Consider the following 144,179-nt stretch of genomic DNA (forward strand, 5'->3'; position numbering starts at 1 on the left):
GTGAGCCCTTGAAGATTCCTCATTCACTTAATGTCCTTAAATTGTAATTCAACACTTAAATTGTATTTTTAAAACTTAAATTTCGGAAAATATTCAAATATTTAATATTAAATATATTTCTGAAATATAACATCTGTTTATGTACATAAATATCAAATATATTTTCGTAAAAGTTGTTTCTTTGCTACTGCTGAATTAATGCAGGGAAAACAAATTATTGGACCTTTGTTACGGAATAAAAGTTGACTCTCTATCGTCCCCAAAGGCTTAAACTGACTTCCGTTTTGATAAAGATTCGGTAGAGAACCCCATTTCCCGAAAAGTTACTTTTAACTGCAATTTTTGATGTAAATTCAGAATATTTCTCCGAGATAGGCGACTGACCCCTTCATTTTTGTAGGAAGAATACAGAATAAATTAGTTTCCCTTTGCTACCTTAAATGAAGTTTTATATTTAGAGCGATAATTTTCAATGCTTTAATGTATTAGATGAATTGCTCGATGAAAAGATTGCAAATAGAGGAACCGCCTCGGGCCCCAGAAACTGTAGCTACGCCATTGCAATACAGAGGATGGGGGAGGAGGGATACAGCACTAGCACGGCAAATGGCGACTAAAGCTGCTATTTTGACGGCAAAGACGACTATTTTGATGACAAAAGCGAGTATTTTGAAATCAGTTGTAACCCCAGTAGCACAACAATTTTGGCCAATATCGGTCGAGTATTGGCCAAACCTGGCGTGCGTCGTCGTATGTCGGACGATTTTACCCGATTTTGGCCAATACTGGGCAGTATTGGCATCCCGATACTGAAAAAGTGAAAAGGCTTTATAAAACGTTTTTTAAAAAGAAATTCTGTGTTTAACATAAAGGTAGAACTGTTCTGAGACTTTTTCCAGTAGATTTGGTATTTGAAACTCCTGATTAAAGAAATTGACAGACCTCGCTATTGGCCGATCTAGTCCAATACTGTATAGGCTTGGCCAACTGATACTAGTCAAATCAGAAAAACTTAATCAACGGTTACTTTTCAGAACATTTCGCAATTTCCTCCCAAAAGAATAACATGAATACCAGACATTTTGACGAAATTTAGCACTGCAAAAATATATTTGGAAATTTACGCTTCCTGTCTAATGTCCAATGCTGTCCGATACTCAGCAACATTGGTCATCTCAATTATTAAAGTGCATTCAAAACAGTTTTCTTGCAAAGCATTTTGAAATTCAATGCGTGGGTACAATTGGGAGAAGTTATTTTCCAATAACTTCCTAACCTATCATCCACGATAAAGTAATCTACGGTTTTCGTTTCATCCAACATTTGCCGATCTTATCCAATTCTATGCAGTATTGGCATTCTGAATTAAAATATTACTTTTAAAATAGTTTTTTTAGTGAATATTTTGTTCTGTAATGTGTTGATAATACTGGGAAAAATTATACTGAAATAATTTAGAATCTATTATCCACAAAAACGAAACGTATGGTGGTTCGGTTCTGCCGACATTGGCCGATCGCATCCGATGCTGCGCTGTATTGGTATTCTGAATTAGAAAATTACTTTTAAAACAGATTTTTTGCAAGACATTATAAATTTTTATACAAAGGTGCAATGAAAAAAAGTCATTTTACAATAATTTATCGATCTATAATACACGATACCGAAATGTACAGCGCTTATCTTCTGCTGACATTAGCCGATCGCATCCGATACTGTGCTGTATTGACAGTCTGAATTAGAAAATTACTTTTAAAACATATTTGTTGAAAGGCATTTTGAATTTTAAGGTGTAGGTTCAATCAAAAAAAGTCATTTTACGATAATTTATCGACTTATATAATCCACGATTCAATGTACGGCGTTCCACTTCTGTCGACATTGGCCGATCACATCCAATACTATGCTGTATTGACATTCTGAATTAGAAAATTACTTTTAAAACAGACTTTTTGCAAGACATTTTGAATTATAATACGTAGGTAGGATTAAAAAAAAGTCATTTTACAATAATTTATCGATCTATAATACACGATACTGAAATGTACGGCGTTTTTATCTTCTGCCGACATTAGCCGATCGCATCCGATACTGTGCTGTATTGGTATTCTGAATTAGGGAATTACCTTTAAAATAGTTTTCCTATTGGATGTTTGCTGCTTCTAATAAGTGGATAAAATTGAGAAAAATTATTCTGAAATAATTTAGGAATCTATTGTCCCCGATAAAGAAATGTATGGAGTTTCGCTTTTGCCGACATTAGCCGATTCCATTCGATATTGTGCTGTACATCCAGCGCTCTCTGATGACGCATGCGCAGAGCCGGGAGTTCTCTCGCAACGCTCCGTCGAAGGACGCCATTGCTGTTGTTATTAGCTTCATCATTAACTCGTTCTGTGGGTAAGTTTGAAATCGTTTTCTATATTGAATAGAATTGCAAATTTCTTTAAACTAGAATTTGAAATGTGTTATACATTTTGCATTCACTCTTTGTTCAATACACTTAGTGTTCTGAATACCCGAAAAATCTTCCAAATTTGCTTGTGCTGTGTTTGTGATTGTTTTATGATGTCAATAGCGTGGGGGGGGAGGCATTTCAATTAAAACTTTTTAGCATGTGCTATCCTTTATTATAAATTGTTCCTTTTCACGTTTTGAGAATCGAGCTATATTAACGTTATCGCTAACACTTACAAAAAAAAAAAAAAAAAAAAGACGCCGAACTGTTTAGTTCTATATGTTACAGCTATTTTGCTTTGTTTTATATTTTCTTATCTTGCAGAGATTTCATATAGTACAGGGAAATTGCATTTTAGCTGTTTTCAAGCATCGAGCAAGAGATAAAAACATATAAAATATTCTTTTTTTTCCCTTGAAAATTCTTCCCGTACTCTTGAAAAAATAAGTTAGAATATAGTTAGAATAATTGTCATTTACTGTCAAGTATAACGCTTATTTGTGAGGCAATATAAGTATTTAATTTATGTCAACAACCAGTTAATATATTTAACAATTCAGTTTTGAATCAGATATGTACAATTTCTGAACATTTTGAGGTTTCGAGGAAAAAAGATGGAAACTTTGATTCTTTACAAACATTTTTTTTTTAAACAGTGATGTTTTGATGAAAATAATTTCATGAATTCACAAATATTTTCAATATTTCAAGTGCATATAACATATTACTTTTCAGGGAAATCCAAACTCAGGAAATGGATAGGTACCGTAGCAAAAGAGGGTTGCAGTAAGTTTATGCTCTCTGACGCTGTTTTTTTTTCTGGTGCACTTAACTGTAGTTGGCACTTGACATCAGTTTATGAAAGTAAAGGTATTGAGTTATTAAAGTAAGCAGAAATAGTATCTTTATCTCTGTTGTGCTGTGTATTTTCTCTGTATTGCGATTTCAGCGGTTGTATACTAAATTGTTCAAAGCTGTATGTAATATTAAATATTTATTTGCAATTTATTTGTGATTTGTGCTTATCCAAGTTATTTGAGATAATTGCAATATAGTGGCTGGAAGTGAAAAGATACTTAATTCTATAATAATTGCTTAAAATTGTATCTGTAAAAATTATCATAACCACAAAAGATTACATAATCTAAAAGGTTACTTATTACATCATCCTACTTGCTGAAGTAGTAATTGCTTGTTAGTATTTTAAATAAAAAGCATATATGCCTTCAAGATTTTGATGCATAGAAAAATGCTCAACTAACTACATAGATTTGAGGAAAAAAAGAAATCTCTTCAACTAACGAAATCCCTATTATAGCATATCATAGTGTATGTTGTTATATTTCCTTATTTTCAAAAACAAAATTTGAAATGTTTTAATATTTGCTATTTTATATCTAAATGTGAAAAAGATAATTTCTAATTATAAAGAGTATTTTGATATTATGGCAAATATGAGTTTAATGTAAACTTCTCATTAACATCTTTCAGTAATTTGATTTGTTTGCATCTGTTAAAAAAATTGACTTTTTCGATTACATAATTTTTAATTTTGTCTCAAGAATTATAGTTCAAGGTTAGGAACTTAACTTTAATAAAAGTTTAAATAGTTGTACAAGACTTTCAGTTGTATGTTGCCATGATTCGCTGGTATAGGTATATCTATATATGATATTTTTCATATTTATTTTTGGAACTAGGATAGAATGCACTGTAATTTGGTAAAAAATAAAATGCATACTTGAAACATAACAGTAATGTTTATTATTTAGGTTTATTTAATTACTGCCTTTTTTAATATCTATGTGATTTTCCCTGCCAGAGGTTCAAGTTGTGCCGCCCATATGACCTCTTGATCTTTTCAGCAGGGAATCCTCTCTCATCAGACTCTAGAGATGAATGATACCTGTTTGTCCACACAGCAGAGGATCTTCGACCGTCTGGCTTCGAACCCGCAACCCTTTAGTTCACTTCACTGATCCATGATTTGGTAAGTTTGCTCAATAATAAAGCCAATTATAAAAAGGTTTTGTATCGCGATTTTTTTTAATTTTCTGTCGGACCAGTGATAAAAACCTTCCAATTGGGAAAACATAAAATTAGAGCAATGACTAAAATGTACACATATTGTTAAAAAATAGACTCTTGTCCAATATTGAGAAAAATGTGTACTCTTTACTTTTTTTTTTGGTTTTTGGATACAATTTCACTTATAGCAGAATCTGTGCTAACATTTTTTTGCAAATGTACTTCTTGGTTGGCAATAATAAATTAAAATAGCTTCCTAATTTTTTAAAATAGAAAACATTTATCTGTTTTTGGGAATGTTAAAGCATTTCCATGTAACTGATGTAACATAGTAAATTTATCTATGTTTAGAAAAATTATTAAGCTGAAACAACACATCTAAATTGATAATTTCTTTCCTGATACAGGATTTGGGTCATTCCAAAGTTAATGCAACATTTAATGTCCAAGACTTTAAGTTGTAGGGTAGTTCTCAAAAGGTGAGAACAAAAACATTGCTTTTGAGCCATTTTTAAAACTTTGGAATTTGAAATCAATTTTGCTTTTATTGCATAGCATGTATACCTTGAACGTCATACACAAACATAAAAAGACAGCAGGTATTTATGCAATTTAATAAATAGCGAATTTAATGATCGGTCTGTAGATAACAGATTTTGGGCATATAGTTGTCCGGTAGGTAACAGATTTTGGACATCATCATAATCAGGGCTGTGGAGTCGGAGTCGGACTAATTTTGGGGTAAAGGAGTCGGAGTCAGAGTTGTTAGAAACCATGCCGACTCCGACTCCGGGGCTCTTTTTTTCTTTCATTTTCACTGACTCTCCTTGCATTTTTTAAAAACTGACTACCAATTGGTTCGATTACATGTATAAAAAGCTACTAATGAGAAAATAAGCCATTATGGCAATCAGCTAGCTTGAGTGCTTACCGAACTTTCTGTAGCCGTCCCCTAGTTTTCTTGCCTTTTAACTTAACTAAAAGCAACTGTCAGCAGACTGTTTTGTTGCCTAATATTGTCAAGTAATCACTTTCAAATAAAAATAGAAACATAGTGTTTTGTTCAATCTCAGTTATAAAATAGTAAAAGGAACATAACAATTTAGTTAGACGAGGCCCGTAGCTCAGGTGGAAACTTTTGAGAGTGATCCGCAAACTCAGATAAGTTCTGGCGAAAATGCACAAATCCAAAAGATCCGATGAAATAATAGATTTTTTGTTCTTTATTAAGACTATTTCTATAAGCTTAGTTCTCACTAAAAAGTATGGAACAAAATAAGTGTAAATCATTTCTTGGTTACAACACTCAATAATTACAGTTAATCTTAAAATCTTCATATGAAGGTTAATCTAAAGCAGCCAGTAAAATTTAAATTAAAAATTTAGCGAAGAAGAAATAGTAAAAGCTATTCGTACACATTTTTACACCGCCGAATTTTGTGTAAAATTAGCTCCTGATGTATATGGGCCCTATATTTGTTGAAATTTTATTGATAAAGTATAATTTAAAATATATCCGGGAAAATTTTCAGAATTGAAATTTTTATATTTTTTATAAACTCTGAAATTAACTTTGGAAGTCACCTACCAGATGGGTGTCACCCGGGCCAAACCACCCCCTCTCAAGAACTTTGCCGGGAAAAAAGCTTTTCTCTCAAGTTACAGCTTTCAAAAATTGAAGGCACACGATTTGATCAATATCTATTTGTTAAACGTTAAAGGGGGGAGGGAAAATTACAGCTAATCCTTCTCAATTTTTTTTAAAGGGATTTTTAAGTCATCTCACTTTTAAACTCGTAACTATTGGAAAATTTGAGTTTTAAATTGAATTTCTAACGTTGTATGTGTCTTGGGTTTACAATAAAAAAACAAAATGCAAAATTTTCATAAAAAAGAATTAATATTTCAATCTCTGTTTAGAGGTTTTCCCCCTTTCCCTGAAGAAAAAAAGGGAATTGAAAAAGTACAATTAAAAAAAATAATAATAATAATAATAAAATCAGGAGTCGGAGTCGGGCGTTTCAAAATCCAGGAGTCGGGGTCAGAGTCGGCCATTTTCCTTCCGACTCTGCAGCCCTGATCATTATGAAAGTTTCACTTTTTGAACTTTTCCAATGAAAATTTTATCTATTTTTAAATCCTGCAATGAAAAATAGAGGATTTATGAAGTACATGAGTGACCTTATATACTGGTCTTAAAATAATAAAATTTTGTTATGGTTTTGTATAATCCGAAAAAAAAAACATCCATTTTGCCAGCGCAGGTGATCAAGTCACCAAAACCGCCGCTGTTGGCGAAAACCTGAATTCCTCTCTGGTAACCCTTTGCATACTATACGCTGTGAGTTGTCGCCAATCGAGGTTTGCTTGGCGATTTTTGCCGCCTTTGTTTACTACTCGTTACATCATAACTTGAGTTTCTACTGTTATTTATGTAATGTCTAATGCATAATGTATTAATTGTTCAAAATAGCAATGAATTAAAGAAATTAACATTATAATAGCCTTTAGTTAGTAAGGTTACAAGACAGAAGAGCATATTATAATATTGAATAAATGGACAGAATTATCGGCTTCTAGATCGTAACGCAATTTGGACATCTCACATATATGTTTAAGAAAAGTGATTTTACTTCAAAGATACTGCATAAAAACATATGAAAACACTTTAAAATGATTAACAATTGATTTTGAGGATCAAAAAATACCTTTAAAACATATAAATCATATATTTAGTACTCAAATAATAGCATTGTCAAGATTGTAACTTTTGGACATACATAAAACTTCCAACTTCCTTCTTTTTTTAAATTTTTTACACAATTAATAATCTGTCTTTAATTTTTTAATTTGTAGAAAATATTATCAAAAAAATATTCAGTTTGAGATTCATACCCTTAATTTTGTTTTGAAACGGTTGGAAATAATTTAAAAAAATTTTTTTTGATGGTACATTTGCCCAGTTAACGTTTTGAAAGTCCAAAATTGTGCCTTTTAGCAATGAAAAAATATTTTTAAGGGTATTTGAAGAGCATTTTTTCCATAATTTTTAATATATTTAACAATTATTTCCATTTATCATTAATATTCCATAATTTTATTTTTCCATAATTCTTGCCTCTATACAGTATTATTATTTAACTCAAAAATTTTTGAGTCAATTAAAATGAAAGTTATTTTGTGTTGAAGCTTCAAAGTTGAGGTCTGTGCTTGCTCCCCCTTTTGAGAACTGCCCTGTAACCTTTTCCCAAATTTTACTCCAAAGTTAAATGTAAACATTAAAAATGATAGGTCTGACATATTTTTCATTGATACATTACTAAAATTAAGTACATTTTTTACTTTTTGAATGGGGTTATTGAAATTGTGTCCTATAAAACAACCATGTCCCAACAGCACTTTATTTATTTTTAAACCTTTTTTTTTTCATGTAATTTTTTTAAAATATGTTTCTTTTCAACTCATTATTAACATATTATACTAACATGTTTTTAAAATAAAATTTCAAATTTATTTTTATTTTATGGAAGAAAATTTTTTGTCTCCTGTGGTACTGCCTCCTTACTTCTTTAATTATTATAATAAGAATGTGTTACTTAAATATTGTCAACGATAGCTATGTACTCCTACAAGTTATTAATGTAAAGTAGCCATTTTTTTCGCATGTGCTATTTTGAAGAGTTCCAGGTGAGGAAAAAAGAACTTTAGACATAAAAGATATAATTATTTTATTGTTTAACCCATGTTAAAACTTTCAGGTTGAGTTTAAAAGAAAAAAAAAACCATATACTTTTGCATTGTTTCCATTAATACAAGGGGAATTTTTAATACCATTTTGTCCCCTGTGTTACCTTGATCTTGGTAACACAGGAGACAACAAAGTAACATAGGGGACTTAATTGTTTCTAAGCTTGCTATGTAGTTAAATTTTAAAAGAAAAACATATTTAGGTTGAAAGAATATGCAGTATTTTAAATTATATGAAAAATATGTCTGTTTAATATAATTAAGAAATTGCAAATGTTTCTTTGGTTACAACCAAATTTTATCACAGATCGATGAACAAAACAAAGGAGGACTAAAAGGCACATTTTTCTTCTCTTAAATTCTATTTAGATTTCTGTTGTAAGAATTTTTATCTCTTTTGGAGTTATCATTATATAAGTTCAGTTTTGGTACTTGGAAAATATTTTTAATGAAAAAGAGCACTATTTTTTTTTTTTTTTTTTTTAATTTCAAGAAGGGTGTAGTGTTTAAAATAAGAAACAGGTTTTTACCTTAATATTACTTTCTTAAAGACCTGCTTAACCTACAACAATGAGATTTTTAGTAAATTTGTCCTCTCTTTGTTGCAGAGTGCCAAGTATTTTCCTTTTTTCAAATCTGAATATTTTATATTTAATGTTAATTTGTAATGAATTGACTTATATATATATATATATATATATATATATATATATATATATATATATATATATATATATATATATATATATATATATATATATATATATATATATATATATATATATATATATATATATATATATATATATATATCATTTCTAGTTCATATTAATTTTTTTTCCTGGTTATTGTCAATTTTAAACGAGTTTGTAATCATAAGGCTGATGCATATGGTCACGAGAATTATGAATTAAAAACAACAAGTTTTAAATTTAACATCTGAATATTTTCCTTTGCATTAAAATTACTTTGACAGTCTGAATTAATTTTGTACTGTGGACAAATTATAACTTTCAATATATTCAAAAAAAGTATGTTTCTTTATCGATTATTGAACATTTAAATTTGTTCTCTATTTCAAAATTATTTTCTACATCTGATGACTTTTTCAAAAATTATTTTCCGCATCTATTTATTTCTGCATCTGGCAACTATTTTGAAGGCTTTTATATCATAGATTACTAGAAGCAATTATTCTAATAGCTGAAGTCAGTGGTAGCCCTGAGGAGATTTTGTTTTCGTGAAAAATAGTGTTTATAGTAAAACTAGTACCAGGTTGTCTTAGTAAATTCAACAATAGTGCATGATTAAGAACTTTTGATTGTGAAGTATCTTTATTTGAATGACAAAGAAAATAGATGACTTACTTTAATACTCCTTGTATTTTGAACTTATTCAAGCCTAGAAATATGTTTTTATATTCTAAATATTATTTAGAATATAAAAAAATATTTCTATAAAATAATAATACAATTATTTTTAAAAATTAGAAGAATTAGCATCTAAAGCCTCTAGAATTTCTTTTCCTTTTTGCTTGCAAAATACAACAATTAGAATTGTGAGCAAAAATGAGAAGTTTTATGGAATCTGATCTTAATTTAAGAAATGTATTGATCCTCAAAAATCCATACTCTGAACAGTAGTTTGATAGATCATTTTTGAAAGTAATAAAATTAACAATTTATGCAGAATAAACTACTTAATGATAAAATAGATTCTTTCTATTAGATTCAATCTAAATTTAATTGTGGTAAGCTAAATCTAAAATAAAAATTTTTTCAAAGTGATTTTCTTATACATTTAATCTGTATTGAGTTTCTATCGCCTGTAAATTTTCTGCTGTAATTACCTAGCTTAGGTTTGTACTACATAAATTTGTTTGATATTGAATCTATAAGTCTTCACTCTTTCTGTTTACAACAGAAGTACACAACCATTCAAAGAAAATCATTTATATCCGCAAATCAAGTTATGCGTAATTTTTTCATTTTGTAATTTAAAAATACTTGCTAAAATAATATGAGGGATAATCTATTTGTATAAGTTATTTTACAGTGTCTAATAATTGCAAGGGTAAATGGGGGCTGCCACTAAAAGCCCACAGTGGTTCACGAGCAATCTTCGTGATCTGCAAACATTTTAGTTGATGGTGAACAGCATCATTTTTGTAGCTGAAATTAAATTTATCAAAGAAAATTTTTGGAATCATATGATTTCATCACACATAATTGTTGTAAAAAAAATATCTCCATTTCAACTTGTACCCTTTGGGGAAAGGGTTCCCTCCCCCCAAGCCGAAAAGAAAGGAAAAAAAATGTAGGAATCTGCAAGAAATTTTTTGAAAATATAAATTTGCCAAAGTAAAGAGTCTTATCAAAGAGTAAGACATGATTTGGAAAATATTTCGTTACTGTTATAATCAGCAGTGAAATAATTTTATAGTCTTTAATCATCTCCACTGGAGCAGCAAGAATTTTTACCTGAAAGGGAAGGCAGATCTATAGTCTTGATGTGTTTAATTTTATCTAATTGGTAGCAAATTGCTAACTCTACCGTTTCTACAGTAATAGAATTAGCAGTATATGTTGAAGCTAAGAACTCGGGAGAGTTTGACCTCCAAACCATTCTTGTTGCACCACTACTTATGTCAGATTAACTACCAATTAATTAGCAATACCCTCATTTTACACGGATTTCATTACACACAGTTTAAGATTTGACACCGTTATTTCATTATATATGGATGAGTTTTGATTTATGCTGATTCAACATTAAAATGCATAAAGTTTTTCAAAATTTTCATATTTCAAACTTCTAAGATTGTAGATAACAAATGAAAACTGCATTTTGGCATGCTTATATATATTTGGCATGCTAAAAATGTCTCCAGTGGCTCATGCTCCCTTAAATAATTAGGGAGCTTGAGCCACTGGAGACATTTTTAGAACTCTTTTCAGAGGTAATGTTATTAAACTCACACAATTTATAGCTCACTTGAAAAAAAGCTTTTAGAAGTGACAAATAAGAACAAAACCAACAACAATACCAACATTGATGATACTCGACCGAAAGCTTCCACATTTAAATTTTGAGCCATATTTTGACAGATCTTTCTGATTTGTGTTTATAAAGGAAGATCCCATCATGGAAATGATGCAAGTGACCATGGATGTGCTCATGCCCCACAAAGGAAAAGCCCTGCATAGAAAAATGACTGCCAAAGGAATATCATAAACAACTCTTATTCATATTCCCTAAGTTAATTCATATTTTCTTCATATCCATTGTGTATTTATATTGGAATTAGTACATATTTTTTATCAATGGAACATAACCTAATCTATTTTAACATTACTGTTAAGTCTTCATTTACGTTTGTGTGGAATGTAACCCCTGCAAAAAACAAGAGTCCATTGTATGTAGTTTACAATTTACATGTTGGTTATAAGTAGTAATCCTTACTATGTGTTTGCTTTGCACATTGCAGAGTTAAAAAAAAGGTGTAAATATATTTTAAGTGACTGTTTTTTTCTCTCTCTCTTTAGCAAGTGTAAAAATTAAGTAGGATGCTGCGAATACAAATGCTATCAGCTGCAGAATCGGCAGATACCTGCTGGAGCTGTAGATTGGGATCATCGGTCTCACAGTATCAAATAAAGGACACTGAATGGTCGAAACGAAGACAAAAAAGCTGATAATATGTAAACACAATGTATATGTATGTTTTAATGAAACATATTTATGTTATAAATAATATGTATGTTTTTTACATGTTACCTAGCTGATAATATGTAAAAAAAAATGAATAAAAAAAATTTTCCCAATGAACTTGTAAATATATAAATTGTTCCAAAATATTAATTTAAGAAAAAAATAAGGATTTTGATTATATCATTTATATGAACGAATGAGGGAACAAAAACATTTATGATGGAAATACTGTCAGTGGGAAGAACTATCATGCTTAAATCTGATCCTTACTCTTAACAATAATGAATCTTAATTTCCCACAATCTTATCATTTGGCGTAAAAAAAGTAATTTGCTGCTCATTAAAAATCATAAAAAATGAAAGATATTACTGTCAGTAATCTAATTATAAAATAAATGATAAACCGTCAATTTTCCTCTAGTCTAGTTATTGTAGTTGTAAATTATATCGTTTTAAGACAGAAAGGTCGAGGGACCTTTGACCAGTGCGCTAGGAATAAAACACAAACGCACAGTTCTGGGTTTTATACCTCTAGTGCAGTGTCAAAGCTTCATAGCTATGGGTGCCACTTCTCAGTAAAGACGAATTCCGTTTTTTGAAGAAAAAAAAATCGTCACACAGATTTTCATCCTTCAATTAAAAGAGGTAAAACAAAACCCTAAAACTGGAAGGATGGAAGTCTGTATGCCGATTTTTTTTAAAGACTGAATTCTGTTTTAGCAGTATTGCCCAACACTGGCTAATAGCTACATATATGATCGGCCAGTGTCACCTGGCCCCATTGGCCAATACTGGGTCGAGTATCGGCCAATGCTGCAATAGAGATTGCTACCCGGTATTGGCCAATTTAGTTCGGCCGGTACTGGCCAATGCTGGCATCAAGTATTGCCCAATATTGTTAAAAAGTCAGCCGTTCGACGCTGGCCAACCCAACTTTAACCGATATTGGCCAAAACTCGCTCCGAGTATCTGCCAATACTGGGGAAAAATTACCGGCCAACATTAGCCAATTTTGATTTGCCAGTATTGGCCAATACTGGCAACGAGTATTGCCCAATACTGTAAAAAAGTTAGCCGTTTTACGCTGGCCGACCCAACTTTACCCGATATTGGCCAATCTACCAAACACCGTGGTTATGACATTGGCCGATACTGCTGTGCTGCTGGGGAAAATACAGCGACTATTTTAGTAAGTGTAACTGAAATTCGTAAAAACGCTAGTTTTTTTTTCTCCTAGGAGAAAAAATTTGTAAAAAAAAATTAAAAAATTGCTTTTAAGTTTACCCCCTAGTTACCAAGGAAAAAAAGGAAAAGTTTTACCGAGTTTAATTTTTGAAAACAATCGTTTTAAAAAGTGGGAAAATGAAAGGAATAAAACATTCACAACTAGAAAAAATGTGAAATTTATATTTTTGTATAAAAAAAGTTTCGTTAAGTTTCGTCGCGATCGTAAAAGATCGCAATTTTCGTAACGGTACCGTTTTTGTGAGTGCGATTTTTGTAAAGGATTAGTTTTTGCAATCGCGATTTCTGTTTCTCAACTACTTCTTTTTTTTAAAACTGTTTTTTAGTTCTTAATTTCTTTTATTTGTACTATACATTCATTTTTTAACGATAGCTAATTTTCTTTCGATCGGAAATATGAATGTGACGCTTCGAGCTCTTTTTATACAGTCAGTCTTTTACTGTTGTCTTTAATATTAACAGTCAGACAGTGAGAAAAATATACTAGAATGTGTCAGTGCTGGTTTCTCTAGTGTATTTATTCAGGGTTGGGCTAATATTTGAAAAATATTTTTTGAAGTTTTCCTTTTTAAAGGTTGTTAGGAGAAAAGTTAAATCACGAATGTCCCACTTCATGGCATTAAAATGATATAAATGCTTTTTTTAATTTTTAATAGGAGACTATTTTAGAAATTATTTTCTGTATCTGGTAACTATTTTGGACACTATTATTCATATTAAAGACAATAAAAGCAAATAATTTTAGTTGTGGAACTCGCCCCCTTCAGAAAATTTTGAAATTTTACAGTGGAAATGTTGGTTTTTAGTTGATTTCAGAGTGATTTTATTGTATTGTTTGCTGGAATGATGTGTAAGAACTTTATATTGTTTTTGAGGAAGTACATCACAATAGCCACATTTTTTGTCTTTATTAGCCATGGTTGTTTCAAAGAAAAAGAAAATTGTAATGTTATACCAATAAATACCAAATGTCAGAGTATAAAATTATTATATAATGCAGTACTGAAAATAATTAAAGGAATGTTTTTATTTGATTTATGTAATTAATTTATCATCTTTCTTTTTTTAATGGAGAAATACTTTTTAATTCGGATAGCACAATTCTCTCACACTGGCGATGTATGACGACCGGGTCACACAATAAGCTGCCTATTATTGTATTTTTGGGTTTGCTTTCAAGTAAATTAACTTGCATTTAGCTGTAGAAAAATATAAGTTGTTTTACAAAATTCCTGAGGAGAAATATATATTTTCTTCTGATAAAATATATTTCATTTCAATTTTCTTTGAAAATCGAACCAAAATTGTTGGGGATGCGGCGCACCCCCCCCCCCCCCCTGTAAATCCGCCTATGCAACGCAGCTAGTAAATAAATAATTACAAGAAAGTACATTTTCATATGGATGTCAGCATTGAAAATATCCCATGGACAAAACATATGAATTTATCTTAAAGAATAACATAAATAACCATTGAATAAAATTAATCTTACTCGTGAGATTGAAGTGATAATACGAAATTCTGGGCTTCATGTCCTTTGTTCCAAAGTCTAGGGACGAAAAAAGTCATTTTCTGCCATTTCTAACATTGATCGCACATCGTCTGCGATATGACTTGTTTAGTACTATATTAATAAACAAATGCAAATATCAGTCATTCATAAGTTATTCCTAAAACATTGCTATTCCACACTAATAACTAATAAGCAACCAACTTAACGAAGCCTAAAAAATGCAACGCCACGTGCAGCTCCTCTGAACCGACTGAATCGATGTGCTAGCAATGCGAGGGACGCTGGGTAGAAAGAACTGTGCCCTGAAAAATGTATCTATTAGGCCTATATTAATAGAAAACACGTGATCCGTGAGTATGACGTCACATGAATAAACCCCATTTTCAAATTATTATTTTTTTTTCGTTGACGGCAACTTGAACGGCAACCTGTTACTTTATTAACTGTAACCATGTAAAAAGTTAATTCCTGTTTGTTTTGAAACACCTCAACTCTTTACCTCAAAAATGTGCTTTTGCGATTTCGGATTATTTCGTCTTAAGACATATTGAAGCACATTTATCCCTTTGATATTTTTTTTAAAACATATATTCAAAATTAATGTTATTTAAAACATACAATTCTAAAGTTTTGTTCTTCTGCACTGCTTTTAAAAAACTGAAATGTCACAATGAGTATGCAACATTACATCATTGGAAGAAGCTTCGCATAATAAACAACAAAATCATGCCAAAAACGAGAACGATCCCAGACGAATTAAGAGAAATCAGGGTGAAAGCAAAAAATGCTTTAGTCGGAAAACCTCCCATTCCTCCTAGCGAAATGTATTTGTGTGTGCTTGGAAATGGAGCTTCCTCATCATGCAGAGCTGTGTTTTTAGTCACCGATCAAGGGAGGTAATACTTTTGATTATGAACTATTCCGAAAATGCTCAAAGTGTTTTTGTGCTCATTTAATAACTTAGTGCATTTTAATACTGATTGTTGTTGAGCCCAGAAAACTTTGTTGAAGTTTCAGGTTCTTTTTTTTTCTTATGTTTTGAAGTACAATGTAGCACATTGTGCTGTTAGTGACAATTGTGTTGTTTTTTATAAATGCCTGTAACCCAAAGTTTTGCATCGCTTTTAAAGAACTGAAACATTGAGAACCTTATTTTTGGATTTGCCAAATTTTCAGAAAACAAATTGGTGATTATGAATAAATATGATTACCTATTTAGTGTAACTTTTTCTAAATTGAGGGACATTTTGCTATGCAGATTTTTTGTGAAAACATGTTCTGTGGAATCTTATTTGCTGTCCGTTTCTTGCTCCATAGCCTGGCCTAAGACAGAATTACAAGCAACCACTGGCTTACTGGTTTTGACATCCAGACACTGCAGTTTCACCCTTGTTTTTGTCTCAACAGTCTAAAACAGTCATAACCAAGCTGGAGACAGCTGTTTTTTCATTAGAGCTGAATTTAAGCTAGTGGCTAAAATTAATTTATTGGATTTCAATTTTGAAATAGTTTTTGGGTAGAGCCACAGAACCACCCTGCTCTTTTTCACCCTAAAGTCCCCCGTACCTACCACTATTTGTGGCTCAACTAGTTGGATGGGACCCTGAAGACAGCTCTGATTTTTTGAACCAGACCAGAAACCAAGCAATCCTTGGTCTAGCACCCCCAGAGGGATTGATTCACTTGGAGGACTTTGTGACCACAAGCATATTTAACGTCCCCCCAGTCACCATTAATGAAGACGATGGATCTTTTATCCTGCCAGGATTGAACCCAAGACCCTTTGGTACAAGTCCGATGCCTTACCAATCAGGTCACCACGAACCGCCCTGCATGTAACATCATAGTACGGCTCAACTTGTAAAGTGAGGGTAAATTCTTAGGTTATAAGCTTATAAGTTTCCTCCTTATAACTGGGTTATTCCATATCAAATCGATCAAAGAAGTAAGCTTTTCAAGCTGACCCCTTCCAATTTTTCTAAAAAATTTTACAGAGATAGTGTTTGGTAATAAAAGTAAAAACCCAAATTTTTAAATTTTTAGTTTGAATATTCTTTGATTTATTCTTTAATTATTTTTGTATTTGATTATTTTTGTAATGATTCTTCTTTTTGATCATTACAAAAAATCAAATTTTGGTAGAAGGAGTAGCTTTTGAACACACATAACTTCTGATCTAATTGCACTACATGCAAAAAACTTGATACCAGTTTAAAGCTCTTAAAACATGCTTTAAGATGATATATTACATGATACAAAAATGCAATCTTAAATTTTAAAGGTCATTCAAAATTACCTTTGACCTTGAATATTTCCTAAAGTTATTATTTTAAAAATCTAAAATATATATATATTGTACACACTATTGTGTTCTTTATTTGCGCCAAGTTTTATGTTGGGACAATTAGGGGATAGGCTATAATTTAATGTTTCATGTAACGGATGTTTGACGTTAAATTGAAAAATAATGATATAGCAACATTTTGCAGATGATAAATTAGAAATGTATGACAATTTTAAAATTATATTTGCTCTTTTTAAAATATTGTCTGCAGATTGACTTACAAGAACGGGTTCCTATGGCATGTGTGTACAGTGGCGGATCCAGCCGATTGTTTTGGGAGGGGCCATCCGAAATTTTTGAACAAACTCCCCAGGACTGAATTTAGTTCCATGCCGCCCCTAGGCAAATTTGAAATCTGCCCCCCCCCCCCCTAAAAGAAGCAAAATATCCTTGACTTAAAAAAACGTAAAAAAGTGTTCCCCAGATTCAAACTCTCAAACTTATGAAGAAATGATGGCGTTTCACATTCTGAGGCGCCCCGATTACAGTGATCTCCCACAAAATTATTTATTCGGCAAATTTTGCTGACGATTCGACAAATACCATGATTGAAAAACATTTGAATTTCATAAGATGTGTGAAAGTAATCATTACTAAATTACCAGAAAAAATGGTCTCTGGAAAATGAAAGAATGTTAATATTTTACGTTCAAGAATAACAATTTAATTCAAAAAATGTGTATTATAATAGCAAATTTGCCGCCCCTGAAAAGTTTGCCACCCTAGGCAGCTGCCTACTCTGCCTATTGGGAAATTGGGCCCTGATAACTCCCCAGAAATTTTATTAAAATGAAGTTTTAAAAACTCAATTTTCGGGGTATCGAGACATTATTAGGTGAGGGGGTGGGTTTAGGAATCTCCCTCGAAAATGTTTCAAAATTTAAATTTTCGAGTAATTTTTAAAAATTAGGAAACTTAAAACGCATTTTGTCTATTTTTGATGATGTACGGAGAAAGGCCAGGACCCAAAATACTTTTTGAAAATAAAGCTTAGAAACCAAAATATTCTGTCAGTATACATTGAGAAGTTAGAAGAGGAGGGGTGCTCTTCTAGCTCTTCAGCTGTCCAGCCTAAAAATGTACCTTTAGGTAATGTTTGCTTACATTACAGGACGTGTGAAGGTGCTTAGAATCCTTCCTTCCTGGAAATATTTTGCCTTTGAGGCTCTAAAAATTCGATTTTTAACTATATTTATACATATTTTAGAAAGGGATGGAAGATTCGTGAGTTCCTCCGAAAAACCTCCTTTTAAAGCTAGCATCACGATATAAACTAGGGAAGGAAGAGGTCCTATCAAAACTCGTTTGTAATTGAAGTCCAAAAAAAATTCATTTAAGTTGCTTTTAAGCAAGTTAAGTGATAAGGACTGGATAAGCTAGTTTCCGTTGACACTTTTTCCAAATAAAAGACTTAAAATGCAGTTTTTTGCTACATATCAAGGCATTCGTAAAAGGACATGGGAAAAGGGGGTTCTCCTCCTAGTTTCGAAATTAAAGCCATAAAAACGAAAATTTAGGCTCTCTTTGGTCTTGTGAACAAAAGGTATACTCTGAGAACCGCAGCATTTAGAGATCGTCTAAGTGTCTGTAGTTGGAATCAAGAAATTGATGTAAAAGATGGAGAAAAATTTTGGAAAAAAAAAGTTTTGTTTTGAGGATAGGGATATAATTTTTCTCCCAATTAAGACCTAAACTTCTTTTTCAGCAAAATACAAGTGTTAAATTTTGTTATCTTCTCATAATATTTTTTTCTTTTTTTTTCTTAAAACAATTCCTACAATCACAAGGTTTTGGGAGGGGCCATGGCCCCCATGGCCCCCCCCCCTAGATCCGCCCCTGTGTGTGTATTGTGGAAGTCGGACTTCACACCAAATTACGGTACAGTTGGAAAAGTTAAGCAGCGCACCCCAAATTTCCAGCCTTTCTGGCACAAGACAAAAACAACAAAGGTTTTCATCCAGATGAGTTAATCAACTTTTTAGTTCATTCAATTCCTCTGGACATTGCCAAGTATTTGCTCTACACACGAGTAAATTTGTTGAGTTCACTCGGTTCAGTTTTAAAAGCACTGGGGTATTTTGAGAAGAAAAATTGAATCTACGAAGTTGCCTCGTGTGAAGATAATGGAATACCTCAGTCAACAAGTTAACAAGCAACTGTTTTGAAAAGTTGATTTAACTAACCGCTTCTTGTTTATAAAGTCCTAATAGAATGCTACAAGTAATGAAGTTCTTTTTGAACTTTCTTTACTTAAACATGTGATTGCATTGCAGTTTTAGCCTGTTGTAACAGGGCGTAAAACTGGTCAGTACAAGTCAGTATTCTTCATCTTTGTCAGTTTTTTCAAAATTTAGTCAAGTCGGTAGGTTTTTGCAAATTTGCCGAAGAATTCATTTTAAGAAAAATATTGGCAGTGATATTTTTCCTGTTTTCCTTATAACTTTATAAAATGTTAAAAAAATGAGACATTGCCAATACTGCAACCTAATTTTGCCAGCCTGGTTTGGCTATTTTGCAGGTATTTTTGAGAAACATAAAATGTTTTAATGTTAATGCTGATTTAAATCCTTTACAAAGAGTAGGAGTATGTCAAAGATTTTTTTTAGATTTAATTTTATTTAATATACCGTCAGTAGATAAAGGGTTAATTGAAATAGTTTTTTGTAGATTTAACAGCATTGACATGCAGTACGTGGTAAATAAGGGGTGATTTCTTAAAAAAATTTGTTCATCAAATTGATTTTTTTTCCCAATTTTTGTCCCAAATGTAACAAAGAAAGAAGTAAATGACATATTTTTTTTTTGTACTTTTCTCAAAAAAGACGAAATATATGTTTATACTTCTTTTACATATCTCGTAGCTTTAATTGTGTTGATTGTGATACATTTGAATTCTGTTTCAACCCAATGTTTCTTATTTACAATTAAAAGTCTTCTGAACATGATATGCTTGTTCTCAGTTTTACTAAAAAGTTGTCAGACTTCTATTTAGGCTTTTTAGTTTTTTTCTCTGCCTCAAGCGCTCATCATTACAGTGGCGCAGCCACGGGAGAGGTTTGGGGTTAAAACCCCTCCCAGAACACAAGCACATTCATTTCCTCCATTAAAATCAATGGAAAAAAGCAGAGTACAGTGTGGTCTCGACTTACGAGAGGGATGCGTTCCAAAACCCCTCGCGTAAGACGAAATTTCGTGTTGTGAAAAAGGCTATGTATACGACTTTTTGATATGCATAAAACTATCTTTACATAAAACTATCATAAAGCTTTAAACTATTTCTTAAGTATATGTCAACGTTTTCCACATAAAGAACTGAATTCATACTGCATTTAAACGAAAAAGAACTCTATTCAATATAAAATACTGTTATGATGCACAAAACCAAAATGCGATCAGTATTTAGTCGGTATTCGTCAGTATTTTCTAAATTTTTGGTCAGTAAAGTCAGTATTTTTGTCCCTCCAAACAGTTTTACCCCCTGTTGTAAGCAAAGGCGACTGAAACTTTTAATTTTTAGGAGGTCTGAAATTCTTAATTTGTTGAATAAAACTTTAAATTTTGCCGAATGATCATAATTTTGCCAGAAAGAACTCCAAATTTTGCCTAATGATGTTAATTTTGCTGAAGCATCAGATAAAATTTGTTGAATAAGGACATTTTTGGAAGCTTATATTGATCTCCCATGACCTTTCTTGGGGCGCACCTAGTTGTAATCCTTTTCATCTGCCATAACATTGTGCATGAAGACTTGAGACCAGTTTTTACTCAAGTGCAGAAACTGGAAGGAGATATAAAATTGCAGTTAGAAGCAGAAAGCAACCTAGCAAAGCATTGGCAAGAAGAAGTATATAACTGTTAAGTCAAGTTTGACTGCATGGATAACTTGTATAATTATTTTATGTAGTGTACTAATTGTACATCACGTTGAATGAATTTTTCATTTTTCTAATGTTGTATTATCAGCATAATTATGATACATTTGGGCACACATATTTGACTTTCAATTGATGGCAATTGATTTTTGGCCACTTTGAGTAATATTAGAGTTTAAATTATACATGATCCCATTGTTGTCCCAAAATGAAATATGGCTCAAATAAAGAAAATAACAGTTCATACAAAATATTTTTTTTTTTTCAGATATTTAAAATTATAACTTTTGGAAATACTCAAGATCAAAGGTAATTCAAATGTCCTTCAAAATGAAAAATTGTTAAATTATGCGTGACTCCAGTGTTATCACAACATGAAACTTGGCACAAATAATGAAAATAACTGTATACAAAATATAATTTTTCAGATTTTTAAATTTATAATTTTTGGAAATACTCCAGGTCAAAGGTCAATTCAAATGACCTTCAAAATGAAAAAGTGTTAAATTATGCATGACTTCAGTGTTGTCCCAAAATGAAATTGGGCACAAATAAAGAAAATAACAGTTTATACAAAATATATTTTTTTCAGATTTTTAAAATTGTAACTTTTGGACGTACTTAAGGTCAATGCAAATGACCTTCAGAATGAGAAATTGAATTTTTGTATCATGTAATATGTCATTTTATAAGCTCTTAATGTAAACTTTCAAAATATATAAAGTTCAAGTTTTTAGCTTTATTTATTCCAGAGTTTTGGTCAGGCAAGTATGAGCTAGTGGAACAAAACGTTAAAATTTTGACCCCTTATATCTGAAAAACTACAACAGCTAGAGGGTCAAAATTTGTTTTTTTCATACCACTTAGTAAATGGGTGTGTACCTGCATAATATTGTTATAATCTGTGAGCACTCACTTTTTAGGTGTGTGAGTTGACATGGAATGACCCAACTGGGGCTGAGCAGGCTGTGGCAGAATTGTAAACAAACACTGAGGGATTTGAAGTTTCCCTGTCATAATATATTATCTTTAAAATTCAGCTCTCATTTATTAGTTTGGTAATAATTATCATTTTCATCGCAGATTTTTTTAAATTGTTTTTTGCATATTTCAGATACCTCTTTAACTGTGGTGAAGGAACACAAAGATTATCCCATGAATACAGGTGGGTGAATATAACAACTGTTAAAGATTCTTCAAATTTACTTTCAACTGAAATGGTTTGTCTTTACTGATTGTAAAATCTGAATGTTTACTTTGTTTGTATCTTTACTGTAGATTGAAATTATCAAAGTTGGACCATTTGTTCTTTACTTATAAAAGTTGGGACAATTTTGGAGGGTTATTAGGTAAGTGGGCAAATGTGACATTATTTATGCTTGTCTTGTAGTTCATTAGCAGACCTCAACTTTAATCTGAGGTCATTCCACCATCACGTGCAGCCCAAAAAGATGCTTAAATTTCATTAAAATTTTGTTTCATCTCTTAATATTTTAATTGAACTGGGGTAAACAGATTTTTTAATCTGCCTTTGATACAAAGATACTCCTGACATAGTTACCGTATGATCCCGCGTTATCCGACATGCCGCAAAATTAGGGGGCCACCAGATTTTCAATAACACTTGCCTGGTCCTTTCCTGCATGCCGGAAAAATCGAGGTTAAGAAAAAAATTAATACTACCTATAAAAAATATAGGTTTTAGCTTAAAAATGAATATAAGTTCTTTTCATATCTTATTAGTATTAACAAAAAGTTTAATTTTGTAAAAATATTTATTAACAATGTCGTTTGTTATTTTAACAAGAAAAGTATTGTTTAATAACAAATAATTTTATAAAATTTAAATTAAAACTAAGTAAGGAAACATTTAAGTAATAAGTTACTGCTCCTGAACCAGTGCTAAAGAATTTATCATAGCTATTCAATAAACAAAAATTAAACTTACCTCTTTAAAAGGAACCTAAAATAGTTTATTTAAAAAAAAATTGAACAAATCGCAGTAACGATGATTGTTACTGAATTGATTATTTTATTGGCATGTAGTTAAATCCATTAATAATGACCTACCTTAAATAGCAAGCACATATTATGTGCAATACACTTTTTTTTTTTTTTTGGAAGAAGGTTACTTTCGGTATTTATTTATTTATTTTCCTTACAGTGGTTTGCTTTCTGATCGGAACTGAATGGGGAAATTTACTTTTGCTTTGCTGCAAAATAAACCTCAAATTATCTGGCATGCCAGAAAATTTGAATTTCCTGGCATGCTGGTCAACCTTGCTTTTTTCCCGCATGCCAGATAATGCGGGGTAATACGGTATATTTTTATTAAACAATTTAAAATTTAATTTATTTGCATGCATCACTTGCGGGACATCCAAAGTCAACCTCTTGTAACTTGCTTATGCATTAGTTAATATTTTTGCTCTATTCATGTAAATAAATTGTAGATTTTGAGAGCAAAGGTTGTAGTGTATAGGAAACATATCTCATTTTTTGAGAAACAGTAGTTTAAACCATTGTAAAAAAAATATATACAGTAGAACCCCTCAATAAGGAACACTAAGGGGACTGGACAATCTGTCCCTTAAGCAGAGGTGTCCCTTCTTCGGAGGTAGATGAATTCACGCATGTTGTGTAAACTTAGTATAATTTCATAATAAATGTAAACTAATGATATTTTAAGATTAATTATTGAAAATATTTCTAAAATTCAGAATTATTCAAACTAAAAAAAAAAAAATTAAAATTGTATCACAAATTTTGTGGTATCAAAGTTTTGTAACTGATTTTCATGAATTACGATTTTGAGTTATTGTGTCACATGGATTTTTTTGATGTCATGTAATTTGAAATGCAAAAAAAACAGTGATCATATTTCAAGTTTTCTGTACAAAACTTTTCATGGGCGGCACACTTTTCTGTTCAGGCTTAGCACATTTGAAAAGAAATGATGAGAGGAAAAGCATGAATGTAGGCCTCAGCAAGAATTTTAGAATACTTATTTGTTTACTTGCCTGTTGATCTCAAGACAAACTTTTATTAGTTAATTTTTGAAAAAAAAAAAAGGAACCTTGAATTCCTGTGAATTCGATATTCCTAATCGATATAATTTAATTTGATGAAATTTATGCATAAGCTTTTTGTAATTTTTCTTTGTGGCTGTCCCTTGAAGGAGGTACTACTGTGTATGTATATATATATATATATATATATATATATATATATATATATATATATATATATATATATATATATATATATATATATATATATATATATATATATATATATTAGCATTCCCGCACCCGGCATTGCTCGGGTAATGGAATTAGCAGGGGTTCACAGTGCTTGGTGCACCTAGTTTCGAAAATCCCCTATAATAATTACTTATTACCTATAATTTTTTGCAATTTTGAGAGGATCCCGGGACTCTGGACTCCATATATATATGCCCTTGTCCTTAACCGATCTTCAACTGTTATTAACGATTTTTTTAAAGTATTGATTATCTTTGCAAACACAAGCCATCCACATTTTATTGTTATACCTATGTTTAAGCAAGAACTTCTTTGTATACAACATTTTTAGTTTTTTTTTTCCTGGTGCTAAAACTATTAAGCTGCTTGATGAACTGATGTTGGAGTAAGCTACATAAAATCGGCCGTGTGAAAAAAAAGTCTTCTCCAAAATAGATCCCTGCTACTTTTAATGTCTGTCCTTCTGACTTATTAACGGTTATTGCAAAGCAAACTTTTACAGGAAACTGCACACTTCTAAATTCAAAAGAATAGTTCACCTGTGATCAGGCTTGGAGTAATCGCCGATTACGTAATCGTAATCTGCGTAATCGATTACATTTTTGTGTAATTGTAATCATAATCATAATCTATAAATGGGAGACTCGTAATCTCGTAATCGTAATTTTAATCAAGTGTTTCTTGCATAATCGTAATTGTAATCTAAGTTTAGATAATCGTAATTTTGTTCCGTAATCGTGTAATCCCAACTTGCTGAAAGTGAAAACTTTCAAGTTGCGTTTCTACAATGCTATGCAGACGATGGGATCTGGACTGAGGAAAAGATAAGACTTCAACAGAAACGTACAAAGGACTAGAGAGCAGAGCCTTTAGGCCCTGCTGTTAAAAGGGCTCGTTGGCGAAGGGTCATAAACATGCCGCATCTTAGTGGGTTTTGTACCCTGTAGGTGTCATTGACAGGAACGCGTCCCCAAGTTGGATTGGTCATCAATTTTCCTTTTCATCTGTGAATCACAGACAAACAAGTGGAGCTACCGCCTCGGAAAGAGAACAATATCAACAGTGCCGTACAAGCACATGTTTTCGTTTCGACAAAGTTCTAAAAAAAAAGTTTTATGCCTTTGGTGGGTTTTTTTTTTTTACTTTCATTGGCGGAAGAGGAGGAATTTTGTCAAAAGAAGAGCGAATTTGGATTTGCACTTCAGTGCTCATTCACACTCACTATCTTAGCGGTTCTTTGACTTTTTTGTGATGATTGACCAGAGTGATTGAAAAATCACTCTGGTAAGTGATTTTTCAAAATATTTTCACATCTAATTTAATCTTAAATTTATGCTTTATATTTCAATGCTGATACTTTTTAATAGGTATATAAGAGAAAAAAGTTTGCATTTAAAGAATTTAAAAACATTTGTTTTAACCTTTGTAAAAACATTTGCTTTTGAAAAATATCATTATAAAATGCTTATGCATGTGGGGGAAAAAATAATGCCTGGAAATCATAGCAAAATTTACTATACTCATTTTTACTTTTTAAAGTGCTTTACAATTATATTGCTTTAAGAGTGTTCAAGCACTATCTTGAGGACCTCCTGACCAAAAATTTGCAATACTCTAATACGACAGTAAAAAAACTGTTGTCAGCACTAACTTCTTCTAGAATGAGTCACTATGAAGAATCGGAAGCATTTCAAGTGGCTTCATTTTTAGACCCAAGGCTCAAATGCAACTGGTACGATTCAAGCACAAAAAATAAAATAAAAGAAATTATCGAGGAAGAAATAATGTCTAACAAAGACTGTCATAACATTTGCACTGAATCAGAAGATAAGGACATAAAAGATGTGTCACCAAAACAGCCTGCAAAAAAAAAAAGGGAAATTGTTCGCATTTTTAGAAAAACCAGCCAGCACTTACAAAAATAATAATTCTTTAATACAGGAGAAAATCGGAAGCGAAATAAATGCGTATGAAACTATCGTACCAAATGGGCATAATATTGATCCCCTATAATACTGGGGATCCAATATTCATGTATACCCATTACTGAGCAAAATTGCTCCCAAGTACTTGTCAATTTGTGCATCATCTGCACCTGTTGAGCGGTTATTCAGTATTGCCTGAAAGTTTTATACCTTACAGAGAATGAGGATGAAACATGATACATTTAAAGCATTGGTATTATTAAAATGCAATAAAAAATTGTCTTGATTGCAGTATTTATTTTGAACATTTATTTTCCTATCATTTATTTATACTATTTGAATATATTTTAATACTATGCATGTTTTGCAAAATTAAATACATAGGTTTTTTTTTTTTTTTTTTTTCAAAAATAGGTTGAATTAAATAATATTATAGCAAATTGTAGAGAATAGAATGTGGAAATATAGTACATAAATTTTAGAAACTGTATTGGTTGCATGAAAAATAATAATGAAAATTTAAATCATGTACAAAATGCATTATAATGTGGCAAGTCATTTGGATATGGGACACCTAATTACCTGTGCAGGATATATGGTCAAAATAGTTATGTAGCATTTAAAAGCACAATCAAAAATCATAATTTTTTAACTATGACATTGTTGCCGCAAAATAATAATTAGAATAATATAGTATATGTGTGCATGTATTTTCCTCTCACGAGTCTGTAATCGTAATCAAAATCGTAATCGGCACATCGTAATTGTAATCGATTACATTTTTGACATAATCTAATCGTTGCTGTAATCGTAATTACGTTTTGGCAGAGGATTATAATCGTAATCATAATTGTAATCTCCTATTTTTCGAGCTGGTAATCATAATCGTAATCGATTACATTTTCTCGTAATCAACTCCAAGCCTGCCTGTGATGATGTTCTTAAAAACTTTGCTTCTAGTTTTGAAAAAATGAAAGCAAAAGACAGAAACATTATTATTTGACTTGAGAAAAGCCTCGAAGAATCACGTGAGAAACAAAAACTGTATCAAATTTAAAAATTCACTTTCGACCAAAAGTTGAGATGAAGTACTGAATAATGATTTGAATGGAGGAAAGCCTCCAAAAATAAGGGAATTAAATTTCAATGACAGGTTTTAATTTCACTGAAATTAAGGGGTTTTAATTAATTTCTCCTAAAATAATTGATATTTCGAAAAAAACTTTCTTAGTGGATACTTTCATAATCATGTGAACATGCCTGCCAAATTTCAAGTCTGAGGCTTCAGAAGTATTGGCTGTGTGTTGATATATATATATATATATATATATATATATATATATATATATATATATGTTATCTCAGGACATTTATTTATATATATATATATATATATATATATATATATATATATATATATATATATATATATAATATTTTTTTGTGCTGATAAAAGATGCAATTCGGTATCTTGAATTACATACCTGCAAGATATATACACTAAGTGTAGGGCTGAAATAAGCTCTTAACTATTGTAATTTTAATTTATTTTTTTCTTTCATGAGGATGGTAGTTAAAAAATAAATTTCATACATTATAATTTTTCCCAAAAATATATTACTTATGCTGTAAATGTTCACATAAAAATCATTAGAGTTTTATTTTCAGGTTTATCTTTAACTGTGCAGGACATTGGAGTGCCTGAAATAAATATACATGGGCCACCAGGCATTGTATGTATACGTAACCCATTTTCAAATTTGAAATCTAATACACAAAGTCATTAGGTTTAAATTCACTCTTGGTTGTAAGTTTTTATATTAATGAAGTGATTGAATTGAAAATGAGAACAATGAATTTTTTATAGCATGTTTATTATTATTATTAATATAAAGCTTTAATTTTGAAAGCTTTATATGCTACTGACTTCCTAAATAAAGTCCAAATAATATTAATAACAATTAGAAGGTGCTATAAAAAGGGCTGAACCCACGAGTAATGCCACCCCCTCCCCCAATACCAGAGATGCCCCAAAAGAGAAAAATACCAATAGTGCAGTCTGTACATTGACCCCTTCCCACCTCATGTAAGCACCAATGCTTTTAATGAACTGAAATCAATGCTTGAACTAAAAAATTTTACATCTGGACCTGGAGTTATAATAACACCTGGTGTTAGATTCCAAGTCTCAAAATAAAACCAAAAATACATTTTCTGTAAACAGTGTATTTAATGATGAAATTTTTTAGTGAATTTAAAAAAAAAAACGATACACATGCACCACAAGATTATTTATTTATTTGTTTTCATTATTCTTATTAGGGTAACGGCACCAGTAACAGACATGCTTAAGACATTGCTCTCAGGTTAACTCAATTTTCTGAGCCCTTTAATGGATTTAGACTTTTAAAGCTATTTTTCTCTCATTCAACAACATCTCATCTAATGTTCAACTGCTTCTGGGTCCTCTGATTTAGTTAATTCTATTTTTATTTGCTGAATTTCGAAAAAAAAAAGGTCTGACCCCCAGTAACAGACACCGACAATTGTGATGGTAACCAGTAATAGTAGGATGAGGAAAGGAGATAGAGGGGTAGGATGGGTAATAGACAGAATTCCGCTTTTCTCTTCAAAATGTGCAAAAGTTCTTTATTTTTAGATCTAAAACCTTATTAAACTCAAATGAACATGAAACACCGGCAGACCTAGTGGTGGCTGTTTATAACCTTCCACCACTTCCTCCTAAATACCAACTGGCTTATAAAATTACCTCTGACAACACTAGATGGTTGCACCGTATTCATGGGTCGCAGTAACACCAGTGTTACCCGCCTAAAACTATTATTATTTAAATCCAAGCTTACGACTGTCTATTACTGGTGATGTTATTATTATTATTTTTTTTAATGTTAAAATTGAGAAAATGCTTCTCACTTTCCCTTCTTGTGAATTACAGATTGGGATGAATTGGAGAGTCAGAAAAGGTTTTCAATGTTGTCTAAAGTTTTGAGCCAAAAACATTTTAAGTTTTCAAAATCTGGGCATCAAATAAAATGCACTTAACTGCAGCTTATTTCAAACACTGATTGGTGCAAAAATTTGTTATTGTATTCACTTTATTTACTTATTTTTATGTTTTTAAAGTAGTGTCCAATCTGAGAATAAAATTTGAAGTTTAAACATATAGTCATGTGAACAGATTAAAGTTAAAAACTGCTTGCATTTATGAATGATTAATTTTATGCATTGTAACAAAGATCATTTGTTCTTTCTCAATAGGATATGCTGTTTGAAAATTCCCAGTCATTTGTTTTAGCTAAAGATATAAAAATAGGTGAGAACATCAATTATATATTTGATTTATTGTGAAATTGTACAACTTAAACTAAATATGAATCTTATTAGCTCATGTGCTGTTTCTTTGTCTTGTATGATTTGTTTTTCTTTGCACTTTTTCCATTGGGATTTTATGATTCTATAAGGTTTTGTCTTGTGTTAGCTATCTTAGCTCTCCACAAACCATAGTGTTTGTATAAAAATGTATCCTCATTGCTCACTCAAAACTTTCATTATGGCTTTGAAAGAAAAAAAAAGATGAATGAACCTTGCAGAGAAGGGAGGGGGGTGTTATTGACCTTTTGTGTGATAAAACTTTGTATATTTTCAGATTTTATTAGTATCTTGAGTTGATGTCTGCAGTTATTGTTTTAAAGTTATGAGTAAAAATTAATTTGTATCATTCATAATTTTGGGTTGGGTGATAACATTTCTCCCTTATGTGCTAATGGTTTTTTTAATGTTTTTTATTGTAAAAAACATTCAACAAATCCTTTTTTGTGCAGTCTCTACGCCGAAAGTTTTTCTGCCAAACTTTGTTCAAAAAAATTCACCTGCTAGAAAAGACTTATAAAGCATTCAAATTTCCCCTTAGACTGTGTAGTTTACCTTTCTTTTTAATATTAAAGTTTAAACAAATAGTTGTTTTAATCAAAATTGAAGCATAAGAGAGAGGTGTCCTTGCCAAGAGCTTGCAACCACAAAAACAACTCAATTCAAATAGGGTTATTCACTCAAAAGTTATTAGGCAGTGCCGGGTAACTTTCATTCAATTTTTCAGTTTTCAATATACTGAAATAATTTATCAAATTTTTACTTCTATTTGTTCTTAATCATATGTTAAAGAGATCTTAAAGTTTTCTCATGTTATTAAAAACTTTTGCAAAAAAGCAGACTACAAACATATTCTCACTATATAAAAAATGTATATATATTAGCAGAGGGGGTACCCACACGGTACCCCCCCCTCTCCCGATGTTAAATGATTTTTTTTTAAACTAAAATGCATGCACACATTTTAGCCGCTTGCGACAACCAGCTTTTTCGCCTTTTTTAAGTCATTTGCCTTTCGGTTTCACTTACTTTTCATTTCCCTTTTATGACAGGTTCGCCGCCTACAGCAGCTGTTTAAATAAATTAAGCATTATCATTAATTTATCTATATCTATCTTTTTCGATATTAATTTGTATAAAATACTTTCTACACCTGTTTAAAGTTGCATTTTGTGTCATTCACCTTTTTACGGCAAAATTGCCGCCTTCTACGGCTATCTACCTATACGATTTCTATTTTTTTTTATCTGTCTCTAATTATTTTAACCTTCTTGCCCATTCCCTAATCTAAACAAAGATCATTCAAAAAACTGTGCTTTATTCATTTAATTAAATAGCACAAAAGAAGCTCTCGCCTTGTTCCCCATAGTGTGCAAAAAATAGCATTTGCAAAAAAAAAAAAAAAAACCTTCATTATTTTAATTGAATTAAATGCACACAAATGTGTAACGTAACATAAAACTGATACAGTAAAACGTCCAGTGGGAGGATGGAGGGGTGAAAAAAGAAAGGAATAAAATCTCTAAATTTAAAAAAAAAAGTAAAGAAAAAAGCAAGCACTACTGTTAGCAATAGCAACAACAAAAAAAAAAAAAGAGATAAGCATTGTAGCGATTAAGATTTAATTCCTCAATATTGAATAAAAAACCAGGTTATGAGGTCAGTAGCATACGCATCAGCAGAATGAAGGAAGAATTTTTTTCGACCACCGATGCTTGTGAAGATATGATGTGTTGCTCTGCATTTAAAGAGTTGTTTAAAAAACACTATTTCATATTTTTGAAAACTTTTTTTCTGAAGAGGGAGAAATGTTTTCACTATTACATACTTAATTTTCAGAAAGGAATCAACTATACTTTTTGAAGGATGAGTTTAGAAAAAAAGTATACCTAGAAAACAATACAAAATAAAGGTTTTTTCAAAAATTCATAAAAAGGCAAAAATTGGTTTATCTTTAAAAAATTTTCAGTCATCTTATTCAAAATTAAATTCCTTACTCAAAAAAGATTTGTCTGGCACGATTGGTTGGGGGTTCTATGAGGTAAAAAGTGCTAAAAATCACATAAAACATTTAATTATGAACAAACATATGTATTTTATGTATTCAGATGTATAATGTATATTATATATTCAGATTCCTGGGAACACCAATCCCCATTGCACGTCCCATGAAACTGTTGCTGAAATTTTGTCATAAAGTCATGCACATTTCAAAAGATTTTGTTTGTCAAAAGATGTTTTGTTACCTTACCTCTTCAGCGCCAGTTACATACTTGTCAAATGTCACACTATTATAAATCTTTCTATGAAAGGTATTTGAGTGATTTTGATATGTGCTAAGCTTGTTTGTGCTCAGATGCTACTGTGATGCACAACTAGTGATGTAAAATACCCGGGTATTTATTTTTAGGGGTAAATACCCTGGGTATATACCCAGGTAAATACCCAAAATGGGTATTTACCCCGGTATTTATTTCAAAAATATATATTCAACTAAAATACTTTTCTGTATGTATTCCACTATGTATATATACAGGGTATATTCCAAAAGTAATTTTTTTTAAGTAATTTTTTGAACAGATTTGCACAAACACTCAAAATTCTTCAAAGTAATGTCCTTGGGCTTCTGTACATTTCTTCCATCTCCTCTGCCATGACTGGTATGTGCTCTGAAAGGTGTTTTTGGGGACCTCCCCTTAGGTCTTCGTCGTGGCTGATTGGATCTCTTCTAGGGTTGAAAAATGGGTTCAGGTCTGCCTTAATCCAAAGGAACAAAAAGAAGTCTGTCCGGGGCGACGTCAGGACTATAGGGGGCTGGGACAGCGTTTTCACCTGGTGTTTAGCCAGGAACTCGCGGATTCGCAGCGCGTTATGGCAAGGTGCTTCGGCAGGAACTTGCCTCACACTTTTCTCATCGCTAAATCTTGAGTAATGCAAAACACAGCACTAGACAACATGTTCAGTTCATTTGCAACCATCTTGATAGTCAATCAAGGGTCAGAGTCCAACAATTTAAGAACACGAACCACATTGTCGTCGGTTTTGATGTTTGACGGCCGCCTAGATCGTTGTTCATCATGAACCTTTTCCCGGCTCTCTTTAGAGGTCTTTAACCACCTCAAAACTTGTGAATGAGACAAAGAAGAATCCTTGTAAGCCTCACGAATCATTTTGTTAGTCTCCTCAAGAGAATTTGTTGGTTAAGCAACAAAACTTAATCGCAAACCATTTTTCCCGTGACAGGATTGATGCCCAGAGGTTAACATTAACTTACGTCCGGCCGCTTCCACAGCTCAGAGAACCCTGAGACTGGTTTTCCGGAAAACCTTAGGGTCCCCCTCACCTAAACCAATTAGTTCGATTATACTCCGACCAATAAAAACGGCCTGGAAAAAAACATTGCATTACTTTCAGAATACACCTAGTATAACCAACCATATACAAAACAATAAATTTTTGCCCAAAAATTGTATTTTGAAGAAAAATTATTGTGTGAAACAACTTAGAAATCTAATATGATATTCACATTAATTGTGTTGGATATGCCCAATCAATGTTGATAGCCAAATTTCATTTATAAAAAGCCATTCTACAAAAAGTAAAAAGCTTAACTGGTTACAAAAAAAAAAGCAAATATCTTCTCTAATTATGACATCGTAAAGAAAATATTCTTTGGTTCACGATATGTTTCTTTCATAATTTCATCAAGTCTTTCAATAAAAAAATTATAAACTGTGTAATACATGTGTATGTATCAGTTTTACCAATTGTTTCATATTTAGATTTTTTAAAAAAAATCCCATTCACTTTTTGCATATTTTTTGTAAAATACCCAGTTTTTGGGTATTTACCCAGGTCCTGGGTAAATACCCAAAACATATTTACCTACCCACTGGGTATTTACCCGATCCACATCACTATGCACAACTGTGTAAGTAGTAGTAAAATATTTGAAAAGCGAAGAATGTATTACAAAAGCTTGAATGATCAAATGTTGTCCATAAAAGAAATAACGATTAAGGAATATATCATTCTGTTGCTGAAAGAGTTAATTGTAACTTTTTTTTCACAGTAATGAAAAATTTCAAGGAGCCTTTTGTTGATAACTGTATGGAGGTTAATTACATTCCAATTTTTCCTGAAAACCATAAAATGGAAATGAAACACTCACCTGCATCGAGTGTTTCTTCTGAGGATGAGCTTGAAAAACATGATAATGTATCAGATAGAAGTAGGTTTTCAAAGGTTCTTTTTTTTTTTTTGCTTTTATTGAATTAAATTTCTTAATTTTGCAAACTTCTTATAACCTTTGCACATTTTTTAATATGAAGTGCCTAAAATTCTAAGGCAATGTATTTCAAAGAATAGTACATTATGATGCTTGAGTTTTGGACTTGGGCAGTTGTATATAAGACTGCATCAGGAGTGAAATGTCCCAGAGCTAACTCAAAATTATGTTGTATTTTAACCGATGAATCCCAGAATTCTTGTGTTTTTAAAATATTTGATTCAAAATGAATATAAATGTTGATGTTGGGATTCATACGTAAAGCTCTCAATTAAGAATAATTTATCTTATGAAATAACAAAGCTGCTATTCAAAACACAGCAACTGGTAATTTCAAATGCAGAAAGTAAGAAGGATTGCAAGTGAGAGCATGCAGATTAACAAAAGAAGTAAAATTCTTCCCTGAACATCTTTAGACAAAAGTAGCTGCTATTGCAAAATGTGGTGGGAAATTCTCTGACTGTGAATGTTTTTATATTTTTCATGCTCAATAAAAGTGCTTATATTTTAACAGAACATCTTTGCCATAATTTGTTAACAAACATCCAAAATGGCCACTAATAAAGGTTATTAATTTTGAGAGAAGGCTAAAATTTTTGAGACTCCTTGAATACACACACACCTGTTCTGTTCCTGCTCTATTTAGATGTAGGGGGATCAGGGACTTTTGGTCTTTTCATCTCTGCTTCTTTAAAAGACTAGTGCTATGGTTGCAAAAGAAGCAAAATTCAAAATAAGGTATCAATTGCTTTGTATTCTCTCTCAACCCATGAGAGATGAACTATTTTTTTCATTTTCTAGTCATTTGGAGTTTTAAATGGCTGAGAAAAATTGTGAATGTCTGTTATCCTAAATTCTGATTAAGCTTTTAACTGACCAGTTTTTCAAAACTTAATGAACTTTGTGCCTCTGCATTCAACCATTTTTATTTTACAATTTATGCACTCATTGATGGATGTAAATGTTACAACATTGTATTAATTGCTTTGTATATTTTATTTGCTTATTGTACAGGAGCGAAAAAGATTCGTTCAAGCCATGAGAAATTACCTGACATGGTGATGTGCTATGCATGCAAGGTAAAGTACTGGCCCGCCGGGCAACCAACCTTATTACCAATGCACCCCTGCGCCAGAATTTTTCTTGTTCAAAAAAGGTTCTTTGCAAAAAAAAAAAAAAAAAATCCTTTTTTTTCTACGACTTAAAAAATATTTTTTCCCTTTAACTGTCGATTTTTCTACTCTATTCCTGACACCTTGAAATTCTTCAGGCAAAGGTTTTATGGCAATAAAAGCCTTTCAGTTAATCACTGAGGAACCTCGTTAGTACTATGCTTTGGGTATTTTTTACATAATTTTTTGGTGAACCTTCGCAGAGTTCACACATTTGCTCCGTCATAATGTAAGTTGGGGAGCTGTATGGGGTAAGTTAGCGAATACAGAAAAACTCAAAATAGACACAGAAAATTTCTTATAAAGTCTCAATAATGCTGTAAATAAGCAAGTAAAACTTACCAATGAATGAAAAAAAGCGAAATTAGTGCTGTAATTGCTTTAAAATTAGGTCAATTACATCATATAAAAGGTTTAACTTTTATTTTTGAAGTAAATGCTGAAAAATGCAAAAGTTATGTTAAATGAACTATTTTATTTGACTCCTTTCTTCTTTTTCATGTTTCTTTTGGGTTTACATTCCTTTTTTCTTGAATTTAGAAATTTCTTGTATGTTTTGTGATATTTTTCGTTTTTCTGCTGCGATTCTTTCTTCCTGAAGAGCCTTTATGACTGGAGTGTAAAAGAATATTGCTGTAGACCTCTTTCGCTTCCATCCTTTTTCGATCTGACTCTCTCCAGCTTTAAGATAAGGCCATATATGATCTGGAATGCTTAGAGACGTAATTGGGTTTAGCATTAGCTGAGACATAGCGCTATCTTCAATAAGAAACTCAAAATCTGAATTATTGAATGAAGTAGCAACTCAATTTGATCTTGGAAAGGTATAGCCAGTTTTACTACTTTTTTCCAACAAAAGGCTGCCTGCTTGGACAAACAGATTCACTCATAGATCCAGGAGATTGTTAGCCTGAACGATCCGCAGGGCTGGATTTAGGGGAGGGCAGGCGGGACTACTGCCCCGGGGCCTCATCAACAAAGGGGTCCCCACAATAAAATTTTTACAAAGTATCCTAACTTTCACGGGTCGAAAATATCGGATATATACATATACATCAAAATATTCGGATATATATCAAAGTATTGAATATTTTCGAAAATATAATGATCTTTTTGAACCCTGATTAGGGGCCTCCACTCCTTCATTGCCCTGGGGCCTCCACACTTCCAAATCCTGCCCTGCCGATCCGTGATATAACATGGCATGAAGTCACAGACCTGAAAAATGTTTGATTTGCCGGAAAACACACCAGTTCCCTTGAAACCCTTCATAATATTTATGGGATTTTCTTCTTGTGAAAAAGCAACTGTTACCACTGTTGGTACGTTGTAAATTGCCATTGACTTTTCCTAGATTATTCACCATCCAAGGATCACAGGCGGAATTAACATACTTTTTCAATAGGCCATGAAGGCTCCTATCAAGGGGCTGCAACTTGTGGCTATAATGTAGTGGTAAAGGGAGTAGGGTTATTATTCTTAGTAGTGTAGTATCCTTACAGAAATCAAACCCTTCTATTGACGTCGGCGTCGTATATGTCTAGTAACAGAATCAGAGGTTTTTTTCTTTGAACATCTAGTGTTTTTATAAAAATCCTTTAAAAAATTTGGAAGCATTTCAACTGTTATCTACCCACTAGGGGATGCACCATACATGCAGATTTACATCTAGTGGGGATGTCCCATTGTTGGTTTTTCTCTTGTATTTTCTCATTTCCGGAAAGAAGAGTACGTATGTTAGCAAAATTGTTTAATGCTTTGACTCTAAAAACTGAACTTGGCAAATATGCGAATTCACACTCTTACCCCGAAAAAGGTTCGCCTACTAGCCCCAACTCGCCATATTAAAATCAAGTTATACTGGTTTGAAAATGGTTTCATAAATTAATCCGAATAAGGCGTCATTTGTTGCATAATGAGCAGGGCTATTCACTATTAATAAGTTTTGGTAATTTACTCTACTAGTATATATTTTAAAAGAACATAACTAAGGATGAAAAAAATTATTTAACACTACAAAAAAAAAACTTTCTCTTGTGCTACACAGAGAAAGTTGCTACAGTTTGGCAGATTTGACTGAAAATACACCGACAGTAGTGAGGCAGCTATGTGGTCACATGACAGCTCACTCAGAACTATCAAACCGAAAAGGGGAAAATTATTTAACATTTGCACACCTACCCCTTCGCATAATAGCCCCGGTCTCCCCTATAGCTCAAACTTATTTTAAAATCTTGAAGCTATTCTGTATTTGTCTGCAATTTGGCTTTGTTTTTATAATTTTAATTATTTTTATTTACGCCCCCCCCCCTCCACCCAATGAATTCTCATATTTTTTGCATGATTTATTTTGCACCTGTTGGTTTTGTACATTCCAGTTGATGTTCTTTCTTTTTTCTTTTTTTTTTTTTTTTTGTTTGTCTGTGCTTTTTATTTTTGGATATTTAAGCTTTTTTTTTTTTTTTTTTCATTTCTCAAAAGAAATTTTTTGAGAATTTTCTTCTCTTCTCCTTATTTCTCCTATTTTTCTTTTCTCTGCATTTCACAGTTATTGAAAGTTCTTTTTATAAACTGCTCTTTTTTATACTTTAGCGGTTTATTTTTCCACCAATTTAATTCTTTACTGTGTAAATTTTGTATCTATGGGAAAGCTCTCACACTTAAATGTAAATACTTATTTTATTAAAGGTATTTTTAAAAAGTCTCAATTTTTTACTAAATTGTGAGTCTGATTTGAAATTATTTATTATTATTATTTTATTTCTTTTTTCTTTTTTTTCTTTTTGTATACACATAATAAGCAATTGTAGTATTGTATTTAAATTTAAAATGTATCGATTGTATTTGTGAAATATTCATGTTTTCAATCCCTTGCTCCAAAATAGGGTCATAGCAAACCTGGTCATCTTCTGATTGAGAAATGTGTAGAACTTGGCGTCCCTCCGTAAGTTTTAATATAAGTGAATGTCAATTGTAATTTTTGCATTTTTTTGAATATCTTTTTATTTAATTTTAATCATTAAATGATTAAAAAAGATGAATATTTCAAGAAAATTTGAAATGCAGAATAATTTTAATTTAACAATTTCTTCAATTTAATGCTACATTTCACTGGTCCGGGTTTGACTGCATCGAATGCCTATGCTCCTCGATTAAACGATATCCTTGATTTAATGATAACTTTTTCCAGTCTCTTGACAGTCGTTAAATCGGGATTACACTGTGTACTAAAAAATAAATATACTTAAAAAAACAGTTATTAATTGCTGTAAAAATCATGTCTAATAATGATGTTTTAATGTTCTTGCTGTAATATTAAAGTTGCAAATTGATTTGTCATAATTCTTCTATGGGAAAGACTAAGAAAAATATTTTCAAAAATTTATAGCATGAAGTTTTTCTAGCATAACGCCTTAGTAATAAAATTGATTCATTTAATTCATCAATGGAACAGCTTTAATTACACTATTGTGATGGGAGAATACCACAAGATTGATATTTGGCATTGTATTTGTTGTTTAAATTAAGCTCTCTCTCTCTGAACTTGAATAAGCTACTTAAGTAGATGGCGCCTCACCATCACAAAATGAATGACAGTTAAAATGTTAGACTTCCTGACTTTAAATAATTACTAAACAAATAAAACATTCTGAACCTCTTAAGTGCCCCAGGCATATATATACTACCTTGGCAATTAGAAGGGAGAATGGAGAAAAACTTACTGATAATAGGATATTCTCCCCCCCCCCCCCCTGTCTGCTCATAAGTCAGCTATTGTCATGTTTGAAAATGCAAGTTAAATACCTCTGGCATCCAAAGCTGTTTTGCTTTAGAATGCTGCTGGTGCCAGCTATTGAAAGTTATAGAAAACATTGTGTGTAAATGCTCTTTTTTCCTTCAAAAATTAATTGGTTAACATGTGAGTAAAAGCAGTATCCCTGACCCAGGTGATATAGACAAACACGCAAACACTGTTTACAGAAAATATTCAACAATTTTTATCTTTTTTAAGCAAATTTTTGTATTATTAATTTTTGTTTTCGACAAGAGACAAAAGTTGTCTGTCAGTTTTTAGTTACCCCCAATTAACAATACTGAAAAATTAGTTTAGTTAGTGGCATTTAACCGCTTTTAACTTCCCATTTTTGCTATTTGTGGTGAAATAAGACTCATGAAAAGCACAGCGCTTTTTTGCCTAAAATTTTAAGAATTTGAGTTTGTAGACAGTTTTAAATTTTATCTAGGTCTACAGTATCCTCAATAACATGTTGGGGATAATCATACGAGAACTTAGTTAACTATTATACAATTCAAAGCTCAAGACAGAAAAAACGTGCTCAAACAAATCATTTCACAACTCTTGAAATAACTGCATCGATAAGAAGTCGGTAACAGGTTATGCAGTCCTCTTTCCTTTTTTCAAAGAAAAGCATCTAGAACAAATCTGTATTACGCTGCCAAAAATGCTCTTGAGAAAATACTGTTGTTGATTACTTCTCTCTCTGTGGTTTTTTATTCATGAGATGGCTTCATATTCCTGTGTAGACATGGATGTTTCCTGTCAGCTGTAACTTTTGTCTCACATAAATCTTGAACTAGTGTTTCCTGTGATGTCGTCTCTATGGTGGCATAGGCCAAGGTGGGCAACCTGCAGCTTAGTAGAATCATATTTGGGTCTTGAGCTTTTAAACTAATGGTGTTTCAAAATTAGCTGTAAAATTGGCATTGACAAACAAATTTTATGAATTCATTACATATTGTGCAGCAAATCAGATGCATAAACTGTTTGACCATGAATTTGAGACGCCTAGTCTTCAAATGAGGAAAAGACAAATCCACATATGCATTTGTTACGTTGGCTATTTTAGGATCTAATTCTACTGTAAAGTTGTTGACCAGTATTTTGACCCCATTATTAAAAGCCAATTATACAGTGCCTGGTGATAAAAACCACAAAAGTTGCATGATGTTAAGAACTTTTGAAGGTTCACCAAGTTGGAACAACTTTGTACTACTCCTTCTCAATCCCCAAAACCTCAGTAATTTTTCATGTTTGTATCTTTAGCATTGAATTTGTTTGTTAAACAAAGATACAGCCTACTGAAGTAAGGTTTTTGCTATTAGCTTGATTTTAATTATTAGTAAGAAGCAGTTACCCATTTTCTTTAATAGGTTGAATATTATGCTATGTTACTATTAAGAATAAAATGTTTTGGTTTTATAGTAAATAATTGTTGCACTGCAGATAACTGTTGCATTAATTTTTCTAACAATATTAATGTTTGTACAATTTGGCTTTTAAAAGATTTTTTTTACCACATCGGTGAAAAGCAGCTCTTACTCTAAAAAGGTGGTCAACCCCTGGCATTGACAAAAGAAGCTTCTCATGACCACCTGAAATTTTAAAATTCTACAGTTTCTTCATATATGTTTGTTTTACAGTGCCTTTTTTTGCGTGAGCTCTGAATGTTATTGATTAAAATTGAAGCCCAATTGCATTCTCCTGTATTTGACAGGAGAATGGAAGTAGGCTATGATAATTTTGAAATTATGATTTTTACATTAAATTAGTGATGCCCAATCTACAGCTTGCAGGCCTCATCTGACCCACAAAGTTGTTCTGTGTGGCCCCTCGCAATGTTACAAATGGAAAAGCACGATTGATGACAATATCACAATTTGGAGCCAAATACCATATATACTCGCGTATAAGTTGTCCCCCCCCCCCCCCCCCACTTTTAGGAAAATCGGGAAAAAATCGAAAACCTGTGTATAAGTCGAGCCTCTACTTTCTGAAAAAATTGGGAAAGTTTTGCCACTAATTTTATTATAAACATTGTAAAAAGAAGGAAAATGAAATGTAATTAACATTTTTTATGTTAAAAACGTACGATTATTTTTCTTTTGCACAAAAAGTGTTCACATCTGAGATCACTATTTTTGCAAAGAGTTTTTTTGCTGTTACAATTTTTGTTACTTGGTGCTTGTATTTTACATAAACATCAATAAAATTCTGCGTTATAGCCATATTACTTTTTTTTTTAATGAGCATTAATTCAGAACTATCGGGAAAATTCGTAAATACGGTGATTCCAGCGCTTTTTGCGTAGTCGGCCGTTTACTGTAATTATTTAGTCTTTATTTCACAGTCAGATCATGTAAAATTATTGCAGAATGTGTAAGTATTTACTTCCATAGCATCTGTTGAGAAGGGTTGGACTAAAATTTTGAAAATGATAACGTTTTCCAGTGTTTTTTTCCCCAAGAATTGTTTGGGGAAAATTTTCGGGAAGTTCTGCCCTGCGTATAAGTGGACCCTCTAATTTTTAACCTCACTTAATTTCTCGACTTATACGTGAGTATATATGGTACTCAGCAATCGTTTTCTGGAAAGCAGATGCAAAATATAAAAGTGGGCATCAAATAATGAAAACAACAATTGTTATTTTTATATTTTCTTTCCTTTTTCCATGTTTTTTCATGTTACTTAAAAAAGTTTAAAAATTGAAAAATTTTACATGTGCTCAGGCCCATGAGACTCATTTTAATAGGAGGTGTGGCCCTTGTGTAGAGAAAGGTTGGGCACCACTGCGTTAAATGATAAAAAATGAAACGGCTTTTGTATTTTTCTCTAGGGGGCCATTATTAGGTGATCTTAAAAATGGTAAAGATATTACTTTGTCTTCTGGAAAAATTGTAAGTTTTTAATTTAGTGAAAATCTAAATCTTTATTTAGCTGTGCTTATTTTTAAAGTTACTTGTTAGTTATTCTCATTTCCAAAATAGGTTCATTCAAAAGATGTTGTTTCAGAAGAACAGCCATGCCCAGCTTTTTTAGGTGAAAATTATTTATTTTGCTCATTTATTTTGTTAAAGATTTTTGTAATACAGCAAGTTTTTTTTATGAAATAAACTTCTCACATGAAAGTATGCAATTTCTTGAAAATATATTTGACTAAGTACTACTTGTATTCTTTGTCAGGTGTCTGATTGTGTCTTTGAAAGTAACAATGGCCAAATTCTATATTCAAATCATTTAAAAACTTTCTTGGTTGTAAAAATGAGCCTGTCAATGATTTTATTTAATTATTTATTTATTTGTATGGCATTTTCTTACATGTTATTACAAACTCGAATTGTTATTTATTTTGCATGTAAATTTTTTAAGCAAAGTATCTTGTTATATTTATTCTTCTAATAGCATTTTGTGCTTTATTCTTGTGAAATAGTTGTGGAATGCCCCTCTGTTGCCTTTTTAAATTCATTCGTGAAAGAAGAAAAATTCAAAAAGTATCAATCTTCTTCCCCTTCACCTTGTGATATAGCATCTGTGGTTGTTCATTTCACACCATCAGATGTTTTGAAAAATCAGATTTATCAGGAGTGGATGACGAAGTAAGTGCTCTTTAATTCTACCAGTGGGATTGAATCCATGGTGTTCCACAAAAGTTTTAACTTGAGTTGTCGGGGGAATGTGGGACAAAATAAAATTGTTAAGATAAATTTTCAATTTCGCAAAATAAACAAATTGGAAATTTACTTTGAAAATTATAGTACGTAAAGAGAGGACAGTAAATTTTATTAGCGAGCTTATATTGAAAAGTTACTTTTAGTTATTGACATAAAATTTGTACACTTCAAGTAAAAGCAATATACCATCGATTCTCAATAACTCAAAGCCTTATAGTTTAAATATTCCTTTACCTTGAAGTTTTTCTTACGTCTCAAAATAAATTAGCGTTTTCAATAGAAAATTGTCTCTATATCTCAAATGTACTCCTTTTAATTCAAAGTTTTTATGAAAATTTCGTTTTCATTTTATTTATAAAAATACGGCTAAACTAAGAAAAAAAGTTTTTTTCCCTTTTAACCCATTATTTGCTAATGAGCTTGTATGGATAATTTATTTGCCATATTGCTTCTTAGTGCTTACAATGTTGCAAGATTGGATGAAAAGTATGGGGGGGGGGGAATGAAAAGTATTGGGATACTTTTTGCCTACTTTACCACCTACAACTAATCAGCAAGTATCATATTTTGCTAATATTTTACTGAAGTAACCTTTTACATGACATGCTTTATTTACATTGTTTTTTTTTTTTTTTTTTCATTTCAATCATACTTTAGCACAAAACATATTTGGATCTTTTTTATTTAATTGTAATATGAAGCCTGTAAATTCATAAAAATGTTTTTTATCTAGAGTTGTGCAAACCTAACCTGGCAGCGTCGTAATACTGTGATTAGAATCAGCGTAGCTGAGAATTTTCACTAAACTTCTTTATGTAATGTTTGGAATAGTTAAAGTACTAATGTCGGTATTTTAGTTATTTCTTTCTAATACCTTTGTTATTTTACTAGATTTCCAGACAGCACACACCACTTGCTGATTAACAATGATAATTCCAGTTTAGGTAGTATTGGAATTCACCGTGTGCAATACAAATTAAATCTTCTTCATCCAAGGATTTTTTCACAACTTCTAGAACAAGAGGTAGTTCCGAATTTTAATCATTTGTGACGTTTTGTATGTTTACCAATCAATTCATGTAAAAGCAGCTATAAAGATATACTAGGTGGCCATCATAAAAGAGGTCTAATGTTTGAAAGCGTAATTTAGTTTGTTAATTATAATCATAGTTCAAAAAGATCTATTTAAACCTTATATTTTGAAAATAATCTTTTTACTGGTGAATCTTTTCAACACCAATTGTTTTTGTTTATGGCCTGTTTTAGAATAGCTATTTGAAATTGCAGAAATATCTCACTATCCTTGTAATCTGGTCCAAAAAAGAAAAAAAAAAATTCCAAACCAAAATTGAATATTTTCCCCGATTTCAATACTTCCAATGAATTTTCATGAGGTAATAAAAATCCACCGATAGTAGCACCTCATGAAAGAATGGATGCCTCCTTGCGAATGCACCAGGTCTGCAAATGACAAGGAGCCAATATAGAGACCCATTAGAAACAATCAGTCATTCCTTTTAATTGTTCCAGTGTTCAATTTTCCAGTATCAAACAGTGGCAGGGGTTTAGGAAGACGATTGCCCCCCTCCCTCTTCCTACTTTTGGTTAATTAATTTTATTTTCCAATTTAGGAACCAAAACTGAATACTTTTCCTGATTTCAATACCTCTGATGATGTTTCATGAGGTAATAAAAATCCAAAGAGAAAAGTGCCTCCTGAAAGAATGGATGCCTGCATTAGAAACAAACAGTCATTCCTCTTAATTGTTCCAGTATTCAATGATCCAGTATCAAACAGTGGTGGCGATTCAGAAAGGCACCCCCCCCCCTACTTTTGGTTTATTTATTTTATTTTCCAATTTAGGAACGAAAACTGGAAATTATAAAAAAAAAAGGCAGAAATGTCAAAATTTTTAGAACATAATTATTTGTTTTACTTTGTATATCTGTTTACGAAACCTTATTTAACACAAGCAATAACTTTTAGTTAATGTATTCATTGTTTTGATCAGCGGTTCCCAACCAGTGGTTGGCAAACCCCTGGGGGTTCATGAAAAAAATATTATAATGGCGGAGCTTTAACATGCCTGTTTCTGATAAAGTCTCATGTTCAAGCAGTTTCAAACAAATTTTGTGCCCTTTTTATTCATTTGTCTCTCGCACATTCGATGCTCTTAGTATGAAAATCATTGCATACTTGCTGACATATTTTACATTTAAAGAATTACGTCTGTCAATGCAAAGCGCCTGCTTTAGCGCTTTCATTGTGAATGAAGCCATGCCAAAAAAGCTCTACTTATGAATACAAAGTTCTCAGATGAAAGAATTCGAAAGCGTTCGTTTCCTCAGAAACTTTTGATCCAAAAGTTTGATTAAACTTGATGAAAACATTAGATGGATCATATGCGAGTGTCTCAAATATTTTGATGCTCAGTTTCTTTAACATTTGAGTTCAACGAAGAGTTATTGCACTTGTCTTGTGTTAAAAACGTATAGAGGTGAGATTGCACTGTTGGTTGTTGCTATAATTTTGACACTATATAGATATAGACTACAATTTACTTCGAGCTTCATCATCGAAAAAGAAAAAATGGCTAGCACCCAAAAATACAACAGGAATTATGAAAATTAAATTACTTTAGAACATTTTAGAGGATGAAGGTTTGGCAGTGTGAGGTTTACCCAGTAAAAAAATCAACGAAATTTAACTATGCAACTTAATTTGTGCAATATGTAAATAAGGAATTTTTGAAATTTGTGTAGAAAACTTTTCTTGTAGAAAATAAGCTTAAAAATATTTGTTTTGTTATAAATTACCTTTTGTGTAAAAATGAGAGTAAATGTGATATTGAGAAATGGGCGCTTCTATTATTTTTCAGTATATGAATTTTACTCCACACTTATAGATTAATTACAGAAAAAATTTTCAGCAATGACACCTTTAATGTACGTAGTATGTCTTTGTTAAACAGCTAGGCTCATAGTCCTTTTCAAGAAGACATAAACCTGGAGATCTTTCTCATTTTACTGGAAGAAAAAAGTTTATTTAGTTAATCTGAGACCGTTCCCTGAGAGGTATTTTAAAGGTCATTCTTTGATTGACTTCTGATTTAGTGGTAGAGATAAATGTACCCTGCGCCCTGTGTCAGAAAAAGACACTTTAAATTTTATTTCCATTTGGAATATGTTTCTGTTTCTACGTATGTAAAGAAGGATTTTCTTCACAAACAGAGATAACTGCTGGAACAGATTAAATGCTAAACCTAGTATAAAATTGAAACCGTCAAATATTTCAGTCAAACGTTGAGCGTCTTTGTTCCACAAATATCCCATTTTGAAATTTTTTTTCAAAATTGATTGAAGCTCACAGAATAATCACTGCACACACAGAATAAACACTTGTGTGGTGAATTTTTCGCATTCATTTTTTATCGATCATTTTAGTTTGTAGCAATATTGGTACTTCTATATTTTGAAATTAATGTTTTTGCTCTTTTTATAAACTAGTAAACTATGGAGCAGCATCAAACTAAGAAAAAAATGTCCCACATTTTACATTATCTGTGTATGTGTGTGCATGCATTTTTTTTTTACTTGATACTTATTATCTAATAACCAAGGGATTCGCCAACTTTTTTCGGAGCTTGGAAAGGGTTCGCATGGGAGAAAAGGTTGGGAACCGCTGGTTTAGATATTAATAAATTATTTTTTTTTACTTAAACAAGCCAGACCCTTTTAATAAAAATATATTACGAAGCTTTGGTGACACCTCTAAATACTTTGGGGTAAATAATGTAAGTCTAATTCATTAGTGTTTTGTCGGCGAAAGTTATTGTGTACAAAGTTTTTAAAAAACCTTAAGAAAAACGTGACTCAAGTTGTTAGACTTGCACTAAGAAAAACTCGATAGCAAAGATTCAAATTTTTGCGATCTGAATATTAATAATTAAAATTAGCAAAAATTTAAATTTTTGCTATCGCTAACAGTTTGATGGCTTTTATTTTTTTATTTTTTTTTTTTTTTGTCCTCCCCCTCCCCCGCACTTATAAGGCCTAATCGCCGCCACTGATATCAAATGACTCAGTTCTTGATTCTGAGATTAATATTGAAAGGCATAATCGAACCTTGTTAATTTGAATACGCTTAAAAGGAATTGTGTACTGATCAAACAAACTACATTTACGATCCCCATCCTACTGTGTTTACAGATTGCACTATTTATGGTTTATTGAGTAAGACAAACTATGTTTTATGCAGTTTGAGTTTGTTTTAACAAGCTTTGACTGTACATTGTTAATCAGCATACATTTGCAAGAAACTGCTGTTTTGGTGTTACAAGGAACCCTTTTTTCAATGCAAAAGAAGTGAACTTATGAATAAAAAGAAATACAACAAAAGTAGCGAGACAAAACAATTAATATCACTTTTTAAACTTTATTGTTCTGCTTTGTGGCTTCTGTCTGTCTTTTCATCCGTAAGCTCTTCTTTTGCTTTGAAAAAATAGCTCGTTTTAACCCAAAAACATGTGTCTGCAGTTTTCTGCAAATTTGCTTATTAATGTTGTACTATTGTCTTGTATTTTTTTAACACAAATATATTTATTTATTTCTGTGTTTCTTTTCAACGCATTTTTAGCAGATATGCTTGAATTTCAAACATTGATCTATATTAACATTTCAGATATATACTCAGAGATAAGATAATCTTTTTGAAATGAAAATCATTTATCTCAGATGCAAAGTCTAAGGTTAAAGGTTTTAGACTAAGATTGTGGTACATTATTTTACTGTTGTTTAATTGTTTAAGAAATTAAAAATCATGTTAATGGACAAAACTATCCATATATTGATGAAATTACAGATGAAAAATGTTTCATCAATTCAATCCCATATAAAAGTATTGTGAAAATTATAAATATTTCCCCCCTTTAATGAATGAAATATTAGTGCATTCTACTGTATTTCTATGTTTGAAATATTTTTCCATAAATAATCAAAAGTTTAATGTTTTGTGGTTAATGTTAATCAACCTTTTTCCCAACTAACAACTATAGTTTCAAATGCTATCCCCCAACCCACTACTGGGAGAAAAATCTCTATAAACTCTTATTCCCCACTTATGGCCCATGAAAATATATAAATGCATATAAGTAATATAAGTCATTAAACACGTTTCATCTTGTTAAAAATTGCTTGTAGCAATGTCAACTTTTTCGTGTTCAAAATGGTTATTTATTTATGCATGTGATTTTCCTAACTAAGAATGTACTGTTTGTTTTTCGTAGCTGAAATCTCTCACGAGTTTGCATATGCATCAGGTCTGCTCCAATTTATCAAAATCAGGGTGGAACCCGGAAGTAAAAGAATGCAAATTGAAAATGTTAAATATTTTGTTCAATAGTTTTTTCAAAGTAATGTTGAAAAAGTTTGACAAAGCAAGTGTGAGCATAAATTCCCATCCTCAACCTATCACCTCTTTTTAAAATGGAATCTATCTCGGGTGCTAGTTTTCACTTTCAAGAACTGACAAGAGCCAGGAAGGTGTACACAATTTTAGATTTTTTTTTTCAAATTTAAGTTCTTTTTCCTTGCCAAATGTTTAATGTTTTAGTTCTATATTTACTTGTGATCATGTTTTCATTGCAACTGGAAGGATGCATCTGGGAATAACGGTTATGAAAATAGAGGTGGTTTGTTTTAAAAATTTAATTACTGTATGTATATCCATACATCAATTAATGGATTAAATAACTGTACTTATTGTGCTATTTTTCTAACAAGAAAATGAAATTATAACATCAAAAGAGACATTTTTTTCCCCCTTTCTTTAAAAAAAACTTCAATTATCTAAACTAAACTAATTGTTTTTTCATTCTTTCAACAGTACTTTCATGCATAACTGAAGTTGGTTGTCAGTGGTCTATCATTTTTTATTGCAAATTCTGTGTATTGTTCAGTTTACCTTCATGAATTTTTTTTATTTGTCTCTTCTGCAGTTGATTACAATATATTACATTCCAAAGATGTAATTTGGAAGATTGAAATAGGGTTTGTTTATGTTGAGTCTCATATTGCTGCATGAAATTCATTTGTTGATTTGTTGGTGAAATGAGTGCATGAAATTCATTTGTTGAATCATTTTAAAACTATACATCAGTAGCCCTAGATTAAGTCAAATCAAGTTGAACCATTATATGTGATATCTTTATTGATTCTGTCCTATGTTACTATAAACGGCCGTGTGGTTGATGTTGCTTTGATTAATATTGTTTGCTTGTTATATTACAGGGAAAAGAATCCCTTGGAAGTAACTGCTCAATCTCCAAAGTCATTCAAACAAAAACTCTAGACCGTTATTATTTACGCCCACACAAAGGATTAGACAGGTAAATATTCAGTGTCAAAATTTTCGTCTTTGTTATATACCCCTTCCCTTACTTTCTTTCTATTTTTATAAAAGTTAAAAGAATGACATAATTCAGTGAATTTACAATGCTGTTGAAACTCTATAGTATGAATGCTAAAGAAAAAAGCATTTTGTATGCACTGTATTACCCTGTTCCATTTTGAACTTTCTCTGTTACCTTTTATATGGATTTGCATTTCTTTTTGTAGTTTTTGAGTCAAATTTGGGCATGACAGCTAGAAATGAGAAATATGTCTCTGCGTATCTGTGTCTGACCAATATTTTGGGGCCATACCTATTTAGGACCCCAATTTCAAAAAATGATTAGGAGATAGACTTCTGGTGTAACTGCCCTAAAACTGCCGCCTCTCCATCATTTAAGGTAACCTCATATAAAGTAGATTATCACACTGGTAGATAAAAATACATTCGCATAGCAGAAAAAGGTATGCAAACATAGTAAAACACTCCCTATCGAAAAAGTGAAGATAAAAGCTAGGGTACAAACATCATAACATTTATACCCCAGCTATTGCTAGAGAAAGGTAGTAAAAAGAAGCGGATGCGTGAAGGGGGTTTGGACCTTCCTTTAGAATTTGAAAAATTGATATCAAAACGCTATTTTTGTTACGTTTTGGTGGTAAAGTTAAGTGAGATGGGGTTGAGGTTCCTTCCCAAGTATTTTTCCTTACTATAGTCAATTTCAAGCTTTCTTTAGTGATATAAGGAGATTAAATGCTCTTTCCAGAAATTTGCACAAATAAAAGGTTAAAAATGCAATTTTATGCTACCTGTGATAATGTTGAGGTGATGGGGAAGGCCCAGGGGCTCTCTCTGAAAGTTTTTCGCCGTAGAACTCGGGAAAACACGATTATAGGCTATCTTTGGAGACTTTAGGAGAAGAAATCTTTGGCGATTTATTTTGAAAATTTTTCAAAATTATAGGGCTTGACCGATGGCATTTTTTGGCCGATGGGCCGATGCCGATTGTTGGCCGATTTTTCCAAGATGGCCGATGGCCGATTGTTTTCCTCCAAATGGCCGATTGCCGATGGCTGATGTCCGATGCTGTTGGCCAATGGCAAAAAAAAAAAAAAAAATCTAACAGAAATAAATTGATAAGATTGTCAGAGATTTAAATGATCATTGATTCACTTCACTTTACTTCCTTTCTACGAATAAGGAATTGTAACCCCCCCCCCCCCCCCCGCCCCCAAAAAAATATCAGATTTTGACCTAAATTTTTATTTTACGATCATCCAATTTAAACTTTACAAGTTTTTTCGGCGCGTATGTACATGCATATGTACCTAAGAACATATAGATGACCGAAATATCCATTTTGAAAACCTCCTTAGTTAATTATCGCAAATTCTCTTGTGATATTTTCATGCGCGTAAACTTACGTCACTCAAAAACGTTATGAAATAGTAAGTTGAAAAGTCATACGTAGGTAGTATGATCTAAAAGTTCGAGGACAAGTTGTATAAAAATTTACCGTGAAACTATCTACAAAATAGTCACCTTGAACGACTATGCACTTCTGCCACCGTTTGTATAGCTTTTAAAAGGACTCCTGGAAGACATTTATCGCAAACTCCTGTAAGGCCTCTTTCGCTGCTGCTTTGACTTCATCGTGGGGAAGAAGGCGACTTTCATGTTGAGGATGCACGGTTCGATTGGTCAATACTCTGATATGACAAACCAATAACATCACGTTTCGTCGGACTTAGCTCCGTGTGACTTTTACCTGTTCCCAGCAAAAAAAAAATTGCATGGACGCCGCTTTCTTCCGTTAGGAGAAGATAAAGTTACATCACAGAAGGTAGCGAAAAATGGCTTCCAGGAGTTTTTCCAAAAGTTATATGAACACTGGCAGAAGTACATAGTCCCTCAAGATGACCTTTTGTAGGTGGATGTGCTTCGGTAATGTGAACTATTCTGGGTAAGGTTTTATACAGCTTGTCCCTCGAACTTTTGGATCGTACTACGTGCAATCTGTATAGGGTGTAGTTATGCTTCTCCTTTTTTGACTGAAGACAAAGAACAACAGCCAAAAAAAAAAAAAAAAAAAAATGAAGGAAAAACAAAGAGACTTTTTAATAACCAATTGATTTTTTTTTTAAATTGAACATATAACTAAGATTTCAGTAATATTGTAATAATGTTTGGATTTAGGTAAACTAAACATAGTTAAAAAGCATTAAATTATGTTGTTTAATCATTCCGAAAAAAAAAACTTTGAAACCATCAACAAATTACGCTATTAAAGTGAAAAGATTGCCCATAGACATTTTTTAGTCATCAAGTTAAACAAAAAAGGTAACAGATAAATTACAATATTAAATCATAATAGGAATATTTTTATACTTCTTTAAAATTTATGAATAGAAAAGTTGGCATTTTTCATAAAATGTATAACAGTGACATAAATTTTGCGGAAAAAAGAAATAGCCATGAAATGAGCGAGGTTCTTAAAACGCAGCTACAATAAACAAACTCAATATTTACACCAAGTTAATAACTGAATACATATATATACTACTTGATTTGATGTTTGCACACGTAATATTGAACAATTTGCTTGATTAATCTTTTATGAAGCACTGCAAACACGTTCAAATTAAATTTTTCAATTTAACAATAATTTTCTGAAATTTTTAAAAAATTGCATAGTAGAAAATCCTTGAAACTTTTCTATAACATATTATTGTACATATGATGAAAACGAAAATAACTTATACATTGATTTTATATAAATACATAAAAATAGTTGCAACAGAAAAAAAAATCGATCGCTATTAATGATGCAGAAAAAAGTGGCGCATTACAAAATATAGGTGAAACAAGTATAAAAAATATGCAAAATGACATTTCTTGACCAAAATAAATAATCGCTAAATATTTAAGAAATGCTTGAAACGACGAGGTAGGGTTAGGGGGGTCACCGTCTGATTTTGGTGTAACTCACAATGTTAAACTTAGGCCCCAATTCCGGCTTAATTTTTTTAGTACAGAACCGCTTCCACCAACCCCTCGGAAAAGTTTCTGAATCTACTTCAGCACTTCCGAAAAAAAAAATTCAAAATCCCTTTGTTTTCCAAATTATGTCACCATTCAAAACGTCTTTAATCAATTTCTAATTAATGCTTTAACTTTTTCAAACAATAGATAAAACTTGAAAAAAAAAATCTCTAATTTTATGAATGGTGTTATGTATGGTGGTCTGTTTTAAACAACTCAGAAGTACAACTTTAGTTTAATTTCAGAAATTGAGGGAGTGGGAGGAGGAGCACGCAAGTGTTCTCGGAAATACAAAAAATAGTCGTAAAAAATAGAGTTCAAAATAATAATAAACATTGAGCAGAAAAACCCTTTTAAAACTTGCACCCGAGTTTGTTTTGACGTGCAGTGGCGGATTTAAAATGTAGCAAATGTTGCCATTGCGCGAGAGGCCCCATAACCATAGGGGCACCGTAGGAGTTACAAAAATGCTTTTGATAAATGTTTTACAACTTCTGTGATAGAGAAATACGGCCCCAAAATGTATTTCGACGGGCCCCAAACTTGTAGCTCCGCCGAAGCGATACAGAAAAGACTGCATTATTGTGATTCATATTACAAACATCGAAAAATTAAAAATTACCGTCGGTTCAACAGGAATCGAACGAAATAAAACAAAACCGGTTTCGCCATCTCATATTTGTTTCCATGGTCTCCAATTCTGCAATATATCACTAAATGATCGTCAGTCTGAGACACTATATTAGTTTTGCACTGAAATAAGTAATTAATGGCCACAAAAAATCAGTTAATAGGCTTTTTAGAACATCCATTCGAAAACAAAAAGGGAAGGTCACAACTGGAACGTGCGCACTTCCCACAGGCGAAAATTTAGCCATCTACAGCTTACCATTTTTTAGTTATGACTTATGAGAGATACATACGTACATCCAGCCGCAAGAAACAACGCAATAATTAACGTGTTTGGTACTTGAATGCAGTATTAAAAACTCTTTCAGGGGTGACTAAAATATAAATTCATACTGAAATTTAAGTTAACAATTTTGTTTGAAAACAATAACTCCCTTTACTTTGTATTAAAAAGTAAAACAAAGGTCTTTTTTTTTTTCAAAAACATCGGCCAATTCCATTGGCTTTTCGATGTCTTTAAGGCCGATGAGCCGATGTTTCCTGCAAGTTAGCATCGGCCGCCGATGCCGATGGCTAAATTGTTGAACCATCGGCGCCGATGCATCGGTCGAGTCCTACAAAATTAGAGTATTTAAGAAGTAGTTTTACGCAATTTCTGGTGAATTTACGTTACTAGGCGGCCCTTATCCAGAAGTTTTTCGACATTCAAAACTGAAATTAGGACCATAACTGGTGACATTATGGAAATGAAGAGAGTTCGGAAGCCCTCTCTGGAAAAGTTTCGTCATTGAAGTCTGAAAGATGCAATTTTAGTCGATGTTTGGTTAAGATTAGGATATGGGAAGTTTTTTAGGCCCTCTATGAAAATATTTTAACAACTAAGTCTTCAAAAGGCTGTCCTTATCGGCCTTGCGTTTGGGAAATGAAAAAAATTCACAGGCTGCCTCTGGAAGTTTTTTGACCCTAAAGTGCGAGAAAAAACTCAACTGTATGCCTTCTTTGTTAACGTTAGGGGGATCTCTTAATGTCACAAAAGTGATGTCAGGTCTTTATTCTGGAATTTTTCAAAACTTAGGTCCTAAAGATGTGACTTAAGGTTTGGGAAAATAGAGGAAAAAGAGGACCCCTGCCTCCTCTTGACTCTATCGGCCTTCTTCCCCCTCGAAATCTCTTTCAAGAAGTCATTTTTAAGTTCTATGTGAAGAAAAGAGATTCGAGGATTCTCTTGAAGAATTTTCTGCAGTGAAATTTAAAGCTATCTGTGCTGACATTAGAGGGGGGGGGAGGTGCTCGAGGGACCCTCTGGAAATTTATCAAAGTTGAAGTTTTAGAAGCGTGATTTTTGGCTGCGTTTAAAGACCTTTAGGGTATTGAGAAGAATTTAGGTATTTTTTTCTGCTACATTTGCAAATTGAAGTTTCAAAGACACAATTTATTCTATCTTTTATAGTAATATTAGGAAAAGAGTGAGTGTTCAAAGATCTTCTCCAGAACTTTTTCGAAATCCATGTCTTTAAAACGCATTTCAGGCTCTCTTGGACGAAGCTAGAAGACGCGTTGGGGTTCAAAGGCTGTCTTCTGAAATTTTTTGATATTGAAGTTCTGGAAACATAATTTTAATTAATATTTTGATGGAATGGGTTGTCTTCAAAGGATATGTTTCAAGCTTGAAAATGAATCCTTTTTAGTCACGTTAAGGGAACGGAGAGTGTTGAGGACTTTCCCTACAAAATTTCGACATTAAAACTAGAAAAGCAATATTAAGCTTTTTTTATAGCATTGTTAGGGGAAGGAGATTCGGGAGTTCTTCTCCGTCCTAAAAACATATTTTAAAGCTCACCTAAGCGAGGCTAAATATAGGTAGGAGAAGTTTCACACCAGAAATAGTTTGATATTGAAACCACAAAATAAAATTTCATTCTATGTTTGTCCAAAAGAGGGGTGAAGATTATGTAAATTGGAAAAAAAAGCTAGAACATTTTCTCCGGAAATATTCGGAAACAGTGTACTGAAAAGGCAATTTTAAGTAATCTTTGATGACATTAGAGGAAAGCGGGGGGGGGGGGGGCTCACCCAACAAAATTTTCCGAAATTATAAGCCTAAAAATGTTTTGGGCTCTCTTTGTAAAAGTATTGCAGTATTTAAAATCTCCAAAAATTCAATTTTATCCAGTGCAAGTTCTGACCTCATGGGGGGGGGGGGGGCTATAGCCCCATTAGCCTGAAAATGAAGTAAAATGTATGACTGTTAGTTTGAATCTAATAACTTCAGATTAAAAAACCTTGATAGCATCAGGACGAAGCTATTTCCTCCAAACCTTTCCATGCTATTGCAAATCACATTGTAATCTGTTTTAAATTTTGACCAACTGGGAGAAGGAGCTACAGTTCCTTTAGCCCCCCCCCCCCAACCCACCATTAATACGCCACAGTATATATTTATTTAAATATAATGCATATTTAAATTCGCAAAAGTATTGAAATATTTGAAATCTTTGAAATTTTTGTTTTGTTTAGAGTTATTTCTGACCTCATGACCCGGAAAAGGGGGAGGGGGAGCTGCAGCCCCCTTAACCTGGAACAAAGTTAAATATATATGGTCCGTTGAAGTTGAAAGTAATAACTTTCAGATTGAAAAAAAAAAACATTGCTGAACAATCCCTGTATCCCCTATTTCCTCCAAACCTTTCCATTCCATTGCAGATCACAATTTAATCTATTTTAAATTTTGACCAAATGGGAGAATGGGAAGGGTTACTCTCCTAGTCCCTCCCCCCCCCCCACCTTCTATTAATATGTTGCTGTATATAGTAGTTATATTTAAATGTAATGTTATTTAAATTCACAAATGTATTGCAGTATTAAAAGTCTCTGAAATTTCGATCTTATCTAGTGTAAGTTTGGACCTCAAGGGGAAGGGGAGCTATAGCTCCTTAGCCCCCCCCCCTTTTGGATCCGCTACTGGTTGTAACTTAATTTATCTCATCTCATAAAAAATTTATTTCTTAAAAATGCAGAGTATGAATTTAACTAAAAATTTGAGACTCCATAAGGTGTTACGTTTGAACCCGATTTAAAAGCAAGAGAGTAAGATTATTTTGTTGGGGGGGGGGGTGAATTTGCGGTGAGGTAAAAGGAAGCATGATTTCATTCCTGACTGAGTCATAACATTTCATACCCAATAACTCTCAACGATTGTAGCCTTTGACACAACTCTCAAAATTTGATCCCTCAATTGATCCAAAAGAAAGGGAAAATCCAAAGCTGGAACATCAAAATAATATTTTCTTTTATCCCATCTGACCCTTCGTAGTTAAAAATTTTTTAAAAAGAAGTCAATTCGTTTGAGGTATTTTTTTATTCAATAAAAAATTGGTGATTAGTTAAACTACACTTTTTTTTAAAAAATGTTTGAGCTATTTATAACTTGATAATTAATGTTCATTAAAGCAGAAAAAAGATTTGGTAAAAGGTTTTTTCTAGGAGAAGTTTACTTTACTTTACTTTATTACTTCCTTGAAAAATTGTTTTGCATTGTCTATTTTTTTACTTTAAAAAAGTTCTGATATTTTTTAATATTTTCCTTGTGCAGGAGTAATGTTGTTAGCCTGCAGCCTGAAGAGTTCGTAGAAGAAGCTTTAAACACACCTCAATTCCAAGAAAATTTAAAAAATCTTCAAAACAATATAGAAAAAGAAAAGAAAATATGCGATGAAAGTATAAAGTTTTTAAATATTAAAGTATTATTTGCTTAGCTCATGTTAAGTCTTTGCTTACATGAAAATACTAATTTGCCTTTTATTTAGTTCTAGGCTTATATCCAGAAGTGATCTTTTTGGGCACTGGTTCTTCAATTCCAAGTAAAGTTAGAAATGTGTCTGCTATTCTTGTGAACACTTGGTATGCAATGAAGACTTTTAATTATCTGTGTTATTTTGTTGCCATTTTCAAATTTGGTAAAATAAAGTGAGGACATTAATGAATTAAACAAAGTGGGATTTTAATGTTGTCATGCTCATATTTTTTGGAAATTGGTTTCCTTTAAGTGGAGAATTGTGTAGAAATGAAATTGTTGATCTATAAATTCAATTATTTTCTACGATCAAGCTGACACAGAAGTGAAGGTTTTGCATAACTTCTGATGTTAGAATATCTAACAGTATAGGAAAAATATCCCAGAAATGACACAGAATATGTTGATACGTTTTCAACTGCAACGCTATGGCTTTGGATGTTTGTCAGAGTACCAAACAAGACCGATGGTAGAAGAACAAAAGATTCAGATACTTCAATAGACAGTTCAGCTTTTGTTATGCTCCAATAAGAGTCTCCACCAACCAACAATTATATTGACAAGGGTTTTACATTGTCAGAAAGACCTGTAAGTTGAAATTTTTTACTTTGGGCAAGATTTTAGCAGCTGGTATTGAGAATCTCAAATGTAGTCACAGAACGTTTCTGCATCCCAAAAACTATTCTTCCGTGTTCATTAGTTCTTATTGACCCTTTGATCATGATCATGACATGTTATGACCATGACATCACATTGACTTTAAGTATCCTAACAATTACGTTATAGTGTGAATTAGTAGCTAATTTCTAATGTACAAAGCCAAAGGGAATGTGGACTAGTATCGGGATTCTAATGCAGCATTGTAATGAAAGAGTTGGTGCAAGTTCTGCAATACAGCACATAGAACAATCCACATTTAAATATTTATTTTAAAGAAATAATCAAGTGGTAAAATTTCAAAAGAACATCAAAAGGTAAAAGCTTGAATTTATAAAATGGTAAAAATAGTTCACACATCCATAGATGAAAATCTGACTTGCTGGTCATTCCATGTTAAATCATCCAGCAAAAACGTAATTTGACACCCGAGGTTCTCGGATCTTGATGAAACTTCGTGAGGCTGTTCTATACATGGATATAAGAATAACTGGAAATTTTTTTCTTAATATGACTGTTACTTTTTAAATGGCAGAACTTTAAAACTTTCCCAAAAGCTTCTCGTTTAGCAAAAATCACATATTCAGCAACCATACATGCATCTGCAGTTTTCATTATAAAAGATTTATTTTTTTGAGATAGAGGGTTTTTTTTTTTTTTTTTTTGCATTTTGATCGGTATTGTTCTTTAAAGTCAAATTTATAATTAGATTTAATCAGGGGTCTGCCCAGAGGATATTTGGGTCCGTTAACGGACCCTTCACAAAAATCCAATCAACCAAAAAGGACCTTTCACAAAATCCCGATCAAACAAAACGGACCTTTCACAAAATCCTGATCAAACAAAACGGACCCTTCACAAAATTCTGATAAACAAGATCGAATCTTTCACAAATTGTTTATTGAAAGAGCAAATCTGAAAGCAAAATAACGCATATTTCTGTGTATAAACCAATAATTTTTGGAACCTTTTTTTAAGTCAAATTAGAGGGATCAGCTTATACAAAATTGGCTAATTTTGAAAAAAAATAAAAAATAAATCGGCACTCTTGCGATGCTCCTGCAAGCGATAAATAATTGCTACTGCCAAATAAATATAATGGTTGTTTGTTTTATCACAGCTAATTAGCAGCGGTGTTGTTGTAAACTTTTCTGAAAAGGCATTGGTAAGCACTTTTCTCCTCTCATGATTTAATAAACAATAATAATATATATCTGCAAAATGAGCTTAAAACTGCAAAAGGATAGTAAGGGTGAGGAAAAAATTTGATCGCTTCAGATAGGGTTACCAACTTCAAAATTATCACCACTTAGCGTCTGGCGTTAAACCTTTATAACGACTTGATTAAAAAATATTCTCATTTTGCCAGCTTGTCAATATTTGCGTTTTTACGGTGCAGTGCGTGTTATTTTGGGAGAAAATTATATGGGTTTTGATTTTTTCGATGCTAACAAGGATGATTAACTTTAAATAAACTCTTTTAATTACCGTTTTTTTTTTCTTTAGATGTCTACATTTTGAAAAATGCAATCTTTTAACATCCGATATGAGAATCATATTTTGTTCTTTTTTCAAGCTATTAGGATGCAAATAAATGAAAAGTCTCTTTATTTCTGTTAGAACTCTCATTTCAAGTTTTTAAAGCAAAATTCCATTTTCTTTTATGAGTCAAAAATTAAAATGCTGAATAGATGGTTTATTTTATTTATTTATTTATTATTATTATTATTATTTTTTTTTTTTTTGTGTCAACTGTGTCCACAGATATTAATGAAATGTTTATCATAGGACTCTAAAATGCGATTTTAAAATAATTTTATCAAAAATATTTCTTTTACAAGCCGTTTTTATACTTTTGATGCCTTCACTTTGAGAATTGCGATCTCTTTGCATCCGCTATGGGAATCCGATTTTTAGAATTTTTGATGATTATTACGCTTTGTAAAGAGGTAAACAATTAAAATATCTTTTTATTTTTGTTAAAATCACGGAATTTATAAGTTTTAAACGAAATTCTGTGCTTTTTAAGAGTGTCTTGGGGGTCAAAAAGTTAAATGCTGAACCCTATTCAAAATTTTATTTTATTTATTTATTTTTTTGTTACAATTATTTTAAATACTGTACAGAAGTATTTCTAATATAATTTAACATAATGTAAAATAGTAGATAAATATTGATACATAAGAGAGCGATGCCCCCCCCCCCCCGCCAAATATCAGAAAATCACTCCAGAATGATTTTCTCGACATAAAAGAGGAAAACACTCAACTTTAAGTTTAATTGATGCAGTTTGTGCCATCTCCAGATTCTAAAATTTCATTTAACAATTTTTTTTTTGCGAAATTTTTTGATTTTTTACAAAATTAATTCATTTTTCACAAAATTATTTGATTTTTCACAAAAAACGGACCCTGTGAAAAATTCTGGACAGACCCCTGATTGAATATTTAAATCAGGTAAATTAACTTTAAAAATATTTAAACAGCAAAATTGAGTTCAATTTTGGACATCGACTTGTGCTCAGAAAGTGCTGAATAGCATTTTTAGCCCTCCAAAACTTCCGTAGCCCAATATATTCTCAGAAACTGGATTGAAAATGGTACAAAATTACGCAATAAAATTGGTGGGGTTTGGAGTTTTATTCAAGTTAGAGATGATCAAAAGTGTACTTTTGAAATGCACAAAAATCAACCAAAGGTGTGCTCTACTAGATCAGAGATTAAACTAATAAATAAAATCAGTCATTCAGCACCATCAGGGTATGTTAATTAGATAAATTAAAGTGAAGAAAAATTATTAATGTATGAGCTTATTTTTTAATAATATTTAGAACTGCTGAAGTTGAGAACTCTCAACTTTTGAGGCTGAGCTCTTCTATCACTCATCAGATATACAGGGAAATAACCAGTTTCTAGGGAGAAATTTATGCATTTATTAGCTCTTAGAGATGCCAGTTTCATCTTCACAAGTTTTAATCATGTTATGATCTTACAATTATTTCACAGAATTTTTTTTTTTTTTTTTTTGGAAATCCAAGCTCAAATCACCACTCAAAATCTGATTGAGTGTTAAATTTATACTTTTATTTTAGTAATGTACTTTAACTCGATTGTCTGGAATTCTGAATTCAAAACCTCTTTTAATCTAAAGCGGTTTACTTTTTTCTTTTTTTTCTGTTGTTAAGCAAGCAATATCAGTTTAACGTCACAGTTATCAGTCAATCGTTCTGAAGGTGCCAAGCTTGCTCTGCAATTATTTCACTTTGAATAATTTTCTCCCAAACCCAGTGGTAATTTTTTGGGACCGTAAAAAATTATATTTATGAAAATGCCGGGCATTAAATTTGAAAATTATCTAAAACCACGTAGCGTGTACTTGTATTTAAAGTCCAAAAAAGAAGAGAAAAAAAAAGACTTGTATTATTTCATAAATAAAATTGTTATGATAAAGTGTACAAAATTGTGTTTAACTAATGTTACTTTGTATTTTCTGTCTTGTATTTCATTGTATATTTTTTCAAACTTAATTATAGTGATACAGTAGAAAACATCATATGTAGAAGTCTATTTGTGGATGTAAACATTTTTAAGGCCTAAAATAGAGTTTATGTGATCTTCTGACAAAACTTTTTAAGAACTCCTTTTCACCCGAAATTTTTATTTTAGATTTACAGTCTCAAATGAAAGATCACCTATAAGCGACCAGCCGTCCGAAGGCCTCAGAAACTGATCTAAGTCTTAAACGTGTTTATGCTTACAAATTTATTTCTGTGTATGGTGTTTTTAATTATATTACTGTAACAATAAAAAATTTTCAATAAATGCCATACAAGCCAGAAAATGCAAAGACAAATCAAAAAGACAAAATTTTGTAAATTTTAACCTTTATAGTTTTATTAACAATACAATCCACAGAATATTTTGTTTTTCAACTTTAAACATGAATACATAGTTACAAAATAATCACTTACTAAAATAATTTTATTTTCACCTTCGATCGCTTTCTAATTTGTTAGCAATTTAAAAATTAGACTTCTTACTGACGACGTTAACTTTAAAGTGACGTGTGCTTGACAAAAAATAAAGTTTCAGTAAACCGTCATAGAGGAAATAAATTTCCCATAAGTTATGGGAAATTTATTACAGAGGTTAAAGTGTATTAAAAAAAACAATAAACATAAATTTGACTCCCAGTCACATTTTGTGTTGTAACTACAGAAAACTTTAGTCCAAAAAAAGAGATGAAAACAAGGGTCAAGCAGACAGTAATGAAGATCCAGCTTTAGTCTGGTCAACTTTCATGTGGACAATTGGCAAGCAACCAGTGAAGACAAAACCAAGTGATGAGTCCAGTAAAGGGAGAAAATGTTCCTAGTTTGGTTCTGAAATTTGTGAGTTGGTTTTATAACAATAAATTTCTATTAAAAAAAAAGTTGGGACTAACTAAAACCATTGTGAAAAAATTGTAAGAATTTAATTTATAGCATGATTAAAACTTGTGAAGATGAAGCTGGCATCTCTAAGAGCTAATAAAGGCATCCACTTCACCCTAGAAACTGGTATTTCCCTGTATAGTTTTTGCCACTTTGGCTGCACTTATTTTGTTAACATCACTAAGAGTAGCTGTGATTAGTTGTGTATCCCATAAGCCTGTACAAATCGATATAGGATGTTTCCCTTTGCAATTTTGCCTCTTTGTGTGCAAGTTTTTGAATTCTATCCACAATTAATGTGAAATAAACAATGTCAATGTTCTGGTTAGAATGAGAGTGTTTAGCCTAAATCACTCTTAAAGTGGTGTCAAGTAAGTAAAGGAAAGGTTTTGTGAAAAACATTAGCCAAAAAAAAAATATGCATTAATTTTAATTTCAAGAGATCAGTTTGTGTTTAAACATATGTGTAGGTTGCTTTAAAAAAAATGTATATACTTTTATGAAAAGTTACTTCTAACTCTTGTTTTAAAGTTACTTTAAATGACTTACTCCACTGTCATTCTTGAATTTACAATGGGTTTACTGTTAGGAGTGATTGATGCTTCTCATGCCAGAAAATTCTGGCTGCTAATCCAATCAGTGGCATGGAAACAGACTTATGTCACACTGTCATTCTCACCTGAACAGCAGTTCCAATTAATGGACAATTTTTGTGTGTTCCTTTTTTTTTTTTTTTTTTTTGTGCAATTGGTAAATTAAATAGAAGAACTAAAAAAGAATTCACACACAAGTTCATGCTTACCTTAATTAGAAAAATTTGACTTTTGTAATTATCATTCTAAGACTACAAAAGAGCCTGATTCCTAAGATAACTTAGAGCACGGTTAAGTCTAAATCCGGCCCTGCGTATAAGTTTTACTTGTATTTGTGCGTGTATGTTTGTGGCATCACAGCTCCAAAACAGATGAACAAAATTTTGTTATTTTTTAAAAAAGTTGAATGGATCCAGGGTGTTTTTAGCTATAATTTATTTGAATCAACATTTTTTTAATTTTTGAAATAAACATAGCTTTTGTTAAAATAAAAACTTGCAATCAATTAACAATCCCATATTACTTATTAACTTGATTAGTATGGGAAATATTTTTTGTAGAAAATGTATTATGATTTTGCAAGAATGAAATTTTCTTTTTCTTTTTTACTATTGAAACAAAGCCTAGTTTCTTAGACTTAAATATTTCTTTTCAAGCAAAGATGAATATTTGCTCATGGATTGTGGTGAAGGGACGTGCGGCCAGCTCACAAGATTGTACAAAAGTATGACAACTGATATTTTGTTGCATACAAACTGTGTTTTCATCTCACATATGCACGCTGATCATCACTTAGTAAGATACTTCTTTAAATTATTGATTTTTTTATGTTTTTAATAATTCTATGATAATAAATATGAGTTTAAAATTATTTATTTTTATCTGAATTTGTTTTAGATTTTAGGAATTACTTTTTTTCCCTCCATAAAAATAACTTTATACAAATCCTTAAGCTTTTCCTACTAGCTCTGGTACTGCTACTGTAGCTAGGAAAAAAAATTCCTTGTTTTCTATTACATTAATTGAATGTGTTCTTATTAAAATTTAGCCTCCCTGTCTGTCCTTTGCATATAACGGCAGAAATGAATGCAGTAGAGCAGTCGTGCCCAACCGGCAGCCCAGGGGCCATATGAGGGGCCTGCAAAGCTAATCTTTTTTTTCTGGTTTCAATCATGTTGTTTGAAAGGTGATTTTACTGAGTTGCAGAGTTCATTGAAAAAGAAGTGTTATAGCTTTATGAGTCTGAAACTTTGCAGTTCTACAAAGAATCAGCACCACAACTCAACTCAGCGCCTTTGAACCTTCCCTTGTAAAAAAGAGATTACTGTGTTGTTGTTGTCTTGTGCCAACTAGGCTGGCAATTTGGGGTGCGCTGCGTCATTTTTCCAACTGTACCGTAATTTGGTGTGAAGTCCGACTTCCACAGTACTCACAGTACACAATTACAGTGTTAAGTTACACAAATTGCAGAGTTACTAGGAACTCCTTCAATGTAAAATAAGTCAGCTTGTGGTTGAAAGGACATACAACAAGTGCTTTATCTTTTGTGCACAAAAAGCTTTTTAAGAGTACTTTTGACCCCACACCCCTCCCTACACACACACACACACAAAATCTCGTCCTCCTCACTTTGAGTGGTTAGCAACTCTGTATGTAACAAAATATTTTATTAGTATGATCATTGAAACTGATCTTTAACTCACTCTCTTTTTAATTTGCTGTTTTTTTCTGCAGGGTTTGATTCAATTTCTGAAACTGCGTCAAGCAGCTTTTGAAAGACATGATTTGGAATATGATCCACTCATTTTAATTGGCCCACATATGTTGCACCTTTGGTTAACCGAGTATCATAAATCTTTTGAAACTATTTCATCACTTTACAAGTAATTTATTTATTTATTCATTTCCAGTTTTGCTTTTGGAAAACATTCTAAATTGCTTTCTGAACTTTAATGTTTATTTTAGATTTATTTCGTGTTTTTCTTTATGGAATGAAATGCCTGAAAATGAAAATCTTATTATATTCAAGACCAATAATAACATACAGGTAAGATTTCCAAGTGAGTGGCATTGAGAATGGCCTTTAATACTCTAGTCCAGGGCTTACACTAGGGGAAAAAATAAAGTGGGATCTCATACTCAGAGCAATTTTTTTTTTTTTTAATAAATTGTTTAAACACTTTCGATAAATATTTGTTTCAGCAAGGTATTTGCATATCATAAGCACAAAACTTATTTAAAGAGCATAACAATGAATAAGAATATCTCACATGTTTGCTAGAATTTATATGCATCTAAAAAAAAATGAACATTAAACCCTCTTAATTTCTGCTACATAGGCAAAATTATTTTTTTAATCAATAATTTACCAAGTGGTGTGCTAATAAAGTACTCTCAATTGTTATAAAAAGTGTATCAATATCTAAAAGAAAAAAAAATTCAAAAATGACAATTTTGCCATTAAAAGCATTTTAGTGCAGCCTAATGCAAAATGGGTTTAAAAATATGTTTTTTTTGGTGTAACTAAAAGCAGAGGATAAACTCTTAAGTTCCAAATGGAGTTTAAGCTGTTCAGTAATCCCAAAGATTAAAGCTATTCTCAATCTTTTATTCCTGTTTCTTTGTAATTCCCAAATTCTTCTGTTCATTCCTAATGAGCTGAAAATTCTGTGATATAGTAATCACATATATTTTCATTGATTCGTGTTTTTATTTCATGTGTTCGGATTCTTATTTAATGGCGTCGTTTTCGAGTTTTCGTCGGCCATGTTTTCCCTTCTTCCTCCCGCGATGTGTTGTCTCCCGCCTTTTTCGCTCATTGGCCGTAGGCGTGGTCTTGTTCGGTGATGTCATTTTTCCGCGTTCCCATTCGCTGCGCTAGGTGACGCCGCGTATGGATATCTGTTTTTCACACGACCGCATGGGTTTTTGTTGGGGAGAATTTCTAATCTAATAATATCTCCCCAATGTTTCTTTGATACTAGCAGAGTGAGTTCGGAAATAAGACTTGACAAACTATTTCTAACTTTCATGAAGTTTATTTAAACAATAAAGTAAATAGTTAAAAACACGCTGTAAATGATAAAAATAAATACTAACAACATAATCTCTCCACATGCTACTTTTGCATGAGATAACTAACACTGCAACGCAAACTGCATGACTATTGACTAAAAACTTCGATGAAGTAAACCCATTGGGAAATAAGCTAAGTCCAGCTCATCATTTCTAATAAAGGGCGAACGGCACGAACAAGCAAGTTCGCATACCGATCGAGCGACCGCCTACAACAAGAGATGATCGAAGAGACCCAACTAAAGCCGCGAGCAGTTTAAATATCCCCCCGGGTCATTAGCATATCAGAGTCACGTGAACGGGCACATCACTGCTATCGTTAAGCACACGTGCTATCAGATTTCTTCTAGAAGCTTTCTATGACGTCATCCACAACGGCGTTCCCGCCAAAGGTGAACGAAAGTGAAACAAACATTCGGTCTATTTGACCAATGTGAATGAGTGCTGATAAGAATCTTTTACCCCAGTCATGCAGAATGATTGGTAATACATTATAAGTAAGGAAAAACATTTTACTCTTGGTGTTGTGAGGTGATGAGATAGGATTATTTACTGTTGTTATTAACAGGCATTTATGCCTAACAAGGCCCCCCCTCTCATCATCTCACAATGAAAACATTCAAAAAAATTTTAACTTCCTTTAGACATTTAACACAATTTCCACATATTAATAACTATATGAGAAAAAACAATGAACAATTTTTAAAATATAAACTTGACTCTATATTATGAACTTCCAATATAGATCTAGATTCTCAAAATTTGAGAAAAACACAATATACAATACACTTTGCTGAAAAAAAATTCAAAAGTTCAAAGAACAATCATCTTGAAATGTCCTTTTTTTTCTTTCGTACTCACTCACGTCGTAACTCATAGTACGTTTTCCACGAATTTTCACCAAAAGTTCGAAAACAAATTCTTGATCAAAGTCCTTTATAATTTTTTTCAATCATTTTTCCGGTTTTATTTATAACGATGACAGTGGGTTAATCTGAAATATAAAATAAAAACCCACAGTAACTGTTCGAATCAGCATATAAAATATCACAGTCTTGAAAATAGTATAGTATAAGCATATATTGAGAAATGTTTATAACGAAATGTAAATAAGCTCTTTTACTAACTATCCATTTCTCACTAAATCATTTCATTTACAAATAGATCACTAAAAATCTAAATCAAAAAAATGCTCCCATCTATACTTAAAAGACTGTATGATAATTTTAACTGATTAAAATTTCATTTTTACCAATTCAATTTTTTTTTAATAACATTTTTGCACCATTATTTATTCAATGAAAGAAAATTACAAATTCTAACATGAACTAGTGGTGTTTCCAATATTTAAAAATAGGGTCTCATGAAATGAAAAACAAATACACCCGCGATAGACCTTCATGCAACAATAAACTCCCTCTATCCTAACTCCCGGGAAGACTCTGAAAATTACATTTTCACTTTTAACGAGATGTAACAAAAAGCTGTTCGCAACCCGGTTGATAGGGAGAAGAAGCCACCGAAACATTCAGGTGGGCAATTAAATTGTTAGAACTTGCAAAAAAACATTTCACAAAACATGATGCAAAGAAAAATTTAAAGTACACAATACAATTTCAAAAATTTCTAAAAATGTTTCTAAATTATATTATATTTGTACAAAAAATTTTTCTATAAATCTTTGAATTTCTAATCGGGTGAGAGGTTTCGTGAATATGTCCGACATGTTATCTTTGCTTTTGACATATCTCACGTTAAAAATATTTTTATGAACTAAGTCCCGAATGAAAAACAATTTGATATCAATGTGTTTACTACGATGATTTTCGATAGGCGATTTAACAAAATCTAACATAGCCTGATTATCCACATACAAAGTAGATTTAATTTTACAACTTTTAACAATTTTTATTTTGATGCATTCGTCAATTATACGATCAAACCACATGAGCTCTTTTGCACATTCGGTCATGGCAATAAATTCAGCTTCCATCGTTGAAAGGCTAACGCTTCGTTCCTTGAACGTGCGCCATTCAATTGGAGCTTTATCAAGTAAAACAAGTTGACCGCCTAATGAGGTTCTATCATCCTTATTTGTAGCAAAATCAGCATCCGAAAAAGTTATAAGTTGAACATTTTCACATTTTAAGTTTAATTTTAAATCTTTAGTATGGAAAACATATCCTAGTAATTTCAACAATCCATCCCAGTGTACCATTCCTGGGTTGCTTTGAAATTGGCTGAAAATGTTAACAGCATATGATATATCAGGACGTGTTCTACTAGAAATAAATGATAAACACCCTAATAAACTCTTGTATGGATATTTTGACATTTCGTCAATCTCAGCTGGAGTAGTAGGACAATTTAACTTTGAATAAACACATCCTTTACTAATAGGTAAAGAAGAAATAGGAATTTTAAATTTACTAAATCTTTCATAAACTACACGAATGTATTCAGTTTGATGTAAATTTAAGTCATTTCCTTCATTTTCAAATTCCACACCTAGTAGCTTTTTAGTTTTACCTAAAATTTTAATTTCAACATGTTTTTGAAGTAAATTCAAAGCATCTTTAATATCCCTGTCCTTCTCACTGAATAACACAATGTCATCCACATATAAGAGTAAAATCACATTATCAGTATAATAAACACAATTACATGATAAAAATTTATGAAAACCAATTTTAAGCAATATATTTTCAATTTCATAAAACCACAGACTACCGCTTTGGTGCAAGCCGTATATAGCTTTATTCAATTTGCACACATAATTTTCTTTTCCCTTCTCAATAAAACCTGGGGGTTGCTTCATATATATTATTTCATCAATAGGAGCATATAGGTACGCACTTTTAACGTCACATTGGATATGTAGCCAATTTTCTCTTGATACCAACAAAGAAAAGAAAAAGCTAATGGTACTAAAGCAGACTACTGGGCAGAAGGTTAGATCAAAATCTAGTCCCCTCACTTGATTAGTCCCCTGAGCGACTAGTCTACTTTTATAAACTTCACCATTTTCCCCTTTCTTTAAATTATAAACCCATCTACATCCGATAGGATTAACATTTTCCGGTAATTTGACTAAATTCCAAACATTTCTTTTACGCATAGTGCCTATTTCAATTTCCATTGATTTTTGCCATTCCCCCCCTTTCATTAGATTTTAATGACTGTTTATATGTTCTAGGGATTTTAATTTCTGTGTCTAGTCAGGAAACATGAGTTAAAATTTTAGATTGATTTGAAACTTCACCCTGAAAATCATCATTGCCTTTAAAATTAAATAATTCCGGATCATACGCTATGTTTTCACGAAGACAATATTTTTGAACATCATTCAACGATCTTAATCTTTTGCTATTCCCCTTTTCAAAATAATATACGTCGTTTCTTGAACCATTAGGTCTAGGGACAAATTTCCGAATCCACCTAGCTTCCCGCATTGGTTTGCGACTAGAATCATCCCCCTCACTGTCTGAACTTTCCGCCCCCCCTTCAGAGCAACTTTCAACATCTAATTCTCTGAAGCGATTCGAATCTTCGCTTTCTTCCGAAGAATTCTTATCTTCTGCCTGAGGCGAAAGAGGCCAGAAAAGGGTATTTTCTTTTCCGCGCGATTCCTGCTCGGAAGTAAATTCGTCCTTGAAAAAGGAATTCTCTTTGAAAGATACGTTGATTGTTTCAATGACTTTATCTTTGTCTGGAAGATAATCGCGAAATCCTTTACGATTGAACGCATATCCGATTAAAACGCCTTTTTCGGCTTTTAGGTCTAGTTTCTTTCTTAATTGTCGTAGGATACCGGCAAAACAAGTAGTTCCGAATGCTTTTAAATGTCTTACAGACGGTTTTCTCCCGCCGTGAAGTTCAAAAGGAGTCTTTTCTTGACTTGAATGACAAATCCTATTCCATGTGTATACAAAATATAACATCGCGTCGGGCCAAAAATTGTTTGGCAAACCACTTTCTTTTAACAAAACGCGTGCACTATTTGTTACTGTACGATTAAAATTTTCAATTAATCCATTTTGCTCTGGTGTGTACACATTCAGGGTTCGCTTTTACGCGCTATAGCGGGTTTTTTACGCAAATTCGCGGGAAAGGGACGCAACTTCCGCGAAAAATCGGGTCCCAGGGACCCAGAAAACCCAAAAGATAAGAACCAGAAAAAAAAATGGGAGAAAATGCTAAAGATCTATTTAGTAAATGCTTTTAAGCTTCAAAATGACCAGGAGAATCAATAGAAAGGGATTAAAATGACCCTATCTGTTTATCAGCTATTCAAACACACCCAAATTGTGGACCAGTCAATGGAATTTTAGTGATAAGACTGGAGCTTACAGTGACCTCCTGGGCAGAGCTCAGGGAGCAAGTTCACAAATAGCCCATTGTACTGTATTCTAAGAATAAGCTTTCCCTCAACTTTTGTCTTGAGGAAATTCCTAAAAACAGAAATGAAGACTAAAATTGAGAGACGTTTTCAATGCAATCTTCAGGATTAATACAAGACAATTGTACAGTAAAAATATTGCAATTTGGTATTCATGTAACCAGAATTACTTTTGAAAATCATCATTTTGCATCCCCAATAAAAAGAGGGGAGAAAAAAATGGCGAATATTTTCCAGATCGCGCTAAACACAAAGAGTTCGGAACTTTACATTTTTCTTGTTAAATTGCTTATGAATACTTGAATTTTATACAAAAGCACTTTAACCTTGTTCTTTTTCTAATAATTCATCTCTTTCTGATGGGTTATTTTTATTTGGACTTGCAAAAGTCGGGTATTAATCGATCGCGCCATTTTCAAAATGGCCATTTTAAAAATAGAACAAAAATCAAAACAGATATTTTGAACAAGTCAAAATAAAGTCAAATATACTGATTTAAGATTGCAAATGAGCAATTTTCACACTCATATGAGAAAATTTTTCGTTTTTGCGATCGCGATTTTTGCGTTGGGTTCATTCGCTTGCGATTTATTATTATTATTATGTAATTGCCAATGATAATTGGGAAGGGGGGGGGGGGGTCTGTTTGCTTTTTTCACTAAGAAAAATTTCCAGGAAAACAAAAGTTAAGGGAGTGCTTTTTGCTTGATCAATCAGAGGCACTTGTTTTATATTTTATGGTAAAACCCATTTTTAAAGTAAATTTTGAGTTAATCTCATTGTAACTGACCAAATAGTTTCTCACATAACTGAGTCTTGCAAGTGTATTATTTGAAAATAATTTTACAATGATGAAATCACAAAAAAATTAGGGAAAAAATAACCAATTTATTTTATTTCATGCCTCCCCCCCCCAAGTATAAATATTTTTATATTATTCATTTTTGTACTAAGATTTTCTGTTTAAAATTTAAGGGACTCATTTTTTCCACCAAAGAACCCAAATCTATTTCATTAATGGGTCCCTGGGACCCATGTTACGGATAGTTGAGCGCGAACACTGACATTTGTGAGTTCATGATGTATACCCATATTCTGACAGAACCCGTCTAGTTCCTGATTTACAAATTCCGTCCCGTTATCAGATCTGATACTAACAACCTTTTTGCCGATAAATCTTTCGGCTCTCAGAATATGTTGTTTTACAATTCCCGGAACCTGACTTTTTGACTTAATAGGATACAATGAACACCTTTTAGAATAGTCATCAATAATAGAAAGAAAATAATTTTCTCCGTTTCTACCCTCTACTTCACATTTTCCCCAAACATCCATATGCAATAATTGCAATGGCTGGGTACTTCTTACTCTATCAATTGACTTGAAACTAACACGCTTAAATTTTCCTAATTTACAAACATCACAGTTTAATTTAACATGTTTAAACTTAGGTAGGCCACGAACAGCTGAAAGATTACTAGTTTTACGAATACTTTCAGTGTTGACGTGTCCACAGCATTTATGCCAAGTTTCAATGTCACTTTGACAGCATTCTATAGAAGGTTCTTTATTTACATGACTAGAACTAGGAGAATTTTTAAACTTTTTACAATTAACATTATAAACTCCATTATTGAGTTCAGCTTTAAAAATTAATCCCTGTTTGTCGGATACCTCCACGAAACCTCCCCCACCTTTAAATTTTGCACCACCCTGGTCAAACTTGGTGCCAGACAAAATATTTTGTCTCAAACGGGGAGAATACATTACATCTTTGAGAATTACAGTTCTTTTACTGAACTTAACTTTGATTTCCCCTTTTCCCTCAATCGGGAAAGTTTGCTTTTTCACGGCAACAGCCATGTTTACATCATTTAGGGGTTCAAATGTCCTAAACCAGTTCTTATTTGAGCAACAGTGATTTGATGCGGCAGTGTCAAAAATAAATGTGTTCCCTTTATCTTGGGTCTGACTAAAATTTGCCTCTGACAAGAAATACAAAGGATACTCACATCTGTTATTTGAAGGTGATCGGCGATGCTCCTGGAACTTCCTTCTAGAACTCCATCGGCGATTTCTATTCCTTGGGCTTGTATCTTCTTCCCTCCTTTCTTTCCGGGATTGGTGTTGGTTTCCTCTTTTATTTCTTTCTTGCGAAGTCAATCTTTGACAGTCTTCATTTTTGACATAAGGGCATCTGCTCCTTATATGCCCATCTTCATGACACTTGTAACATCGAATTTTAGATTTAACTTGGAAAACCTGCATCTCATTTGTCTTCTCTTTCATTTCTTGACGGTTTTCTTCAATAATTAGATCAACCAGGATTTTCTCGAATGTGAAATCTTCATTTTCCTCATCAAAATCTGTTGAATCAGATGATCATAGGTTTCTGGTAAACTTTGCAGTAATTTAAAAGAAATACAGTCCTCTGGGAAATTCGGATAAGCAACTTTGATTTTGTCGAAAATTCTCTGCAGACGCGCCGCGAATAAATTCAGCTTTTCTCCATTCTCTTTCTTGCATTGATTCAGCTCAATGAAGAGTTGCATACTTATACATCTATTCTCCGGAAAAAAATGTAATTTTAGCTCCTTCCAAGATTCGCATGGATCTTCTATAGTTTCAACTATTTTTCTTAGATTTTGTTCAATATTCAAGAAGATTAGAGAGACTGCAGTTCGCTTCCTCACAATAAATTCTTTCACATCTTTTTCTGTTGCATTCGTCTTCTCATTAATGACTGGTTCTTTCTCTTTTCCGTTAGTGATGTCCCATACATTCCGTTCCATGAGAAGGAACTTCATATTTGTCGACCATTCGAGGTAATTCTTGTTGTTGAGCTTTTCAATCTGAATCGCGAAATTTGCCATTTTTCTTTTTTTTTTCAAACTTTAGTATTCTTGAATTTTGGTAAAATCTTTTAAGTCGCTTCTATCTTGGTCGCCCCCCCCCCCCCCCCCATCTCAAACATTCCAATAACTTCATCTTCAGATGGGTCATCAAATTTGCAGCTTCCAAAAAAAATTTTCAAAATTTCTGAAAAATATCGAAATGTACATCATCCAACGGTACATGTACTTTTGGCAGCAGTACAACCCCGCCTTTTTACAGATGCATGTACACTCTTTATCATTTCCTAGTCTTATCCAAAAATATTTTCACTAGGTCTGTACAGGAAAGGGACTGGGTCCATAACCCGTGTTGGGGAGAATTTCTAATCTAATAATATCTCCCCAATGTTTCTTTGATACTAGCAGAGTGAGTTCAGAAATAAGACTTGACAAACTATTTCTAACTTTCATGAAGTTTATTTAAACAATAAAGTAAATAGTTAAAAACACGCTGTAAATGATAAAAATAAATACTAACAACATAATCTCTCCACATGCTACTTTTGCATGAGATAACTAACACTGCAACGCAAACTGCATGACTATTGACTAAAAACTTCGATGAAGTAAACCCATTGGGAAATAAGCTAAGTCCAGCTCATCATTTCTCATAAAGGGCGAACGGCACAAGCTAGCAAGTTCGCATACCGATCGAGCGACCGCCTACAACAAGAGATGATTGAAGAGACCCAACTAAAACCGCGAGCAGTTTAAATATCCCCCCGGGTCATTAGCATATCAGAGTCACGTGAACGGACACATCACTGCTATCGTTAAGCACACGTGCCATCAGATTTCTTCTAGAAGCTTTCTATGACGTCATCCACAACGGAGTTCCCGCCAAAGATGAACGAAAGTGAAACAAACATTCGGTCGATTTGACCAATGTGAATGAGTGCTGATAAGAATCTTTTACCCCAGTCATGCAGAATGATTGGTAATACATTATAAGTAAGGAAAAACATTTTACTCTTAGTGTTGTGAGGTGATGAGGTAGGATTATTTACTGTTGTTATTAACAAGCATTTATGCCTAACAGTTTTTAGTCGGATGTCTCAAAAAATTTCGTGGAGAGTCGTGTGCTAGCCATGATACGTGACGGAGCGTTGGTTAGGAGCGCGGACGCTAGACCTGTGAATGGGTCGTATGCAATGGCGACGACTGCGATGCAAAATCTTGATGCATCGGCATAAAAAAGGATGTAAATTGTAAAATAATTGCACAGGAGCCTTAGAGCCCTGTATCTCTAAAAAAATGATAGTTTAGTTATGTATGAGATCCTGTATTTAATCAAGTTTTTCTAAAAAAAAGATTGAAAAATGTTCGCGTCCACGTGGAAGTAGCTCCGATCATGCACGGATGAAAACCCTTTCTTTTTTACACGATGATCATTGCATATGATCAGAGAAGACTGGTGATGCACCTGTAGCTGGTGAGACCAGGATAATGAAAGCGGTACGCGCGGTCGACATGAATTTAGTTCTGATTCCCGCTGCGCCATTTTCGTCCTGTGTAATGGTGATTTCTCCGTCATCGCCGTGGTATAGCGGCCGGCTTCATGTGGTTTTACATCTTCCTCGCTGATGTCTCTGCAATGTTCTTTCACTGCAACAGCAGACCGCGCTCTTTTTTAAGCCTCCCCATGTACGATGCACATCCCTCTGCTGTTACAACGTAATTCCCTGCAATAGACTGGACTGTGAACTTAAATTACCTAAATTTTTCATATTGTAATCTTTTATATTCCCTTCCATGTTTTGATTACGCCGCGGGAGCTCCCTAGGATCTTGATATTCGTCGTGTAAGTGATGATCATCGGAATAAATTTTCACATGTGACGCGAAATGAGTTGTGCTTATTGTGTCTCCACTACATGGGGGTAAGTCAAACCTTTTCTCTGTGTTCCACGTAGGCACCAAACATTGAGACGTCCTGGAGTTTTGCGGAAACACTTAAAATACGATCGGCCTAAATTTTTTTCCTCATTTTGTTTTTTTTATTTAAGTTGGTGGTTCATGTTTTCTAACAAATTCGAAAGAATTAAGCACTTTTCCACCACAAATTCAGAATTATTGTAAGCCATTTCTTTTAAATTAAACATCTTCTTAAAAGAAGTATGGAAAACAGAAAAATCTTAGATAAGAAATTTCACTAAATGGTGATTAGTGTGAACAGCCCACTTAAGGATTTTTATTAAAGGGGATTTTAGAAAAGGTTGCAGGAATCACACACTTGCCCAAACTCTTCTCTAAGCATTCTCTTGTTCTACTGTACACTTTTGGTTTCATTTTGTTTGTCAATATAACAATCATATTTTTCCATTTCTTTATTGTTAGTTCTGTTAAGAAGCAATACATATATTTACTCTTGTTTACTTGTATTTCTGCACTATTTCAGTAAAATATTTCTAAGCATTTCCCCTTATGAAACAGGAAGGGTCCCAAGGACTACTGCACTCTGGAAATAAGATCAAAGATGAAAATATGCTATGAATCTTTGATGCGGGAAGAGTCATGCTTCCCCATTGTTCATAGGACCTCTTTTAGTGTAGTTTAGTTGGCCCTTTCTGTAGAAAGAAAGATTTGAAAACTAGAAGAAGAGATTAATTTGGATATAAGCAAAATGTTTAACCCAAAGCTAAAGCACCCAAGTTTTTGTTAAACTTTAATATAACAACATGATTGAATTTGAATCCATGGTCAGTAAAAAAAATTCACTCTACCACAACTCCCTAGATGTCTCAATCATCTTTGCAACCCAATGAAAATTGAAAGAAAATATAAAATGTGCGAATCATTTGCCCCATGATGCTGATGTGAAAACTAAAACAAAGATGATATAATCTTTGAATATGATCGTCTAGCATTTACTCTTATTGATTATTCAGGCACTCCTTGTGCAGATAAGATTTAATCGTTGAATACGTAATGGAACTTTAAAATAAAAACATTGTGATGGAAATATTCATCAACTCAAAAATTTGGTAAAAGTTCCAAAAATAAATAAATGAAACAAAATGGTAATAAAAATCTCAATTAAAGTCTTTCTATCTAATTTTTACTTCTAAAATATAATTTGAAGAAATGCTGGTTCACAAAATCATTGTTTGCATCAGTGCACAGGAAGAGTCAGGTTTTCTCTTTTCTTCAGGGGGTGGGAGAGGGGGGCGGGGACATCTTCTGAAATGTTAGTAGAATCACCAAGTTCAGGAAGTCATTTCAAATAGATTGAGTCACTTGAAGCACACAAAACTTTTGGACACATGAGATCGTCTGGAGTTATTGGTTCCTATTTTATGACATTTTTTTCTTTCTTTTAGTTATACTATTTCTCATGACCAAACATAAATGTTTATTATAAAGGGAAAATGTCTTTGTTTTCATTGCATTTAAAGCTTTCTTCTGTAATGGATTGCTGGAGTGAAGAAAGATGTTTTAAGTAATGAATAATCTTAAAAAATAAAAATAGCATTAATCAGTATTTTATTTTTAATTTTTAAACTATATCACCAAAATTGTTAACTCGAAAAAATCTATTATTTATGTCTAAGAGCATGAAAATTTTCGATTTGGTCCTACATTCATATGGTTCCAAGGTACCAAAATTGTTCTTATTCTTCCTTTTCTTTCTCTTGCTTTTCCATATTGTAAGGTCTGCAAGTCTGCTTGTGAGGAAGAAGAGTGACCCCTCACAAAAATTCTTCCCACCTTTCGAATGATAATTGGTACTTTTAGTTTAAGACCTTCCATGCGGTAATGATTTTTCTTTTGTTTTACTTTCTTCCAGATTAAAAAGATTATTTGAGAAGCAGCCTATGTCTATCATATATTATGTAAATGATTTCATCTGCAGTAAATTTAACAAGAAAAAAATAGTTGTATTAAAACAAAACTAGTATTTCATATTTTTCTGGTAACATCAGTTTTTGGCTCTTTTTCCACAAATAAGTCATTTGATAGCAAAGATATTTTTCACATCTCGTTTGGAGGCTATGAGCACTTCGCTTGTATGGGAACAAGCTGACATCTATATAGCTCACATTTGTGTCTTTGCTTTTCGTATATTTTAGTATAAACTTTTCTACCAAGTAAACAAAAGTGCATTCACTTCTATTTTGTCTACAGGTGCATACTGTTCCTGTGAACCATTGTCCCGATGCATATGGAGTCATTCTTACAGATGCTAAATCAAATTGGAAATTGGTATATTCTGGTGATACAACACCTTGTCAAAACCTAGTTGATGCAGGTACTAAGTGTCTCATTAGTTTTTGAAAATGACGAAATTATATGTAAATAAATGCATTTTTAATGTTTTAAACTTTTTTTTCTTTCAACCAAACTACAAGAACTTTGTAGAATTTATAAAGTGTACAAAATATTCATTACCATTTATGAAGTGTACAAAGTATTCATTACCATTTATGATTGAATACAAAGAAGATCATCTCAACATAGGTGGGCACAACCATTTTCAGTGAAAGGCATTAGTAGAGGACCCCATGCCCCAGAAAATGACTGATGTTAATTAATGTATGAAAAATTTATTTATGTCTATAGAATGTTGAATTCCTTTTATTAAACAACTTTGTTACGATTGAAGAAAATATTCTTTGATTAATGCACAAAACTGCAAAAATTTTGCATTCACATGATTCAGAATAAAAAGATAAACCTTTTCCGAAACAGAAAATGTTTTGAACATCTGATGCTAAGCCAATAGCGTACCTAGGGGGTCTGGGGTCCCTGGCAAACTTCAGAAATTGCACCCCTACCCCCAGCATGGTCCCAATGGGAAGTCACCAAAGGTCACTATGACCTCCCAAAAAATTAGAGAGGCGGGGAACATTTAACTAATTGATTTAACAAATTAAGAGACAATATTGTTACTTTAATGTATTCTTATTTTCTGTTTCTAAATTATTTTCAATGCTTCCCAATTTTCCCTCGCAGTTTCATGTACAATATATGTGTGCTTAATCCAATTTTATCATTTGGTAAAATTGGATTCAGAATTCTCCCCTTCCCAAAAATTTTACTTCTCTGCCCACCATTTCACATAAATTCAATAAAATCAATAATATTTTTAATTTGTTAATAAGTAGTTATAATGTACATTCTTGAACCGAATGATAATAAAAAAAATTTCAGTTCTGTTTATAACAATGTATTTATTTATTTATTTATTTTTTTAAACGGGTTAAACTTTTAATAGAATTTGTTTCAAACCATTCAGAAAATGTACAATAAACATAATTTACACTTACTAAAAGAAAAAAAGAAACATTAATTTTTTTTAAATAAAAATCAAAGCATTTAAAAAATTATATTATAATTAGGAAAGCAAAGAAAATACAAAAAACATTGCTAATCTGAGATTGACTTAAAAACACGACCATTAACATACAGGCAAAATGAAAGTACTATATATACGCTAACTAAGGCCTCCCAAATTTTTTTTCAACTGAGACTTTTTATTATTTATTATAATGAGAATAAATACTTGGATTAAGAGAAACTATACACTTCAAACTATACCCGGCACAATGCCGCCTACCCAAAAAAATGTAATCATCCAGCATACAATGCTCTCCACCAACGCTCCCTGGTGTGCAAATTGTGTGTATAAGTCTTTAGCTAACTCAATGAATTGGAATAGAATGTTATTTTTTCCTCTAGCTCTTTTTCTTGCAAGACTTTTTTTTTTTTTTTTGTTTATAAAAGCTTGTCTCTGCTCATGTGATCAATTTTTTAAAAAAATTATTATGATTCTTTAAATCAGTCAAAATGCCGCCCTCCTAGCTGCTGCGCCCCCGGCGAGAGCAACTGCTGCCAACCCCTAGTTACAGGGTTGGCCGGATTGGACCCAATTGGGTTGGACCCTATGGGTTTTTTTGAAAAAACCCATTTAAAAAAACCCATTATTTAACCCACTTTTGGGTTTTTTTAAATGTTCTAAGAAGTTTTAAAAAAAAATAATTAATTTAAATACTTTTACAATTCAAACTTCTATTTTTTTTGTTCTTCGCCACAGACAATGTACATTTTAAATAAATATACTTAACTTTTTTCTTTAACTTGTTAAATAAATAACCCAAATTATCTTGACTATGTCCTGTCACCTCTGATTTTATCAATATTTGTAGATTGTACATAGGAAACTACTCTAGTCAAAAGGCTTTCGTGTGAAATATTTTCTGGAAACCAACACGTCACAAATCTCGATTAAACAAGGTATATTTTTTAGAAATTAACAGGTTTTACAAATGGACGGACGGAAAACAGAATAGGATGTACAGTATTTTCATTATCTTACGAAAAAGTTTAATATTTGTTACTCTGTATACAGAAATAGAAAAACAGGCAACATAAAATTCAAAGAAATGTCTTGATTAAGCTGGAATTCAGTAAATAGGGATTTAAACTACTTGAGGTTCTACAGAAGTTTTGCATAACAAAATGAAATATAATAAAGTAAAATGCAAAAAAAAAAAAAAAAAAATGTAATTAAAAACGAACAATAGATTTTATTACTCAAGAAGTAGCTTTGCCTTAACTGTTGGTAATCATGGAAACTAAAAAATCTGAAACTTCACCATTCTTGGGTTTCGTCGTCTTTCATACTTTTCTTCAAAAAACGTTGAATTTTAACTAGTTTTCCAGCTTTTTTTACCCCAAGACAATTTTTGCGCTTTGTCCATATACTTACGCTACAATATGCTACAAGTACCCTACATTTTCACTAAAAAAATACAAAAAAAAAACCACATTTCTTTTAAAAAACCCACTTTTAGTTGGGTTTTTTTTGGGTTTTATTTAAAAAAACCCAAAAAACCCTGGGTCCATGGGCTTTTTTTAAAAAAACCCGGGTTTTTGCCAACCCTGCCTAGTTAGGCTACTGTGCTAAGCATCCTTTCCTGTCACTGCTGCTTACACCATCAGAGGCTCAAAACTTTGCACACATTAAAAATGTTTATGCAATATTTTTGAAATTTTGTGCTTTAATTATGTTGAAATTCAACATTTATTTTTGGTGCATAAAAGTAAACATTTTGCTTTCTACTGGAATATTTTATTTATTTAAATACACCAAAATATTGTTATCAAACCCATTGATGCAGAACTAAATAATTATTTCTAAAAAAATTGCTTCTTTTTAAAAGACATTTTTAGAATAAATGTAAAGTACCTATGGTGTATGTGACTAATAAGTTTTATTACAAAATGATTATTATAGTAAAAATATCATCATAGTAAGAAATAAGCTTCATAACCATAAGAACAAAAAATCTTAAGAAAAATCAAACATTTAGACATCAAAACTAAGGAAATTATGTATCAACGATATAAAAATAAATTTAAAATGGAATTCTAGCAAAGGGTACATTTTTTTAAAGTTATTGAAGAAAAACTAATGCAGTGCAAAAACAAGATTTTAGCATGAACTGGGTATAAGTACATGATATTAAACTGAGTGATGAGATGGGATAGTTGAGCTACAAGTTTTGAACAATTGGTTTTGATGAATAGGATTCAACAGTGGCGGAGACAGGGGGTATAGAAAGTCATATCCCCCCCCCCCCCGAAGCTCAAAATTATGTGTATGAAGTACAAGGGCCTAAAATTTCACTTTTTGGCCTTTAATTTCATAAGACCATGAAAAATTTCTTGCATGCCCCTCCCTATGAAGAATTTCTCGCTACACCACTGGCATTCAATGTTGTTCATTGAAACTCTCAGTATTGATTACAAATGTTTGTCTGTTAATTTGATCCTTAATTTTGACTTGATAATATTCATTGTGAAAAAGTTTATTTTTGCAAATGCATGTACTATCAAATATTGTAACACACGTGCTTGCATTTTAATTTTGAAAAATAACATAAAATAACATAATATTTTGAAAAATATTATAAAATATATCATATTAATCCTTAGTACTGAAAAAACCTGGAGCTAAGAATTTCTAGAACTCCAAAAGTCCCACTTAATAATTATTGAAGGAGCTGACTCAATGGTCTTTTAGAAGACAATTTTGATGTTTTTCTATATGATTATTTCTGTCTACTTCAATTTAATGTTTTATGCACTTACACTCACCATGCAGACACTTTTAGATGTACTAAACATGAGAGGAAATAATTAACTAACTTTCGTTTTGACTGTTTCAGGAAAAAATTGTTCACTTTTAATTCATGAGGCTACTATGGAAGATGAACTTGCAGATGAAGCTGCATTCAAGAAACATTGGTACGCTTAAAATGATTCATTTTTAAGCACTTTTATTATACTTGGCCTGATTGTCACGGAGAAATCTGAGGCCTGGTTTTGCTTATATCTCTGCAACTAGACCACTTAGAGGCTTTGGTATTTCACTAAATGATTTGCTTAATCTTAAGGTACAACTTAGCGCTGAAAAATTAAAATTCTAAAATAAAATTATTATTTCAGTTAGGATTTAAAACCGCAAATTCCGTGTAATTTCCCTATTAAATGTTTAAATATAAAACCCATAGTTACAAATTTCGTTGCCTTGCAACAGTAATCTTAAAAGCAATCATAATGAAAATTTTGAATCAAGGCTTCTCTGAAGCAAGCATAAATCCTAGAGAAGAACAATGATTAAATTTTAGTACCAACTGCTTAAAGTTTTAGACACGTATATAGGTTTTTTCCCTTTTTGTACAGAGCATTTGTATGAAAAAATAAGGTGAAGTTTTGTGAGGGTAAAATTATTCTATTTCTGAAAAAACATTTACACTAAAAAGAATACCAGATTTTCTTAAAAATACCAAGCACTTTTTATAATGCACTCAAAAGGGCAAAATAAACTTTTCTGGGTCAGAAAGGACAATTTAAGAACTCTTGTAGTTTTCGAAAGTTCCAAGAAAATGACTCCACAAACAAAGAAAAGTGCGGTTCTAGTCATTTCAAACCAAATTTTCCCAATAAGAAAAATATCCATGTTTCAACACTCAAAGTTATGATTGAAAGCTAGATAATGATAATAAATTCTCTTCATGACTTGAGCCGCACTTTTCTTCATTTGTGGTGTCATTTTCTTGGAAATTTTGAAAACTACAGGAATTCTTAAATTGTCCTTTCTGACCCAGAAAAGTTATTTTGTCCTTTTGAGTGCATTATGAAAAGTGTTTGGTATTTTTTCAAAAATTCTGTTATTCTTAGAATAAGGCTTTGATTGCATTGACTGAAATTGTTTCATGAGAGAAAAAAAAACTGTGGTACTACCTAAAAGTTTTTTATTTCTGTAAGTATAAGTATTAGGATTTTGTGTCTTGGGTGAAGAAGTGTTTAAAAACAGAGTTCAGAAACGTATAGTGATGGCACTTGAGATTCATTAATTCAATAACTTTTAATTAAATAGTAATTGAGAGAAGAGAATGTAGCAAATAACTGAAATTAGTCGATTTCCTCATTATTACTAGGGTAATGACATCAGTAACAGACATGCTTAAGATATTGCTCTCAGGTTAACTCAATTTTCTGAGCCTTTTAATGTATTTAGACTTTTAAACTATTTTTCTCTCATGCAACTACATCTCATCTAACATTTGGCTGCTTCTGGATCCTCTGAATTAGTTAATTCTATTTTTATTTGCCCTATTTCAAAAAAAGGTCCCCCCCCCCCCCCAATAACAGACACCAACAATTCTGATTATACGCAGTAACAGATAGAATGAGGAAAAAATGAATGATGAACAAAATTTCCCTTTTTCTCTTCAAAATATGCAAAATTTCTTTATTTCTGGAACGAAAGCCTTGTTAAATTCAAATGAACATGAAACACCGGCAGACCTCATGATCTCTGTTCAAAACCTTCTACCACTGCCTTATAAATACCAACTGGCTCATAAAATTCACTCTTACAATGTATTCTCTGTATCCATGAGCAACAGCAACATCAGTTTTACCCTCCTAAAATTCTCATTATTTAAATTCAAACTTAAGACTGTCTGTTACTGGACCCTTGTCTGTTGCTAGTGCCATTACCGTAGTGTTCAAAAAGCAGCATTCAAATGTATAAGAAATAAGTCAGTCTCTCTCTTTCTTTTGTTTCTTTTGAAAGAATTTTTCAATATCATTAAAGTTTGATATTTTGTTCAAAAATGCAAATGAAGATAAAAGTTTTAATTTTTCTGCTCCTGTTGTAAAAACATCAAATAAAAATGTATTTAATGTGCACCATATGTTTTATTTGTGCTTCTTTTCTTATTCATTACTCTGATTTATTTCAGCACAACAAGTGAAGCCATCAAAGTAGGGGAAGAAATGAATGCGAAATACACCATTTTGACTCATTTTAGTCAACGATATGCTAAAGTTCCTCTCTTTAATGAAAATTTCCACAATCATGTGGGCTGTGCATTCGACAATATGAAGGTAAGTTTTCATATGTAAGGAGTTACTGGCAATGATTTGTAGCGAGTTTAAATTACTTTAAGTTCCTGCTTAGGATTTGTTTTGAAGCAACTGCAAAGCGGCACTTATGTTGTTAATCAATGAAGTTATCATGTGAAAATTTAAATCTACTTATGATTTTAAACTTTTTGAGTTTCCAAATGTTTGCTTAATTTTAATAGATTACAAAACTGTTGTTTATATGCACCAACTGTTATTGAAATAGGTTTAAATGCGCTGTTGTTTGAAATTTGAGTTTGAGAACTTTGCATAGTTTGGGGAAAGCTTCTTCAAACTAATCTCTTAGAATTTATTGTTACAATGGAACTCTGTTATAATGTCATTCAATGGCCCAGAATATTTTTGACTCTTGTCAAATAACATTATAAGCAGTCTGCATTACCGCTCATTTGCAAATGAAGGTGATAAAATTTATTGTTGTTATAGCCAGAGTTGCTGTTTTGTCTACTTTTTTGTAAAAAATCCGGGACGCTGGACGAAACTGAACAAAATGATATGAATGGAGTATGGATAATGATGGAATGTAAATGATATGAAGGATGTATACTAAATGCAAATTTTATCTGAAAACACCAAAAAATGCGCAAACTTGTATAGTTAAGGATTAATTTTTCAAAGCCAAGGACAGGGGAAATTGACTCCACTGACCCCCATAAATGACTGCATGAAACAAAAATTTATGTTGAATGATAAAAATACATAACATAATACAAACCCTTAAGCTTACTTATTTTGCTATTTATTTAGATGATTATTTTATTATAAATTTTATGTTTCATATTTAAGAACAAATTTATTTTAGTTCTGCACTTTCAGTCTTTTTCCTTTTTTTTTTTTTCAAATTCAAACTTCTGCCCCTGTTTATGCTAGATTGCATGTCAGCTGCTGATTATTTTTAACTAAAACTAATTTAATATTTACTTTGCACTTTGTATCATAATTTATGACAACAAGAGCTGAAAGTGTTAGTATTTTCAAATGATTAATGAATGTTCTCAAAAGAATGTTTTCGTTCTTGACAAAACAAATTTTTAAGAAAAATGTTTTTATTGCACCGAAATATTGGTTTCATTATTATTATTATTATTATTGATTTTTTTTTTACTATGATTGCTATATTGCATTTTATTTTTTCACACTTAAAAATTTTATTACTGTATTGTTGAACGATGTTTCTTTGTTTGGATTTTTTACTTTCATATTTTTGTAATTAATATCTTTGTTTCTACCAGTTTAGTTTTCATACTGATGATTATCAGCTTGTTTCTTTCGTTTTGTTTTTGCAACTCGGTCTTTCATTAAATTCCTTTAATACTTCCAAAGTACTGTTAGTTTATTTTTGGGACAGTTTTAAATCAAAAATACTGTTAGTTTATTTTACATTAGAAATAAAATGAGCGCTAATTTGTTTCCTCTTGATTTGTGTGTAGTCCTATCTCTTCCTATTTTTTCCTACTATTTTAAGTGATTTTCTTTCCTACTTTTCCTACTTTTTTCACTTTTGAGTCCTTATTTCCTGCTCCCCCCCCCCCCCCCAAAAAAAAAAGACACTTTGGGATCTGCACTGTGTCCAATGCAGCAACTAATTTTGGAGTAATAAATTTTTTTATTTTATCCAGGTTCTGATTTACATGCCTCAGGAAAATCTTCCTAACGCTTACCTTGACTAGAATGCTTGCATAGTGGTTCATATGATGCTAAGTGTGTTAAAGGGATATTGTACTAAATATTGGCCAACTTTCTTTGACAGCTCGAATCCGAGCATTTTGCTCTCTGCTGGTCAGTTTTTTTATCCACTCTACCTACGTGACTATGTTGGCCTGTTTGGAGTTGTAAAAACATCCTACCTTTCTCTATTTTGATTAACTGATGTGCATCAGAATGTGCAATCTTAAATAAATTGTCTAAATTACTTACGAATCCTTTTTGACACTGCCTGAATACTTCTCATACCGTATATGGCGGCATGCCACAAAATTCAGGGTTCACCAGATTCCCAGTAGGCTTGTGGGCATGCCGGGAAAACGAGATTACACAAATATATTAAATTTAATACAATAAGTATATGTTTTTAACTTAAAAAAATAACATGAATTCTAAATATAATTGTATAAATATTAATAAATAGTTTAATTTTGTTTCAACATTAATTAAAAATGCTATTTATTTTTTTATCCTGACTCGGAAAGTTTTATTGTGTATTTCTTTACAGGTTCGTCCCAGAGATCTGTACGTCTTACCATTACTCATTCCAGCACTAAAGTGTCTGTTTGCTGAAAATGTTGAAGAGCTCATCATCAAAGGAAACAAGAGGCGTAGAAAAATAGAATTATTAAAAAACATATCTGAATCAATTGCTATATAATAAAAAACTATTTATAATAATTAAAATTTTGCTTGTGTGATTGTTAAACAGGGCAGAGAGTTCCACTATTGAATTTTTTTTTAAAAAATTTAGATACTAATTAATCACCAGTTTTACCTTTTTTTTTCATTAAAATTTCTTTTTAATTAAAATATTGTCTGTAGAAAACCCAGGGCTCGAAGTTGTCCTTAATTTCCTTAACAGTTGAACTCTGAGAAGTGGGCTCTCAAATTTCACGAAGTTTTATTTGTTTTGGACGAAATTGTTTCCAGTGAAGCGCACAAAGTGAACATTTCGTCAAATTGAAGAAATTCCTGTCATCACTTGTTTGGTATGCGAGTTTAGTCAAAAGTAACAAAATACTGTTGACCCTGCTTAATGGAACATTGTCCATGCCAAGAAATCTTCGATTAAGCGCGGAAATTTTCCTTACCTCTCTAAATTGACAACATTTGTCTCAAAATGTAATAACAATTAAAAAAAAATAGCTATATAAGGGATTTAGTTAATCTTATTGATAAAGTGTTTTTTGTCTGAGCTAAATAAACAACAAAATAGTTCATTAATTAGTATATATATTACATGTGTGTATGAAAATTATAAAAAAATTAACTTTTACAACTTGAATAGTGATCTTTGTTTTGTCACCTTTTTGCCGCTCATTATTTTTTGAAAAATTCCATAACAGTGCATTGCTCGTTCAAGGTCCTTTGGGAACTCTTTTCCCCCTCCTATTCTACCATGTTTTACATTTAATATTCATCAATTTACTATCTTCTAAAATGTATATATCTCTTAGCGTCATTTAATTTAGTTATCAATCTTTTTTTTTTTTTTTTTTGTAACGTGAAAGACAAAAAAAAATAGTGGGATGAACTTTTTCTTGCCCATTGTCATCAAGAAAATATTACTTTATATTTTTACGTCATTCTTACTTGATTATTTTCTGTCAAAAGTTTTCTCAGCAAAAATATTTGCGAAAGCTGATCCCTATAATTCAACTATCCGGGGAAATTATCTGATCAAGCAGGGATTTTTTATTGGGTCTTTATTATAAGGAAATATTCGGTTCTGGGAGGTTTTATTTCTTTAAGCAGGGGTGCACCCCTCCAAAAAAAAAAAGCAAGACACCCCTCTAAAAAGAAAAAAATACCCCTCAAAACAACTCTCCTAAAAATTTAAATTCCCTCCCTAGGTGGGCAGCCCTGCTATAAGTGGGGTATTGGGCCTTTGGCCGTCTTTGATAAATTTAAGTGAATGAATGGATTTTAGGACTTCCCTAAAATATTTTACAAATTTGAAGTTCCGAAAAAGAAAGCCCCTTTATTTTGGGCTGATCCATCATACTTTTTTAAGATTCTAAAATATGATTTGATATAATACCGTACATTTGTTATGGAACATTTGACCCAAAAAAAGTACTCTTGAGGACGGGGAAATAGGGTCAAATATTTTTGTCCGGCATATACAAACTTTTTAGTGATGATAATAAAATTCAATCGAAACTAAATGCTGAACCCTTCCTGAAATTTGTCGAAAATGAACAATCTAAGAAACGCAGTTGTGTGCCATCTTTAATATCTTTATGAAGACTGGAAATTTTTCCAAATTGGAGCTCCAAAAACAATTTTATTTGACTTTTAATGATGTTAAGGGTGAGTTTTTGGGTGCTTTATCAGTAATTATTTGAAAGGTAAGTCCTTAAACGAAATTTAAGATTATTTAAAATTATATTGGCAGAGGTGGAGGGGCTGAAGCTCATTAATAAAATTTTCGAAGTTAGTTGTCAAAAGTTTTCTCAGCAAAAATATTTGCGAAAGCTGATCACCATAATTCAACTGTCCGGGGAAATTATCTGATCAAGCAGGGATTTTTTATTGGGTCTTTACTATAAGGAAATATTCGGTTCTGGGAGGTTTTATTTCTTTAAGCAGGGGTGCACCCCTCCAAAAAAAAAAAGCAAAACACCCCTCTAAAAAGAAAAAAATACCCCTCAAAACAACTCCCCTAAAAATTTAAATTCCCTCCCTAGGTGGGTAGCCCTGCTATAAGTGGGGTATTGGGCCTTTGGCCGTCTTTGATAAATTTAAGTGAATGAATGAACTTTAGGACTTCCCTAGGAAAATTTTACAAATTTGAAGTTCCGAAAAAGAAAGCCCTTTATTTTGGGCTATCTCTATGATGATGTTAGGGAGAGAGAGGCTCGAGTCAGATTTAGTACACAAGCCAGGTCAAAAAGTGGGGGGGGGGAAGGATTATTTGACCCACCAGGAATCTTATTGTAAGCCGTAATGTAGCTCATAAAAAATAGTTCAAGCACCACGCCGTACATTTTGGGTAGTACATGCGAATATACATGTACAGGGTGCGTACGCTCCTTCAAAACTCCTTCATTCAGGAAATTTCTTTGAAGCGCCCTTCATACTCCTTCATTTTGGTTTTAACTCCTTCAAAACTCCTTCGTTTTTAGTTCAAGACTACATAATTTTCCTCAATAAAAGTAACTTAAAATACTTCAGCAACTTAACATTGTCACAAGTGCAAAGGTATAAGGACGATTTTGATGTAGTAATTTCGTATATTTATTTTTCTGCAAAGACGTTACTATTTATAACTTGATCATAGAAATCGTACAAATTGAAGGTGAAAATATAATTAGATGACTAAGACATTTTATAAGTGAAGTAAAACATGCTTAAACGGTGCTTGGCTATTTTTTCAAGTTTTATGATTGTTGCTTTTCCCTCCATCAAACTCTCAGCACCAAAAGTCAGTTTGTCTAATTATTATTTAAATATTCAAAAATATATAAGAAGATGTACTATATTAAGCGATTGTGTTAAAAAAGCAATTGTTTAGTAAATCACAGTCATGATATTACAAAAGGGGACATCCACCTCCACAAGTGATGTCATGCCTTGAGGGGGAAACGGGTTCGAGAAATTGTGACAAGGGGAAGAGAGCGGGTGACAAAGTGACATCACATAGTTATTATAATAATATGACGTGACAAGAGGAGTAGTAAGGTGAAGTGTGACACTTTGTGACAAAGGGGAAGGAAGTCAAATATGTTGAAAAAAAAGTGCGACATCATTTAAGGATAGCTCATAAATACTCCTTCAAAACTCCTTCATTGTATTTCTGAAATTGAGTACGAACCCTAATGTAGCAGGAAGAAACATATTGGGAAAGGGTATCTTAGGACAAAAAGATTTTGTACGACATATAGTTAATTTTAAAGATGATCAATTAAAAGTTATTTTTAACTCTTTGCCGTACAAAAAAAAAATGGGTCGGAAAAGGCCCAAAAGTGTTTTTTTTTTCCCAATTATTTCACGGACCTTTTCAGTGATTTTACCATGTATGGCATTGGCATATTTTCTTTTCTTTTTAAATATTTCATTTTTTTTCAGTGCCATACTAATTTATGGTATGGGGGTGAAAATATGAGGGTGCCACCCCTCCCTTCAGACCGAAGGATGCAGGTCATTTGATTCATCATAATTTTTTAAGATTCTGAAACTTCTTTAAATAACAAATGATTTGATATAATGCCGTACATTTTGGGTGGTACATGCACTACACCAGAAGCAGGAAGTCACGTCTCGGGAAAGGGTATTTTAGGGTAAAAAGATTTGTACAGCATATAGTTAATTTTAAAGATAATCAATTAAAAGCCATTTATAACTTCTTGTCGTACAAAAAATAGGGTCAGGAAAGGCCCAAAATTTTTAGTTATCTAATTATTTTGTGGACTTTTTCAGTGATTTTACCATGTACACTATTATCATATTTCTTTTCCTTTTCATATATAATTTCATTTTTTCAATGTTGTACCAATTTATTGGTACTGGGGTGAAAAGGGGGGGGGCTATCAACCCCTCCATTCAGACTGAGAGTTGCTGGTTATTTGATCCATCATATTTTTTTAAGATTCTAAAATATGATTTGATATAATACCATACATTTGTTATGGAACATTTGACCCAAAAAAAAGTACTTTTGAGGACGAGGAAATACGGTCAAATATTTTTGTCCGGAATATACAAACTTTTTAGTGATGATAATAAAATTCAATCGAAACGAAATGCTGAACCCTCCCTGAAATTTGTCGAAAATGAACAATCTAAGAAACGCAGTTGTGTGCCATCTTTGATATCTTTATGAAGACTGGAAATGTTTCCAAACAAGGAGCTCTAAAAACAATTTTATTTGACTTTTAATGATGTTAGGCATAGGCGTCAGAACCGGGGGAGCTGGGGGAGCTTGAGCTCCCCCTGGAATATATCAAACCGGCTCAGCTCCCCCGGAAAATTTTAGCACTGCAGCTTATTGCCATACATTGATTTCCTCAAACCTGATTTCAAAAATGTGATCTGCCTTTTCTAGGAATTTCGGAATTTCCACCCAATAAGCAACAAAAGCAGGGGGCAGACGGAGTGGTCAGTGCACTTGAATTCACCTTTACCCTTTTTTTACTGTTAAAATATCTCTTGATTCCAGAAATGCGGAAAAGTGGGCTCTACCCCGCGGCCTGCGAAAATCAGTACCAGTACCAATATGGATTTGCTCCCCATCTTGAGCTCGTGTTTCGGCTTTCGAGAGCAACATTGCAGTTCAGTTCATATTCTTATTAGTTTTGCATGCGTTTTTTTTTTTTTTTTTTTTTTTTGTCCAATGCGGTGGCGAATCCAGAATTTTGTTCTGGGGGCGACTGAGGTAGTTAAAATTCTTGCTGAGGTCTCCTTGTCATTACCAAAGTTCATTGATGTAAACGAAAGTGTTCTGTATCATTATCTGCTATCTAGGGGTGTTAATGACTAATGAATCTTTCTGAGTTACATTTGAAATTATGTAAAATTTGGTATTCAGTGTTAAAATTCTAAATTTTAAATGTATATTCAAAGTTTTTTCATTCGTTTGGACATATTTGTTATGCAATTTGAAGGCAAAATTTTCAATTCTTGTTAAGGATGCAAAACAATTACGCTGACAAGGTGATGTAAATGAAATAGAAGAAAGAAAAGCTGAAAGATGTTAAACAAATAGTGGAAAACAGCGAGAAAGAAGAAAAAATTTTAAGAATTGATATTAAACACGAAAATTAAAGAGAGAGAAAGAAAGAAAAACAAGTAGCTATTATATCTACACTTTTTTCTCCTTTCCTTCTTTCAGTGAGTAAATGTATAAATATTTGGAACAGGTAGGAAAAAAATTCAGAAATGTGAAGGGAAATTTCGGAAAACTAACACTCCTGTTACTATCGCAAATTTGTGTATCAACCTTAAGAAGAGCGAAAACAAATTAATTGATAAAGATAGAATGGATGTAGGAAATTGTATATATATTTTTTAACATTAAAATGCATAGACAGAGGGTGAAAGAATTTATTTCTGGTATGGGGGTGGCTGCAGCCTCATAGCCCCCCCCCCCCCCCCTGGAATCGCCATTAGTCCAATGATTACAAAAAGATATAATAATGAGCCAGTTTGGCATTTAAATATGAATAACATATAAGGTGCTCCAGACATGACTGAAAAAAGTTTACTAAGGTTGTTTGTACTTGTTCAAATAATTTCAACTTACCAAAAACTTACAGTGGCTCCCAAAAGTATTCGTACACTTACGATTTTCAATGAAATACGCCATTATCGATTCGTTAAAATTAATATTTTGGAACGGGTATTTAATTATAAGATCTATGATTTATTTTTTAACAAAACTACATGAAAATTGTTAATAACATAATAAAACTTGATTTTTAAGAAATCAATAATCAAAAAGTGCCAGAAACTTGATCTAACAAAAGTCTTCGTACACTTTGAAAAAATGTCAAAAACCTAGTAAATAATCTAACTTTTTACTAAGTTATTATTTAGTAGAATATCATGCAGTAATCAGCAACAGCTTTTAAACGTCTGGGAATAGATTTCATTGTTTTTTTTTTTTTTGAACAATTTCTGAGTAAGTGTTCAGCCGCACTTCGAGTCTTACTGTTTCTAATTCGTTTTCCGTTTCAATAGTGTATTTTCGTAATATATCCACCAGATATCTCCAAATATGTTCTATTAAGTTTAAATCTGGCGATTGAGGAGATATTTCTAAGCTTAATGACAATATTTGAGGCACCAAACGCAAACGTGTGCTTCTTATCGTTATCTTGATTTAAAAAAAACGAAGTTGTTTCCGATTGCCAAATTTTGGGTTAATAATTTAAAATTGTTTTTAAAAATATTTCACTGAACAGCATGATTCATCGAAAAATTTCAAACTTCCAAGTCCCTGCACCCTCACACAAGAACACCTTCACCGTCCTGATTAACTGATCCCAACTAAGTTCTTTAGATTTAATTTCTCATTTTTTTTTTTTTCTATTTACAATTATGCAACAATTTAACCCAAAATGTTGAATTTATTTTTATCTTTAAGTAAGACGTTGTTCCAAAATGTTTTGAGCTTATTTATCATTGATTTTACGGCGGAAAACGTAAGCTTTCTGTTTTTCGCACGAACAAAAAAATTTCTGCAGGAAGAGGTCCCATTTAATCCAGGTAATCAGAGAACTTGGCGAATAATTTTAGGGGAAAATTAAACGAAAATGTTTCATTCAATTCTGCAGAAAATTTTTCATCACTTAAAGGTGTATTTTTCATCATTTTTTAACTGTAAATCTCCGATCACGCTTTGTTAACTTTAAATTTGACATTTTCTTACCTTGTTTTCGATCCGATTCTAGTCTTTAAAGCATTTTATCAAGCACTTCACTATCGAATGGTGTAAATTAACTAATTTAGAGACATTTCAAACCAATGTACGGCTACTGAGAGAGAAAAAACATCAAATTTCGAATTGTGTTTTTGGTTTATGCGCATAGCTGCCATTTTAAAATAATAAGCAGAATATTAGGGCATAAATAAACAAAAAATTAAAGCCAAATGACTTTATAGTGTGTCATCACAATGCAAAAATAATAAAAAAACAACTTATGATAATTTTAATCATGAATTTATTCGAAAATATTTCAGTGTGCGATGACTTTAGTGGCGTATTTTTTTCTCTGACCCTTCGTCTTTTAACAAATTTCAAAAATAAAATCTGGAAATATTTTGAAAAAAACTACTGGATTTTATTCAGAACGGCATAGGAATGGTGTGAAAAAAAAAGGACTTCATATTCGAATTCACTTTTGCGTTATTTTGATTTTACTACAAAATTTCAAGGTGTACGAACACTTTTGGGAGCCACTGTATCTCATTTTAAGTTATCTGACCCCTCAGATTATACTTTACGAAGTTACAGTTATTCTTGTTTTTTGAGCAATCACGATTGCTTATTGCTTTCATTTGACCGTTTTGATGTGCTATCATTTTATTTTCCCGCCAGCACCCTCTGCAGCACCACCGTCGACCGGCCTCACGATGTTGCTCTTCTAGCGAGAACCATCTCCAGGTAGCGTCAATATCCTACACTTACACGCATACATACACGCACGTACAAACAAACAAACACATACACACACACACCTACACACATACACACACAAGCATACATACGGACATATACATACACAACTACCCACACACTCATGCCTGCACACAGACACAAATACATATGCCTACACACACATACACATTCCCCCCCTACCACAAACACTCATACACACAACTACCCACACACTGATGCCTGCACACAGACACAATTACATAGTCCTACACACACATACACATCCCCCCTATCACAAACACTCATACACACAACTACCCATATACTCATATCTGCACACAGACACAAACACACACGCCTACATACACACACACACCCGTGATTGCGAAAAACATAATTTGAATTCCAGATGTCAAAATTCAAATTATTTTTATTTTATTTTTTTTTTTTTTGCTTTCTCAAAATTACGATTTTTTCATCACTTACAGATATATTTTTATGCAAAATTGTTACCTTTCATCTATTATTGCAGAAAAAAAAGCCAACACTATTTTATAGTTTCTATCAAAGACTAAACTAAAAATTTATCTGAGCAATATAATATATAGTGAACAATTCATTTTAACACATATCCAACGTTCTGTTTTTCCGCCCTCCTGTTTCATCTATTCCCCTTTTTCTAGTTTTCAGAAAATAAGAAAGTCTTCTAAATGCTACGCTGTCGAAGCCTCCCCTTTCCTCCAAAATTATTACAGCGCGCCTCAAATGCTGTTTTCAAGGCTCAATTCCCTGAAAATTTCCGGAAAAGAGTCCTTTGAATGCCTTGCCCTCCAGCAACATGGGAGATTATGTAATATTCCGTTTTTGGGACTTCAATTTCAAAAAAATTAGTGGACCCCTAACGCCAACAAATATGATCCACAGTCGCGTTTTTCAGCAACTATAATTTCGAAAATTTAAGAAGAAGAAACCTCTGAACCATTTGTGATTACATCATTGAAAAACGCTCTCTATTAGGACTTCAATTTTTAAAAATTTCCAGAGTAGAGCCCTAGTACAGCCTTTTCCCCTGCCATCATTGAAAGTTGTCTACAATTACGTTTTTAGGACTTCCAATTCGAAATATTGGGACGGAGATGTAAATCGTTCGAAAAATCGATCGAGGACAATCCTTCGAGTCATATTTTCACTAAAGGCAACAAATATGGTATATCATCGCGTTTTAAGACATTATTTTCGAAAAATTTTCAGGGAGGGTATTCGAACCTTTTCTCCCCTTAACATTATCAAAGATCACCTATAAGTTCGATTTTAGAACAAGAATTTTGAAAATTTTCCGGGAGAGACCCCGAAACATCTCTATTTCTACGTGCTCATCTTCGAGTACTAACCGACTCCTTTTCAAAACCTGAAGTTTAATCACCTCATTCTCTCCATAAACAATTGTATATATACAATATTCAATAACAGATGGAAGCTTCGAAACCAATTTTTTAAGGGGAAAAACGTTTAAAAGCCTCCCCCCCCCAAAAAAAAAAAAATAATTATTTTCTGGTTGCGCCTCTGCTTCTGCCCCTTAGATTCCAGACACTTATACTGTGTCCCAGCTCCCCCTACTTCTACAAAGTTCCTACGCCTCTGATGTTAGGGGTGAGTTTTTGGGTGCTTTACCAGTAATTATTTGAAAGGTAAGACCTTAAACGAAATTTAAGATTATTTCAAATTATATTGGCGGAGGTGGAGGGGCTGAAGCTCATTAATAAAATTTTCGAAGTTAGTTGTCAAAACGCAGTTTTAGATGATAGTTGGCTATGTTACTGGGAGGAGAGGTTCGGGATCCGTCTTCAGCAATTTTCCAATAGTGAAATTCCAGAAACGCAATTTTAGATGACTAGTTGACCCACGCGAAGCATTCGAGTTCAAAGGAAGAATTTTCTGATTTCAGTGCAACCTCGAGATGCTATAGACCAAAGCAATGCGTAGTAAAGCAGCAAAATAAATTGAAATTTTTCCTTCTGCAAAGTCAAACTTCGATTTACCCTCTTAAAATCAGTGTTTTGTTTCCTGATTTTAACAACAACAGATATACAGCTTAGAATTTTGCATATTAGTGGAAACTTGAATTAAAATTCTGCTGAAAAACAAAAACCCATTAAAACGATATTTTTCGGCCCAGATTTGAACTCCCACCCTTTCCCTCATTAGCACGCTGCTTTGTCCAACCAAGCCAATGTGTCTTTGCTCTCAGGTGCTATTCATTTCCAAAATTATTTGAGTGATTTGGTTTTTCCATAATGAAATTTTCAATTTCTAGCCTTATATTTTTATTTGTTTGAAATACAAGCGTTTGCGGCCCCCGTCAATAAAAAAGAAACATTTTGAATTTTTTGGTAGTTCAGACTTATCTTTACTTTCTTTTGTTTTAGATGTCATGTCTCCAGAACATCGCGATAAAATTTTCGTTTAATTTCACCTTTTGTATTTAAACACTTAGAACTACAGGGTGGCGACAGATCAGGGAGATCAGGGAAAAGTCATGGAACTTTATTAATCAGGGAAATATCAGGGAATTTTGAAAAAATAACAAGAAATCAGGGAAAATTGATTTTATGAAGAAAAAAAATTCTTTTTTGCTTTACAAAATTAAGTACTCTAATTCCCTACGCATTTTCCGCCAATTATCTGTTCAAAAAAAAAAAAAAAAAATTAATGAGGTGCGATTATACACTGCCGCATATTTGTGCATCTTTTTTCCTCAACGTCAAACTATTGAATCTTACTTATTAACCACAGGATGAACTTCCTAAGATTGCTTCTGTGTCTGTTAGGTTGTTTATTTTACCTAGTTTGAAATTTCCTTTTACGCTTTCCATGTTACTTGAAATAAACAACCATACAGGCAAAGAGGAAGCCTTCATTAATATCTTAGCTCCTTTGCCTTTATTCCATTGTCTCGAAGTAATTAGCATACTGTAATCACGATTTTGAGAAGAAATCTTTGGTTTTTGAATTAATACTGTAAAAGCTTAAAAGTTATTACTTCTTCGCATTTTCAATTTAATTGCCAAAATTGAACTTTCAATAAAATAAACTTTGTTTTTTGCTGTTATACTATTTGTTGTCACCGCAGATTATAAAGGTTTTCCTTTCTTCAGATTTAATTGATTCTTTAATTTTATAACCAAGTTGAATTCTTCTTTTATGTATTTTGAAATTAATTAATTGCTTTTTTTTTCTTTTTTTTCCTTGCATTTCAAAGTTGTTCGTTACAAAAGCAATCTAAGATTTTGTTTCGTTGCATACTGAAATCATTTGAAATAGAGTTAACTTGTGTACTTAAGTAAATATCTTTATTTTTTTTTAATTGTTAAAATGCTGTATTCATTCATTAAAACCTATGTTCTTGATTAGAGAAAAGCTCCCTATGAATGGATGTCAAATGGTTTCATCTGTTTTGCATAAATATGTCAATTAGTTATATAAGAATAATTACATTACTTCTATTCTTTCGCTATTACTTGTTATTCTTGCAACAATTATTATACTGTTTGAAAACTTAGTTCAAAATAATTTCAATTACTTTTTAGTTCTAACATAAATATACATATGTTTTTAAGAGTAATTTTAATAGTTTCTTAAAATTCTTATGCTAAGTGATTTCTGGAAGTAAAGTATTTTTTTAAAAATTTTCTATAATCTTTCCATTATAGAAAAATTTAATGTACTGTTTTGTAGGTCCCCCCCCCCCAAAAAAAATTGACTTGATATGTTTTTTTAACCATTTTATTAAAAAAGTGTAGCATCTTTTTAAAATATATCTTAAGTTCAGCCATAGGCGGATTTACGGGGGTGCCAGGGGGTGCACCGCTCCCCCAAAATGTTTAGTTGGGTTTTGAAAAAAATTAGTTTAGTACATTTCACTCAGAAACGTAGTTGGGGGGAAAAAAATTCATAGCTGCTGTACTAGTAAATTTACTTGAATCCAGTGCATCACCACACGTCGCTAGTGCAAAAAAAAACATAACTGTGTTCTTAATAAGAATTAAAGTAATTTTATCCATTTCGAAAAAAAAATCTAATAATTTTATGAAAATAAAGAAATTTCTCAAACAATTTATTGTTCAGTGCTGTGTTATTGTACAGAATAATTGCATGTTCTGTAATTGGGTATTTATTCGTATATCAATACCAATTCTTCTATTTTGAAACAACAATGGCTAATAAAGTCCAAAAAAAAAAAAAAAAAAAAAACCATGGCTATTGCAGGAAACTTTATCAATAAAATCTACACCGAAATCAACCGAAAACCAACATTTTTAAGGTAAATTTTCAAAAATTTTTGAAAGAAGACTCCCTGACATTTTGCTGCAGTGGTGCATCCAGGGGGTGGGCAAAGATCTCATTTTGGTAAAACGCAGTTATTTTACTTAAAAAAAAAAGAATGTTGGGAAAAAAATCTTTTTTTTTTCTTTCAAAAAGAAATATCGACATTTAAATTTTCGACAGCTTCAGATTATTGGCGGCGAATTGTGTGCCTCCCTCCCCCCCCCCTCCTCGCACAATCCTCTTTCTTTCATATCTCCCACCCCCCTCCCCCTTTTTTTTCATTTTTTCTATTAGTTTTCAAAAGTTTTCTTCTCCAAAGCCCTTTGTCCAGCCAAAGTTATTACATTTCGTTTCCTGGGCTTCACTTTCGCAAAATTTCCAAGGAAGATCTTCTAATCACCTAAATACATCGAAAATCGTTTAAAATTGTGTTTTTGGAGCTTCAGTTTTGAAAAACTGCAGTGTCCCTACCTAACGTTACCAAATATGGTCTTACACTCTGGTGTTTAAGACTTTAATTTTGGAAAATATTCGAACAAGGGCCTCCGACCCCCTTTCTCTAATATCATGAAAGAGTGTTAATATTTTGGTTTTGTAAACTACTATTTCGAAATATTTAAGTGGGAGAATCATTTTTTTTTAATACCATGGAGTATTGCAGAAGAACTTCATTTTTAGGACTTTAATTTCGAAAATTTTCCAGGGAAGAGCTCCAGAATACCTGTCCAGTAACAGCATCAAAAATTGTTCTACGTAGTATTTTTGAAACTTCAATTATGAAAAGTTAAAGAGGTTGCGTAGGGGAGAGGAGGGGGTACGTATTTCTATCTGCTTTTCAAAAAATCGATTGGAGACAGTCTATGAGTCTCGTTCCTAACCCCAAACTATAAATATGGACTATAATCACATTTATAAGACTAAACTTTCTAAAAATAGCCTTGGAGCCACACGTACCTTTCTTGCCCCTAAAATATCACCAAGAACTGTAAAACTGCGTTTTCAAAACTACTATTTCAAATTTTTTTCTGGGGCGTGAATCCCATTCCAAACCAGTAGCTGGATTCACCCATTGCTTCTAATATCAACTATCGTCTAAGACTTTTTCTGCAGTTTGAAGCGTTAAGAATTGCCCATCCCCTAATCTTACTAAATATGGTTTACATCGCGTTTTTTAGACTTAAAAGTATGTCCCGCCCTAAAATTATTTTCTGATTTCGCCACTGTCTTGTTATTCCAGGAATTCCCCCCCCCCCTCCCTCCCCAGATCCCTGTTATTGTTGCACCCCCAAATATTTAGGCTTAAATCCGCCTATGAGTTCAGCAACTTTAAACAACTTAAAACGTTTAAAATACTGTATTTTATACAAACATACAATGGATTTCAAGTAGAGCAAAGAAAGAAAACCATTATCATTGGTAACGTAAATCAGGGAAATTTGGTGAACTTAATCAGGGAAAGTCAGGGAACTTTTTTTCCACAGTTCCTGTCGCCACCCTAACTAGCACACTAGCAGTGGTGTGACTAGTCATGACATTTTAAAATCTCGCCTTACTCTGTTTCAACTTTTTCTCTAATTAAAATGTATTTTGGTTTCACATATATTTTTCTCTACTAAAGCACTATTTTCATGATGATATTTGTACAAAAAAAAAAAAAAGAAAAGAAAAATAGAAATAGAAATTTAAAAATGCCGGCAGCCCCTATGAAGTTATGTTTATTTATGTATTCATTTTTTACTTGTCTGACGCTTGTCATAGATTTGTACTGAACACTGAATACTTTCTTTTCGTTAAAAAATGTTCGAAACGTTCGTTTCAGCGCTCCTCAGAGGTAAATCATAAACCTTGCTTGGATGTTCCTAAATAATATTCAGAGATTGCATTTGCTTTCAAATTTTGCAGAAAAAACTCTTTTCGACACTTTTATTCTATTTGTTCACTTATCATTTGTAATACATGTTCTTAAAATTGTAAAGGTTTCCTTTCTGCTTTTTTTTTTCATTACTAATATGAAATTGGTGACGCCATTTCTGAAAAACTGGGCGGGGGGGGGGGGAGAGCAAAACCCTTCTTGGTGATGGCTCTGGTGCCCCCCCCCAAAAAAAAAATGTTTGGTTATGCTACGCCTATGACTGGTACTGATTTTCGCAGGCCGCGGAGTAGAGTCCACTTTCCCGCATTTCGGAAATCAAGAGTGTTTAAACAGTGAAAAAAAAAAGGTGAAGGTGAATTCAAGTGCACTGACCACTCCGTCTGCTCACTGCTTTTGCTGCTCATTGGGTAGAAATTCCGAAATTCCCAAAAAAGGCAGATCACATCCAGCGCAGATCCAGCGGCTAAGCTTTAAGCTCGCTTATTAGCTGGCCAAAATGCAAAGTGCATGTTATCTGCAATCTCAGGAGTTTGGATTTTGAAAGGAGGGAAAATTTTATCTGTTTGCAATGCCGCATCCGCTCAAAATCAACATCTGCGTAAAATAAAATAAAGGTGCCGAGAACCCGCGTATAATAATCACTTCTGCGTAAATTATCAAATTGCTGTTATTAAGAGAAGAATCCTAACTTCAAGCTCTTTTCCTTTTTTTTTGCGTAATTGTGTTTAAAGTAAAGTAAAAGAAAAAGTCCCTGACAGCTTGACATCTCAACTCGTTTCAAATCAAACACTATGCCAACCGCTTTCCGATTGGTTGTTTATAATGGGCATGTTTTTCAAGTTGTGTTGTATTAAGTTTGTGTACTTCAGGCTGAAATTTTAATATTTTATGCATCTTTAAGGAAATAAGAAGTCATGTAATAATTTTTTTTTTCAAAGTGCGTGACTCTGTCTTAAAGAAAAGAAGTTTCGGTAGCGTACAAATACCCATCTGCGACAGGTAATGGAATGACTTATGAAGTATTTGAGTGAAAATAACGAAAAATGTGTGTGTTTTAAGTAAAAAGGATTCCTATTAATGAAGTGATTATTATGTCAGAATTATGTATGATTTATATGTTAGGTAAATAAATTACATGATTCGCAACTTTTTTTAAAATCTTTAAACAAAATATGCGTTGATTTTTTGATTTTTAAAGTTATGTAGTGTACATCCCTTGAGCTCTAATCGTAAGAGGTGGCGAACTCAACAGTCTGTTTTTTTGCCCAAGTTAGTTTGGCAAAATGATTAAACTCTTTTCGTGTTTAAACTCAAGTTTTATTCTATAAAGTGTTTTGCTACACATTTTACGAGTCCTTGATCGTAGCCTACATTGATCTACTCAGTTAGGAGTGTCAAAACATGCAGTCTTTTCCCTTTGAACAAGTTGTTTTATTGTGCGAAACGTTTTGCCATACTCACTGGACATTCAGACCGAGAGTTTCAATGCAGAAAAATGGGAATTTCTTTCTCCTCTTAGTATTACGACTCAATGTGTACATCAGATTTGTTGATACTGTAAAATTATTTTCTGTGTGTGTGTGTGTGTGTGTTTAAGAATGAGAGATTAAAAAAAAATTTTTTTTTGGCTTAATTTCCCAGTAAAACTCAGAAAAGAAAAAAAGCATGAAAGAAGGCTTGATGCATCTTAAAAATATTGCAGGAAAAAAAAGTCAAAAACATAAAATAAATGTCAAAAAATTGAAAATTGGAAAGTAGGGTACTAAGATGGGGAAATAAGGTGGTCCGTCTGCCTCCCCTCCCCCTAATAACTTTTGAGTGAATAGTCATATTTGAACAAATTGTTTTTGTCGAAAGATCTCGACAAGGGCACCTCATTCCCACATTTCATTTTTCGATTTGAACAATTTTTTGTTCAATTTTGTAAAGTTCAAAAAAACTTAACATTAGTGCCTAAGGGGAAATTCAAGGGAAGTCTAAATCCTGAACTTAGAGGCAAATTTGCTTCTAACAAACTTTGTAGGAAAATACTTTTTATGAAGAACATGTAAAGAAAATAGTTTTTTGTTTTTGGACCATTTTCTGTTCAATTTTAAACAGTTCAAATCCCTTAACATTAGCGCCTACGAGGAAACTGGAAGTCAATATAGATTCCGAACTTTAAAGCGGATTTACTTCAAAATAATTTCATTGGAAATAGCACTTGAAGACCAATTTCTGACTTAGTCTTTGAGAGTTTTGGTGCACTTGACTCCGACTCCTGTGCATGAAGATTATTTGAACTTGGACTTCTTAGCTTTGGCAAAAATTTATACAAGGAGGAAAAATTGAGTTTGACTCCTTTGTCCCAAAATAGGTCCGTTTCGGACGTTTTAAACATTGGCACAGTTGCAGACTTTAAGAGAAAATGACCGTTTTCAACTCTGAGTCTTTGAATTAAAAACCTTGGGCACCCTAATCTGATTCTTTTACCCAAAATGAGATTGACTACGACTGTGCCAGTGTGATTTTTACTTAGAAATAATTATTGTAAAAATAATTTTTTATTTTTACTCTAAAGTTTTAATTTAAGCATTTAGTTTTTGGCAGAAATATTCAGAGTCCTTTATGTTTTTGGGTCATTCCGAAATTAATTCAACATTAGGTGTCCGAGACTTAAAGTTGTAATCTTTTCCCAAATTATACTCCAAAGTTAAATGTAAACATTGAAAATGATAGGTCAGACATATTTTTCTTTGACACATTACTAAAATTTTACAAAAAGTACATTTTTTACTTTTTAAATGCGGATATTGAAATTGTGTCCTATAAAAAAAACCATGTCCCAAAATACTTTTTTATTTTTAATCCTGAATTTTTTTCATGTTATTAATTTTTTAAAGATATGCTTCTTTTTCTTTTTAACTCTTTGTAAACACATTATTATACTAACATGTTTTTAAAATAAAATTTCAAATTTATTTTTATTTTATGGAAGAAAGCTTGAATCTGCATCACCAGATGAAGACATTAATTTGCGTAGCTGCAGTGGAAAATTAAGCGAAACAGAACAAAGCTTTATAAGGATAAATTGCATCTTAAATTAACACAAAACATGAAAAAATTATGAAAACAAGTACAGTAAAATCCCTCTAATATGGACACTAACAGGACAATTTTTTTTGTCTGCAATAAAAGGGTGTCCACAGGACAAGGGTTTAATGCTATTTGTATTGGAACTGGGGAATTAAAAATAGTCCATATAAGAGGGGTGTCCGTTAGCCCGGTAGCAGAAACTGCGAGACATGCGTCGCAGATTTTTCGGCGGCCTGCAGATAATTTTACCAAAGAACAAAACGAAAGAAAGGGGAACAAAATAAATAAATAAATAAATAAAAGAAAAAAACAGAAATACAACTTAAAAAAGATCGTTTGGAGATCGCTTTTTGAGCGATGGATGCTTCAGCATTTCAACTAGAAACATAGTCACCATATTTGGTCATTCACAAAATCGAAGTAGAAAAGTGCAAAAGTTTTCAAAAACGAAGATGAATTGGATGTATTATCTTTCTGCCAAGAAATGAAAATAACTTATAATCTACAGCAAATCGTTTTTTTATTTTTATTTTTTAAAATAATTTTCTTGCGAAGTGAAAAATTTTATGTGAAAATTTCACCTTATCCTCATTGCTTTGGACGCAAAAGGCTAAAACTTTTTTACTAAAGTTTAGTCTCATGAGGATTTTTATTTTGAAAATATTTTTTGCAACAAATTCAGAAATTAATATCTTAATATTTAGCGTAGTCGCCATGTTTGGTCATTCCCAAGATGTTGGTACGTAAGACTCATGAAGTGCCTACGTTTTCAAAAACGGAATTAGATGTTTATTGCAATGCAAACTGCTGAAAATTAAGCAAAATGTGTCATTTTTTTTTTTTTTGATAATTCTTAATTATAGTCTTTAAAATTGCAAAATTTTATCTTCAGAATATTATCTTATCTTCATTGCTTTAGGGGCTAATGTGCTAAAAACTGACCATTTCACATAAATTGTAGTTTTTTAAGGATTTTGAATTTATTGCTACTTTTATGCAACAAATTCAAATATCTATATTTATAACCATGAATTTTTCGCGTAGACGCCATGTTTGGCCATTCGCAAGATAGAAATAAAGGATACTAATACTTACCTATGTTTCCAAAAACAAACTGGTAGCTAATATAGAGTTAGCAGAACACACGAGTGACCGAAACAATGGTTCGGTTCAACTCGAAGATTGAACGGGAGACAAGATATATTCAGTAAATTACCGCCCATTAGCCAGGGCTAAAGCAAAAATAGGGGAAATACACCGCCACTTGTTTCGGTCACTCGTGTGGTCTGCTAATTCTATATTAGTTACCAGTTTGTTTCGCACTCTTGGCTTCCTTAAGAGGTTTTCCATCTTTAACTCAGTCACTTTCCTATGCCGGGCTGATGAGTGCCAATAAGCACGAAACTGCAGTCCTCGGCTGGAAATGACTGAGCTGGCAGTGTATTTCCCGTATTTTTTCTTAAGCCCTGGCTAATGGGCGGTAATTTACTGAATATACCTTGCCTTACGTTCAATCTTCGAGTTAAACCGAACCATTGTTTCGGTCACTCGTGTGGTCTGTTAATTCTATATTAGCTACCAGTTTGTTTCGCACTCTTGGCTTCCTTAAGAGGTTTTCCATCTCCAGCTCAGTCACTTTCCTATGCCGGGCTGATGAGTGCCAATAAGCACGAAACTGCAGTCCTCGGCTGAAAATGACTGAACTGGCGGTGTATTTCCCGTATGAAAATAATGATTTAATAATAGTAACACAGGAGATATTTTTTAGTTTACATTGTTACATTTCTAAGTTTTATGACCAATATTTTTTAAAAAGTGCTACCAATGTTGAAATTATATTCATATATACAGTGTTCGCGCTCAACTATCCGTAACTTGGGTCCCAAGGACCCATTAATGAAATAGATTTGGGTCCTTTGGCAGAAAAAATGAGTCCCTTAAATTTTAAACAGAAAATCTTAGCACATAATTGAATAATATACAACTATTTATACTTAGGAAAAAGAAACTATCCACATAGTTATTTGAAAAAGGTATGAAATAAACTAAATTGGTTAATTTTGCCCTTTTTTTCTGTGATTATCATATGTTCAAATAATACACTTGCAAGATTTAGTTATTTGAGAAACTATTTAGTCAGTTACAATGAGGTAAACTCAAAATTTACTTTAAAGTTGGATTTTACCATGAGATAGAAAATAAATGCCTTTGATTGATCAAGCAGAAAGCACTCCCTTAACCTTTGCTTTCATAAACATTTTTCTAGGTGAAAAAAAGCAACTTGTCCCCCCCCCCCTCCATCAATTATCAATGGCAATTTCATAGAAATAGAAAAAAATCGCAAGCGAATTAACACAACGCAAAAATCGCGATCGCAAAAACGAAACATTTTCTCACATGAGTATGAAAATTGCTCATTTGCAATCTTAAATTAGAAAATTTGACTTCATTGTGACTCTTTAAAAATATCTGTGTTGGCTTTGGTGCTACTTTTAAAATTTCGCCATTTTCAAAATGGCGCGATCGATTAATACGTGACTTTTGCAAGTCCAAATAAAAATAGCCCCTCAGAAATAGGTGAATTACTAGAAAATGAACAAGGTACAAGTGCTTTTGTATAAAATTCATATTCATAAGTAATTTAACAAGAAAAATGTTAAGTTCGGAACTTTGTGTTTTGCGCGATCGGGAAAATGTTCGCCATTTTTTTTTCACCCATCCTTTTATTGAGGATGCAAGATAATAATTTTCAAAAGTAATTCTGGTTAGGTGAATGCAAAATAGATAAGCTTTTACTATTCAGTTGTCCTGTATCAATCCTGGAGGTTACATTGAAACCACTCTTACTTTTGATCTTTATTGTTGTTTTCAGGAATTTCCCAGAGATAAAAGTTGAGGGAGAACTTATTCTTAGAATAGAGTACAATGGGCTATTTATGAACTTGCAATATTTTGCTCCTTGAGCTCTGCCCAGGACCTCACTGTAAGCTCCAGTCTTATCACTAAAATTCCATTGACTGGTCAACAGTAGGGGTGTGTTTGAATAGCTGATACAGAGATAGGGTCATTTTAATCCTTTTCTGTTGATTCTCCTGGTCATTGAAGCTTAAAAGCATTCACTAGATAGATCTTCAGCATTTTCCACAATTTTTTTTTCTGGTTTTTATCTTTTGGGTGTTCTGGGTCCCTAGGACCCGAATTTTCGCGGAAGTTGCGTCCCTTTCCCGCGAATTTGCGTAAAAAACCCGCTATAGCGCGTAAACGCGAACCCTGTGTATATATAACCATTATTTTGATTCCATTAAAAAAAATTTTTTTTTTTGTTTTTTTCAATTCTTGAAAGATACTTTTATTTTTTGGAATGACCCTTTTACATAAATATGTGCATAGAGGATTTTTTTTTTCGTCAATGAAAATTCTCTTTCTTTTGACATTTTATTTTTATTTATTTTTGAACATACATTAATTCATTTTTAAAATTATTTTTTGGGAACTGGGGAAAAACCAACTTTTTTTTGGATATGATGATATTATTTATTTTAAGAAGCTTATTAATTTTAATTTGTTTTTTTTTCTTTGTTTGTTTATTTTTTATGCATCTAATTCTTTAGATGAGTGAGGCCTATTTTATTTCTAGAAATCAGCTTAAAATATTAAAAAATTATGTTTGAAATAATTTGCAATTTTAGCTAATTTTTAGAATATTGATCAGATACTAGAAAGTCAATATTTCTATACATGAAAGTAAGCTCGTTTATTTCTGGAGGGAACTTCTTGTTATTTATTATAGATAGCTATGATAATGAGGAGATTAATTTGCAAAAATTTATTCTCATAATCAATAATGTCTGAACTATCACAGTAAATAATTTCTTTGATTATTCATACCAAGACCCATTTACCTATTGTATTTTTTATAATAGTTAAAGATTTTCATATTATATTCTCCTATAAAAATCTCTCTTAAGTATGAGGAAATGAAATAACAAGATTTTACTCTTAATTATTTAATTAAGTACGAAGAAATCAGGTACAGATATAAATATTAACCATTCCTTAACAATTAATTCATAAAATCTTCATGATTTTCTAAAATAAAATTGTTTTTCTCACAAATAGCGTTTAAACCAAATAAACCTTTTTAAACCAAAGAAAAAAACCTGGTTTAAACTAAAAAACCCAGTTTTTACACCAACTCTGGTTGTAAGCTAGTTCAACTGTATTATTTTTTTTTATCCAAATTTTTCTGCTAACAGAAATGTTTTTTTAACATACCAAGAAACATTGCTTTTTAAGTTTGTACAGCTGAACTATCCCCAAAAAGGTACCTCATGCTAAAATGAATGTCAGGGGCCAGGACACATTTGGAATATTTTCAGATAACATAGGAAAAACTGCAGAAAAGGAAAGAAAATTAGAAATTGTTATTATCATCACTGAATGCTAATTTTATTAATACAAAGTTTTCATCTTTTTTACTTTTTGTCTGTTTATCTCTAAATTCAGAGCAGTATTTCTCAATGCCCAAAGGAATATGATTGGTTGTTTTGGAATGCTCCAGAATGTTTTTTTTTTTTTTCAATTCAAAATTTTTAACATAACAACAGGCCACATGGATCATCTTTGTTGGCCTGTGGGCCATACACTGCTCACTAGACGAAAAAACATATTCAAGCACTTACTTTCAGTATGAACAGTTTTAACCTTAACCCCAATGAAGGTTCTCAAAACAAGAGGGGATTTGAATGAAACAAACTACAGTCGGACCTCCATATATCGAAGTAGCAAATTGCCGGGAAAAAATTCGATATATAGAAATTTCGATATATAGAAACAACCTGTTTTTATCATAAAAAATCTCCTAAAACATTAAAATTAAAGCTAATTTTCTTGTATGAAACCCAATTTCTAATTTATTTGAGCATCGGATTAAACGAAAGTTAAGAATTAAAAAAATAACAGAAATTACACCTTTGCGCCTTCATACATCTTCATTCTTCGGCAATTCAACTTGATCCGCAACATGAGGGTATTTTCGTTTTGACAATGTAATCGACAAAAAAAGTAAAAAACCAATCTACTTAACCTGAATGATTTTTACTGAAGCTAAAAGACTAATAAAAATGATAATCAAACTTGAAACTGATTTTACAGTGTTACTGGTTACAACTAAGATTTGAAATGAACTTGACGGAATTTAAGAACTCCAGAACGGAACAACGACCTTTCTTCACTCCCCTCAACCCCAGATTCCTTATGAGTTTCATAGCAACCTTAGTGAGTATAATTTTCTCCCTAACCTTCATTTTTCATGAGACAAACAGTCTAAAGTGGAAAAAAAAATCTACGAATGTATGAAGAAAAATTTCGATATATAGAGATTTTTTCGATATATAGAAACAAATTTTCTATGTAATGAACATGGAAATGTGCTAGGATTTCGATATATAGAAAATTTCGATATATGGAAGTTCGATATATGGAGGTCCGACTGTAATTGGAAAAAACTCTTGTTGCGGAATATGTTCATAAATTAGTATTAAAAAATTCAATCTTAATGCCTATGCATAAATTAAATTAAAAGTATTTTCTGTATAAAGCAAACTTTGTTGGGAAAAGCTGTTGACGTAGAACATGTTCAGAAGTAAACATTCAGAAGGAACCATCGATTTTTGTTTAACAAAAATGTTCAGGTAAATGGCCGATGCCTATGTAAATGCCTATTTAGTTTTTGGCAACAGAAAATAAAAAGAAATTTGGAGTGCTTTATTTTTAACAGAAAGAAAGCTGCAGATAATTTAACTTTCGATGTAAATTATTTATTTAAGAGGACTTTCTACTACTTGTTTTCTAAAGTTTATTTATTTTTAAATTTTCAGCCACATGGGAAAAATAAAATCCAAGTCTTTCTGAAAGAAAGAGCTGCAAGTGATTTATTTTTATTTATTTATTTTTGATAAAATGTATATTTTGTTGTGCTTTTTGTTGATTTATTTTTATTTTTAAACAATTAAAAGAAATTATTTTGGAAAATGTTTGTTGAAAATGTGCTCCTGATTTATTTGTTTCTTTACTTATTTTGTACCCTCCCATTTCATCAGCCGAGAGAACCATACTTTGTTTTTAGAAATCAGCTTTAAATGTTAAAAAGGTAAGCATGACATGTCTTGCAATCTTAGTTACTATTTACTCAGTATTACTGATCAAATGCAGCAAAGTTGGTATGGGAAGGGCTCATTTTGTTTTGGATGGAACTGCATGTTATCTTGTGAAAATATTTATTCTTGTATGAAAAATAATGAAAGATAATTTATACAAATTTATTCTACTGGGTTTATTGCATTTATTCTTAGTGCGTGAGAAAAACTAGTCACCTGGGGAAAAAATTCTCTTCTTTTTATTATCTGGTTCAAGAAGATTTTTGCTGAAAATGGCTCAAAGAGATTTGCAGCAAAGAGAATTGTCTAAGGTAAGATTACCTACTATCTTAAAATTGTTAGAGGTTAAAGAAAGGAGTTAGTAGTAAATTTACTTTTCTCTTTTCTTAGAGTAACTATATCACAACAGGAAATAAATGATTAAATAATAGGGATGCACTGATTAGTGTTTTTGCCGGATACCGGGTTCTGGATATCTTGAGTCTCTTCATTTGGCCTCATCATCTGGCCTGTATATCTGGCTTTACAGTTGCTTTTAGTTACATTGCGTGTTCACATATTTTTAATGCTGCTTCAAAATAATAAATAAAAATTCTTTCACATATCATTTCTGTAAAAACATATTATTATTAAATAGTTTTATTATTCACATTTATCTTAACAATAAGTCATAGTTATAATTAGAATTGCATGACACAGAAAATAATAGTACAGTAAGACCTCTCCTAATGGACATCCTCTCCTATGCGGACGATTTTTAGTTCCCCGATTCTAAGGCAAATAACATTACAAAACCCCTGTCCTGCGTACACCCCTCTATAGGGGACAAAAAAATCATCCTGTTAGTGTCCACATTAGAGGGGTTGTACTGTAGAAACAAAATGACTGTGTTATATAGTAAAATACATTTTCTTGTTTCCAATTTTGTAATGACATTAAGCAAATTTTTGCTTTGAAATTATTTTTATTAAGAACAATACACATGTAAAAATTTTCTAATATACAAGTAGGAAAAAAAAACATTAAAACAGGCTATGTTCACTTTATTTAAAACAAATTAATAAACTTATACATAAAAACAATGAACTTAAAATTTTATTTTAATCCCAGAAAATAAAGTTACACATTCTTTTGCAAATTAATGTCTTTAGAAAAGTTCTCCAGAGCTTATACCCTCATTGCAAATGTTATGTTGAAAAAACGAAGTGACCACTTCAGTCAAACAGTGATTTGAGTAATATTATGACATTCACATAAAATTTGTTCATGGTTACTAATTTTACTTGATGTTAAAGTTAATAATTTTTGGTTAATACTGATTTTGTTTTGAGATTGTTTTGGTTTGAAATTGTAAATATTTTACAAGTTCTTGTAATGAAATTCTTTTTTAGAAAATGGTCAAGTCAAAAATTCCTGTTCTGGCGAAGAATACACTGTGAGTATAAAACTGTTCTTTTACCCCCTTGACATATCGTAGATCTCATGCCATTTATAATAATATCCGATCATTTGAGCAAGCATAGCTTATACTGTGAAATCCGGTTACAATGAACTTCAAGGGGCCATACATTTTGTACGGGAATTTCGTTGTAATGGAATTCAAGCAATGTTTTGGCAAAAGACTGAAAATTTATTTTGTTAAAAAAGGTATTTCTTTGTATTGATATTTCTTGTAGCGGGATTTCATTGTACATACTTTTCTTTGGATATACACCGCAAATTTAAATTTTGTTTTAATGCAATAAGGAAAGGAAATAAAAAGCTTCTTTACCAAATATATTTTCAGTTCTTATCCCATTTTACTTTAGCAACAGCTTGTTACTGAGAGCCTACTAGAGTTTTTTGAAATGATTTCTCCCGCAGAAAACCTTAAATAATCATGTTTTAAGATTAAGACTAATATCAACATATAAATGGATGAAGTTTGTTTACTCTCTAAATTATCGATGTTCCTCTAAGTTCCAGGTTTTTCTATTCAAAATCTTGAGTTTTTTGCATCTCTAACTGGTGTTTTTTCGTTGGTCAATAGTGGACATGGATGCAGATATGCAAAATTTTAAGGGGGGATGGGGGCTCAGATATTTCCCCCATGGTTTATTAGGATATTTAACCCATGGAAACCAATTTCAGATTAGAGTTACTAAAATTTAACACTTTTAATAACTTGTTCGTTAATGGTTGAAGAAATTTATTTTTTACATTTTTTTCAAAGAAAAAAATACTAAAAGTAAGGAAATTCTAATTTCTGAGGGGGGGGGGGTAGTTTAAGCTCCCACTTGCCCCCTATATGGACACTTATGTTAGTGGATGAGAATTGTAGGTCACCAGTTTTCTGAGAGGACCTTTGATTGGTATACTCGGGGTTCGTATGGGTCATGGAAATCCTGGAAAAAAATAAGCAAATTTCAGACCTGGAAAAGTCATGGAAAATTGGAATTTTTATACACAGTCATGGAAATTTATTTTAGGTCATGAAAAAATGTCTTGGGCAAAGTTTAAAAAACAATAGCTAAAAGAGCATTTGAAATCTTGAGTGATCTAACAGTATTTCACATAAAAATTGTTAAAACTAGAAAATTGAACTAGCCTGAAAACAAATCTGAATTTTAAAATCTCATTGCATCCTATTCTGTAGTAGCCGCTCGTTTTTTTTTTTTTTTTTTTGCAATGTTATTTTAGTGCTTCGACATCACTCATTTTGAATTTACTGTTATTTTCAGCACTTTTTATATTCTGTAGTATAAACTTGCACGTTCTTGATTTCGCCCACCCAAAAAACACAATTCCGTTGCATCTGAGATAGTTTCAATCACTCATAAAAACTTTTTAATTAAATTTATCAAAGTTTATCTTTATTTGTTGAAGGTTTTAGAAAATGAAGATCTATAGTCAGACGATAGAATACTGAAATAGGGGAATTCCAATACTCTGCCCAACATTCGACCCGCATAACTAATCCATACAATTCAAAGCTACTTTCAATGTTAGGAATCAAACACTATTTTCTAGAATTTCTGAACCTATTAATTTAAACTAATGTATGCATTTGAAAGTGTGCAAATAAGCAAACAATTACATTTGAGTCAGAAGATTTATTCGCTACCTACTGATTTTTTTTTAAATATCTGGTGTAGAAACTAGGAACATGAATTAACTAAAGAATGTGGCTTTACTTTAAAGAATCAAAATACTGTCAATTTGTTATCTGGATGATTAATTCACTATTGACATTAAAAGGCAACTTTTGAAGCAAATATTTTGAAACTTAGTAATGACTCATTCAACCTTTGACGCATTCATTATTATCCTGCCTGTTTATTAAAAAAAAAACCTTTAAGCATCATTCTATTCCATTCACTGCATTTTTATTTTATTTAAATTTGTATGAAGACGAATAAGAATAGTTTACACGCAATATATCAGACAGTACGGTTGTCACATCCAAAAATACTGCATGTAGGTTGGTATATTACATGTAGCACCGACTTGGGTGGTAACTTAAGAATAGTTTAGTTTTTTAGGTGTACGTTGATATTTTTTCAGTTACAAGTAAGTGATTTGATGAAATAGTAGCATTCAAGAGTAGAAGTTCTGTTAGTGCTTGTTTCCAAAAATTGGCAAGTTTGATATTAAGTAGTACAATTGTCTTCATGTAACAATGTTATGAAAATTTTTATGAAGTCATGAAAAAGTCTTGGAAAAGTCATGGAGTTTTTTCATCCAAATAGAGTATGAACCCTGTATTTCAGAAAAGGCTGAATATATGAGTAAAGCATTTTCTTAAGCAAAACAATTTCTCGTTATTTTTATCTTGAATAAAATTTCTAATTCTTTTCATTAATTGAAAAAAAAAAATGTTTCATAAACATGGAACAGCTTTATAGCTCTTTTTTCAAAGTCACATTTGTAATCAAGATATTTTAGTTGCATTTTTCTTCCTTTTTTAGAACATTATTTTTCTTTTTCTCTTATTTTTCAAAGCATAATTTTCCTATTTTAAATTTTTGTTCCTATTTTTCCTACTACAGTAGTACCTCCTTTAAGGGACACCTCTATTTAAGGGACACTTTTTAAGGTCCCAGTCCCTTTGAATAGGAACCTCCATGTATTTGCCTCTCATTAAGGGACACTCTACTTAAGGGACAGTCAAAGAGAAAAATTACAAAAAAAAAAAAACTACGTATTAATGCATTAGAAATATAGAATTTATTGGAATTCGAGGTTCACTTTTTGTTCAAAAATTAACTGGTAAAAGTTTGTCTTGACATTAACATGAAAATAAACAAACATGTATTATAAAATTCTTGCTGAGACCTACATTCATGCTTTTCACTCTCATTAATTTCTTCGTGTGGGCTCAGCCCCGACAGATAGTGTGCCGCCCATGACACGCTTTGTATTGAAAAATTTAAAAGTGATCACACTTTGTTTTACATTGTAAATTACGTGACATCAAACAAATCCATGAAACACATTAATTCAAATTTGTAATTTATAAAAATCGGTTACAAAACTTTGAGACTACAGAAAGCGATTAAAATAGTTTTTCAGTTTGAATAATTTTCAATTTTATTCATTAAATATAAAACAGTTTTCAATCCATCTTAAATGATATTAATTTACTGTTATTTTGAAAATATACTGACTTTGCATTGCATGCACAAATTCATATACCTACGAAGAAGGGACACCTTTATTTAAGGTCAGTTTTTCCAGCCCTCTTAGTGTCCCTTATTCAGAGGTTCTACTGTATTTTTTTTCCAAAACTGTTTACGGAGCCTTCAATAAAGCGTTTCCCTGCATTCGATCATTGCCCTGCATTGCCTATTATCAGGGGTGTTCCCATAGGGTGTACTCCATAATGCTGTATACTCTCAAGCATTTTTTAGACACATAGCATATACCTTCAAGCTTCAAAAATTTTCATACTATGCCATAATATGTATGATCGCAAACACATATTGTGCGTGATGGATTAATGGAGTATACCCTCACAAAAATTGAAGATAACATCACCGGCTATTATATATATGAGGATAAGTTAGGCGAGGGGCACCAAATGAAGTTCATGCCCAGTATCTTTAAAAGACTTAGTCGGGCCCTGAGTGCACTTAATGCCACTCATTCTAGTTTGCAACTATCAGAATATCTAGCAATAATGGATATAGCATTTAGAGCGATATCCCTAGGATCAAAGGGATTGTCAAGGAATCCCACCCCCCCTTCCCTTTGTCAAGGGAAGTCGAAAAGTTTTTGCAGCTAATTGATTCTGTGCATTTTTGTTAAGATCTATTATTTTGGCTTGTCTTTGATAGCATTTCTACTCAATGGTAATATCATCCTTATTTTTCATATTGTGAAATGGAACAGGTGCACATCTCACAAATGTGAGGGTTTTTCCATGTAGAACTGTGAAGTGTGCATTATAGTAACTTGGTGGTGTTAAATTTTGTACAACCTACTATTAATTTAATAATGTAATTTCATGGAGTTTTATGGAGGTATAACCGAGGAGTAGTATAAGGAGATAAATCCTAGAAATGTATTAACTTCTTTCATGGGTACTTTTTTTTTACAAGAGCTTAAATTTAATGCAAGGTTTTATTAGCATAATTTTTTGGGAGACGAGAATGCACAATATGTCCGAATGAGCCATATTAAGGAAGTGCGATGCAACAAATGGTTACTGTAATATGTTACAGTACAGTAACTTATAAAGCAAAGTAATTCATCTTAAAATAATTGCTTTTACATTGTTTCATTTAGACTTTCAAGAAATAATGGGCAGACCAGGACTGAGAAGAAAATAGGTTTTGCTGTTACGAATCAGTGTAGAGAAAAAATGGTGAGTGTTAAAACCTAAAAACATATTACTTTTAAAGCAAAAGAGAATGAAAATATAACATTTTTTCAAAGAAAATGCACAGGGTTGAGAAAAACCCCAGGTTCTATTAGGCTTTTTTTTTCAGACGTTCTTGGGTTTTTCAAAACTTTCAGGTCCTTTTTCTTTTTGCTTATAACAGTGTGTATGCAGAAATGTCTTCCTCTCAATTTTAGATTATTCTGATGAAAATATGTAAGAAAGGTTAAATCGTTGTATGAGAAAATGTCCTATTTTCATTTCATTTGATTTCTTAGAAATTTTTTGATATTCTTACTGCACATAACATCACATGAATTAGGGGCATGTAAATACATTAGCTATAAAGACATTTCTGCATTTCTTATGTGGTCCTAGACCCCTCATTCATCTTAAAACTAATTCCCTCATGTTGATAGAATTTTTTTTTATCTTTGAATGATTTTTTTAACTTTGTGTGCATTTTTTAAACATCATGGTGCAAACCAATGATACAATGATCATCAAGAATAATTGGTAATTTGCCACATTGCCGATTGTTTATAATTGGCCAAAAAATATTTTTTGATTAAAACTACAGTAACCTCTCATTATATCGCGCTTTTTGGGGGACAAAGGAAAAGAGCAATATATCCGAAAGCGTGATATAACGGAGGTCATTAAAAATAGTCATAAGTCCAATACACAAGTAAATTAGCATTCATTCTTTATGTAGTTCACGAATATACTATTACACCTATTGATATTTAAACAAGATTGAAATTTAAATAAATTTTCACTGTCAGAAAGTTAAAAACATCAAATGGCGAATGAAGACAATCTTTCTGAGCTACTGCGAGATAAGAGTAAGCATTCCAATACCCTCTTATTCCCAATAGACTTTCTAATCCATTTGAATTGCTGTCACATTGTTTACAGAAAACTATTTTGCCCGTCCAGATCATTCTTCCTTTCTTTGATGCAAATCCTGGTTTGTGCAACCAAGCACAAATCTTTTCTGTACTAAAAGAAGGGCGTATGTTCTCTTCTACATGGGCTAGTGTGACACTTGCTTGATGTCTCTCACCCATTGTAAAGGCGATGTATCAATACAAAAGATGTTAAGTAGTTTACAAACTTGAAACTGAAATATACTGCGCTGGTATGTACATTCGGATGACAGGAATGACTGCTGCTTTTCCAGTGAATTCAGAGGAATAGTTTCTTTTTGTTCATTGCCAAACTAAAGAAGAACGATACCTTCTCTGAGCAATTCCATATGTTTTCAGAAATGAATTCAAACTTAAAGAAAAATTTTTATTTCTTATTTTAAGCTTTAATATTTCGGGAAATAGAAGAAAAGAGCGATATAGCTGAATGAGTGATATAACAAGGGGCTACTGTACTTTAAGTGTGCCTATAACTAGGCTTGCCAGATTTCTAAAATGTTCAACCGGGAAACCGGAATCCCCCCCCCCCCCCCGGTCGCGAGTATTCAAAATGGAAGCAGGGGGTGACGGTGGACTTAAGTAACATCCCTCCCCCTAAAAACTTTTGAAATATGCTAACAAAAACTATTGGAAATAAGCATTTTAAAAGTTTATTTTTTAAGTAATTTTTCAGCTTTAGAATGTGTTGTTAGCCCAAAGTTTTTGGAAACTTTGGATCACAAACCCCGCTGAAGGGAACACACCTCTGGCTAGATTTTAGCGTGTTTTAGAGGGTAGTGAGCCTAAACCAAGGGTAATAATGAATGATGCAAGCAGATAAATTTAAACATTCTGTTTCTTACATGTTAATATTTGTTAGTTACTTTAGTAAGAAGAAATACTTTGAATGTGGAATAAAAACTTGAATAATATTTACATGTATTTTTCATTCGCTAGGACTTTTTTTAGAAACTCTTTTTTCGGTTTTAATATTGGTGTGCTGATTCGATATTAATTTTACAAGTCTATGTTTCAAATAACAAAGGAATTATCCAAAATATTCCTTCACAGTTAATTATTTTTAGACTTTTTTGATCATTTAATCAAATTTATCTTTTTCCGGGACCTGAAGTAAACCGACCGGGACACCAGGATTTTGCCTGAAATTCGGGACTGTCCCGGTCAAACCAGGATGTCTGGCAAGCCTACCTATACCGAGAAACTATACCGATTGAATTTATAGACAAATAGAAAAGTAGGTGGTTCTGAAATCATTACATGCATATCTGTCAGTTCCCTGACGTCTCCTCAAACCTTATTACTCTTTTTTTGAATCATTTTTTATGCATATTACTACAGCATACATTGTACCATTTGTTTTAAAAACTACTACTTTTTCATTCAACTAAAATGATACATTAGTTTTCATTTTTTCAAAACATGCTTTAAATTTTACTTTTACTAAAATTTATAAAATTTAATAATGATTGAAACAATTTTAAGTTTCAATTTTACTACCTTATACATGCACAGCATATATCATCGCCTCAGAGCAACAGTAAGGCGTCAAAACCTGAGAGTAAGAAATCCCTCTGAGGCGATGATACATACAATGTTCCAACATGTCTCAAGTGTTGATACTTTTTTCTACTACTATACCTTTAGCACGACGCTTTAAGTAGGCTTGTCATTTTAGGGGGTAAGAGGTTTACTATCTCTATCAAATCACTTCAAATTTCAATTGATGTTCAAGTTAATAATGTGTTTGTATCTCTGCATGTTATTTTCAGATTTGTCATAAATTATTTAGAAGTACCATATTGTAACAATATGCTACGAAGAAATATAATAAGTTCTTAAAATGAAATATTTTTACAGGCGTCAAAAATTCTCGCTCCATCTAAAAAACCACAGTGAGTATAAAACTTCTTTTACTTCCTTGCAATGACGTAAGATACCCAGATATTTATTTTTGAGGATAAATACCCTAGGTACATACCTTTGGTATTCATTTTCTAGAGTTCCACACAAACTATCCACATTTGTAGATAATATGATATTGTATATAATATACAATAGTGCTGGGCGATGTTGCAGATTTTAACATCGCGATACATCGCGAGTAAACATCGCGATATTCCGATACATCGCGATATTTCGATGTATTTTCTTTTCATTAAATCAAGGGTGTCCACCAGGGGGGGGGGAGGTAAGGCGCAAGGTCTGCAAAAGCATGAGCCACATAAAAACACAGAAGATTCATTTTAATTTCATATTTTGGAAGACATTCCCCATTTCAAACAACCTTGCGCAGTTGACCCCAGTCCACTGCGCATTTTTTGTGCGGGGGGGGGGGGTAGTCAGAGAAGGGGTTTGACTTAAAGAAAGAAGTAGCAAGGTCAAGGTGAAGGGGAAACGTTTTGATTAGAGGATTCAGAGTCTTGGTTGCTTCTTTTCTTTTTTCTTTTGAGTGGAGAAGGAAAAACTAAAAAAAGGGAAGGACTAAAAAGTTTGTGTCCTAGAATTTCAGGGGGTATTTGTCCCGACGGTCCCCACCCTGTCTATGACCCTGCCATCGACATAATTGATAGACATCGGTAAACGATATTTATCCGCGTTCTCATTCCTAATGTAATGTAATATAAAATTAACTTTATTCAAATTAGATTTAACTTCTCAACTCTTTCGGCACGTGTAAAGTTTCAGTTTTAGGTTGGCATCCTTTGATGCCCAATCATATGCAAATGAGGCAAGTATAAATAGTGAACGATTCCAATCGTTCTCTCTCTCTTCTTTTGTGTTCGTCAGCCTCTTGTGCGTTAGGTCCGATAGGTGTTGGGGGAGTTGCGAACTCCGCCTCCACTTATGGCCGGGTTTTATTCTTAAGAACTTATTTTTTGTTAGTTATATTTATTTTAGTTACTATTGACCAATAAATTCTTGGTAAGATTTTAACAAGTTTCCAATGTTCGTTTCTTCACATTAATATTTGATTCTGCACCTTCCACTGTGTGATATTATCTCTGCTTGTATAAGCATGTAACATTGTTGACTGACTTACGAAATTTAGCCCTTCGGCTTTTCGTTTAAACATCGTAAGTTATCATAAGGGTTATGGGCCCAGCCCTACCCAATTGTATCATAACAATTACGTGTTCAGTATCATGATGTATTAAGATGTTTTCGAATTGTCAGCAGAGTATTAGACTTCGTGTTTTTGTGATGAAATGGAATGTTGTAACTGACTTGTCTTTTTGCTGAATCGGTAGATGACAAGTGTTTGGAAATCTTTTCAAATTGTTTTCCCCGCATCGGCGTTGAATGAAAACTGTGAAAATAGAAGTTTTTCTTTTGCTTTTTGGAAATTTGTATCGAATCTTTAAGCCATGTGTAGTGTAAACTTTTCTCAGACGTTTCGTTTGCATTTTATGGGGGGATATAGTTGGTTTGGTGTTAGGTAGAATAGTGGCTGCTAAATTCAGCGGAAGACCTGGACTTGTTCCAGGGGGGAAGCTGTAACAGTTGCACTATTTAGGTTTTTTTTTCGGGGATATTTTGAGATTTTGTTGGTTGTTTTTTTGAAATTAGGTTTTTTTTATTTTTTGGCGTTTTTCGTGTTCTTATCAATCATGGCATCCCAGAGTGTTCCTATCGAAAAATTAAGGTCTGACAACTATGTGAGTTGGTCATCTGATATCAAATTTGTCCTAATGGAACGAGGTTTATGGATGATAGTTAATGGCATTGAAAAGGAACCTTTTTCTAATGATGAAAAAAAGGCTACTGAGCAAGAGATTCGTAATTTTCAAAATCGACAGGATGTGGCTCTATCCATAATTTATTTAAATTTGGAGAAAAATTTCAAAAAGATAATCGAAAATCAGGTCAACGCGGCTGATGCCTGGAAGGCTTTGAAAGATCACTTCTTTCCTGACAATCGTTGTCAGCACATGACATTGTTTTCAGAGTTATCCCAATGTCGTATAAAAGAGGAAGAGTCGATAAATCTTTTCGCTGCCCGTACTCGGCAAATTTTCGAAAGAATTAAGGCTATAGACGCGAATTTCTCTGAAAATTATTTGATTTTTCAAATTTTGCGTCATTTGCCCTCAGAATTTGACAATATTTGTCAAGTTATTCTTAGAACTACTGCACAGGAATTCACATTTAATAAAGTAGTCAGCGAACTTATTGCCGAGGAATCGCGAATTCGACTAAAAAAATGAGGACGATAAAATTATCGGCAGAGCTAACTTTGTAAAGAAACCGGGTAATTTTGACAAGAAAGGAGTAAAAGGGAAACTAATTTGTTTCAACTGTAATAAACCCGGCCATAAAATAAATGGGTGTCAACAGAGGCTTGACAAGGACCTCGAACAACGAAACAGAAAGTCAAGATCACCAATCCGGAACAAGAGGAAGGCGAACAAGAAAACTGCGAGGTGCAGTTCCCCATCAGTGGAAAAGGAAACATGTGAGTACCAGAACTTTTTCATTTCCGAAGTACATCTAAATGAAGTATCAGAAGACCCAAATGAATTTATTTTCGACACTGGTTCCACCCATCATTTCGTCAACATTCGTAGTGCGTTTGAGGACTTTAAACCATTACGAAACAAAGAAATGGCTGTTGCCGTTAGAAATGAAACTTTCCCCATTTTGGGGATGGGAACTGTGAAATTAAAGTTTGATGATACTATCATTGTTTTAAAAGATGTAATGTACTCTCCTAATCTGCGTCAAAACTTGTTATCGGGTACTAAATTCGATAAGGGGGGTGCTAAGTTTGAAGGGGGAAACGGCTCCGTGGCGATATCTGGTCGAAATGGATTTATATTTAGAGCAATTTTAAGAAATGGCATTTATTTTGTAAAACCTCAAATTTTGTATAATAAATCGTATCAAGAAAGTATAAAACCAAATAAAAGTAATGATCATTTCGAAAATGAGAAAATTGAATGCTCTAATGTAGAAAAATTAGAATTGTGGCATAGAAGGCTGGCACATATTAACACCGATAGTATCAGAAAGAGCGGTGAATTTGAGTGTGTCCATGGCCTGCCTAAATTCAAAAATGTAAAAATAGATTGTGAAAATTGTAAAATTGGTAAATTTAAACGTGTTTCATTTAAACCAATAGGTAAAATACGGTCTAAATGTCCCCTTGAATTACTTCATGCTGATGTGTGGGGTCCATGTAATATTAAGGGAAATAAGGGGGAACGTTTTTATTTATCAATCATTGATGATTTTTCACGTAAATCTGCTTTGTATCCAATTAGGGAAAAGAGCAAAGTACCAGAAATTTTCATAAGGCACATAAAGCGTGCTGAAAGATTTTTAAATCTTAAAGTAAAAGCTGTTAGAACTGACAACGGGGGAGAATTCGTAAATAAAGTTTTTGACAATTATTGTTTGGATAACGGTATAAAACATGAGTTAACCAATATTTTCAGTCCAGAGATGAACGGTTTGGCCGAAGTGTACAATCGCTCAGCCGCTAATGCTGCAACAGTATTATTGGAAGAAAGCGGGCTAAGTAAAAGATTTTGGCCGGATGCTATGCTTTATTTCAATTATACTTGGAATAGGATTTGTCACTCAGGACAAACTAAAACACCTTTTGAGTTATATGGTGGACGTAAGCCAAGTGCTAGGCACGTCAAACCTTTCGGTGTTTTGTGTTATCTTGGAACACCCCGTCAGCAAAGACACAAACTTGATGTTAAAGCCAAAAAAGGTATATTTTTGGGCTATGCATTTAACACTAAGGGTTTTCGTATCTGGATTCCCGAAAGCGGAAAAATTTTTGAAAGTATAAATGTAAATTTTAATGAAAATGTTTATTACAAAGAAGCTTTTAAAAATATATCAGAGAGTGACTCTAGTGGAGCTGTGCTGGGTCCCTGTCTCAAATGGTCAAATATTCAATCAGATTCTCAATATTCAGAAAATGAATCGAATTCCGAATCTGATAACGGAAGTGAAAGCCCGAGTACGCCGTCTAAATTCTTATCTTCTGATGAGAGTGAAAGCGAGACGAGCGGGGATGAATCAGATTCGAATTCTGACTTGAGTGAAAATGGGGAAAACCCACCACGCGCCCAGCTGCGTGAATCTGAATGGGTGAGGAAAGCAATCCCAAGGTCAGATAAATCTCGTACTGATATTTATTTTTATGAGAAACATTCTTCTAAACGATTACGTTCTTTAAATGATGTTGAAAAATATTGTTCTAAAAATGCTATTTTGTTTAAGCCACATTTATTTGATTTTAATGGTAAAAATTTATATCAAGGTGAAATTTCTGATCAAACTGTTCATTTAAATTTGTGTAACTTATGACTAGATGATGAAATTGTAATTCCTAAGAATTACAAACAGGTTCTTAAATCTAAGCAAAAGGACCAGTGGTTAGATTCAATGAGGGATGAATTAGAGGTTATGCATTCTAGAAAAGTGTGGGATTTAACACCTTTGCCTGCAAATGAAAAACCAATCGGATCAAGATGGGTTTTCAATGTTAAAAGAGATGAATCGGGAAAAATTGTTAGATATCGTGGGAGACTTGTTGCTCAGGGATATGCACAATCCCCTGAATCGTACGATCAGACTTTTAGTCCGACGATTCATTTTTCATTGGTTCGATTTTTCTTTTCCTTGAAAATATCAGAAGGTTGGTTCGATTTGCAGTGCGATGTGAAGAATGCTTATTTATATGCACCTCTAAAAGAATGCATCTTTATGAGACAACCACCGGGTTTTGCAATAGAAGGGAAAGAAAATCTAGTTTGTAAGCTTAATAAAGCAATTTACGGTTTGCACCAGAGTGGCCGTATGTGGTTTTTTGAGATAAACAGTGTTTTATTGAAAATTGGTTTTCAGAAATTTGAAGAATGTAATTGTGTTTATATTTATAATTCATGTGTCATTTTATTGTTGTATGTTGACGATATTGTTTTGCTCGCACGGAAAGAAAAGAATTTAAATCATGTTTTAAATTTACTTAGGAAAAATTTTGACTTAAAAGTTCTCGGAAAAACGAAAAAACTGTTAGGTGTTGAATTTGAAAGAACTGAGAATGGTTTGAATTTGTTTCAAACAAAATATATCATTGAAGTTTTTGAAAAGTTCAAACATTTTAATTTTCCGGTTTCATCATTGCCGATTTGTAAAGGTACTGTTTTTTCGAAATCGAATTGTCCTAATACAGAAAATGAAAAATTTGAAATGTCAAAGATTCCTTATCGTAATTTGTTGGGTTGTCTTTCTTTCATTGCGAGCAGAACGAGACCGGACATTTGTTATGCGGTCAATATCTTCAGTCAATTTCAAAGCAATCCTGGTGTCATTCATTGGAACGGTCTTTTAAAACTTCTGGGTTATGTTTTTCAAACAAAAGATTTAAAACTTAAATTAAATTGTAATAGAACCCAATTAATAGCTTTTTCTGACGCCGATTATGCAGCTAATCGAGATGATCGAACTTCACTCGGGGGGCAGTTAATTTTGTTGAAAAATGCGCCGATTGAATGGCGAACCTTCAAGGAACGTTGTATTAGCCTTTCCACTATGGAAAGTGAGTTTGTGGCCCTTTGTGAAGTGTCTAAAGAGCTTATGTGGTTTGACCGTGTATTAAACGAATGTTTACGCTGGGGAATTGTTAGAAAAAGTAAAATTAAATCTGTAATGTACGTTGATAATCAATCGGCCATTGACTTTGCTAAATCTCCGATTGAAAATCACCGTACAAAACATATTGATGTAAAATTATTTTTTGTTCGTGATTTGATTCAACGGGACATTTTTACCGTAAAACATGTAGGTAGTAAATCCAATAGGGCCGATATTTTTACGAAGCCGCAGACCCGTTTTGAACTGAATCGTTTTTGTGAACAAATATTTTGTTAATTTTTAATGGTATTAAATTGTTTAGTATAATAAATATAATCGGGTATTAAAGTATAAATATTTTTGTAACAACTGAAATTCTTTTTCAAATTTCTCGTTGGTTTAATCTTTGAGATGGAGGAATTTGATTCAATGACAAGAGTTTATTTTTGGAAACTAAGAGTTTTAAATAATTTTGTCATTGTGAAAAAAAAAAATTTTTTGTAAAATCATTTGTGCCCATCTATTTCAAAGATACTGTTTCGAGTATTTTTGTCAATTACAGTTTGACAAGATAGATTGCAGTGGAAATGTTAATCTTGGACTTACTATTTCCTTGGACTGTGGATCATCAATAGGCAAGAAGGACTTTTTTGAGAAAGGACTTTAATCAAATAAGCGGTGATGTATTGAGCTGCAGCTGCTGATGGATGATGTATTATGATGGATATATATCCATATTTGTTTATTGTTGAATTGTTAAATTTTTGTAAAAGATTAAGCCTGGCCCTTTGTGGATTTTTTTTGGTTATTTTTTTGAATCTATTAAAATTGTATAAAAATTTAAAGTTTAATAACATTACTGAATGAGAAGGGGGGATATGATAGACATCGGTAAACGATATTTATCCGCGTTCTCATTCCTAATGTAATGTAATATAAAATTAACTTTATTCAAATTAGATTTAACTTCTCAACTCTTTCGGCACGTGTAAAGTTTCAGTTTTAGGTTGGCATCCTTTGATGCCCAATCATATGCAAATGAGGCAAGTATAAATAGTGAACGATTCCAATCGTTCTCTCTCTCTTCTTTTGTGTTCGTCAGCCTCTTGTGCGTTAGGTCCGATAGGTGTTGGGGGAGTTGCGAACTCCGCCTCCACTTATGGCCGGGTTTTATTCTTAAGAACTTATTTTTTGTTAGTTATACAGTCGACGCTCATTATAACGACCACACATTATAAAAACCGTCCCATTATAACGACCAATGGTAAAAGTCCCAACTTTGTTCCTATGAACTCTATGTTAATTTGCTTTCATTATAACGACCTTTTTGTATCGTCTAATCCAATACAGCGACCGAATTCAGCGGACGCTATTTCTGGTGATCTTTCCAATAAACAAATTTGTAGCTTGAAATGACTTTGATTATTGTTTACGGACATCTGCCTGAAGTTTTCAATGTCAAATCGAACTTTGAGAGGGGTGGAGAGATTACCATTCACCACTGCTAGCACAGAAAAAATAATGGGAGGAAAAATCGAGAAATTTCCAGATTCCTAAGAAAAGTTGACAGATGTGTTGGTAGTTTGGTATTTGAATCTAGTGGTTTTTAAAATTTGGGGTTCTCGAGGGACTTTTAAATGCTTCTTTGAAAAGCAAGAAAAACACAATTTATCACCTATATCTGAAACAGAAAATAATGTTTCGCAAAAATCACTTCTGTCAAAAAGGCAAACATCTGTCTGGGTTTATCTTCAGAAAATGTTGTGGTAGTAGTAGTAGTAGCAGATTTGCAAGTGTGTAACATTTTCCTCCCTATATTTTCTATTTTAAAATTTGTTTAATATTCTGTCATAATATTTTGCACACGATTTTTCTAAAAAATTCCTATGATAAAAATAATTTGGGCATTTAACTGGAATGTTTGAAAAAGTACCATTTTTTTCGGAACAGCGGGGCATGCATGATGACCGTGTAAATATTTTTTAATTATACCTCTTATAACGACCACTCGTTATAAAGACCTTTTTCTCTGGGACGGAGCTGGTCGTTATATCGAGCGTCGACTGTATTTATTTTAGTTACTATTGACCAATAAATTCTTGGTAAGATTTTAACAAGTTTCCAATGTTCGTTTCTTCACATTAATATTTGATTCTGCACCTTCCACTGTGTGATATTATCTCTGCTTGTATAAGCATGTAACATTGTTGACTGACTTACGAAATTTAGCCCTTCGGCTTTTCGTTTAAACATCGTAAGTTATCGACATAATATCACGATGTTCGCCATTGGCTGCGAGAAGCGATGCTTCGACTTCAGTCACCGAGTCATCATAAGCCGCGATGTATTCTCAAAGGCAGTTCTTTCGACGCATCATGACGCATCGCGGTGTATCAGCGAGTAGTCTCGCCGAGTCATCCGCGATGTATCTGCGAAGGCAGTTCTTCCGACGCATCGTGATGCATCGCGGTGTATCAACGAGTAGTCTCGCCGAGTCATTCGCGATGTATCTGCGAAGGCAGTTCTTCCGATGCATCGCGGTGTATCAGCGAGCCGGGGAGAATCGCGAAGGCCCCGAGCGTGCGCAATCTCGCCGAATCATTATGAGGCCGTTCTTCCTTCCGACGCATCGCGGTGTTTCAACGAACGCCGTCTTTCGCAAGCATCGTGGTTCGCTCAGACGTTCTGATGCCGTTGGAAACATCGCGGCGCATCACGATGTATCGTGATACATCGCGTTTCACCGGGAATCGCGGTGTATCGGAAGAACAGTAAATATAAACACCGGCGTGGCGATGATTGCTTGACACCGGTGTTTTGCGATGTATCGCCCAGCCCTAATATACAATATATTGAGTGGAGTTATATATAATATAAGTATTGTATATAATAATATGATATTGTATATAATCAGTGGCATACCTAGCATGGGGGACACCTAGGGCGGTAATTTGTGGTGTCACCCCTACAAACGCAAAAAAAGTTTTAATTTTTATACATGAAAAAATGAAATTCTTAAATCCAGTTTGGTTTCAGCCCCCTCCAAAGGGTGTCTTACAACGCAAGTGCTCCCCTCTCCTCTTGGGTATATAACTGTGTTTGATAGAGCAAATGTTATTGAGAAAAAAAAGGGGGGGGAAATGTCTGAATTTAAATATTTATCTTTTTCAAAAATTTGTAATTCCGCTTAGAGTGTCACCCTAAGTGGAATTGCAAATAGCTGATGGGTAACAGCTAGGACAGACCGCCCCCTTCCCCCCATGGTAGTGACACAACTGATATGCAGTAAAACCTTGTTAAGTCGTCACTCGAGGGACCAAAAAATTTTGACCACTTATGCGGAGTGACTACTTTTGTGGAGTGAGAAATAAAGAAGAAAAGAAAACTTCTCACAAGTACTTTCATGAATAGCTGTAGAATTCAGTGAGAAAAACCAAAAGCTTGTATAATCCATGGCTGTAAATTAGTGGAAACTTTAAAAAGAAGGAAAAAACACTTATTATAGCTACCTAGTTTTATTTTCTTTTACTTATACATTACTTAATCATAATAACTCATTTTAATGTACTTACTGTTCATTAAAATACTCCAACAGTGTTGACTGATGAAGTTGTTGCTTACTGAAAATAAATCTGTCTTCTAACAATCTTCAAGCTTTAAATTCCGAGTCTGTTGTATCTTTAACGAATGTTAAATACTGAAAAACGTTTTCCAGGTATTAAATTTTGTCTATCTTGCTGGATGGAGTTTGATTCATATGATTGGTACTAGACAGAGTCGGAGCAAGAAATATGCTTTGAATGACCAGAAGCAAGATTTCAAGGAAAAATGTCTATCACACAGCATTTCAACTAAGTCTAATGCTATTTTCTAAGATCCGATAAGAAAAGACAATTTTAGAAAACAATTTTTGAGTGACTAGTTAACCGGAGTAAAATTTAATTTGGTGACCAGTAAAAGAGGATCATTTAACATTACTGTGAATGAGACCTTGTCGGGACCATAGGAAAACGACGACTTAAGTGGAGTGACCACTTAAACGGTTGACTAATTATTGAGGTTTTACTGTAATATGCAATATATTGAATCTAAATCTGGAGTCTTAATGTTATTGCAGAAGCAAATTTGTTAAAAACAAATCCTATTTTGTTCTAAAGTAAGAAAAAATTGTCTTAAGCAGCGTTTCTCAACCTTTTTTTGACCCTTGGACAGACAAAACTTTTTGCAAAAATTTCCCAACCAGTGAAGTTTTTTCATCTTTTCTTTTTTGTTCTTTTGTTTAAAAAAAATCCGACTCCTAGAGCGTCAAAAATTTATGGAAAAGAAAACTGGAGCGGTCATGTTTTCTCTGTCTGTCCCCTTTAATTCTTTCTTTTCAATTGCGTTTTTTTCCTTTCGGGCAAAAAAAAGAAAGAAAAAAGTTGAATGAATTAACTTTTGACTCCCGGACTGTTGTGGGAAATGTTTGCGTGACGGTGAAAGTTTTTTCTTTTTAAAGAACATAAAGAAATAAAACTTAACTTGATGTTAAAGATTTGTCACAAGATATTTAAATGTAAAGATAGTGGCTATTTATTGTAATAACTATACACAAAAATCTAAGCATTTGAGAAAATCATAGACAGTTTTGAAAATTAATCTAAATTTAATCTTAATTTAAATTCATGCAGTATGGGACCGCAATTTCGAAGTCCCAAAATCCAGAACTTTTCCCTTAAATATTAAAAAAAAAAAGATAATAAAAAAAAATGAAAAATTCCATTTTGTTTTCAGTTTTAAAAGTTAAAAATTGTTAATGTTCGATAATTACATGTTGAAAACACCATACTTTCAGTTCAGCTTTTTTTTAACTTTTTTTTGGTGGCATGTGTTATGTGTACATAAGTATTATGCTGTAATGTGCAGCAATTTTCTAACATCCGCTTTTGGAAAGAAGGAAAATTATAAACTAAACAAGATCAAATCCTTTTCCAACATAATACTGTGAGGAATTTGGCTTTTTTTTTTTTTTTTTTTTGAAAGATTAAAAATCTTTAATTAAAAAAGTATTTTTAAGTTTTGTCCATAATTTTTTTTTATGTTTGTTTTTGTGTATGTAATGCTTGTGTAACTTACTTTTTTTCTTCAAGATATTGAGTCAGGAACTTATGAAAACTATGATAAAAAGTTGAAAGTTTCTGAAAATGTTCTTAGTGTCATTGGAACAGCAGCTTTCATTTAACTTCCTTATATACTAGGAAATTATTATTTTATTAAATGACCAAACCAAAAGAGACTTACTGGGTGACTTGATTTTTAACCATGCAACAAGAGTAAAATTTAGCAATTTTAAACAAAACATTCTGCTCACTTACAGTTGAAGATTTTGATTGATGCCTTGTCTCACAAAATCAATAAATAAAAAATAATAAATAAATGAAACTGCTTTTTGTTTCAAAATAATAACAATAATAGTAATTAAAAACTTTTTCAAAATGTAATATAGTGAAACCTGTGTACAACAATACTGTCTACAACGATATTTTCCTTGGTCCCAGCAAATTGTCAGCATAAATAATCAAACTGTATATAACAATAACCAGTCTATAACGATATTTTTTTAGGTCCCCCCAACTGTATCATTGTAGACAGGTTTTATTGTAATAGTAGCTATTACAACAATAAATAATTTAATTTAAAGAACTATTGTATGTTAATCATAATCTTTTTTTTTTTTTTGATGGGGTTGCATATTGGCTCCATCATAGTAATTGTGTGATAATAAATCCTCTTTGTGCCAACTAACTTTAAGCAATTGTTTTGAAAGATTAAAATTTAAAACAAGGTGAAATAGCTGTTGTACATATTTGCATTATTATATTGTTTATTAATAGAAAAAGCTGCCCAGTAGCAATTTCGAGGGTTGCCAGAACAGAGGCAGATGTAAAGCAGCAAAAAAAAGTCAAGATGGGAGAACACTGCTGGTCAAAGAAACAAAACTTTCCTACATCTAAAGATAAAGGTATATACATTGCTCAACATAAAAAAGCTGAGCCAGAAGAAAATTGTTTGCCAGCGAAAAAAAACTTTCCTATTTCTAAAGATGAAGCTCTACACGTTAATCAACATAAAAAAGCTGAGTCGAAAGAAAGTTGTTGGGCAACGAAAGAAAACTTTCCTACATCTAAAGGTAAAGCTCAACATAAACTTTCATCTATTTTTCTGTTTTATTGCCATTAAGCATTAACACATTTCCTTCACTTTAAGTTTAATTAATGAGCCAGTCAAAAGAACAGCTTGTTTCATTTTTAAAAATTGTATTAACTCTAGAAAGACTGAAATTTTCTGTAAACCTAGAAAGACTGAAGGGGCCAGTTGGCCCGTTCACATTCTGTGTTTTTAATCTGTTCATATAATCAAAATAATTTCAAGCTCCTCAATTCCATTTCAAAATAACATTTCAGCTCTCCTTTATATATATTTTGAGGACAGCAGTAGTCGGTGGTTTGATTTACCATGTCTTAAATGTCACAATTAAGTCCCACGGCCATAGGAGCAGCGAAGAAAATTCAAAAATATTGTGATAAGTGTTTTACACAATTCTGTTACAGACATAGTGGGCCACAAAAAAATGTATTGTGCCAGATGTCCCGGAATTCAAGGAACAGTCGCGTATTTTGAAAAATTGTCCCTCGTCCCGGGGAACTTCCATGTGGGACGGCTAAAGTTCTGTATTCTAGCTGATAACAATATTTTACAGAACAAGACATTGTTTTAAGGGAAAAAAAATCAAGTAAAACAAAAAATAAAATAATGAGAAATAAGAAAACCGTAAATAATTTTACATTTGATTTGGTTTGTATATTTTAGTTTCGGAGACAGACCATGAGAAACCGAATGGTTGCTTCTTCTTTGCTCATTGATTAATGTTAGAAATATATCTCTGCGCATGCACCGTCAATCGCAATGAAAACGATTTTTTATACTTGGATGATAGGTGACATTTTGTGAGGTTTAATGCTTTGTTGCGATTGAATTTTTCAAATTTATCATGAATAGACACCTCTAAACTCCTCCCCCCTTGAAGCCTGTACCCTGTCCCGCATTTACTGATCTTAATTCTGGCAACCCTGATCGTGACATGTCTCTAAACCTGTTACTCCGCCACTTAGTTCATAAATCATTAACATTGATGCTCGTTCTGAAATTTCATAGATCCACTGAAGCTTGTTTGTAAGCAGGTGATACAAAAGAGAAGGGGCCAGTGTGGTCCCTACCAATTTTTTGGGTAAATTCTTTAAAAAATTCTTCCTGAGTGACTTCACATACCCAATGCACCTTCTTATATGACTAAATAAAAACAGTGCTTTATTATTTTTAGCTTTTCTGTCTTTACTTGCCAAAAAGTAGAATTAGTTGATCTTTCCTAGAGCAATGACTATCGTTTGACTGGTAAGCATTCCATACTGTTTATATTATTTGGATATCCAACTGGTTGAACAAAGAGAAAGTTATTGGTTAAACTATAGTAAATAGCATTTGTTTTATACTACAACAATTAGGTGAAAGGGGGAAAAAATGTTTTTTTTTTTTGTAAAATAGCTTATGGAACCACTGTGGCCCCTCCCATCTTCCTAGTTACAAGGATCAATATTTACAGTACTATGAGGCGAATCATTAAATGATTGAACAATCATTCCAATAGTGACATATAATGAAAAATCAGAAAGTTCCATTGAATTCCGTTAGATATTTTTCGAGTTATTGAACAACAAACTACGCAAGGGGCTGCACGGGCCCCTCCGGCTTTCTAGTTTTAAGAAGTGAGGAAGTTCATGTCTTCCTTTTTAGGAAGAAACTTTCTGACTTCTTGATATCATTTTTAGCTGAAAGACAAGTTGTCTTTATATTTGTAAGTCATTTAGCATCAGTTTTTAAAAATAAGTCGTCTTCTTTTTTTTTTCTAAACTAGAGCTCTGATGTATTAAAAATAAATTTGGTTATTATGTAGGTATGGGTATTAAAAATCATTTCTTTTCATTCAAATTAAAAATAGTTTATGTTCAATATCAGGACCCAAAATTATAGATGTACAGTTGGACCTTCATATATCGAAGTAGCAAGTTGCCGGAAAAAATTTCGATATATCGAGACAATCTTAGTTTATCACAAAAATCTCCTTAAACATTAAAATTAAAGCTAATTTTCGCGTATGAAACCCAATTTCTAATTTATAAGAGCATCAGATTAAATGAAAGTTTAGGTTAAATGAAAATTAAATGTTAAACATTTACTGAGCACTGCATTGTTTCTGAAAAACCAACTGTAATGCATTTTCATGTTTTTAAGTTTTCTGTAAGTTTCAGTACTTTTATTTTGGCTTTCCGATCTCTTATAATAGCAGGCACCCTGCTTGCGGAAGTAATAAATTTACCAGAAATGACATTTTTGCTCCTTCAATCTTTGCAAATTCAACTTGATACAGAATGGAACAACAAACTATCTACACACCCCTCAACACCAGATTTCTTGTAAGTTTCGTAGTAACCTTTAATGAGCCTTCCTGTAAAGGTTATTTTTCATGAGACAAACATTTTAAAGTGGAAAAAATATCTACAAATGTCTCGAAGTTTTTTCGATATATAGAGATTTTTTCAATAAATCGTCGCCTCAGAGCAACAGTAATATATCTAATCCCAGATGCTTTGAGGTGATGCTATAGAAACAATTTCTGTGCAATGGACATGGAAATTTGATGGGATTTTGATGCATAGAAAATTTTGATATGTGGAAGTTCGATATATGAAAGGTCGACTGTATTGTGCCACCTTGGTTAGTGTATAATTTGCTACTTTGTGTAAAATGTAAGTCTGAAATAAAAAAAAAAGTTTCACAGAAAATAGCAGGATTGCTAGCGACTTGGAAAAGTGAAGGGATTTCAAGAATCTGGATTTTTCTGGAATTCATTTGTTGATCAGATTTTTTTTTTTTAAACTGGAAAGAAACACCTAGCCCTAAAAGTTAAAATTTGTGCAAAGTTTTCGTGATTGGTAAAAGAAGTACTGGAAATTCCCTATGTTTTACTACCTGATTTTACAAATTGTAAATTGTACAAGAGTGAGCTATTACAGGGTATCCTTTTCCATATCATTGCTGTGAAGAAAAATGAAATAAAAAGGAATGGCGAGTGTACACTGAAGTGAAAAATGTTACATACCTAAAATTAATAAGTTGACTTAAAATATGTATAATAGTAAAGTTATAAAAATGTAGAATATTGAATTCAGCTAAACAGTGCTTGTGACATATTGATTTTAATTTTACAGAACACGAAGCGAAATTTGATGACAAATTTCGGCAGTTTATTTTAAGTGGAAAAGAACTGACACCTTCCATGTTGAATCAGGAATCGGGGGCCAAGTTATCAGTAAGCTCATAAATATTGATCCATGTGTCTTTTTATTGTACTCATCCTAAAATCACATTCTGTGTTTTTAATCTGTTCACGTTTTCAAAATAATTTCAAGCTCCTTGTTGCATTCCAAATATAATGGCAAGATAAGGTGAAACAATTTATTAAAACATTCTCAATTCTAAAACACAAGTTAAAAGGCTACAATAAATGCTTGTAAAATGTAAACATGACCCACTCCTTCACAGCTCTGAGCAGCTGGTAGCTATCACATCACGGAATGCACTGACTTGAAATCATTTTCTTCTTGTGTTTAAACTTGGGTTTGCTTTTTTGTCCTTGTTGCCAACTGGTGGTAGAATGGTAGAAGTTCGCTAGACTTGGCAGCTCCTCGCAGCGTCCGGCAGCGAGTCACTGAAGCAGTTGAAAAAAAAGTTATGTGGAAAATAACCCAAAAACTTACAAAATAACTCGGAATTGCTTCCTTAAACAAAATCAAAATAAATAAGTAATGATAATTTTGCCCAATAGTCGGACAAAATTTCCCGAATAAGGAAATTTTTGGGAGATCACAGGGACTTCCCATCGGGGTGTCCCTGTTGTCACTTGAAGAGAGTACCTCACCACTCGTTTTATAAATAATTTTGTCAATTGAGACCCAAACTGATTGAAATTTTCATATACTACACAAAAGAAATTTGCACAACAAAGACCTCACAAAAACAGATTGAGTGTACTCATATTCAGGAAAATTTCCTAGATTAGATAAATTTCTTTCAAACATAAATTTTTTCTACTTTCAAAGTTATACCCACATTTACCAGCTGTTCCATGTATCAGGTTAAAAATATTAAATTGAACCAAAAAAAAAAAAAAAAAAACTTGACTCCCCTCCCCCCCCCCCCACACACAAAAGGATTGAAAACATTAATAATAAAAATTAAAAAAAAAAGCTCTTGTAATCAGGCCTTACTACTGATAGGCCAACAAGGCGTGACTTAGAGGCCCCCAAATGTCAAAAATCATTTTAGTTAATAGCTAAAATTGCAAAGTTTGAATACAGGATTTATAAAGTTTGAATTTCAAAAAGTTGTTTTGCCTTGGGCCCCCTAAAATCTTAATTGATCCCTGCTTGTAATCAGTTACTTGATACCACACAAATCAAATGGAATTAACCTCATGTTTTAAATTAGTGTTTTTCTTATACTTAAAACATGCTAATTACATGACTATTGTGTTTTAGATCCAACAATGATTTATTCCAGGGGTTCCCAACTGGGTGCTACAGCACCCTAGGGGGCCACAGGAAGAAGTGAGGGGTGCTGAAAAGGGTCCATGGTAACAATAATATGTATATGATAGAACTAGTCTGGTGTGCTGTATGAAAATTTTTAATTTTTCCGTGCAGCAAATCCGAAAAGTTTGGGAGCCCCTGCTCTATTCAATGAAATGCTTAAACATGAGCTCATTATGATCCTATCTTCAAACTCATACAACCATTTAAGTACTAGATTAGCACTTTTTTAATTTTTTTTTGAAAAAATTAAGAGCAGGGCAGTTTAATAAATTTAAATTTGAATTGAAAGTCAATTAAAACAAAATCTTGGACCCAGGGTTGGCAAGGTTTTGGACACTATGGTAAATACCATGGCTTTTACCGTCCTGTCCAAAACTACATTTTTAGAAAAAAGGTTTTATATTGAATATTTATTCAAGATTAACATTCAGGAACGAATATATATACATAACATTTAAACAGCTGATTCTAATCTAGTTACATAGAACTTAATTCTTCATTCAAAGTTTCAATTTGTACGCATGAGTTTTTTTTTTTTTTATAATCGTAATTAAATTTTTCGACATTTATGCAGGTGTGCAAATTAAAGTGTTAAAATATAGTGCAATAATCGACTTAAATGCAATAAATGACAATTTTTGAACTAAAGGAAAAAATATATATTTGAGACTCTTTTACAACTTTGTGAAGATTTTCTTCTCTTGACTATGGTGCCATTTTATAATCTAAAACTAAATTACCACCTAACTACTTTTGGAAAATGCTATAGTTTTTTGTTTGTTGTAGTTACAGAATGTATTGTATTAAAAATATGAATTCATAAAAGAAATTGCACAAGTTTTAAAATGTAAGCACATATTTAATCATCAATTTATTGTTCTTTAATCTATGATTTAAAAAAAGGATTTTCATTAAAACATCACGTAAGGTAAAACACCAGTAGTGGCCACTTCTTCAATAGTGGCCACAGTGATGTATTTTTTAACTTTAGGTCACAATATTAAATGCTCCTCTTGAAACTCAATAAGTGCTTTATAGGGCAACGCTTTCTAAATCTTCTCAATTTCTAAAAAATTCCAGAATTTCAATTTTTATCAATTTTTCCTCAAACCTCAAATTTGATCCAGCAGTGGCTACTCCAAAATATGAAAATTTCATTAGTGGGCATATCTGACATTCTCCCATCCAAAGTATTTATATTACTTTGAATTCAAATAACTGATGAATAAAATTGGTTCAATATGATAGTTACATTAAGTACCTACAAAAAAAATCACGTTATTGTTCATTTTTTTCTTCAAATTACAAAAGAACTCGAAGTGGCCACTATTGAAGCACTGGCCACTACTGATGTTTTACCTTAAAACTAATATGCAGAAACTATTTAAAAAAAAATTTTTTTTTTGCACCTAAATATTATACATTTAAAAACATTCCTCTGAGTTATAAATGGAACTGAAATTAGTTGCCTTGATAGTGTTGAGAATTTCCTTTCATAACTCTACCAACTGTTACATTGGAAAGTTTTTATGCAATAGTTATTGACAATATATTTTAAGTAAAATATTTTTAAATGAACATTTCGTAGAAAAATATTATCAAATAGTCATTATTTCAAACTTATTAATATTTGTATTTATGCATTATGAATTTTGCAATAAATACTACAAACTCTTTTCAGCTTGAGCATACTTTTGGACAGTTTAAGACATTGTCGGACAGTTTTAGACAATTTTGGACAGTAAAAACCACCTGTCCTGTCCTAAACCCCTGTCTAAAACCCAACCCTGCTTGGACTTAAGTGTATTGCATATCATTGTCATTCCAAATGCTGAAAATTTGCATTGGTTCCAGCACTGTATCTTAATTAGGGAATGTTTGCTAAAGCATTTTTTGAAAATTAAGTTGTTCATGTATTTTGACTAACTTTTGTCTCTCTGACACTGTTGTCTCTTCAAAACGGTTTTGTATTTTTCAAAAAATATTTACATTTTCTATATCTATAAAATGGTACCCCTGTACCAAATTTCATAAAGTCTGTATATTAGTAAATTCTTCAGTGTCATCTCTGGACTCCTGGTTCGACTATACTAATAAAGATTTTATGTTTTCAGTATAATAGGCCTTCTTCATTGATACATAGACCATTTATTGTTCCTGATGATCCTTGCAAGGAAGCTTTGAAAGCCATAGAAAATTGGAAATTATCAAGTAAGAAATTCAAATAAGTGTGCATATTCTTTTTTCAAAACTATGCACACTTATTTTCAAAAAACTAGTTTAAAAAACTATTCATTGTACTTAAATTTAAAAATCTTGTGAAGGCAATGGAATCCATTTAGCCTGACAAAACTTTGTCAAGTTTTAAAAAATGTAGTTTCAAAGAAGTATTAAAGTCACTGTTGCCGTTAAAAAGTTATTATTTTTTATACACTCAGAATTCACGTTCACACATAAAGGAAAATTTAAGGGGGGAGGGGGAGATATCTCCTTCTTGACAAAAATGTTACAACTTACTTTAGTAGAGTGGGATTTCCAAAACTATTGTGGAAAATCTCACAATCACACACTCTGGTGGTAACCCTGACGCTTATTTTAAGTAGTAACATTAACGGATTTGAACTTTGTGTTGTTTTCATTGTTAAAAGTATGAATAAAAAATTATGCCTCCTTTTTCTTTTATTTCCCCCACTCTGCAGTAAACCCTTTCAACTTATGTTTCTTAACCAGCTATCACAAATGTGTTTGAAGTTGCTCTAGAACTTGCATCAAAACACCACATTTCCTGTCTATTACCTTCAAAAAATGTTTGAAATTGTTTTTAATTCAAAATATTTCATTTATTATTTCCTCTAAGCTCCAAGTGTTGTAACAAATAATGCTATTTGATAAATTTAATGAAATACTTGATGAAACAAAATAAAGAAAAGAATCTTCTATTCTTGATGTGAGAATTTTGCTTATGGCGTGAATTCTGAAAGGTTAAAAAATTTAAAACCAAGAGCATTCCAAAACCTTCATTATGAACTTTCACACTGTAAGGTAAATTTGTAATGTAAATATTTCACTGTCTTACTAAAACTGCAAGGGGTCCTCAAAATAAAAGCATTTGGGAACCGTTGGCTTAGACTATCTTTTAACAATGTTAAAATAGTAAATCGTTGGTTGGAATTAGATTGAATCAGAATTCGAAAATATTATGATATTTTCAAAAATATCCGATATTTTGATATATATCGGATATTTTGATATATATCCGATATTTTCAATTAGCACAAACTGAAGTCTTCAAAATAGTAAATTCATCCTCAAATCACTCTTTATTTGTTTATATTATAATTATAATATGTAGACTTAAAATTAAGGTTTCATTCATCATTTATATCTAATATTTCATTTTACATTTCTATCAATTTTAATGGAGTTAATTTAGCATTAGCTGTTTTACTCATTTTTCTTCTGTTAGCTACTTTTATAGTTATATGATTCAGAAATAAATAATATGCATTAGTTGGTGCACAGTTATAAGACATTTTCTGTTTTTCTGAGCAATGTTTAATATTTAATTTGGCACTTTTAATATTAATTAAAACTGTTACATTACTATTAATTTTATGAGTATAAAATACAAGTAAAAAAGGAATATTATATTACTTTGTTACATTAATGATGTATTAATGCATCATAAAAATATAGTACATAACATTTTGTTTATTTTTAATAATAAACTAACAATATTACTATCATTAATATACTTTTTTAGTGTAAATAACATAGTTAAAAAAAATAAATATCAAAATATTTTCAAAATAAATATCGGAAATATATTGTGATATATATCGAGTGATACATACGGCGAACCCTGGATTGAATGCAACATTAATGTAAAATTTCAATTATAAATTTAAAATAAAATTTTTTAGCAAACGTCTCTAGGCTGCACAAACAAATAAACAGATGTTAAAAAGCAAAAAAAAAAAAAAAAAAATCAATTGGGGAAATTTTTTTGTTTACTATTGTCAGAGAAGCCTAGAAACAACAATTATCCGTGGCCGGTGCGGTTGCTTGAAAGTTGCCTGTTGAGTATTTTGCTTGGTCGCTAAAGTAAAACCTTTAGTCGTCAGATAGCTAGTGATTGTCTTCATATCTACTTTTGTTTTTTAGGGGGGGGGGGTGGTATAAACCAGGGGTCACAAGGATGGTATGAACACATGTGCTTGCCAAATCCAGATGAGTGCGCTCAGCTGTGGATCTCAGTCTTTTGTGTTTAGAACAAAAGTGCTTGGGATCCAGCACTTAGATCCAGCTCCTAATTTTGGTGGGGTCATTTTCTGAAAGGGAAGGGGGTTATAAGTGTAATATTAAAAAAAAGAAAAGGGGGCTTGGGATGATTTTTTCGAAACGTAAGTACAGCTTTAGATTAATTTTGGTCTCTTTAAGAGGGGGATGGCATTCAAACACTTGAGTAGGTGGCATTCAAACCATAAGAAAAAGGTTAGTTTGGTTTTAAAAAGTTTATTTTGTTCTTTCCTAAAGTGAAAGCCAAGTGTTCATTGAGCAATATAAGTTTAGACTTGTCAATAAAAGTTTAATAAAATAGTTGTTAGTTTTAGGTTTTTGAGATCTCTTTTTTTTGTTTGTTTTAGTGTTACATGTAATTACTAAGTAGTAGTATTAATAGTGCCATAATAATTTAGAGGTTGTCTAAATTCTTCAAATTTTTCATTTTTCATTAAATGATATTTACTAAAGAATTATTCTAGAGCCTGGACCAATACAAGCTAGAAGAAAAGTGTTATCCTCACCAATGCAGGTTAGTTTCATTATTTTAATTATTATTAATGTTATTAGATCCTGCCATTTAGTCTCTTTTAGTGGATCTTCAATTGGTACACTAAAAGAATCTAATATAAGATTAACTCATTACTTTAGAGGTTTTGGAAAAACTAGTAACAGAAATAGCTTGATCTAACATACAAATATTATATATTAAGTACACCAATAACACATTTTGGTGTTGAATTTTCCTATTTAATTCTTGTAACTATATTCTGTTGTGTAGTAAAATGAAAACAATTAATGAAAGCTTATTTCATAACCTTTCCTTTAATAAATCTTTTTTCAAGTACTATAACAATTAATCTTACAATTCATTCCAAAAAAAAATGTTTTTCTTCCAATGAAAACTTTTGCTTTAGTTGTAAAACATTTTTTTTCAGTGCTATGCAAGAAACCTAAATATTGCATGAGACCTATATATATATATATATATATATATATATATATATATATATATATATATATATATATATATATATATATATAACTACCTGTTTTTTTTAAAGATATTTTTAGAAATTTTTTAAAAATTCATCCTTAATTGAAAAAAAAAAGTTTTTTTAAAAATAATATCTTATTTTAGGGGTTGTGCAAGATTCCTAAATGTTTTTTAAATTTGAATATTTCTTGTGGTATGTGTGGGTCTATAGTAGTCTGGCAGCCAGCTTCAAATTTGGTCAATCCTTTCCCCTCGAACGATAATTGGTGAGAGGCATCAGGAATGGTATCAAAACGCTTCATGAAAGTCAGCTGCGTGTCCGTGAGTAGGGTGGGCGGTGGTAGCCTCCCAATCATGTAAAAAAATTTTGAAAAGTCAGTCATTTCCTCCTGGCTGAAACTGTGTCAAATTATAGTTAAGACAATATCTCGAAGGAAAATAAAAAAGTCAGCTGACGTAACGTGGTGGGTTATGAGTCAGTTGGTAGGTCAAAAAAAAAAAAAAAAAATCAATGATTTCCTCTCAGCTAAGAATTTGCCTGATGACAGCTTATATTCAGTTGTGAATAAATACACAAGTCAGCTGGCTGTACCCAGGTAGAAAAATGGTCAGCTGGTACATTGAAAGTTAAATAGATTATTTCAGAAAGGGCGTAAGTCCAATGGATTCCCGTAAGGCTTACGCCCTTTCTGAAATAATCGATTCAGTTATGACGCAGGAGTTAAGCGGGAGCATCTATCGCCTATTCGAGTGCACCAGCTGATGAGTTATCCCTCAACTTACTGCCAGCTGACTTTATTTATGAGAAAATGTATTAACAATCAGATTACAAACTTTCATTTGGGAGGAAGTGACAAACGTTAAATTATTTTCGTAATTTCTAAGGATTGAAGTAACACATGCTAGCATAGCATACATCAGTAGTATCTAACCTACTGCCTGTGAGTCCAGGCGTCTGGCCAGAGAAAATTTGGGTCTGTTAACAGACCTTTCACAAAAATCTGATCAACCAAAACGGACCCTTCACAAAATTCTGATAAACAAAAACAGATCTTTCACAAATTGTTTATTGGAAGAGCAAATCTCAAATCAAAATAATGCAGCATGTTTGGAACCTTTTTTAAAGTTATATTAGAGGTGTCAACTTATACAAAATCTGCTAATTTTGCAAAAGAAAAAAAAGGCGCTCTTGTGATGCTCCTGCAAGCGATAAATAACTACTAAGGCCTAATAAATGCTTATTGTTGGTTTCTGTAAAAGAAATTAACAGCTGAAAGTCAGTTTGGTTTATAATTTTGCTTGTTTGTTTTATGCAGCGGTGTTGTTGCAAACTTCTCTGTCAAAAAGTCAGTCATAAGCACTTTTCTCAGAGCTCATGATTTAATAAACAATAACATAACATACAGCGAAATGAACTTAGGACTGCAAAGGATAGTAGGGATGGGGGGGGGGGATGAATGTGATCACTTTAGATAGGGTTACCAACCTTAAACTTATCGCCTACTTAGCATCTGGGGGGTGCGATGTTGAACTGTTATTTTGGGAGAAAGTTATATGGGTTTGATTTTTCGATGTTAAAAAGGATAATTAATTTAATAAACCCTTTTATTTATTGTTTTTTTTCTTTAGATGACTACATTTTGAAAAGTGCAATCTTTTTACATTCGATATGAGCAAGGCCGTATCCAGAGGGGGGCCTGAGGGGCCCGCCCCCCCCCCCCGAATCCCAAAATGTTTTGTACCGTAAAACAGAAGAAGGTTTTTTTTCTTTTTTAAATTCCTACTGTCAGAAAAAGAAAACAATTTTTTTTAATTCTTAATTTTGCTACTATTCAAAATTTATAATATTTTGAAGAAATACAGAAAAAGCAGTTCTAGTTCTCATTAGCTGCAAGGCACACTTGAAATTTAGACCTTTAATTAGGACTTCCTGCTCCCTTTCCCAATTCAATTCAGGGCAGTCCAGGGTCAAGGCAGGCCCTTTGTCTGTTCGGTAGACTTTTCAAGTCTACCAAACTGACTTCTGTGCACTTCCTCCTCCAGAGGCGTGCACAGAAATTTTGGTTCTGCCACAACTGCTTTTTTTTGGGCCCCCTCCATAATGTTTACCCATATTTTCAACCCTAGGTTTAAAAATATTGGGCCCCATTTAAGCTCGGGCCCGGGCCAACAGGTGCCCCTTCTCCCCTCTGTGCACGACCCTGCCCTCCTCCCCCTAAAACTCTTATAAAGCACACTGTACTGATTTCGAGCCGGGGACTCCCCAAAGGCTGGGCCCCTAGTTTCCGATTAGGCGAGTATCTTGTTACCAAGATGTGCCAAATTCAGCTCCTTGATACATCCTAAATGCAAAAATCACGACTCTCGCGTTTTTGTAGCATAATTTTCAAGATCATTTTTGTGACTGATATGTTTCTTGTCTTGCATTTATTTAATGCCGAATTCAGTATCATGGAAGTTCTTTTGTTATTGCTTGTTTTTTTTCTAACTTCTACTGCATACTGTTAATACCTTATGTATAAGGAAAAAATAACACTTACTCTACTCTCTTTCATTTTCTGCACTACTTGTGATTGAAAAAAGTCGTTTCAAGAAACATTTCCTTGCATTTATTTTTAACTTAAAACGGGTGTGTCTTACAAAGTTATAATCATTTTGTAAGACTGTGCAATCAACTTCTGAAAATGAAAATAAAGAGCTTCAAATAATTTCAACTGTTAGAGAGTCTTTGAAAATTATTTAAGTTTTTGAAATTCCTTGAAAAGTTCTTCAATTTTGTATCTTATCAAGAAAATAAAGTATGAATTGTCCAAACGACCAGAATATTACTCTTCCGTTCTTATTTTCTGAATGTCTACACCATTTCTTTTAAACTCTTTTGTACAAGTTTCATACTGTAGGGCATTTAATGAAAAAAAAAAAAAAAAATGGGGGTAGGGGGAGTGATCAAAAACAAACTTCACTAAAAGCCGATATGAGCAGATGGGGCGGGGTGCTTCTCTTTTCTCCTCTCTCGTTTTTCCTCTCTGTCCATTAAGTTCCATGATTTGTCGAGCAAGCAATTTTTATTTTGTTTGATCTTGATTTGCAAAAGAATGTATAACTTTTAAAAGACTTTGTTTGCCTCTTTTTTCTTCTTCATATTTTTGTAGTCTCAATTACCTAATATAAAGCCTCAAAATACAGATTTTTTTTTTCAAAAATTTCTCGGGGGAAAAACCTCCGAACCCCCTGAAATTTTGGATGTTCTACATCCGACTTAAAGGGACACTCTCCTGTTATCCTTACCACTACAAGGTGAATAAAAAAATAATAAGAAATTAAAATAACAACAGTTCAGACAGTGGAATCATTAAAAATCGAGACAAAAAGTCTTCTATGTTAACATTTTTATGCGTTTGGTGTGTCTATATATACTATATGTGTGTGTGTGTTAAGGCAATGTGCTAATCCGGGCCCCTCCCAAAAAAAATTTCTGGATACGGCCTTGGATATGAGAATCATACTTTATTCTTTTTTCAAGCTAACTTCGCTTTATTAGGATGCAAATAAATGAAAAGTCTTTTTATTTTTGTGACAACGCTTATTTTAAGTTTTTAAAGAGGAATTCCATTTTCTTTTATGAGTCAAAAAATTAAATGCTGAATCGATGGTTTATTTTTTATTTATTTATTTATTTTGATTCAACTGTGTCCAGCCATTAATGAAATGTTTATCATAAGACTCTAAGGTGCAATTCTAAAATAATTTTATCAGAAATATTTATTTTACAAGCCGTTTTTATACTTTTGATACTTTTACTTTGAGGATTGCAATCTCTTTGCATCCGCTTTGGGAATCTGATTTTTCGATGTTTAGTACGCTTTGTTAAGCGGTAAACAATTAAAATATTTTTTATTTTTGTAAAAATCATGGAGTTTATAAGTTTTAAACGAAATTCTATGCTTTTTAACAATGTCTTGGTTCAAAAAGTTAAATGCTGAACCCCTGCCTGAATTTCTTTATTACAATTATTTTAAATACTATACATATAACATTTCGAGTATAATTGAACATAATGTAGAATAGTAAATAAATATTGATACTTGAGTGGTGCCCGTCTCCCAGAGTGTATGCCGCCCTCCCATACTCCAATACTCGAAACACACTCAAGAATGATATTCTCAACAGAAAAAAGGGAAAACTCTCAACATTAAATGTCAATGATGCAGTTTGCGCCACCTCAAAATTCAAAATTTTCGTTTTTACAAAAAAAAATTTTTTTTTGCAAAATTTGATTTTTCACACAATTAATTGATTTTTCACAAAAATAATTGATTATTCACAAAAAATGGACCCTGTGAAAAATCCTGGACAGACCCCTGGGGTCACATTCGTCCTGTGAATGAATTTGGTCCTGCCAGCTGGAAGCTTACAAAACAAATGACCGACCTTTAGTTAATATATTTTTTATTTGCATTTTTTAGAGAAAACTAAGCCCAAAAAATTTCAAAATCGCACTATTGATCACTTAAGAAAATTTCTTGGGTGTACAGCGAGGAGCAGGGGTACCGCAAATTAGACCAGGGGTCCCAACCTTTCAGACAATGTGCCCCACTCTGAACACTGATGTGAATTCACGCCTCCCCCCTCTTACACTACCATAATTGGAATTCGAAACTAACGCTGAATATTAAAAAAACATGGGGATAAGTTTGTGCACAGAATTTAATATTACAGCACATAATTTAATTTTGTGCATATTACTATAACAGCAGCAATTAAAGAATAAAAAAACTAATCAAATTAATTTGCAGTAATCTAGGATCCGATGAGGTTAGCATTTGCAGTCCCTTTCATAATTTTAATGGGAGGGCTGCCACTGTTTCTACTGGGAAAGTTTTTATGTATTAGATTGTAACACCTGAGGTGACTTTCAGTGCCTTGCTCTATATTTCGATTTAATGTATGCTAATACTGGAAATCTAGATTCATGAAAATACTATAGTATTAAACCTGTGTGCATCAGTCTGTTGGTGTGTGTTGCAACCCTATCTCCTCCGGACTGGAAATATCTACCAGTTCAATACTGATAGTGTTGGATACAGAACAGCCAGAGGGAGGCGGTTTTACCCTGTCTCAACCTTCTAAACCTTAAGAAGCTGGAAATCTAGTCCTGAGGATGTTCTGACACACTGAGAAGTATTAAAATATCAAATGTCACCCGCCACAGGCGTCATTGAACCACCGCACGTGTCAAACGGGAGCTGGTGAGCGAGACGAGCAGGGGGTGGAGCCCCCTAGTGTGAAATAAAACTGCTCTAAAAATTTCAAAAATAGGTAATAGTGTCAAAGATATTTTTAGGATATCACAAATGAGAGCAAAATGCTTTCCTTTTTTACTTTGCTTATTTAAAAATTTACTCCTGCCTTCAAATTCTACTATGCCCCCATGTTGATAACCATCAATTTTTCTGAGGTATACTCCCAGTAATCCATTACACAGAGTATGTGTATGTGATCATAGTATGTCATAATATGAAAATCTATGAATCTTGCGGGTATAGGCTATAGGTCTAAAAAATAGTTGAGAGTATACGGCGTGTATGAGTATAACCCTATGGGAACCCCACTTCCGTTGAACTATAGTTGGAACAAACCAAACCTGGCAGGGTCGTAATGCTGTGATTAGGATCTGCGTACCCTTCACAGTGCTGCCAGGTTAGGATTGTCCCATCTATAGACCATTTCAACTGAAATATTGTTGGATTGTTGACCCGCCTCACCTCCAAAACTTTACAATGTGGTCCTTGAATTTAAAATGTTAGAAGGAAGGAAAGGTGA

The 144,179-nt window shown here is 32.4% G+C and overlaps 1 protein-coding gene across 1 annotated transcript; it reads left to right on the forward strand.

Moving 5' to 3' along the window:
• The first annotated feature begins 15,216 nt into the window (after positions 1-15,216).
• Positions 15,217-85,135, forward strand: LOC129234497 (ribonuclease Z, mitochondrial-like). Its single transcript, XM_054868497.1, has 22 exons — positions 15,217-15,598; positions 22,033-22,083; positions 22,197-22,267; positions 27,775-27,839; positions 29,386-29,440; positions 33,569-33,727; positions 34,799-34,863; positions 37,842-37,900; positions 41,592-41,652; positions 41,743-41,794; positions 42,186-42,351; positions 43,318-43,450; positions 48,715-48,812; positions 56,079-56,203; positions 56,293-56,386; positions 62,618-62,756; positions 63,696-63,844; positions 63,927-64,008; positions 76,454-76,577; positions 80,500-80,578; positions 82,585-82,729; positions 84,981-85,135. The coding sequence occupies exons 1-22, from the start codon at positions 15,303-15,305 to the stop codon at positions 85,131-85,133; spliced, it is 2,421 nt and encodes an 806-aa protein (XP_054724472.1). The 5' UTR covers positions 15,217-15,302; the 3' UTR covers positions 85,134-85,135.
• Positions 85,136-144,179: the final 59,044 nt, after the last annotated feature.

Source organism: Uloborus diversus, chromosome 1 (genome assembly GCF_026930045.1).
Source record: "Uloborus diversus isolate 005 chromosome 1, Udiv.v.3.1, whole genome shotgun sequence".
NCBI classification, from domain to species: domain Eukaryota; kingdom Metazoa; phylum Arthropoda; class Arachnida; order Araneae; family Uloboridae; genus Uloborus; species Uloborus diversus.

Coding starts and splice junctions, on each gene's coding strand:
- LOC129234497 (XM_054868497.1), top strand. CDS start 15,303: ATGTTATTTAAAACATACAATTCTAAAGTTTTGTTCTTCTGCACTGCT. Junction 37,901..41,591: donor GTAGAACTTGGCGTCCCTCC/GTAAGTTTTAAT, acceptor ATTTTTCTCTAG/GGGGCCATTATTAGGTGATC. Junction 41,795..42,185: donor GCCATGCCCAGCTTTTTTAG/GTGAAAATTATT, acceptor CTTGTGAAATAG/TTGTGGAATGCCCCTCTGTT.